The sequence below is a fragment of the Sus scrofa genome, chromosome 12 (genome assembly GCF_054392235.1).
Source record: "Sus scrofa isolate SSC_HxYL_T2T_F1_AM1 chromosome 12, Sscrofa_HxYL_maternal_Yorkshire_Landrace_v2.0, whole genome shotgun sequence".
Taxonomy (NCBI): Eukaryota; Metazoa; Chordata; class Mammalia; order Artiodactyla; family Suidae; genus Sus; species Sus scrofa.
The window spans coordinates 18,078,130-18,187,399 of record NC_139394.1 but is presented as its reverse complement, the minus strand read 5'-3'; the positions used below and the strand labels follow the sequence as shown (position 1 = coordinate 18,187,399).

Here is a 109,270-nt window from a genome sequence, read left to right as displayed (position 1 = left end):
TTTCTGTTTTCATTTCTTTTTGCCTTTTCTAGAGCCACTCCCGAGGCATATGGAGGTTCCCAGGCTAGGGGTCTAATCAGAGCTGTAGCTGCCGGCCTACGCCAGAGCCACAGCAACGCAGGATCCGAGCTGCATCTGCGACCTACACCACAGCTCACGGCAACGCCAGATCCTTAACCCACTGAGCAAGGCCAGGGATAGAACCTGCAACCTCATGGTTCCTAGTCGGATTCATTAACCACTGAGCCACGATGGGAACTCCCTCCATTGGCCTCTTCAGAAAAAGTGTCCTTCATATTTCTGAGAAGGTTGAGGTTCCAGTGTAAGCAGATAGGGTAGGAGGTCCGGGGAAGAAAGAACCTGATACAGGTTTTTGACATAAGAGAAGCCATTTTAGGCCTAAGCCATTTTAGGATCTAAGCCTGGCCACAATGCTTACCCTTAAGCCGGTCTCAGTAATTAATGACCTTAAGGGAATGAAGGAATGCAGGAACAGAGGAAAAGCAGTCAAGAAACAACAGTTCAGCCATAAAACCAAGTCCTAGTTCCTTCTCAAGGGATACGCATAACAATCTGATAAATATCTTTGAGTTGTACTGCAAGAAAGAAGACTCCCACGCTGGTGGAGGGTGGTTAACTACATGCTAGGACCCCAGACAGGTGATGTCGACCTTTTCTGACCCTCGTGACTTCAGTCAACTAAAGTTTGAACTCTGTCAACTTTTACCCCAATTCTATGTTGAGTTCTACTCTGCCTAAGCCCCTTTGTGAGTGTGCATATGAGGCAGAATAATAATTCAGGTAGTTAGTGTAGAAATATGGGCTTCAATATATTCCCTGATTAATGTCCATGTTTTAAGATTTGTAAAAAAAAATCTAGGGATTTCCTGTCATGGCTCAGCAATAACAAACCTGACTAGTACCCATGAGGATGCCAGTTCAATCCTTGGCCTTACTGAGTGGATTAAGGATCCAATGTTGCCCTGAGCCATGGTGTAGGTTGCTTACGTGGCTCGGATCCTCTGTTGCTGTGGCTGTGGTGTAGGCTGGCAGCTGCAGCTCTGATTTGACCCCTAGCGTGGGAAACTCCATGTGCCGTGGGTGTGGCCCTAAAAAGCAAAAAATTAAAAAAAAAAAAAAGATTTGTAAAAATAATCTAGACAAATAGCCCTTGCTTGTCGAAAGATCAACTATTGAAAGTACATTTGTTTTACATCAAGGTGGACATTAACCCCTGACCTATATATTTGACTGTTAGCACAAGAATGTAAAGAGTGGCAACTCCTCGTCTAGGGGAAAGAAGAATAAAGTAGCCATAAAACTTATGGGGCATATCCATCTCTAAGATTCCTATTGAATAAGGCCTGATATAGGTGACTGGACAAGGACAACGGGAAAAAGGAATGATGTCTGGCCACCATGAATGATGTCATACCCCAGACCTTAAGAAATGAAAACCTCCACAGGACAATAGAAAGGTGGGACTCGTCCTCCCTGTCCCAGTGTCTGTGTTGGGAGCTACTTGCTTTCCTTTAATAAAGGCTTTTGACTTTTGACTTTTGAGTTCCCACTGTGGCACAGCAGAAACGAACCTGACTAGTAACCTTGAGGTTGAGGGTTTGATCCCTGGCCTCGCTCAGTGGGTTAAGGATCCAGTGTTGCCATGAGCTGTGATGTAGGTCACAGATGTGACTCAGATCCTGCATTGCTATGGCTGTGGTATAGGCTGGCAGCTGTAGCTCTGATTATCTCCCTAGCCTGGGAACTTCCATATGGCACTAGTATGGCCCAAAAAGCAAAAAGGAAAAAAAAGACCTTTTGCTTGCTTGCTGCCTGTGTGTGTTCTTGAAGTTCATTCTTCGGCTCCTTGAAAAAGAACCCAATTCCGGTAACACATCCACCACCCGAGCCCCTTCATGAAATTTTTTTTTCTTTTTTTGGGGGGGGCCGCAACTGCAGCATATGGAAGTTCCCAGGCTAGGAGTTGCAGGTGCCAGCCTCCACCACAGCCACAACAACACCAGATCCAAGCTGCACCGGCAACCTATGCCACAGCTCATGGCAACGCTGGATCTTTAACCCACTAAGTGAGGCCAGGGATTGAACCTGTATCCTCATGGATACAAGTTGCGTTTGTAACCCACTGAGCCACAACAGGAACTCCCAAAGTGCCCCCACTTTTGCTGTTCAGGGAGACACTGCTTTGGGAAAGATCCTCTGTTTTTTTGTTTTGTTTTTTGGCCACACCCACTTCTGCATGCAGAAGTTCCCAAGCCAGGAATTGAACCTGTATCACAGCAGGGACCATAACAGTGATAACACTGGATCCTTAACCAGAGCCACCAGAGAATTTTCCTCTATGTTCTTACTTGCTGCAAGTAATAAACCCTTCCTTCTTCTGATCTTTGGCTTGGCTGTGTAACTGAATTGGTTAACTGGACCCAGGCCAGTGTCCTAGCCCAGATGAGACCCCTTGTCTCCCCCCAAGGAGGTTCCTCTCCACCCCTGTTCAGATTCTCACAGCCAATAACAAAACTGATGCTGAGACTGGAACAGCACAAACTTTATTTAATGGCCAAAGAATGGAAAAATGGGGAAATTAGTTTACAAATCAACTTCGCAACCAATTCAGTTAGACACCAAATATATCAGAGGATTGAGGATTAAGGGGAGTAATTTAGAAAGAAAGGGAGGTATATTCATGACTTATCAGAGAACAAGGGTGTGGTTTGGACCTAGAACTGCTGCAGCACTCCTTTTTACTTGTATGGGCTACTCTAGTTGTTGTCATGGCAATCGTCAACAGTCAAGGTGCTGGTAGGTGTGTCATTTAGTATGCTAATGTATTACAATGAGCCAATGAGTGTATAATGAGGTTCAAGGACTGAAAGTCAAATCTTCCGCTATCTTGGGCTTAGTTGATTCTAACCAGTTCTTGTTTTTTTCTTTGCAGCTTCCTCCTGAAACTTAGATAAGAGTGATTGGTTTCCATTTGAGGGAGGGGTAGGGGTATGATTCTAGGCCAATAGTCTTGGTGACAGTTGTGTCTTTTGGCTTGTTGCTGAAATTTGGCCTCTGTCTGCCCATGCCAAAACTTGGCCTTCATCAAATGGAGACAGAGTTTTGGGTGAAGAAGAAAAAGATAGCATTGTTGCTTGCAGGCAAAGGGGGCCACAGCAGGCTAATGCCTTAAAGACATTCCTTTGGGAAAGATTAGGAGGTGGTTTTATAGTTTGGGAGTGAAAAATAGGGCCATAGACAAGGATCAGGGTAGAGGCCAGCTTGATTGCATTGTTTCACAAAGCTGGTGTTTAGTGGCCCTGGGACTGGTTCTGGTGGTCCCCCTTCTTCCTGAATAAAGAATGCTTCATCAAGGAATTCTTCCATTTGTTGGGGGTTTTAGTTCTGCAGAAAGGCTCAAGGACAGTGTTATGTCTATTCCTTGAGAAGGAACCGGGACCTTGCCCTAGAGGGCACTGTTGTCTCTTGACTGCTCCTCCCTGGTCTCTGCATCCCCTCCCTTCCCTGATTAGCAACTACCCTTTGGAACTCATGGAGGCTGAAGTTATTCCCTAAAACCAAGAAAAGCTTGTGTGCCTAGTAGCCCCACAGGGCCCTAGCTCAGTTATAGACTCAACACTCAAGAGGCAAACCCAGTTTTCTTTTCTTTTTTTTCTCTTTAGGGCTGCACCTGTGGCATATGGAGGTTCCCCGGCTAAGGATCGAATTGGAGCTGCAGCTGCTGGCCTACACCACAGCCACAGCAATGTGGGATCTGAGCTGCATCTGTGACCTACACCACAGCTCATGGCAATGCTGAATCCCTAACCCACTAAACAAGGCCAGAGTTGAACCTGCTTCCTCAAGGATACTGACTGGTCAGATTCGTTTCTGCTGCGCCACAACAGGAACTCCAAACCCAGTTTTCAAGTAACACCAATGACTCTTTCTGAAATAGGAAGAAAGGGGGAGAGCATAACCTTTAAAAGAGTGACATAGCAATTGAGGATACGACAAAAATTGGTTAGAACAAACTAGGTCCAAGATGGGATGATTCTACTTCCAGCAAAACCTGACCTCATTATATGCTCACTGTAATACATTAGCATGAATGAAACACCCATAGGCACCAAGACAATTCCAAGGCCAACCATAAAAGGCTGAAAATTGGGCGGTGGCCCGATTCCTGGAAATCCCCACCCCTTCCCCAAAATTGTTGGAATAATCTTCCTAGTCATGAAATTACTCAGCCAATAAAAATTCACCACCTCATACTTCCAGGCCTCTCACCTTCGGAGATGGCCCATACTTTGTCTATCTCTCTCAAAAAAATCTACTTCTCACTTTGTCTTTCACTGAATTCCTTCGGCACTGAGATATAAAGAACCAGGACTTCAGGAAGTCCTGAGACCAGGTGTGTGATTTAAATTAAACAACAGTGGCTTCACTGTAATTCCCTGGTGGCTTATGGGTTAGGGATCTAGCATTGTCACTGCTGTGGCTCTGGTTATGGCCGTGGCGTGGGTTCGATTCGGGCCCAGGAACTTCTGCATGCCATGGGCTGGGCTAAAACCCTCCCCTGCTCCCCAAAACAAAACAAAAAACCAGTGAGTCCCAATCTGGGTTTCAGTTGAGTCCTAGCACGTGGATTCAAGTCCCAATCTGAGTTGTTTGGTTTCACTTCCACTTATAAAAGCGGGCTGTTGGGGATGTGCCCGCCCCCGCACTGTATGCAGTCTGCCCCTTCCGTAATTCCCAGGAGTGGGAACCGCCCCCTTTTTGATTTTAGGCTAAATGAGTCTGACTGCTGGTTACGTTCACTAGGGTTAGTGGTTGAGCAGGAAGATTAGAAACAAGGACATAGAGGCAAAGTATTCCCTTGGTATTAATTTTATTTTTATTTATTTTTATTTTTTGCTTTTTAGGGCTGCACTTGCAGTATATGGAGGTTCCCAGGCTAGGGGTCAAATTGGAGCTACAGCTGCCAGCCTATACCGCAGCCACAGCAACGCAGGATCCAAACCGAGTCTGTGACCTACACCACAGCTCACGGTCATGCTGGATCCTTAACCCACTGAGTGAGGCTGGGGATTGAACCTTCGACTTTATGGTTACTAGTTGGATTCGTTTCTACTGTGCAACAATGGGAACTCCATAAAGTGATTTCAAACAAGGTGAAAAGTAAAGGATATACTAGGGAAATCTGGTTGCCTTGGCAAAAGCACAGAGTTTCTGGTCATAATTGGCATAGCAAGAGCTTCATTGGCTTACCACAGGCATACCCTCCCTGCAAATGAAGCATGCAATGACCCTCAGCTCTTCCAGTGAAGAAAATTTTTTTTTTGTCTTTTTAGGGCTACACCATCAGAATATGGATGTTCCCAGGCTAAGGGTCAAATCGGAGCTGCAGCTGCCGGCCTACACCACAGCTCCTTAACCCACTGAGCAAGGCCAGGGATCGAACCTGTGTCCTCATGGATGCCAGTTAGATTTGTTTCCATTGAACCACAATGGGAACTTCCCAACAAAAAAAATTTTTTTTTCTTTTTTAGGGCTGCATCCGCAGCATATGAAAGTTCCCAGGCTAGGGGTCCAATTGGAGCCAGCCCCACAGAGTAATCTGTTGCCTGACTTTTCAGGAGCCTTCCATCTCCCAGTCTTCTCTTACTTCCCAGGTTTTTCAGTCTCTGTGCAAAGCCTGAGGGCTTAGCTTCCTTTTTTTTTTTTTTTTTTGTCTTTTTCAGGGCCACATCCGAAGCATATGGAGGTTCCCAGGCTAGGGATCCAATCGTAGCTGTAGCCGCCAGCCTACGCCAGAGCCACAGCAATGAAGGATCCAAGCCACCACTGCAACCTACACCACAGCTCACGGCAACACCGGATCCTTAACCCACTGAGCTAGGCCAGGGTTTGAACCCACAACCTCATGGTTACTAGTCAGATTCGTTAACCACTGAACCACGATGGGAACTCCTTAGCTTCCTCTTTTATCTTGCTCTACACCCCATTTCGAGGCTGAAAAACTCTTGGTTCCTAGAAGGGGCGGTTGGAGAGTGAAGTAGAGTATACATTTCCATGACTTCCAAGATTTCTTTTCTTTCTCTTCCTTCCTTCCTTCCTTCCTTTTTGTGTCTTTTTAGGGCTACACCTGCAGCATCTGGAGGTTCCCAGGCTAGGGGTCCAATTGGAGCTGTTGTTGCCGGCCTACACCACAGTCACAGCAATGGGGGATCTGAGCCAGGTCTGCGATCTACACCACAGCTCATGGCAATGCCTGATCCTTAACCCACTGAGCAAGGCCAGGGATCGAACTTGCATCCTCATGGATGCCAATTAGATTCGTTTCCACTGAGCCATGACGGGAGCTCCTGACTTCCAAGATTTCATACATGGACCATGAGCCCATCAGGTAGACTCCAGCCAGAAAAAGAATCTCACATTACCACATAATTTGAACAATAATAAGAGCCCCCATAAAGATCTGTGGAACCGGACAAGAGAGCTTGAAAGGCATCCTGGAGGAGGTGCCTTTTGATCTGAGCCTTCCCAGGGAGTAGAGGAAAGGGCATCGCAGAGGAAAGGACTGGCAGAGAACTGGCTGGTGGGTAGGCCTGCGGACTGAGCTCAGGGGAGGGTGCACCAAGAAGGGGAAGGGACGCTGGGGAGTAAGAAAGGAAGAGTAAGGGGGAGGAGGGCCAGCAGGAAAGGGGAGAGAAAGCGTGATTAGGTCAGAGGGAAAGGGAGGTACACAGACACAGTGGAAGGGAGGCCAGGAAGGGCTCAAAACCTTTGCAAAGACAGTTCGCCTCCCACTGATCTGAACGCTTAGATCTCAAGCCCTGTCCAGAGTTATTCCAAGTCAGGGAGAAGAACCACAGGCATCCGAATTCCCTGGGGACAGGTCCAATATACAGATTCCTGAACCCCACTCTCACCCTGAAGAGTCACTAGAGGCTGGCATCCAAAAACTTGGGCTCGATCGTCCCTCCCGTCCCCTGCCCTCAGTGCCAATGGATCTGGAGCATAATAAAACGTGAGATTCTCTGTCCCGACCTGGGAGATGAGGGGTAAGGGTTTGACAGTTGTGGAGACAGAAGCTTCTACTGTTTGCCAGGTTGGAATTTTGATCTGCCCTTGCCAAACAACTGGAAGGGTGGGTACCCCTGTTACCCCCATAGTACACATAAGGGAGGTTAAGTGACTTGGGGGCCCGAGACCACACAACTCATAAGGGGTAGAACCTGGGTTCTCACCCGGCTCTTTCTGATTCTAGTTGGAGAGGGAGGTAGTTCAGTGGCAGAGCGAGTGAGCTTTGAATCCAGGCGTGCTTAGCTCTGAATCTCAGCTCTACTCCGTAGTGTTTGCTGGGCTTTCCCTAAAACAGTGCAGGGTCCAGGGCAACACAAGTGGCTAAGACAACTGCTACGGGGTCGTGATTTTTCATAGGCCCCTGGGGATGGCATTGAAGATAGAAACTTGTGAATTGAATTTGATCGATACTCAGAAGAGAGAAGTGAGTCCCAACACCCTCTGGCCCCTTGGCCTCAGGCAGAGGCGGCCAGAGTGTGTGACTTCAGGGAAGTTCCAGAAATTCACCGAACCTCAGTTCCTCATCTGTACACTGGGGAAAACATCAGATGAAATAAGATAATATCATTAGGACAGTTTCTGGTCTGTAGTAAGCTCTGGAAGATGACTAGCTATTATTATTACAGTTCTAGGTAATTCTCATCTTCCCAATCTAATCAGGTCCCTGCTTTCACTGCTCTTCTGAGCACTGCAGGGAGATCTATTCTTGTTTAGACCCCAGGTATAACCTTGCTTGGCATTTGATGACATCTGATGGCATCTGATTGAAATCATCAAACTAGTATTAATGTAATCATTTCTCTCAATACTGGAATAGCTAGTACTCTGGTTCCTTTTTCTTTTTCCTTTTTTTGGCTGCCCCATGGCATATGGAGTTCCCAGGCCAGAGATCAGATCCAAGCCATAGCTGTGATCTCTGCCGCAGATGCAGCAACACCAGACCCTTAACCTACTGTGCTGGGGATCAAACTTGGGTCTCAGTGCTCCAGAGACACCACTGGTCCCGTTGTGCCACAGCAGGAACTCCTCTCCTGGATTCTGTTGTAGGATGCTTGTTCTTCCCACTCTCTTTTTAAAAATGGATTTAGGAGTTCCCACTGTGGTGCAGTGGATTAAGAATCCTATTGCAGCAGCTCAGGTTGCTACAGAGGCACAGGTTCAGCCCCTGGCCTGACACAGTGGGTTACAGGATCCTGTGTTGTCATAGCTGCGGTGTATGTCACAGATGTAGCTTGGATTCAGTCCCTGGCCCAGAAACTTCCATATGTCTTGAGTGCAGCCATTAAAAAAAAAAAAAAAAAAAGGATTTAAAAATTTAAATTATTTGTCAGTTTTACCACTTATTGGGAAGAGAAAAATCACAAAATAATGAACTGGGAAAAAAAACCCCAAAGTTGTTTTACTTGCATGATTGAAATGAAATTATGTGAAATGAGTAGTAAATAGTACTAAGTGAAATGAAATGGTGATAAAACAGGACACACGGCAGCTCCTTGCCCCGACCAGTTCCTTGCTCACTTCCTAAGACAGTAACCAGTGGGCCTGGTTACTTCTAGGGAGCTGGTTTTGGGGGTCCCCCCCCCCGACCCTTTTTGGCTGCACTCTCAGTATGCAGATTTTCCCAGACCAGGGATTGTCTTTCTCATTTTTTTTTTTTTTTTTAAGGGCCACACCCAGGGCACATGGCGGTTCACAGGCTAGGGGTCAAATCAGAGCTGTAGCCAATGGCCTATGGCACAGCCACAGCAACACCAGATCCAAGCCACATCTGCAACCTATGCCCCAGCATCTGGCAACACTGGAACCTTAACACACTGAGCAAGGCCAGGGATCCAACCTATGTCCTCATGCATACTAGTCAGATTTGTTTCCACTGAGCCACTATGGGAACTCCCCTGGGCCAGAGATTGAACCTGCACCACAGCAGTGACCTGAGCTGTGACAATACCAGGTCCGTAACCTGCTGAGCCACAAGGGAACTCCAAGGGAGTGAGTTTTAGCTGTTTTCTGGTGCTTTTCTCCGCATCTCTTCGCACATCCAATTCTCGATTTATCCGTTTAGACCCTGTCTGTTGAATTCCTAGTAACATGGGCGAGGGCTGCTTCTTTTACAGTCTCACCCCCAGTCCATTCTTGAGGTTCAGGATGTCACTATTTCCAGATAAAAATGAATAGTGTTTATGAAATCGTGGCCATGTAGACATTGTTCTCCGTCGAGCTTAATAATTACACTCGCTCCCCGGCCTGAGACTCTGGGTGTTTCCCTTCCCCTCCCCTCTCCCTGCACTATCTGCTGCTGTCACGTCCTCTGCTCTCCTCCAGGGCTCTGGCTTCGCACTTAGCGCGCGTCTCGCTCCGAGCCCGCTCTTCCAGGGTCTGTCCCGCTAGTCACACAGCCGCCATCCTGGAACCTCCCCTTGCTGCCTCCTGGGTTGGGCCTTGTCCTGGCTCCCTGCTCTTCGTGCTCTCCTTACTCTCGCTCTGTCGGAACACATCCCCAGTTAAGAATCCCTAACTCACATCCGAAAACAGAATGGTCTTTGGACCTCCTCCTGATAGTTAGTTCCAACTTGAGTATCCATTAACGGGGCCAAAAATGCGTAAGGATCACAAATTACCGGGAAGGCACTACTGCTTTCAAATGGATTGTGTTTTACTTATCACAATAGCATTGGGGAACATGTGAAAACCTGTTGAGAGTGGAGGCTTGGGAGTTCCTGTTGTGGCTCAGAGGGTTAAGAACTCGACATAGTGTTTGTGAGGATACAAGTTCGATCCCTGGCTTCGCTCAGTGGGTTAAGGATCTGGTGTTGCTGCAAGCTGCTGATGGGTCACAGATGCAGCTTGGATCCAGCGTTGCTGTGGCTGTGGCATAGGCCGGCAGGTGCAGCTTGGATTCAACAGCTAGCCGGGGAGCTTCCATATGCCACAGGTGTGGCACCAAAAAGAAGAGAGTCGAGGCTTGAGAGTTAGTTCAATCTAGCTTCAACCTCCGATCCTCCATTTGCCACCTCATGCCCTTGACTTCTGGTAACAGAGCCTCCCCTGCTCCCTGTGATTAAGTGGGCTCTGAAGTACTGGTTTAAGGCCCCACTGAGCATGGCTGGCCAGTCATGGTCTCCTGCTGGACACATGGTCCAAAGGTGTGGAGTTGGGAGTTCCCGTGTGGCTCGGTGGGTTAAGGATCCGGCACGGTCACTGCTGTGGCACGGGTTGCTGCTGGGATGCGGGTTCTTTCTGGCTCGGGAACTTCCGCATGCCACAGGCGTGGCCCAAAGCAATGAGAAGACCCAGAGAAAAACCAAATAAAAACAAAGGCGTGCGGAGTTCCCACTGTGGGACGGTGGGTTTAGACTGCAACTGCAGCCGCTTGGGTCCCTGCAAAAGTGCGGGTTTGATCCCTGGCCTGGAGCAGTGGGTGAAAGGAGCTGAGACTTGACTCAGTCTCTGGCCTGGGAACCTCCATGTGTCATGAGTGCGGCCATCAAAAAAGAAAAGGGAAGAAAACGGTCCGGCGTTGGAATGACTGACGACCATCTTCGCGGTCATGGGGCACGAGTCCTCTGGAGGCGGAAGCCACGGCAGAGGAGAGCACAGATGGGGAGAGGACGACGTGGTCTGCGCCCTGGAAGCAGCCGGCTCTAAGCCCGCAGGCTTCCTGGGGAGATGAGCTGACAGACTGTATGCCATCTGCGGTTCTCGCATATTTGGTTGGATTTCTTCCACTTGGAACGTAAAGAGTGCTGACTAACAAGTTACCGTTGTGAACCTGGGCAAGGTTTTCACCCCCTCATCTCACCCCCAAGTCTCGGTTTCCTCCTCTGTTGGAGGGGGGAGTAAGATCTACCTCACAGGTAGCCGCAAGATCTCCAGGAGGTGGGAGTTCCCGTTGTGGCACAGTGGTTAACGAATCCGACTAGGAACCATGAGGTTGCGGGTTCAATCCCTGGCCTCGCTCAGCGGGTTAACCGATCCTGCCTTGCCGTGAGCTGTGGTGTAGGTCACAGATGGGGCTCCGATCTGCCTTTGCTGTGGCTCTGGCGGAGGCCGGTGGCTACAGCTCCCATTAGACCCCTAGCCTGGGAACCTCCATATGCCATGGGTGGGGCCCTAGAAAAGGCAAAAAATAAATCAAATAAAAGCATTCTTCGGCTGCATGTTCCCCCGCCCCCATTCCCTCCTTAACTGGCCTGGATACAGGGGAGGAGCAGGATCCTCTTTCCCTATCACCCCGAGTCTCAAACTCGCTCAGGAGGCAGGGCGCTTCTCTCTGTGACGGAACCAGGAATAAACTTATATTAGCCACGGGTCCTAGGACTGCCGCTTATTCATGCTGAATACAATCACAACCATCTGCACACCTTTCTCCTGGAAGAAAAAAAAAAGGGCTGTCGGCAGTGCTTGACAGCTGGTTGTTTTTCCTTGAAAACAACCCCTCGCTACTTACTGCTTCACTTTGCGGTCAGTGAGCTCACAGAGCAGAGAGAGGGTGGCAGGAGCTCAAAGTCTACACTGTGAAAAAAATTAAATGTGAGATCATAACATCCACGTACTTCTTTTGTTTTAGGCTGAATGCAAAGGAAGTCTCCTGGGACTCACTGTCCTAGGACAGTGACCCATATGGGGATTCTTAATTCCCAGGGCCTTTTTGTTTTTATTTAACTTTTTTTAAAACTTTTTTTCTTTTCTTTTTATTGCTACACCTGTGGCATATGGTTATTCCTGGGCTAGGGGTTGAATTGGAGCTGCAGCTGCCGGCCTACGCCACAGCCACGGTAACGGTGGATCCGAGCGAATCTGCGACCTACGCCACAACGTGAGGCAACACCATATCCTTAACCCACTGAGCAAGGCCAGGAATGAACCTGGGTGCTCACGGATACTAGTTGGGTTCTTAACCTACTGAGCCGCCCCAGGAACTCTATCTTCTAATTACTCGATACAAATGCATGGTATAAAATTCAAAAGGTATGGAAAGGAACATGGCACTGCAGCCTCACAGTTCCCTGCCCTGAAACCAACCACCATGACCCATTTCTTATGAGTCCTTCTGGGGGTATTCTGTGCTAGCATCATCTAATAGAGTTATCATGATGAACACAGGCTATCTGCACTGTCCGGTAAGTAGCCATTGGCCACATAAGCCTTTTCACACTTGAAATGTGGCCAGTGTGACTTAGCTGACTTTTAGTAAAGTTTATTTACTTTCCATTTTGTCTTTTTTTTTTTTTTTTTTTTTTTTTATTTTCTAGGGCCACACCTGTGGCGTATGGAGGTTCACAAGCTAGGGGTCCAATTAGAGCTGTAGCTGCCAGCCTACGCCACAGCCACAGCAACGCGGGATCCGAGCCGCGTCTGCGACCTACACCACAGCTCACAGCAACGCCAGATCCTTATTAACCCACTGAGCGAGGCCAGGGATTGAACCCGCATCTTCATGGATACTAGTCGGGTTGGTTAACCGCTGAGCCATGATGGACACTCCAAAATGCACTTTCCATCCACATGCTCCGTGCCTGGAATTCAGTGGTGATGGCGGCATTCTTTAGCGTTAACCAGGACTCCCTTTCCTTCCGTAAAGGGCGAAGTCTGCAGGGCAAGAAACAATCAACACAGAGCATCTGGGGCAAGCTTTGCTTTTGCCCCGTGAGAGGGACGAAGAGATGGTGAGAGGGGTCCACCCCAACAGATTCTAGGCAGATTATAAAAGCCCCCGAAGAAAATGTTAGACTCCTTTTATGACATGAGGAGACAGCGGCCTGGATTCCAAAACCTGCTCCCCAAAAGCCCTGAGGAGAGGACGGGCAGACACGGCGGCAGACTGTCCACACGCCGCCTACTCTTCCCAGCCCTTGCCGCCTTCTCCCCTGCACTCTCGCCTTCCTCTTGACTTATAAAACTCTTCATAGTAAATAAATAGATACGGTCTTTAATTACACATCAGGGTTTCCCATCTTTCCCAGTGCTTCTGTCTCCAAGGAGACAAGACAGAAAAGCAGAGTCGGGTGAGACTGGCTTCTGCTTTTGGTTTGGCCACCGGGGCCCGAAGTTGGTCTCCTTCCTCTATAAAACGGGGTGCGGATCTCACCCGCACAGGGTTGTTGGAATTCAATCAGACACCACATGGAAAACTCTTCACCCTGCGCTTGGCATAAATCAGCGCTAAGTTGGTGCCACAGACACGGTGGTCAAATCTATCAAAGGCTCTGCTTGAGGCATCAGGCTCTGAAGGCGCTTTCCCGCCACAAGACTATAAAAAAAATACTGCCTCCGTTTTTTTTCTGATACTCTTATCCCCCTTTTTTTTTTTTTCACATTTATGGCAATATGTTTACTTAAGGTGAGAAATGGGGACCTGCTATTATTTTCCCCCTCAAGCCGTTAGGTAGCTCTTCTATTACCATGTATTCATTTTCTTCCACGGATCAGAGTATGAAAACACGACACTGCAAAAGTCTTGGAAACACATGGGTCTATGGACAATATCAATAAAAAGGCATACATAAGCTCAACCAAAAATGTGTTCAGACCTAGGCGATGAACACATGAAAACTCTTCTGAAGGACATCGCACGGCCACGCGTACATGGCATCAGATACCACCTGCCTAGAATGCTGTAACGATGTCAGTTTTCCGCAGATCAACCTACAAATTCCATGCAACCCTATTTATATCCAAGACAATTTGCAAACGCCACTTGGCCAGCTGACATTTGGTAGAGAAAATATGCAAGGATAGCATGTCACCTCTGGTCTTCTTACAAACTGAATTTGTCCAACTAGTCTAATGCCTTTTTAATCTCGGGTTCAATTCTAGAGACCTCCTGGGAGTGAAGTTCCTTTAAAAATCCTGGGAATATACGTTTCAGTAAAAGAACCCCACGTATTTCAGTCCTCGTGACTAAAGGGGGGTTCAAGCGGTAGTAAGTGGAAAGGTGGCTGTGCTTTTCAGTTTGCAGGTTCTGAATCTGACGTAACTGTTGTCCTTACCTCGATGAGACAGAAAATTACAATCAAAAGCATCACCACTACAGTCACAGATATCGCCAAGATGAGCTTGTTATTATAGCCATATCCGGGGACTTCTTTGGGGAGCTAAAAAAACAAAGCACAATTTTTTAAAACCAAGGGGATAGAAAGGATAAAAGCTAACTATTTTTAAACCTTCTCTAAATAATAGCTAACTATTCCTTCTTCTTTTTTTTTTTTTTTTTTTTTTCCGCCAGGGAGGCATGCAGAAGTTCTGGGCCCGGGATCAAATCTGTGCCACAGCAGTGACCCAAGCCACAGCAGTGACAGCCCTGGATCCTTAACCTGCTGCACCACAGGGGAACTCCAATAGCTGATTATTCTTACACTGTGCTAAAACCCCATCCTTTCAGGCGAGCAGCTCATAGGTTCTTAAGAGCAGACCAAACCCAAAGTGTTATTGATCTTATGGCCAGCATTTCCTTCTACAACCTAGTTATCTTGTGCGTTTGGCCCTCCTCTCGTCTACCCTAGGAACAGTGCCACATGCCCTCAATGAGCAAAGAGGGAGGGCGCTGGCTTAGCCGGTCTCGTGGCTGAGACAAGAAACAGGCTAGGAGCCCCCGGTCTTCCTGCGTGGGCACTTTACGGGCCTGTCCTAAGCGGACGAAAAGTCCAGCTCCCATGTGTCAGGCATTGTCTTCACCTCACTCGACTCCTTCTGTTCCCCCTGGGCTTCTGTGTTCTCGTTGATGTAGTTCTCGGTTTTCCACTGGTCCGTATCCCATTCTGCCTTGGACACCTTGGCTTCTTGCTGCTCACTGAGAAGCTTCATCAGGAGGCCTGTCCTGGAGATGAGCTTGGCACAGGCCAGCTGCACTTGGGGCTCGGAGCAGTCCATCTTCAACGTCCGGATAACATGAGAAATGAGCCCCCTCACGTCATTGTTGGGGATGAGGGACTGCAGCTGCTGGTTCAGCTGAGCTTCAAACTGAGTCCCCGGGGAGGGAACTCCTGGGGCAATGAAGCTTGTGGGCTTGGAGGCCACGTCAGTGCCCACACCGTGGTACTCCCACTGTATTTTGTGGGTGTGTTGATCAGTGGGCATAACATTGTCTGCAGGAACAGCAGAATATCCTGAAGGAAGAGTGCTCTGGGCGGTGCTTGCAGGGAGAGTGCCCGACAAAGTAGTTGTGCCTGAAGCAGTAGCAAGTTCTTCAAAAACAACCTGTGGAGTATTGTTTTCTGAGATGACGTTTTCTGTAGAAGGCTCTGAAGGAGAAAAGGATTGTGGAGAAGGCTTTTCCTGAGAACTGGGTTCTCCTGAAGGCGACGAAGCCTCCAGTGAAGGGGAATTTATGAGGCTCCTCACTGCAGAGGACGGAGGCCTCAATGCAAACAGCGATCTGTAGCTTGAGCTTTTGCCTGGGAACCCCTGGGCCTTTTTGGGAACGGCCGTTCTGTGAAGCAAAGGAGAGTGAGAGTTGCGGAAGGAGTACATCTTTCTGGGATGTGAGAGTGTTTTAGAAGTCTTTATATTTTTGACTTTTGCATTAGCATCTGCTAAAACCAAAAGAGTGTTCGATAAGTCCTTTGATTTCTTTTTGACCTTTCCTGGGGCTTCTGGATGGATAGAGGCAGCAGGCCTGCCCCTCGAGTACTGTTTCAGGAAAGAAGAGACTTCCGCTTTACGTTCCTTTAGGAGTAAAGCCTCTTTTTCCAAGGAGTTTGCCACTAGCTTCCCAGGCCTCTGCGCCACGTGCAGCTGGGCCAGTTCCCTGGCGGAGGGCCCCCCGAGCTTGCTTCCTCTGGCAGCGTTCTCCACCAGTGGCTGGGCATTCTCTTTGCCCCTGGGGCTCTGCCTTCTCATTTCTCTGAAGTGCCTTTTCTTTATGCCCCTCGGGCCCTCGAGGACCCTGTTCACCTTCGGCGGCCTTTTTTCTGTGCTCTCAACCTCTTCGAGGCTCTTCTCCTGTTGTCGGGCGGTTTCCAATTTCCCTCGAAGGATGTGGCGTCTCAGCTGGGGACTTAACACGTTGGACTGTATAAGCATGGCAGCTTTTTCTTTCCTTAGAACGTCATCAATTTTTTCCTGAATTTCTGCATCTAACAAATTTTCCAGAAAACAGAGTTGCCTCAATTTAGTTTTATAAGTTGAAATACTGGATTCAGGTTTAACAGAGGGGTTCCCGGTGGGGGTCTTCAAATGGCCCGGTGGGATGTCTGCCTCTGCTACATTTGAAAAGAGAAGCTGGATGAATGGCAGCAAGGTGGATTCTGCATCTTCTAGATTTCCCTCGGAGAAATACGGCAGGATGTAGTTGAGTGCACTGATAACATCACTTTCATCACTAAAGTCCGGCTGCTCAGCCATGAAGCTCGACAAGCTGACACGACTTCTGCCTGAGGACGGCCTCTCTGGCTCAATAATCAGCTCGGTGCTGGTGTTCTTCTTCCGGGCTTGTAGCACCTTCATGAACGATCCTTCTGCGTGCCCCAGAGCTGTTTCTTTATCTGTCAAAAAGGAAGAGACTGGTTGTGAACACGGAAGACTGATGGGGCAGCTCTTGTCCCATCAGCCACGTATCCCGGGCAAACACACTAGGCAGCAGCAAACCTCCGAGGGCCACTTAGAGAGGAGACAGAGAGACCCACACTTAGACCTACGACTGGCAACAACAACAGGTGGCAGAAGACAGCTTCCCAAAAAGTGCCTCTTCATTCAGAGAGCTCCATAACGTGAAATACAGCGACTACATTTAGGATTAGTCCACTGGACCCCAGGGGCCAACTGCCCAGGACTCGAGAAAAGCCAGGGCTGGAAGACAAACACTCCCGGACTCCGCTGGGCCCTGCGGATCTACTGTGACTCCTCCCTCAGGCTCACACACCCCATCCTGTCCTGCCTCAGAAGCAGAGGGGCTGGCCCCGTCTCTCCACCTCTTCACTGTGCTTGTGTTCTTGCTGCTATCCCAGGGGACCGCGACAACACCTGCGGCTCACAGGGCCTCACCTGCACTTGTCCTTCTCCATCTACCCACCGAGTCCTTTGCACGGTCCCTGCTTCCATATATCCCAGCCCTCACCACCGAAGGTTCTACACAGAAGAAGACACTATGTCCACCCTGGTTCTTTGCTACAATTTGGGCAGGGATCTGGGGTGCAGGTTGAGAGATTTTTCCAGGCTGTATGCCAACGTGGAATGTTAATACGTGAGGTCCTAAAAGGCAAGAGGGAAAAAGCAACTTCTGCCAGAAGCCTACTTTGCTTTCATTTCATTTCACTTCGCCTATTTCCAGCTCTGCTTGCGGAACCACCAAAGCTGCTCACTACGGGAAGGTGATGTGTACCACTGTGTAGCTGGGCTTCTCCTCCAGAGGGATGAAAAGCGTTTGGGGTGGCGGTGGTGAGGGTCAGGGGAGGAGGGAAGGGTCACGAGGAAGGAGGAGCCCAGACTGGCCGAGAGCCCACAACTGGCGACAGGGGTCTGAGCACTAGGCCACGACACTGAACGCCTCTGATCTTGCTTGCCCTCACCTGTAAAGGCAGACCAAACACCCTTTTCTGCCCACTTCTGGGGGAGAAGGGAGCAATATAATTGGTTAAAAAAACTGAAAACATTGTTTTGAAAAAGAAGCAACATGGTCTTTATCTAAGTAGCAACGTGTCCTTTACAATGTGCTCTAGATCACTGATGGAGACGCGTATTCGAGCCATCTGGGCAGGAAAGCAGGTTTTGAAGTTGTTAAGGTAGTGTCAATAAATCTAATATACAGAAAAATAGTTGAAAGCACCTGAGTGTTTTGTGGGTAGAAAAGCTTGAGATTTAGAGCAAGTTCAGAGCTGGATGGTCTAAGAATAAAATAGCTCTCCTACCCATTCGAAGGGCTAGGTAGCAGCTTCGGGTTGTGGAACCAGAAACTCTCAGGTAAACCATAAACCATAAACCATAAAAGGGCACTGCTTACACTCTATCATACAACTGCAAACAAAACAAACAAACTAATCAGAACTACATTTACGCCTGTTGTAGAAGACAAAGGGTACTTGAGACTTAACGTATCTAAAAGCAGTTTACACACTGTGGTGCACTGTAGGAATAAGTTCTCATTTGCAGGGAGCACCGAATATAGTATGTGGCCATTAAGGTTGACTCCCTTCCCCTCTGCATTCCTTCCTCTTGCTCCTTTATGTGGGTCACTTACATCAGGCAGCTAATGTAACTGAGCTGTTATTAGCTTAATAATGTAACCAAGAATCTGACCTTTAGCAAGGGAGTAGTTCTTAGAAATTTAGGGAGTTGGAGTGCTGAATGAATAAAACCATTGCAATTACACCATTCATTCAACAATCCATCATAACTGATTAAAAATAAACATTAAATAAACATTTAAAAATGTATCACCAGGCAATTCGGACTCACCACAACGCGCGCTGTTTTGCAGGCATCTGTCACAATGCAGCTTGACCGTCTTGCAGACAACTTCAATGCTGTTTTTAAATTGGCAGAGGCAGCAGGCCATATGGCTAGGCAAGATCCTGTAAACGGAAATGCAGAGAATTAAATCTGTGGTAGAGGAGTTAGTTGAGCAGGTAGGAGAGGCAGGCCAGAGCCACCACAGGGCGGGGCCGAAAGGACTTCTTAGGGCAGAAGAACTGGAGCATTGCACAGGGACTAGCTGGTCAAGGGCTGCTCTTGGCTGTTGTAAGTAAATATGCAGGAGGACAGAGGTACCCAACAGAAGGATGACGATGGCAGTAGATATAGTGTGCCTAGACGAAAAAAGTGATACGTGTTAGAATTGGGGGACATTGGCCTGTAGTTTAATTCGGAAGTATCTCCTCCCAACCCAAAAGCTCACTGTGAGTTGACAGTACACAGCAAGAGGGCAGATTTCTAGGAGAAGTCTGAACAAGTCCCCAGCTTCTGGAGTCCCTTTCTCAATTCCTAGTTGTGAGTAGCAAATATATTAGAAGGTACTAAATAAAGAAACACTGTGTGGTTAAACAATAACAGAGACTGTACTGGCCAGATCTGGACAATCTGAACATTCAAAAGAAGAATGCGAGCATGACAATAAGGTATAACAGCATTAAGTTAAAGAAGGGCACACGAGTCCGTAATGATAAGTGAAAAGACAAGAGGGAGAGCTCTTCTTTACACAGTAGTATCAGCTAATAAATGCATAGGGAATGATAGAATTAGGAGCATCATCTTGGGAATTCCCGCTGTGGTGCAGTGGGTTAAGGATCTGGCTTGTCTCTGTGGAGGCGCCGCTTCGATTCCTGGCCGAGAGCAATGGTTAAGGATCTGGCATTGCCACAGCTGGAACACCTCTGGCTCGGATCTGATCCCTGGCCCAGGAGCTTCCATCTGCTGTGCGGGCGGCCAAACAAAAGGGAAAGTGCCATTTTGCAACTACCAATGTAATAACTGATTCAGACAAGGATCACCACTGATGCACAGCTGGGCGAAGAGCTGTTTGACAGTAGGACCCTCACTGATCCCCAAATGTCACCCCACAGATTATTTATGAATTACCAAGGGGGAAAATAACTTTCCAATGGAGCGATATGGAAGACAGCTCCCTAAACAAGTGATCAAATCTTGACCCACTGGGCCACCCAGAGGGAGGAAGTAGGAAGGATACAGTGTCTATGAAGCATTCATCCCCAAAATGTTTACTTGGAATCTCATGAAGAAACAGACAAATCCACACTGTAGGGCAATGCACAAGACAACTGGCTTCGATTCTTCAAAGATGACAATTTCATAAAAGACAGAAAAAAAAAATACCCGAGAAATACTCCAGCTTAAAAGAAACAAAGATATGACATGAGATGCCTAATCTCTGACTGGACTCTGTATCAAGACAAAACAGACTTAAAGAATGGTATTGGTGGAGTGTCCGCTCAGGTGCAGTGGGATTCGGTGGCGTCTTGGGAGCACTGGGACGCAGGTTCGATCCCCAGCCCGGCACAGTGGGTTAAGGAGCCAGCGTTGCCACAGCTGTGGCTTAGGTTGCAACGGCAGCTCGGATCCGATCTGGCCTGGGAACCCCATATGCTGCGAAGGGGCCAAAGACATGAAAAGACAGTTTTCAAGAAACCGCATCTCAGGCAATAAGGTTCAGTGATCCCCAAGAGATGGGAAATAAGGAAGTGATCCCTATGATTGCCCTGCTCACTTCTTTGAGAGAGTTTTCAGGTCATCGGACAGGGAAGAGAAACCCAGTCAGAGACTGATGGACTCCCTGACTCAGGAAATGGAGCTGAGAGTCTGGGAAAACCAAGGTAACAGGGGTTCACAAAGCAGAGTACTAGAGAGAAAAGAAAGGCACAGACAGAGAACTCTGGAGACAGGCAGAGGGATCTCTGGACTATTCAGCAAAGTGTTGGTCAGTGCAGGTGTGTGAGGAATTCCTTGAGGCCAAGAAAAGAACCACATTAAAGGATTAATCAGAATAAATGGGTATCACACAGCATGGGAAATAGTACCTGTTCCTACAAGCCAGACGGGAAAACCTTAGGATACTCAAAGGACTTGTCTCAGCAGTTTCTTTCTTCCTTTCTTTTCTTTTCTTTTTTCTTTCTTTCTTTTCTTTTTTCTTTCTTTCTTTCTTTTTTTTTTTTTGGTCTTTTTGCCTTTTCTAGGGCCGCTCCTGCAGCATATGGAGGTTGCCAGGCTACGGGTCTAATCAGAGCTGTAGCTACCGGCCTACGCCAGAGCCACAGCAACGCGGAATCCAAGCCCCATCTGCGACCTACCCCACAGCTCATGGCAATGCTGAATCTTGACCCACTGAGCAAGGCCAGGGATCGAACCCGCAATCTCATGGTTCCTAGGCGGATTCGTTAACCACTGAGCCACGACAGCAACTCCCCTCAGCAGTTTCAAATGATGAGCTCTAGACTAAAGGCTACGTGTGGTCATACCTAACAAATCTTAAAAACGAGACCTAGGGAGTTCCCATTGTGGTGCAGCGGAAACGAATCTGACTAGGAACCATGACGTTGCGGGTTTGATCCCTGGCCTTGCTCAGTGGGTTAAGGACCTGGCGTCACTGCGACCTGTGGTGTAGGTCGCAGACGCAGTTTGGATCCGGCATTGCTGTGGCTGTGGTGTAGGCCGGCAGCTATAGCTCCGATTCGACCCCTAGCCAGGGAACCTCCACATGCTGGGAGTGCGGCCTAAAAGGAAAAAAAAAAAGCGACAGCAACAACAACAAAAAACTAGACCTAAAAGGACAAACTGTTTTGTTCCACCCAAAACAAAGCTCAAGCATTTTATAAGAATATACAAATATATATAGCACACAATAAACTAAAATTCACAATGTCTGGAATTATGTGAAAAATCACCAAGCATGCAAAGGAGCAGGAAAATATGTCCCATGTGGAGGAGAAAAAGTACTCAATCAAAGCGAACCCATAATCTGTACAGACGTTAGAATCAGCAGAAAAGAACATTGAAAATTTTAATACATAGGGAAAAAAGTTATTAGTACTGTATTGCATGTGTGAAAAAAATCCAGACTGAAAATGTTAAGGAGACGCATAGAAGACGTAAAACACACCCGAACTGAGCTTCTAGAGGTGAAAGCCAATTTCTAAATGAAAAAGATACAGGATGGGCTTAATGGCAGGTTAGACACTGCAGAAGAAAGCATCAGGAAACACTGAGGCAGAGAAACTGTCCAAAATGAAGCACAAAGAGCAGCAAAACAAAACAACACAAGAGACACAAGGGCTGGGAGGGGAGAAATGAAAGTACATTACCTGAAGTTGCCTACGCGAGTCATGACTCTTATTAATGAAAATGACACATGAAAAAATCTGACTGAGGAAAATAACACAACAAACCTAAAAAATTTAAGTGAACATAAATGTAAGAAAAATCAACTTACAGCTTTTCCAATTCAAGGGTCATCATGAGGATACTTTCAACCGTTGTAAGTGACACTTGTGTTGTTCCCAGGTCTCTGAAGGAAAAGCCCAAACATGCATGGTATAAACACAAGGACAAAAATTCTAGACTTAAAAAAGAAAAAAATGCCTAACATGTAATTACTTCAATTCTGGCTTCTTACTTGCCATAGATGATAATTCCAAAGAGCTCTTATTGACGAAAGTTAAATTGACTGGCATCGTCAAATTAATGACCTTGGTGCCGAACACTCCAACCTTTTAAAATTATTATTATTATGGTTTCGTTTTGGTCTTTTTAGGGCCACGGGGGCGGCATATGGAAGTTCCCGGCCTACGCCACAGCCACAGCAACTAGTGATCCAAGTTGTGTCTGCAGCCTACACCACAGCTCATGGCAACGCCCGATCCCCAACCCACTAAGCGAGGCTCGTGGATAATAGTCAGGTTCACTACCACTGAGCCAGGACAGGAACTCACACCACTTAGAATTTAAATTGTCACTGTTTAGGCAAAACACTCAATCTCCCATGAGACGGTTGTGATACTTACAAGTATCTCAGCGCTGGTAATTTATAAAGATACGAATCTTCAACTGTTGTCAAAGGATTATGGCTGAGAACTCTGAAAAAAATGGAATGGAATTAAAATTATCTGCATTTTCAATTACTTTCCTGAAAGTTTATATTCATTTTTTGGGTCTGGAACTTGAAGGAAAAAATCATTTTCTGTCTTTACTTATAAATCACCCTTAGAATCCATAAAACACTCTCTCTTTGGAATCTACCCAAGTATCCAGGAGATAAAGAGAAAGAAATAGAAAAAAAAAAAATAGTGGATAGCAAAGAAAAAACACTCCAAAGAACCTTTCAGGTCAAAGACCCTAGAAGTGATTATCCTGGCAGGAAGTCCTTGCTCTGTAAGAAATGCTATTTTGAGGGTTGTTTTCTTTTTTTTTTCCCTCCCACTTTTCTCGCCATGCGGCACATGGGCTTCTCGGGCCAGGGATCAGATCTGAGCCGCAGTCATGACCTAAGCCACAGCTGCAGGATCCTTAACCCACTGTCAGGTGGGGATCAAACCTGCAACCCAGCGCTCCCGAGATGCCACCAATCCCGTTGTGCCACAGCAGGAACTCCAAGGAATGCTAGTTTTAGAGTCCTCCATAATTCAAGGTGGTTTTCACCTCTAGAATTTTTTTCTTAATTTCATGGTTTAAACTGCACAGTTAAAAACAAAAATAGGACCAAATCCTTGGTTTTGGAGACAAAGAAGAAGAGATAAGTCCAAGAGAAACTGGTAAAAGCCATACTCCCATCACACAGTCCCGTGTGTATCCTTTTTGCTTTGCTTTTCTTTTCCTTTCTTTGTTTTAGAGCTATACCCACGGCATATGGAAGTTCCCAGGCTAGGGGTCGAATCGGAGCTGTAGCTGCCGGCCTACACCACAGCCACGGCAACACCAGATCCAAGCCACGTCTATGACCTACACCACAGCTCATGGCAATGCCAGACCCTCAGCCCACTGAGCAAGGCCAGGGATCGAACCCTCATCCTCATGGATACCAGTCGGATTCTTAACCCACTGAGCCACAACAGGAACTCCTTAGAGATTTGAAACCATGTGGCAGGCAAATCACTGAAAAAGGTGGAGGAGTAACATCTGAAAGTTCATCATCCCTCTACAACAACAACAACAACAACAACAACAACAACAACAAAATTGGCAAAAGGGGTCAGAATCACCTGTTTAGAACTCTGGAAATGTAGCCAACAGGCTTGCAGCAATTTAGTGAAGGAAAACAAATTAACTTCTGTAAGAACAGTGAGATGGGCTGTTTTAACATGTCCTAGACCTCTGCTCTCCAGGCCAGTGGTGGCCTTGAAACAGAGCCCACGTTCCCAGTCCCAGAGGGAGCAGAATGGAGCTTGAGTTCCCTCGAAGACTCATTCCCAAGGCACCGCCATTGTTTTACCTGTCTGGTGGTTCCCTGGAAGACCTCACTTGAAAGGCTCGCCTTTGACCTGACTGACAGCTGCCTGGTGCCAAAAGCCTCTCCTCGGGTGGCATTTTGGAAAATGTTTGCAGGTCAGTGTTGTAACAGGGCAGTTGCATGAAGGCGTAGGTAACCGGTTTGGGGCAAAAACCTGCATCACTAATAACTATGAGCATTAAGAAATGGGGTCAGCAAGGTTGCAGGATGTAAGAGCAATAGGCAAAAATTAGCTGTATCTCTATACACGAGTAATAAGTAAGCCAAATCAAAATGAAGAAAACAACTCCATGTGTAACAGCATCAGAAAGAATAAAATACTTAGGAAAAAACTTTAACCAGCGAAGTGCAAGACCCACGCTGCAAAGTGCAAAACATCGTTGAAAGACGTTGAAGATCGAAATAAACGAAAGACGCCATGGTCACCGATCCGAGGACGGCATTATTAAATTTGTACTACTTCCCAAATTGATCTATGTTTGCAGTGCAATGCCTACCAAAATCCCAGCTGATTTCGTTCCGGAAACTGCCAAGCTCATTCTAAAATCCACATGGCAATTCAAGGGGCCCAGAACGACCAAAGCGATGTGGGTAAAGAGCAAAGTGGGAGGACTCACCCGTCCTGGTTTCCAAACCCAGTTCAAAGCTACTGCAATCACAGGGTGGTACTGGCATGAGAACATACACGGAAATCAACAGAACAGACCTGACAGTGCGGAAATAAATCCTCATATTTATGGTCTATCGACTTCCAACAAGGTGCCGCCGAGCAGAATTCAATGCGGAAAGAAGAGTCCTAAATGGTGCTGGGACGACTGCACACCCACACACAAAATAACAAAGCTGGACTCCTACCTACCTTGCACATCACATATGAAAAGTAACTCAAAGTGGATCAAAGAGCCAAGTGTGACAGCTAACGCCACACAATTCTTACAAGAAAACCCAGGAGTAAATCTTTAGGACCCTGTCCTAGGCAACGGTTTCTTACAAACAAGCAACCAAAGGAAAAACCAGGTAAATTGGACCCTGTAAAAGTTAAAAATGTGTGTGCTTCAAAGAACACTGTCAAGAAAGTGAAGAACAGCACACAGCATGGGGGGAAATATTTGCAAATCATTTATCAGGTAAAGGTCTAGTATCCAGAACATCCAGAATACACAAAGAACTCTTACAGCTCAATAATAAGATAACTAACTTTACTTTTTTGCTGTTCAGGGCCAAACCCATGGCCCATGGACGTTCCCAGGCTAGGGGCCGAACTGGAGCTACACGTGCCAGCCTACGCCACAGCCACGGCAACGCGGGATCCAAGCCATGTCTGCCACCTACACCACAGCTCACGGTGACGCCTGATCCTTCACCCACAGAGCAAGGCCAGGGATCGAACCTAAATCCACATGCATACTAGTCTGATTCGTTTCTGCTGTGCCACAATGGGAACTCCAAAGAGAACTAATTTTAAAATGGGCAAAGCAGAGTTCCCTAGTGCCTCAGCAGCTTAAGGATCCATTGTTGTCACGGCTGTGGCTCCGGTTCAATCCCTGGCCTGGGAACTTCTACACACTGTGGACGTGGGCAAAAAGGAAAAACTACAAAAGCACAATGGGTAGGAGTTCCCATTGTGGCGCAGCAGAAACAAACCAGACTAGTATCCATGAGGACACAGGATCGACCCCTGGCCTTGCCCAGTGGATGCTAGTCACATTCCTTTCCGCTGAGCCACGACAGCAACTCCTCCTTCACTATTTCTCAATAACTCGTCCATGGCCTTGGTCCCATCAGCTCAGTGTTTCTTCGTAACCAGACAGTCCTTCTCTAACTGAGAATATTACCCTTGTGTTTGTCCCTCGTGAAATCAAGACATAGGACCACTCTAAATGATCCTATCTCCTCTTCCCGTCTTTAGTGTAGCCTCTTCTTCACTAAGGCTGTGTCTGGGCAAAAGGGAGAATGAGTGAGAACGGAGTCCACAGCTCAAGCTGGGGGACTCTACAGCAACCGTTTCCCCACAAACCACAGCACAAATGCTTTTACATGCACAGTGGACACGGCACTAGGGATCATTTCCATTTTGGTCTGACTCCCTCATTTTATAGATAGGAGGTATGCTAACTCCTAGGCCATTGCCTCTTTTATGTTCATGAGCTTATCTTCACAGGAGTCACAGTTTAAGACACGTTGTTCTAAGTGATTTCTTCAAATGTATCTTATTTGAGGAAGAAAACTCCAATATTTTGCATAAGCCTTTTGCTGTAGAACAATGGAACAGAATAAAGGCAACTCACAAAATAAGGGCACATTTCTTTCTTTCTTTCTTTTGTCTTTTTAGGGTCCTACCTGCGGCATTTGGACGATCCCAGACTAGGGGTCCAATCGGAGCTACGGCTGCCGGCCCACACCACAGCCACAGCCACAGCCACAGCCACAGCAACGCTGGATCCGAGCCACATCTGCGACCTACACCACAGCTCCTGGCAAAGCCGGATCCTTAACCCATGGAGCGAGGCTAGGGATCCAACCTACAACCTCATGCTTTCCAGTTGGATTTGTTTCCGCTGCGCCACGACGGGAACTCCAAAATAAGGGAACATTTCTTGCCTGTTGCTTTTTTTCTCCAAACTCTTCTCTATAAGTCCAGACAGACGGACTACATTTCCTTTCGGTGAACTGAGGAGACTGAGAAGAACTGAGGGCTGAATCACGTCATCACTGCCCTGAATGTACTGAAATCCTAACAGCTGAAGCTGAAAACCATCCAAAGAAGGCAGTGAACAAAAATTTAAAAGCAGGGCAAACTCCAAAACTATCTGTGCTAGAATCCCAGGGCAGGCAGGGAAAACTGGGTCCTTGGCAGAAGGCAGTCAAAGAAATAAGCAGAGAGATCCTGACCCTGTTCCAACATGTTTGAGGGACTTGGGGACGAAGCACCCCCTTTCCCTAATCCTTCTACACAGCTTCAGCAGCCATGAGAACATGACTCCCCACGGGAGGCTCCTCAATCCGAGACCTCTAACTGCACCACATGAACCCTCTCTCAGGCACAAAGGCTAAAGAATCCGAAATGGTGAACCTGTATCTTCATCAAAGCCCTGAGAATAGCCTTGAGGAAGAGTCCCTGGCAGTCGGGAACAGTGGAAGAAGCAAGGGCCGGGGAATCAGGCAGATCTGGAGTTGAATTCTGGATGTCACCTTCTGGGGAAGTCACTCGAGCAAGAAACATCTCTGAGTCTCAGGACCATTTACCTCATAAGGCAGTTGGAGGATTAAATGAAAGAGCACGTGCAACGCACCTGGCACAGGCTGGGCACAGAGTAGGTGCTCAGCAGTAATGACGTCACAGCTGCACTGGCCAGTGGCCGGTGCAGATGGGGTGCCCAGGGGTGGCACGCCAGGAGTGCCAGAAGCAAGGAACTCTCACAGGGAAAAAGAACTCCCTGCTCTAAAGGTCCTAGTCACGTTAGAAACCAACGTCGGGATACAAGGCACAAAAAGCCACATTGCCACCATTTACCGCCTTTGACAAGGACCTGCGGAGCTGCATAGGAAATCACTGGCAAAGCTCCTAAGCGGTTGTGCCACTTGTTAGTGGTGTGAATCTCGGCAAGTTATCCAACGTCTCCGAGTTGCCATTTCCTCATCCCCACAATGGCGATGATAATATCTGCGTCACGAGAGTTGCTGGGGTGAGAACCCTGAGATATTATGTGAGGTAACACGTGCTCAGCATTGACTATATACCAAGCACTACTGTCTTCCTTGTACAGTAAGGAAAAGTACGGCATGGTGCCTGGGACAGAAGTACTTGTTAGGGGGCAGAGGAAGACTCGCTATGCTTCTGAGGGAAGGAAGATTTCTCGCGATACAGGGGGGAAGACGAGGAGGCAGCTGGGAGGAGAGGAGAGGAGAGTAGGTGCTGGAGTTCCCGTCGCTGCTCAGCCGTTAACGAACCCAACCAGCATCCATGAGGACGCGGGACTGATCCCTGGCCTTGCTCAGTGGGTTAAGATCCGGTGTTGCCGTGAGCTGTGGTGTAAGTCCCAGACATGGTTCGGATCCCGAGTCGATGTGCTTGTGTGGTAGGCCAGTGACTACAGCTCCCATTCAAGCCCTAGCCTCGGAACCTCCACATGCCACAGGTGTGGCCCTGAAACGGGGCGCGGGGGCGGGGGGAGGTGAACACAGAAATTCCAGAGGAACCGGTTGGTGCCCCTTCCTCAGGAATCTTTCCTAATGCACGACCCACTTTCTCCTTCGGCCCCCACCCACACCTGGCCACCCGGCTGCAGGGCTTTCACGTTTCCCCATCCACATCCATCTTTCTCCTTCCAGTGCAAACGTTTCTCAGGGACAAACTCCCTGTCCTAGTCTTCTTCATACCCCAGCACTTACTACAGCGCTGACACTCAGTGGGCATGGCCCTCGGTAAATCACTGGGCATGAATTTGTGAACTTTCATCCACTGTGATTCCACAATGCATTTTCCCGTGTTGCCTACGTTACTCGGATTCTCATAAGGCACTCCCCGTGTTAGAAAATGTTCAGAAAATGTGCTGCGTTTAAGACCCTGTATTGATACTGCTACTACAACCTCCTGCTTTAGGGACCCAATGGGCCTGCTCTCAGATGTGTCAGTTCAAAAACAGAACAAAACGAAACAAAACCAAGCAAAACAAAACGAAACACTGACCCTGGAGCTCCTTCCCCAAGGTCGGCACCAGCAAATTACCGAGGGGATGAGGGAGGCCACCACAGACAGGCATCCGCAGGAACTGATCCTCTAGCTCCAGATCACCCTCGACACCTGCATTAATTAACCTGAAATGAACTATGTGAAACTGGATTTCTGAATGCAGCGAAGGGAGTCTTTTCCAAAGCCAGGTTTAGAAGAAGCTCTTCACCTTAAGTCTAAAATCCCCATTCAGGCCCCTGAACATACCCGCTCTCATTCCCTGGAGTCACAGAGAAATCACAGAATGTCCTGGCTGCACGAGTATAAAACCCACATCTCCTACTGAAGAGCAGTCAGGAAAGAACGTATACAAAATTGTATATCCTTGTATGTATGTATTCTCTTTAAGGTTTCCACACTACAGCTGAACACAAACCACATCTTTTTCCCTATCTTGAAGGTTCCTATCGGCCAAGAGAATTCACGTCCGAGGTATGTACTTTCTGAACAATAATGTTCTGGGAGGTGGGGAGAGAAGGGCCTGCCTGCGGTGGGTGTTCGGGAATTCGTTCTGCTTTGCCACGTCAAAGAAGCTAATGGTTGAGGAAGCAGCCACACCTTTTGCTCCCTGAAGAATTCTGTGCTAAACTCAGTTACTGGCAGCTCTGTGTTGCGTACTCAGTTATAAGCAGCTAGGACTTTGCCCAGGAGCAGGAAGCAAAGTTAAATTCAAAAGGAGAACTTCACGGACCATGCGCACACTGGAGCAGCGGGGTTGGGATTAGCCATGGGATTCCGTGACAATGCTAACCTGGCTGTTTTGCTTGGTGTCTCTGGTTGCCCATGCCCAAGACCAGTACTATGGAAAGGAGAGCATTTCATTGCTGAGTTAGACCCGGCTCTTGGCCTCTTTGTACCTTAGTTTCCTCACTTGGAAAATAAAGGGACCCCTTCTGGAATTCATACTGGACTTAGGCCCAGCTAACCAATAACTGTTGGGTTTTTTGTTTTTTGTTTTTTGTTTTTTTTTTGTCTTTTTGCCACTTCTTGAGCTGCTCCCATGGCATATGGAGGTTCCCAGGCTAGGGGTCCAATTGGAGCTATAGGCACCGACCTACGCCAGAGCCACAGCAACTCGGGATCCGAGCCACGTCTGCAACCTACACCATAGCTCACGGCAACATCGGGTCCTTAACCCCCTGAGCAAGGCCAGGGATCGAACCCGCAACCTCATGGTTCCTAGTCGGATTCATTAACCACTGAGCCACGACGGGAACTCCTGATTTTTTTTTTGTTTTTCTTTCTTTGGCCGCCCCGTGGCATATGGAGTTCCCAGGCGAGGGATCAGATCCGAGCCACAGTTGTGACCTACGCAGCAACTGCAGCCATGAAGGAGCCTTAACCCACCGTGCTGGGCCAGGGCTCGAACCTACATCCCAACGCTCCTGAGATGCTGCTGATCCCATTGCTCCACAGCAGGAACGCCTGTCTTAGGTTTTAATGCATAGGGTTCTTTTTACATGTATTCATCTTCTATTGCACTTACAACTTGTGTAAAAACTGCATTCCGTGCCAGGCTTGAAACGTTCCAAAGCTCACTTCTGTGATTAAATTGCAACCAAGATTTCTACAAAAAAGACACAAGCAAAAGAAGAAAAACATTTATTCTGTCCGAACATTTAACCATTGGCACTAATTCTAATCTATACAGGATGACACATAACCTCAATACTCCCTCCACACATTAAAGAACTCTCACTGCGGAGGACATCTGCTCGGGATTTATACACGTTCATGATTATTTACGTGGTGCATCAGATACAAAAGAGCAAAGGTTCAACAAATATTTGTGCTACGTGATCTTTATTTCCCCAGAGAAGGGCAGCACGCTTGACATTTGGGGCTGGATAGTTCTTTGTTGGGGGCTCTCCTGTACACTGCAGGATGTGTGGCAGCATCTCTGGCCTCTGTCCACTGGATGCCAGCAGTACATCTACCGTTCTGACAGCCAAAAATGTCTCCAGGCATTGCCAAATGTCGCCTGCGTGCAAAATCACCCTGGTTGAGAGCCACTGCTCTATGATTAGTCACTCCGATATGTGCAATAATTCCCAGGCTAATCTTTACTAGAGACAAAAAGAGATTTCCTCCATTGTTGTTGTAGCAATTTTAGTATTCCAAAATGAGTAACAAATTACTTTCATTAAACAAATAGTCTTTATAACAATTCCAACATAATGACGTTTATATTTGCAACTTACACGTATTGCAAAAAAGGTAGCGATTCAAATGTACGTCTTTTTTTTTTTTTTTTTTTGACTTTTGTCTTTTTGTCGTTGTTGCTGTTGTTGTTGTTGCTATTTCTTGGGCCGCTCCCGCGGCATATGGAGGTTCCCAGGCTAGGGGTTGAATCGGAGCTGTAGCCACCGGCCTACACCAGAGCCACAGCAACGCGGGATCCGAGCCGCGTCTGCAACCTACACCACAGCTCACGGCAACGCCGGATCGTCAACCCACTGAGCAAGGGCAGGGACCGAACCCGCAACCTCATGGTTCCTAGTCGGATTCGTTAACCACTGCGCCACGACGGGAACTCCTCCACAAGTAATTTCTTACAGCTAAAAAGAATATTCTTACATTTACACCCCTTCCAGTTTCATCATGTTTTTCTAGGCCAATTCAACACCAGAAGAAATCAAAGATATCCTTCTTGGGAGCTCCCATCGTGGCTCGGCGGAAACAAATCTCACTGGCATCCAGGAGGATGCAGGTTCCATCCCTGGCCTCACTCAGTGGGTTAGGGAATCGTGAGCTGCGGTGTAGGTCACAGACACGGCTGGGATCTGGCCTTGCTGTTGTAGTCCGGAGGCAGCAACTCCAATTCGACCCTTCGAACCCTAGCCTGGGGAACTCCCTATGCTGCAGGTGCGGCCCTCCTAAAATAACATAACATAACATAACATAACATAACATAAAATAAAATGATATCCTTCGATACATCTTGAGAGGAAGGTACTCCTCTCATTAACATGTACCTCCAAACTAACTCAGTACTATACTTTTTTTTTCCATACTGACTTTCACTTGAAAATACTCACTGTTGACCGTAGTAGCTATCTTACGTCCTAACGATTCCAGCTTAGTCTCTCATTTCATCTGGGTGGGTATAACTGTCTTCTGACTGGTGTTTGCATCACTAGTCTCTCCCTTTCTAAGCCATCCTGTACACAATCGCCACATTAACTCTACACAGGTGATTCTCAAATATCAGCATCATTTGGGAACTCACTGAAGATACATTGTACTCAGCGCTACTCTGGACCAATTGAATCGGTAACTGTGGGGATGGAGCTTGCGGGGTTTTTTTCCTTTCCTTTTCGTCTTTCCAGGGCCACACACACGGCATGTGGAGGTTCCCACGGTAGGGGTCCAAGAGCAGGTACGGCTGCCAGCCTACACCACAGCCACAGCAATGCGGGATCCGAGCCTCGACTGTGACCCACACCACAACTCATGGCAAAGCCAGATCCTTAACCCACTGAGCGAGGCCAGGGATCCACCCTGCATCCTCATGGATGCTAGTCGGGTTCGTTAACTGCTGAGCCAGGACAGAAACTCCCTGGAGCTTGTGTTTTAACAAGCCTCCAATGGACTGACTCTGTTGTAGGCTAAAGATTGTTCTAGAGCTCTGCTCTGGTAACGTGACAGGGCGGGTTATCCTTGGCTCAGCCTCCCAAACCCTAGAGGATCTGGCTCTAATCGCCCACTCTCCCACTTGTACTCTACAGGTACTCAAAAGGATTTTTCCCGTGTTTTGCCTTTCTCCCACTTGCCTTTGCAAGCTTAGTCTTCCCACGATGTCTCATGATACCCAAGGGCCTTTCCCGGTCTCATTTAAACAGCACTGTTTTTGTAAACAGTTATCTCCCCGGATGCAATTTTTTGGATCTTTTTTTCCCTCTTCCATGCACCAAAACAACTCATAGCGCTCACCGCCCTGATCCATTTCTTCTTTGGAAGATAGCCTCTTTTGCATCCCAGTTCCTCTGAGCATAAACACCGTGAAAGTTTGGACTAGATCATGCTCGTGTGCATTGTCTTATTTTTCTTTTTTGCTTTTTAGGGCCGAACCCGCAGCATATGAAGGTTCCCAAGCTAAGGGTCTAATCGGAGCTACAGCTGCCAGCCTACGCCACGGCAACTCCAGATCCTAGCCCGGTCTGTGACCTACATCACAACTCACAGCCAAGCAAGATCCTTAACCTGCTGAGCAAGGCCAGGGATCGAACCCGCAACCTCACGGTTCCTAGTCAGATTCTTTTATGTGGCGCCATGACGGGGGAACTCCTCGTCTCTCCTTTTTAAGCCAATGCATGGACATAAAGCAAATGCTAATATTTACAACATAAACATACGTCTGGGGAGTAAATAAGAGAAATAGGGAGGAAATGACTGTTTTAAAAGAAGTGCCGTTTTCTTACTTCATGGCTCCCTCTTCGGGCCTCTACAGCACCCTGTCATCCTTCAGTGCTTCTCTAGTACGGTCTGCACTTACATGTGTATTTTTCCGGTGAGATCGTGAGTGGCTAGAAGGAATCCTGTCTTACCCACCCTTATGTTTATCACACTAGGCACAGGGCCTGACACATTCTCTTTTGGCTTTTTTATAGATTGGTATTTTTTAGATGGCATAATAAATGAGAACACTTCTGCTAACATGAGGGAATCAGCTTATAGACTATTTCATAGCAGAAGTAGTGACGGGCCTGATCCACTGAGCCGTTCTCTTCCTTGTTTTTCTCCAAACCATGTTTGAAAGGCTTGGGGCCCAGATGCCAGAGGCACTCAAGAAGACTCTTACAAAAGCAGTAGCCCCCTAAGGCTTCAATTGAGTTTGGTAATTTAAAAAACTATTTTTAAGGTCATACGAGGCTTTTTATACCCACTTCTCTTAAGCCTTATCTGTTTGCAAGAAGAATCAGAGAGTTGCTAAAGAGCATCATTAATTAGCTGAATAATGATTACTGACATACACAGCTGTGGATGCTGTGGACAAACGACAAACCTCGAGCTTTTACAGCAAAGAACACAGTACCTCTTTACCTCTAAATACACAGAAATATTATGCAAGCATCTTCTCCTTGACAAAGAAGCTAGGGAGGTTTTTATTTGGTACTTAAGTGAAGTTAGGGGCACTTCTGATATGCTTGCTTAGCATAAACACTTCTACATATATCACTTAACCATCACCTGAAACATTTTTAATATTGGTTTAAGAACTCCTGTATTGAAATCCGCAACACCAGTCTGTTCTTTGGTAACTTTATGTGTTCTTGACAATACTATTTACATAATTCATCTGCTTAAATGTCTAAATGTTCACTTAGGTTCAGTTTCCAAAATTATGAGTTAGTGGCATTCGTATTCATCTACGAGCTCTATATTTCCTTGTCCTATAGCTGACACTTTGAGCTTAACTTTAATTCCTCTTGTCTGCCTACACTAACTTTTTCAACCCTTTCTATAAAAGCCAGATATTTAGGATTTGCAGGCCGCATACAGTTTGTTGCATATTTCTCTTTCTTTCTCTCTCCCTTTTTTTCATTCACAGCCCTTTAAAAATCGTCCTCAACTTGTGGACTCTATAAATAAAAGTGGACCAAGGGCCAGATTTGACCCATGGCTCATAATAAACTCAATATAAAGGGATGATAGAGGAACACTTCTAAGGTTCATGTGCGTGTCTATAATGGCTCAGGCCTCATTACCACTCTTCCTCTACAACTAAAGGGTGTTTTTCTATTTATATCTTGTCTCCATAATTTAAAAAACTTAAATGCAGGGGAGATATGTAACTAGAGATGGGCTGGGGCCCTACTCGGACTTACAGAATTGTACAGTTTTCTGGCTGGGAGAAATTGTTGCGATGATCTAACTAGAACCCATTAATTACTTTCTAGATACTCTACTGTATAGCTAAGAACTCACAAGTACATATATGATTAACTAATTAACTTACAAATACCGGAGGGACAGCAAGCCTTCAAAGGAATCCTTATGGAACTCGGTCAAAGCATTATCCCTGAGAACTCTGAAAAATGAAAAGGTTATTTCTGGATCAAAATGCCAAATAACTACAACTATTTACTACATAGGACTGACTCCCAGATGGGGGGAAAACGTGGGTAATGGTGCCACCTAAACACCCTAATTCTTTTCTATTCATTTATTATTATTTTTTCAAAAATGTTAATGGCCACACCCAGGCGAGGGACTGAATCCAGTGGCAGCTGCCACCTACGCCATGGCTGCGCCAAATACTGGATCCTTTAACCCACTGTGCCTGGCCGGGGATCAAACCCTCACCGCCCAGACACCTGAGCCACCGCAGTAGGACTCTTAACCCATGGTGCCACAGCAGGAACGCCCACCCCCATTTTTTTAAATGATTTTTATTTTTTCCATTATAATGGATTTACAGTGGCCTGTCAATTTCTACTCTACAGCAAAGTGAATCTGTCATACACACATGTATTCTTTTTCTCACATTATCCTCCATCATGCTCCCTCACAACCCAATTCTTATTTAACTTAGGGATGGTGATCTCTGCTCTGTCTTAATTTAATTTATTAGTATTATTATTATTTTTAAATTTTGACTGTGCCCACAGCATGTGGAAGTTCTCGGGCCAGGATTCAAACCTGCACCACAGCTGTAATCAGAACCACTGCAGTGATAACGTCAGATCCTTAACTGCTAGGCCACCAGGGAACTCCCTGCTCTGTTTTCATTTTAGCCTTTCTTCTCATGCCCTCCTTTGTGTCCTTCTCTCCCTCCCCTGCTCTCTCTCCCCTCCCCCACTCTCTCTCTCTCTCTCTCTCTCTCTCTCTCACACACACACACACACACACAGGAACCCATCCACTCTTCCCACCAAATCACACAGTTAATGTCTACTCTTTAGATCACAAAGTCTCTGTTAGAGTTCAGCTCTGGTTGGCATCAACCTTGCAGAGCTGGTTGTGCTCCTTGCTGGGGCCTGCCGCCTCCGCCTCCGCCTCCTGGTTCAGCTGGCGGGGGTGTCGGGTGACCCCAAAGGCTGCTCAGGGGCTGAGTGTAGGACTTGGAGTTCTGGGGCGAGTGTGGGATAAGGAAGAGCACCTGCCGGGACCTCTTGCTCCCGAGGCAGAGCTGAGAGTCCTGGGGAAACGTCTCCGCCATGCTGCAGAGCTAGCAGGAGCCTCAAAAAGACAGCAACTTTTGCCTGACCGGCAGGAACTGCAGAACCCAAAGGACTGACAGTGGGAAACCCAGAGGAGATGGGATTAAGATGGCGGAATAGAAGGACTGGAGCTCAACTTCTCTCCTAAAAACAACAAAATTACAACCAAATGCTGAGCAATCTTCAACCAAATGGACTGGAAACATTCCAAAAGATATCCCACTCCAGAAGACAAAGGGGAGGCCACATCAGGAGGTAGGAGGGGCGATTATGCCATAGAAGCAACCCCATACCTCCCGGGTGGAACGCCCCACAGACTGGAAAGGAACTGGTTCACAGAGACTCACCCACACGAGTGAGAGTTCTGAGCCCCACGTCAAGTCCCCATGCCTGGGGATCTGGCATTGGAGAAAGAGCTCCCCAAGCATCTGGCACTGAAGGCCAGTGGGGCTTGTGTGCAAGAGCTCCATGGGCCTGGGGGAAACGGAGACCCCATTCTTAAAAGGCACACACAGACTTTCACGTGCATGGGTCCCAGGGCAAAGCAAAGGCTCCAGAGGCATCTGGGTCAGACCTGACTGCAGGTCTTGGAGGATCTCCTGGAAAAACAGGGCATGAATGTGGCTTGTTGTGGGGGAAGGACATTGGAAGCAAAGCTCTTGGGACTATTCATCAGCGTGTGTTCCTCTGGAGGTGGCCATTTGGGGAAAATCTGGACCCACCCATCAACACTCAGAAGCCCCAGGCCAAACAATCCAGGTGGGATCACAGCCCCCCCACCCCACCCCCAGGCACACAACCGCCTCTAACCTCACCCAGAGACAAAGCCAGAGGGATAGAGATCAGCTCCACCTACCAGTGGGCAGGCACCACTCCCTCCCATCAAGGGAGCCCACAGCAAGCCCCCCGGACCAACTTCAGCCACAAGGGGGGCAGACGCCAGAAGTAAGAGAGGCTACCGCTCTAGCATCTGCAAAAAAGGTCACCACACCAAAAACCTATAAAAAGGAAAAGACAGCCAACTATACTCAGAGAAGGGAGAAAGAAAACCCCCCAGAAGAACAGCCAAGGGATCTGGAGAGTCTCAGCCTCCAGGAAAAAGACTTTAGACTGTTGATGCTGAAGATGATGCAAGACATTGGAAATAAACTGGAGGCAAAGATGGACAATTTACAACAAACACTGAGCAAAGAATTACAAGATGTAAAACTTAAGCAAGAAGAGATGCAAAATACAGTTAACTGAAATAAAAAGTTCACTTAGAAGCAGCCAACAGCAGAATACAGGAGGCAGAAGAATGAATAAGCCAGGTGGAGGACAGACTAGTGGAAATCGCTGATGCAGAACAGAAAAGAGAAAAAAGACGGGAAACAAATGAAGAGAGGCTCAGAGAACTCTGGGACAACGTTAAACGCTGTATCATAGGGGTGCCAGAAGGAAAAGAGAGAGAGAAAGGGACAGAAAGAATATTCAAAGAGATAACAGCCGAAAACTTCCCTAACATGGGAGAGGAACCACTCACTCAAATCCAGGAAGCACCACGAGTACCATATAAAATAAACCCAAGGAGGAACACCCCGAGACACATACTAATCAAACCGACCAAAATTAAAGACAAAGAGAAGATCTTGAAAGCAGCCGGGGAAAAGAAACAAATAACATACAAGGGAACCCCGATAAGGCTATCGGCAGATTTCTCAGCAGAAGCTCTGCAGGCCAGCAGGGAGTGGCATGACATACTTAACGTGATGAAAGGAAAAAACCTCCAGCCGAGATTACTTTACCCAGCCAGGCTCTCATTCAGATTTGAAGGAGGAATCAAAAGCTTCACAGAGAAGCAAAAGCTAAGAGAATTCAGCAACGCTAAACCAGCTTCACGACAAATACTAAAGGAACTTCTCCAGGCAGGAAAGAAAAGGCCACAACCAGAAACAAAAATACCACAAATGGCAAGGCTCACCAGCAAAGGTATAATATACAGTAAAGATACAAAATCGTCCACACACAATTATGCCACCAAAGTCAGAAGAGGAGGGCACAGATGCAGGACACTGGAGATGCCCTCGCAATTAAGAGACCAACAACGTAAAACAATCTCGTGTATGTTTAGACTCTCCTATCAAAACTTCACAGCAGCTGCAAATCAAAAATCTACAACTGATACACAAACAAATAAGAAAAACCAACTCAAATACAACACTAAAGATCATCATCAAACCACAAGAGGGGAGCACAAGAGAAGAAGGGAAGGAAAAAGAGCAGCAAAAACAAATCCAAAGCAATTAATAAAATGGCAATAAGAACACACATACCAATAATTACCTTAAATGTGAATGGACTAAACGCCCCAGCCAAAAGACACAGACTGGCCGAATGGATACAAAAACAAGACCCACATATATGCTGTCTTCAAGAGACCCTCTTCACTTCCAGGCACATATACAAATTCAAAGAGAGAAGATGGATGAAAATATCCCATGCAAGCGGGAGTCAAAAGAAAGCTCCAGTAGCACTACTCATATCGGACAACATAGACCTTAAAATGAAGACTATTTTAAGAGACAAGGAAGGTCACTACCTAATGATCAAAGGATCAACCCAAGAAGAAGATATAACAATTTTAAGGATCTACACACCCGACATAGGATCACCACAATATGTAAGGCAACGGCTAACAACCTTAAAAGGACAAACCGACGATAACACAATCATAGTGGGGGACTTTAACACCCCACTTACAGCAATGGACACATCATCCACACAGGAAAATCAATAAGGAAACACAGGCCCTGAATGAAGCCTTAGACCAGATGGACTTAATAGCTACTTATAGGACATGCCATCCAAAAAGCAACACACTCTTCTCAAGTGCACATGGAACAGTCTCTAAGACTGATCACATCCTGGGCTACAAATCAAGCCTCGGTAACCTTAAGAAAATTGAAATCATATCAAGCATCTTTTCCCACCACAACGCTCTATGACTGGAAATCAGCAAACAGGGGGAAAAAAAAAACCAAACTGCAAAAAACCACAAAGACGTGGAGACTAAACAACACGCTACGAAACAACCAATGGATCCCTGGAGAAATCAAAGAGGAAATTAAAAAATACCTGGAAGCAGAACACACCCTCACACCATGCACAAAAATAAACTCCAAATGGCTGAAAGACTTACATATACGACAGGACACCATCAAACTCCTAGAAGAAAACATAGGCAAAACACTCTCTGACAGCAACATCATGAATATTTTCTCAGGTCAGTCTCCCAAAGCAATAGAAATTAGAGCAAAAATAAACCCATGGGACCTCATCAAACTGAAAAGCTTTTGCACAGCAAAGGAAACCCAAAAGAAAACAGAAAGACAACTTACAGAATGGGAGAAAACAGTTTCAAATGATGCAACTGACAAGGGCTTAATCGCTAGAATATATAAACAACTTATACAACCCAACAGCAAAAAAACCAATCCATCAATGGAAAAATGGGCAAAAGACCTGAATAGACATTTCTCCAAAGAAGATATACAGATGGCCAACAAACACATGAAAAAATGCTCAACATCGCTGATTATAAGAGAAATGCAAATCAAAACTACCATGAGATATCACCTCACACCAGTCAGTATGGCCATCATTAATAAATCCACAAATAACAAGTGCTGGAGGGGCTGTGGAGAAAAGGGAACCCTCCTGCACTGCTGGTGGGAATGTCAACTGGTACAGGCACTATGGAGAACTGTTTGGAGATACCTTAGAAATCTGTACATAGAACTTCCATATGACCCCGCAATCCCACTCTTGGGCATCTATCCGGACAAAACTCTACTTAAAAGAGACACGTGCACCTGCATGTTCATTGCAGCACTATTCACAATAGCCAGGACATGGAAACAACCCAAATGTCCATCGACAGATGATTGGATTCGGAAGATGGGGTATATATACACAATGGAATACTACTCAGCCATAAAAAAGGATGACATCATGCCATTTGCAGCAACGTGGATGGAACTAGAGAATCTCATCCTGAGTGAAATAAGCCAGAAAGACAAAGACAAATACCATATGATATCACTTATAACTGGAATCTAATATCCAGCACAAGTGAACATCTCCTCAGAAAAGAAAATCATGGACTTGGAGAAGAGACTTGCAGCTGCCTGATGGGAGGGGGAGGGAGTGGGAGGGATCGGGAGCTTGGGCTTATCAGACACAACTTAGAATAGATTTACAAGGAGATCCTGTGGAATAGCATTGAGAACTATGTCTAGATACTCATGTTGCAACAGAAGAAAGGGTGGGGGAAAAACTGTAATTGTAATGTATACATGTAAGGATAACCTGACCCCCTTGCTGTACAGTGGGAAAATAAAAAAAATTATAAAAAAAAAAAATACCCGGAAGCAAATGACAACAAAGATGCAACACTCCAAAACCTATGGGATGCAGCAAAAGCAGTTCTAAGGAAAGTTTATAGCCATACAAGCCTACCTCAGGAAACAAGAAAAAGCAAATAAACAAGCTAACTTTACATCTAAAGCAGCTCGAGAGAGAAGAACAGACAAGACCTAAAGTCAGCAGAAGCAAAGAAATCATAAAGATCGAGCAGAAATCAATGAAAGGGAAACAAAGAAAACCACAGAAAAGATCAATGCAACGAAAAGCTGGTTCTTTGACAAGATCAACAAAGCTGACAAACCCTTAGCCAGACTCATCAAGAAAAAAAGAGAGAGGACGCCGCAAAGCAGTAAAATTAGAAATGAAAAAGGAGAAGTAACAACGCACATCACAGAAACACAAAGGATCAGAAGAGACTGCTACATGCAACCATACGCCGATAAAACGGAAAACCTAGAAGAAATGGACGCATTCTTAGAAAAGGACAATCTTCCAAGACTAAACCAAGATGAAATAGAAAAGATGAACGGCCCCATCACAAGTCCTGAAATGGAAACTGTGATTAAAACACTTCCAACAAACAAAAGTCCAGGACCAGGCGGCTTCACAGGCAAATTCCACCAAACACTCTTAGCGAAGAGCTAACACCTATTCTTCTGAAACTATTCCAAAAGATCGTAGAGGAAGGGACACTCCCAAACTCATTCCATGAGGCCACCATCAACCTGCTACCAAAACCAGACAAAGGTACCACACAAAAAACTACAGGCAAAAATCCGCAACAACATGCCAGCAAACCGCATCCAACAATACATTCAAAAGGATTGTACATCATGACCAAGTGGGATTTATCCCAGGGATGCAAGGGTTCTTCACTATCCACAAATCCATCAGTGTGATACACCGCATTAACAAACTGAAGAAGAAAAACCATATGATCCTCTCATTAGACGCAGAAAAACCCTTGACAAAACACAACCCCCATTTCTGATTAAAAAACCCTTCAGAAAGTGGGCATAGAGGGAACCTACCTCAACATAATATGACAAACCCACAGCTAACATTACTCTCAGTGGTGAAAAGCTGAAAGAATTCCCACTGAGATCAGGAACAAGACAAGGATGTCTGCTCTCGCCACCCACTAGCATTCAACATCGTCTTGGATGTCCTAGCCACAGCAATCACAGAAGTAAAAGAGATAAAAGCAATCCAAGCTGGAAAGGAAGACGTAAAACTACCACTATCTGCAGATGACATGATACTATACCTAGAGAATGCTAAAGACTCTACCAGAAAGCTGTTAGAGCTCATCAATGAATTTGGCAAAGTCACAGATACAAAATTACCACACAGAGCTGCCCTCTCTTCTCTTTTCCCAAACGTTATTGGGAAGCCCCATACAGAACTACAGGAGGGTTAGGGCTGCACACGACGCCCTTTGACTTTTTTCCCACATTAAATTTTTTGAAAAAACTAAAATGTGGCGGTTCCCATCATGTCTCAGCAGTTAGCAAACCCGACTAGCATCCATGACCACGCAGGTTCGATCCCTGGCCTTGCTCAGTGGATCAAGGATCTGGCACTGTCGTGAGCTGTGGTGTATGTCGCAGATGCGGCTCGGACCCTGCGTTGCTGTGGCTGTGGTGTAGGCCGGCGGCAACGGCTCCGATTAGACCCCTAGCCTGGGAACCTCCATGTGCCACAGGTGCGGCCCTCAAAAGACAAAACGAACAAACAAACAAAAACGAAAATGTGCCCCAAATATACGTAACTGTTCAGTTTAATAATTACAAAACAAATCCCCTCGTGTAACACCATTCCCGTCAAGAAAGAAGACCACCAGCATCCCTTTGTTTTTCCATATATTTTAACTTTTTACACCCTTGAAATTCTACACTTATGTATAAAATCTCAATCTTTTGAGACAAGAATCCCTTGAGAATGTCATAAGCGCAATGGTCCTTTTCCCTAGGAAACTGAACTTTCTTGAATACATGCAAAGGTATGCAAGCAATTTCCATTTGTGGGCGATCCTTCTATGGCAGAGGTCTGTGAATAGAGTAGACTGAATTCAGAGGGCCGCACTTGGATGGGAAATCAAATTACATCCCAATTTTCACAAATCTCTAGCGAAAATGAGCATTGCCTTCCACTGTGAATGTAGGCAACAAACCACAGTGGACAGCAACACGGTGAATCTGGTCCCCAGGAGAAATCACAGATCATTTCATATCACACATTTGTTGCAGATCTTTTTTTTTTTACACACATCCTAATGAACATGGCAGCAGTTGCATGTACCGGTGCAGGTAAGGAACCCAAAACACAGGGGCTATGAAGTAAACGGTGGCTGTAATACAGCCTGGTGGTTCGACACAGGAGCTCAGGGTTCCAAAGGCCTTGGTTCAAATGTTGGCTCCCCCACTTCATGAAGAGAGAGACCTGAGCCAACATGCTTCATTTCGCCAAGACTCAGCTTCTTCATGGGGATAATGATACCTTCCCCCACTGGGCTGTAGTGAGGAGCGCATGAACCACTGGAACCACATAATGGGCTTAGGACCCACCCTGTCCGGCACTGTCCGCAGGCCCATTCATGCAACTCCCACTACTATTGTTACTTCCCAACAATGCAAAGCTCCTCCTAAGTGAGGTCTGATTCCTGATGCTCTGTTCATGCCAGATAAACCAAATCAACCTTAGGAAGCATATTACCTTTAAATCTTGATTGCACACACATGCTCCCTCCTCTCCCGCCCCCGCAAGACTCTCATCCTCTCAATTCCTCTGTTAATACTTCTCTTGCACATTTCTTGAACTATCATTTATTCTCATCGCTGCCTTGCAGTTATAATAGTTATTAGCCCTACCACTATATCTTGGGCTTTGAGTTAAGCGTAGCATATTTATTACTATATCATTAATTTTATCTTTTGCCTGTTTTTTTTTTTTTTTTTTTGTTAGGACTGCACCCATGGCATATGGAGGTTCCCAGGCTAGGGGTCAAATCGGAGCTGTGGCTGCTGGCCTAGGCCACAGTCACAACAACACAGGATCCAAGCAGCATCTGCGACCTACACCACAGCCCACGGCAATGCCAGATCCTTAACCCACTGAGCAAGGACAGGGATCGAACCTGCGTTCTCATGGATGCTAGTCAAATTGGTTTCTACTGAGCTCGCCAGGAACTCCTATATCCCTAATTTAAAAAATACTCTGAAAACCATTTCAATATAATTGGTGTCCTGTGTTTTGCTATATACTTGAACTGATTATACATTTATTGGTTGATTTTCATTTACAGAAATTTATTGCCTCTCACTTCTGTAAGTGAGAAGTCTGAGACCAAGATGTTGGCAGGGCCACGCCCTCTCTGAAGTTCCTAGGGAAGGATCTGTTCCAGGCCCCTCTCCTGATTGCTCATAGTTCTTTGACTTGTGGTAGCATAACTCCAGGGTTCATGTGGGGTTGTTTTGTCATTGTTGCTGTCTTTTTAGGGCCACACCCATGGCACATGTAGTTCCTAAGCTAGGGGTTGAATCAGAGCTGCAGCCGCCAGCCACAGCCACAGCCACAGCCACAGCCACAGCCACACTGCATCTGCGACCTACACCACAGTGCACCGCAACGCCGGATCCTTAACCCACTGAGTAAGGCCAGGGATCAAACCCGCATCCTCATGGATCCTAGGCGGGTTTGTTACTGCTGAGCCACAATGGGAACTCCCTACCTTATTATACAGTTAAAATCATTACCCCAAGGACAGAGCTTCTGTAGATTGCCAGAGAGATATACGTGGGGACTGGGGGTAGGTTAAGAAATCCTGCCCTGGGGAACCAGTGACCCCAAGTTAGGAACCTCTGTTTATAAGATACAAACCTCAAGCTAATTTAGAAATCCTCAAACCTCACTAGATTCATGTTATAGTGTACCGACTCCCAAACACGTGCTTTTTAAATACTGTAAATTTCAATTTAGTTTTTAAGAATGTGTAAACATATCTATATGCTCACCTGGCTCAAAATTCCAAAGGTATGGAGGACACAATCCAAGGTTTTGCTCTGACCCCTGACCCTCAGGCTACCAGCACGCTCCACTCCCCAGAGGAAACTAACGTTATCTATCTCTTGTGCCAAATGACTTTCATTTTTCTTACAAGTTTGAGAAATAAAATCTCCAAGTCAGATACCATCATGGACAATAAAAACTACATATAATGTTTAGGAAACCTGTCAATTAAAAAAAATTAGAGTTCCCATTGTGGCTCAGCAGGTTACGAACCCACCATAGTGTCTGTGAGGATGCGGGTTCAGGCCCTGGCCCTGCTCAGTGGGTTGAGGATCCAGTGTAACTGTGAGGTGCAGTGTAAGTCGCAGGTACAGCTCAGATCTCATGTTGCTGTGGCTGTGGCGTAGGCCTGCGGCTACAGCTCCAATTCAACCCCTAGCCTGGGAACTTCCATAAGCTGTGGGTATGACCCTAAGGAAGAAAGAAAGAAAGAAGGAAGGAGGGAAGGGGGGAAGGAGCGAACGAGGGAGGGAAGAGGGAAGGAGGGAAGGAAGGAAAGAAGGAAGGAGGGAAGGAGGGAAGGAGGGAAGGAGGGAGGAGGGAAGGAAGGAAGGAGGAAGGAAGGAAGGAAGGAAGGAAGAAAGAAAGAAAGAAAGAAAGAACGGAAGAAAAACAGACAGACACACACACACATAGGATTTCAGTCAATAGATTGCTGTGAAATATGGAGAGGGAAATACTTTTCTCACAGCTTCCGACCTCAAAACTCTGGACCAAGAAGGACCTTACAATGGAAGATGTTATATTCATATTTGGAGAGAATATACTCACAGTGTCTCAACCCACTGGAATGCCTTCCATGTATTTCCATCAATGTAAGAAATAGCGTTTCCTTGGAAATCTCTGTGAAGAAACACAGTTCATAACTTTAATAGGCAGCAAAAGAATAAAGAGGATAAGTAAGAGCATCATGGCCACCTTGTGGGGACTATTCAAATGCAGAAAGGACCAGCTTTCTAATTTCCGCAGCTTTGCAGCTTCCAAGTGGGCACCGTTAGTAAAGACGCAATGCGAGGCCACTGGCACCAACAATGAGGCATTACCTCGGAACCTGACTTCCTATCTGTCCGATTCCTTGGATAGATAATGCCAATTACTCTGAATGTAAGTTTCTTCCCCCCAGTCACCTCAAATGACTCCTCCTGGGAGTTCCTGTCATGGCTCAGCAGAAACAAATCCGACTAGTATCCACGAGGATGCAGGTTCGATCCCTGGCCTCGCTCACTCGGTTAAGGATCCGGCGTGCGCCGCGTAGGTCGCAGACACGGACGGCTTGGATCTGGTATTGCTTTGGCAACTGTAGCCCTGATTCGACCTCTAGCCTCGGAACTTCCATGTGCCGCAGGTGTGGCCCTAAGAAGCAAAATAAATAAATAAATAAAAACTGAAATGACTCCTTCTACAAATCAATGAGAACAAAACAGCAAAAATGTATCAGTACCAGCAAAACAAAGAAATCCTAAGTCAGGCAACACCCACGCTTTGGCTCAGTGGCCTCTGAATCTCTCCAGGTAGTAGAAGGGTAAAGGCAGTCAGAAATTAGAGGGACCAGTACGGAAATCTCTCTCAGACATATTGCACAGGAAAAAGCACACTGAACAAGGAGCAAAGTCATGAGCTCACTGGGGAAAAACAAAAAGGAAAGAGACTGGAAGGTAAGACATACATCCAAAGAGTAACGGGAGTTTTCTTATGCATGGGGTGGGATAAGTCCAGACAGATACCTGTAGGCCCATCTGCCTAGGGGACAGTTCCACTCAAACAGAAGCCTCCTGACTGCTTTATGCTCACCAGTACCCGAGGCCCAAAACTCCGCTCGCCTCCCTCCAACGGGTTCTCCTTCCAGACTGCTGTGTTTCCACCGGTTACACCATCCCTCGCATCAACATACGAGATTTTCCCTTTCCTGGACTCCCCGCCCCAGCTCCAGTCAACCGCTAAATCTTGTCAGTTCTTCCTTCGTGGTGCTCTCAGCAGTTCCTTTCTACTCCCATCACACCCACTCCAACTGCTCACTTTACTCCTAGATTTCACTGCAGCATTCACTTTGGTCTCCCTGAATTCACCTTTTCCCCTCTAGATCACTCTGCATATGGAACCGAAAATAATCCCCTTGTTTCCATCATCTGTGCCTCTTGCTTAGAAACTTTCCATGGCACCCGTATCTTAAGGGCGTTAACTTCCAAACCTGCGGGGCCGACAGTCAAGGGTTTTCCATAACCACATCTTTCGCTGTTGCCTGACCCAGTTCTTGGCAGCCAGACGGATCGATGAAATCCTGATCGCCGCGACAGCCACACTGAGGCCTGAACTGTACCCACTACTTTTTCTCTAACAACTCACAGCTAATCTTTAAGTCCCAGCCAAAGTTTCAGCTTATCCATGCAGCTGTCCCTGACCGCCACACCCCAGTGAGGACCGGAGCTGGATGCGTTATGGTACCTTTCTATAGCTCTTCTAACACCTCATTATATATCGCCGCCCTTTTAAAGGCATAGTCCTCTTCTTCCCACACATCATTGTCCTGTTCTGGAGACAACGCCATACTTCCGTGGCTCTCACAGTATTTAGCCCTGATTTGGCACAAAATGGGTACCACATAGAGAAAGCCAGGTGACAAAGAGGCGTTCGAGATATAACAGAGGGACTCAATAATCACAACAATAGCTAACAATTGGGAGTCCCTTTGTGGCTCAGTGGTTAACAAACCCAACCGGTATCCATGAGGATGAGGGTTCAACCCCTGACCCCGCTCAGTGGGTTAAGGATCCGGGGTTGCCGTGAGCTGCACTATACGTCTCAGACATGGCTCACATCCCGCGTCGCTGTGGCTGTGCTGTAGGCTGACAGCTGGAGCTCTGAATCGACCCCTAGCCAGGGGACTTTCACGTGCTGTGGGTGTGGCCACAGGAAAAAAATAACTAACAATCAAATATATGCTAGGCACTGACATGAAAGCTTCACCTGTCTTTACTCATCTAAACTGCCCAACACGTCTGGACTCTGTGAGATGGTGACTATGATAATTCCCATTTTGCAGATGCGGAAAGTAAGTCAAAAAGCTAATAAATGACTGACCTGGGTTCAAACCCACAAAGTCTGGTTCCAGAATCCCCACTCTTAAGCCCTTTGTTGTGTTCTCACCCATGACATGGGGAAAGGGACACGTTACTGTGAAGAGGATGGAGCAAAGGCAGGAGAAGAGGAGATGTTAACGAACTAATGGGGTAAAAAATGGAGAAGGAGAAAGAATAAGGGCAATCATATGGAACAGACTGGAGAAGAGGGAACAACAGTGAAAAGAACGAAGATAGGGAATCGCTGACAAACAAAAAGAGAAAACAGAAAGTCAGTCAACACGGGCTGGGGAGATGAGAAAGACCTGGAAGAGAGGCTGCCATGCCAGGCGGGATGCAGAGAACAAATGAGGAAAGACAATTCTTGGAATCCCGTCGTGGCTCAGAGGAAACGAAGCTGACTAGCATCCATGAGGACGCAGGTTCCGTCCCTGGCCTCGCTCAGTGGGTTAAGGATCAGGTGTCGCCATGAGCTGTGGTGTAGGTCGCAGACGCGGCTCAGATCTGGCGTTGCTGTGGCTGTGGTGTAGGCTGGGAGCTCCAGCTCCGATTCCACCCCTAGCCTGGGAGCCTCCATATGCCACTGGCGGCCCCCCCCCCAAAAGGAAAAAAAACCGTTCTTACAAGATGGTGAAGGTGTGGTTGTGGCTCTTGGGCCCTAGAACAGGCACACTGCGGAGCCTCTGATTTGGGCTGAGTCCAGTGCACGACAGCGTCTCATTTCTGCAGGTACACAGCTCACATATGCTCTGTGATGACATTCTGTTCTGACTGCTCCTTTTCTGGGGGGTATTGGGCGGAGTGCACCACCGAAGACTGCGCGGAAGGAAGGATTGTCTCAGTTGACCCTGGTTGAGAAGTTATGCTAACAGGTGGAGCTGTGACTTGAGTCAGGCCTGGGTAAGGAAGTGTCACCGCAGGGTATTCTGGAGCGGGAGATGTCGTCTCTTGCAGGACTGTAGAAGGTTCAGCCTCTGCAGTAGGGCGTTGAGTGGTGGTAGGCTCCTGACCTTGATCCTCACTTGGAGCTGGAACTGTCACCTCCTGATGCAATGGCTCTGGAGGCTGAGGTGGGGTCTCTTGCTCGGCTGGAGGAGGTTCAGCCTCCACACCGAATCCTGTAGTTTCAGTCAGTTCCACGTCCACAGGTTGAACTGTGACTCGAGTCAGGTCTGCATGTGGACGTGTCGCCTCAGGGTGTTCTATAGGGGGAGCTGTAGCCTGCTGCAGGCCTGTAGAATGTTCAGCCTCCGTGGTGGGTTCTGCAGTTGTGCTAGGCTCCTGGTTCACAGGCTTACTTGTGACACTGGGTGACGCTGGAAGCTCAGCCTGACCCTGATGTGGTGTGAGAACTGTTTGGCTCTGACTTACGGGAGGCTGGGTTAGGGTCTCCTGCGTGGCTGGAGAAGGTTCCTCCTCCTTCGTGGGTTCCGTCGTTATGCTAAGTCCCAGGTCCAGAGGCTGAACCGTGACTTCAGTCAAGGTGGGATGCTGATGCTGAACCTGCTCTGGACGTGGAAGCGTCGCCTCGGTGGGGTTTGGAGGGGGAGTTGTAGGATGTTCAACCTCCGTGGTAGGTTCTGGAGTCACAGTAAGCACCACGTCCAAAGGCTGAACCGGGGGGTTGGGCAATGTTGGATATGGAGCTTGGTCCTGACCTGGAGCTGCATTCGTCGCAGACTGATACAATGGAGGCTGGACCACAACCTCTTTAGGTGGCTCCAGAGTCTGAGCTGGGGTCTCCTGCGTGGCTGCAGAAGGTTCATCCCCCTTAGCGGGTTCTGCACTTATGGTCAGTTCCAGGTCTGAAGGTTGAACTGTGACTTCAGTCAGGTACGGACGCTGAGCCTGAAGCTGCTCTGGATGTGGAAGTGTCGCCTCGAGGTATGCTGGAGGAGCTGTCGTCTGCTGCAGGGCTGTGGGATGGTCAGCCTCCATAGCAGGTTCTGGAGGTTTAACTGCGACACTCGGCGGAGCCTGGTCCTGTCCAAGCGTCGGAACCGTCATCGCAGGATGCACTGGACTTTGTGCCTCCACCTCCTTAGGTGGCTCTGGAGGCTGAGGCGGCGGGGCCCCCTGCTGGGCTGGAGACGGGTCCGTCTCTTTGAGGGGTTCCAAAAGCTCCTGCTGGATCGAGGAAGCCTCTGTATGCCCAGGGGACTGCAGAAGTTCGGGGAGGGGCCCTTGAGAGGCTAAAAATGGCTCCACCTTCTCAGGAGGCTCTGGCGGCTGAGCCTGAAGCTCCTGCTGTGTGGCAGAAGGTTCTCCCTCCTTCGGGGGCTGCGGAGATGCAGCTGGGGCCCCAAGGGGAACGGGAGACTGAGCTGGGGCCTCCTCCTGGACTAAAGAAAGCTCCATTCCCCCAGGGGGATCTAGAGTCTGAGCAGGGCCCTCCTGCTGCACTGGAGAGGTTTCCACCTCCTTAGTGGGCTCTAGAGTTAAGACAAGCGCCAGATCCAAAGGTTTCCCTGTGGCACTAGACAACCCTGGACGTTGCGCTTCACCGGGACCTGGAGGTGAGAATGTCGCCTCTTCATTTACTGAAGGCTGAGCTTCGACCTCTGCAGAGGCCTCTGGAGGCTGAGTTGGGTGCTCCTGATGGCTGGAAGAAGGTTCGGTTTCCTCAGGAACCTCTTCAGGCCGAGCTGGGGCTGAATGCTGACCTGAAAACTCCTGCTGGCCTGACAACAGTTGCGACTGCTCAGGGGACACCGCAGACTGCACCGAGGTTTCTGGTGGCAGTGGAAAAGCTTCAACCTCATTACTGGATGCTGGACTTAAGGTGAGCACAAGATCCACAGGTTTAACAGTGACACTGCTGGGCCGCTGCGGAAGCTGAGCTTGATCCTGACCTAGCGGAGAAACTGCTGTCACGTGATGCTCTGGAGCGATAGCGACATACTCATTAGAGAGCTCTGGATGCTGAGCTGGGGAAGATTCAACCTCACCAGGAGCCTCTGGATGCTGACCCGGGGCCTCCTCATGAACGGCAGCAGCCTCTGGAGATTGATCTGGAGCCTCCTGTTGAACTGGCAAAGGTTCAACTTCCTCAGGTGGCTGTGGAGGCAGCGTGGGGGCCTCATGCTGGGTTGTAGAAAATCCCACACTGGTGTGGGACACCGACGGCTGAGTTGAAGGCTTGTGCGGATTTGGAGACCCAGGTCCCACCTCTGGCCTGGGTTCTGTGCTTATGGTAAGCCCCACATCCACAGGCTTGACAGTGACATTGGCTACGTTTGACTGCTGAGCATGATGGTGACTTGGAGGTGAAACTGTCACTTCATGATGCTCTGGAGGTTGAGCTGGCTGTTCCTGTTGAGCTGGCAAAGGCTCCGCCTCCCCAGAAGGCGGCTCTGGAGGCTGAGCTGGTTGCTCCTGCGGGGTTGCAGAAGGTTCTACCTCTTCTGCAGACAGAGCTGGGGTCCCTTCCTGGGTTGGAGAAGTTTCAGCTTCTTCCAAAGACTCTGAGAGCTGCACTGGGGTCTCCTGCTGGGTTGGAAACGGTTCATCTTCCCCAGGAGGCTCAGAAGGCTCAGCTGGTGGCTCCTGCTCACTCAAAGGCTCAACCTCCCCAGGAGGCTCTGGAGGCTTCTCTGAGATCTCCTGCTGGGTTGAAGAAGATTCTGTCTCCTCAGGGTGCTCAACAGGCTGAGGCAGGGCCTCCTGCTGGGCTGTAGTTGACTCAGCTTCCTTAGTAGGCCCTGGAGTGATGGTAAGTCCCAAATCCAGAGGCTGAGGTGTCGCATTGGGCAAGTGCAAATGAACCGGATGCGGCTGATGATGCAGAGCTTCTAGCTCATTGCTCTCTGGCCTCTGAAGTACATCCTGGGTAGGGAACCCTGGGGCGTGAGCTGGGGACCCTAGCTGGACTGGGGAAGGTTCCACCTCCTCAGGGCGCTCTGGAGGCTGAGCTTGGGTCTCCTGCTGGAGTGAAGAGTCAACCTCTTCGGGGCGCTCTGGAGGCTGAGGTGGGGCCTCCTCCAGGACTGGAGGAGTTTCAGACTCCTCAGGGCTCTCTGGAGCCTGCAATAAGGCATGCTGCTGGACTGGAGAAGGTTCAACCTTTTTAGTGACCTCTGGAGTTACGGTAAGGGCCAGATCCAGAGGTGTCACAGTGACACTGTGCCAGCCTGACTGCTGAGCTTCATTTACCCTATGACGTGCTGATGGCTGCCCTCCAGCCTCCTTAAGTGTCTCCGAAGCTTGAGCTAGGAGGGCCTCCTGAAGGCTTGAAGTTTCCATTTCCTCAGGGGTCTCTGGAGGCTGAAACAGAGCCTCCTGCTCAAGTGGAGGTGATTCTACCTCTTCTGTGGGCTGTGGATGCTGAGCAGGGGCCTCTTCCTGGAGTGAGGATTCCACCTCCTCAGGGGGCTCAGTAGGTGGATCTGGGTCCTCTACAAAATCTGTAGGTAGATTAGGATAAAAGACACTCACACCGGGATCGAAATGATTATCCTGCCACTGTTCCAGCTGCTGAGTTTCTTCAGACTGACCCCTAGTGCCAACACTAAGTTTGGCAAGCTGTCGGTGCTGAAACAGATCTTTCTTCTAGTTTGGGGGTGAAACAACAAATTTGGTTGGTTTTGAACTCTTGCTACCTAGAGGTGGAACAAGTATTGCAAATAATTGGTGATCTTCAGCCTGATCTGGACCTACCCTCTCAACCTTCCTTTGGAGTACAGGCAGAACTAAGCCCTGACTCTGATCCCAACCTAGCACTAGAGGCACCTCTGGGAAATTCTGATGCTGCCTTAGCCTGTCATTCAGATGCTGCTGGTCAACAGAAAAGTGATCTGGCCTTGCAGGCAACTCACCAACTGAATCCAAGTCCGGGTCTGGAACGAAAGGTTCCGTTACCTCCTGACTGGGCGGGGCGAACATCTGGGCTGGAGAGGAGGCCATCGAGTAAGCCAAGCCCCCCGGCTCTGCCGAGGGTGCAAGCACATGGGGCGAGTCCAGTGAGCGTTCAGAGGTCAGCCCTGGGGGGTCGGAGGTCAGGGGGACATGGTCCAGGGCCCAGTCCGACGCCTGAGCTACCTGGACCAGAAGCCACAACGGTGGCCACGAAAGGAGGAGCAGCGGGGACCAAAGGTAAAGGCGCGACATGACGGGACGTTCCCTGAGCGGGAGCTGAACCACTAAGGCAGCGCCCTGTCAGCAACCGTGTGCCCCGTCCTCCGCCTCACCTCACCCGGCTTAGTTGGGCCGTCTCCAGGCAGCCCCCCCTTACTTAAGTTCGCTCTCCTTGGGCCCCTCTAGGCACGCCCCCTTTCATTGCGTTCCCTTTCGTCTCGCCGCCATAGTCTCGCCGCCATAGTTCCGTTCCCTGAGTTCCGCCCCCTCGTTAGGTTTCAGGCCCCCCCCGCCCCCCCCGCCCCGGAGCCAAGCTGCGCCTCCCGCCTCCCTCCCCAGAGAGCCTTTCTCCCAGGGTCCGGAGGACCCTCCCCCTTGCAAAGGCAACAGTTCTCCCCTGCGCAGCCCCCTCCCCAGCCCCTTGCCCTCCCCAGCCCCGCGGTGCCGCCCCTCCCATCCGCCCTGGCCCCCACAACTGGGCAGGATGGGGGCTGCCGCCAAGAGCCGCCCTCGACTCCAGAGGCCTCGGGGTGGCGGGGTGGGAGGTGCAGAGCTTCCCAAGGAAGCCGCAGGGCCTAGCGTTCCAGGAAATTCAAACATGCTAGTCCAGTTCTGGTCGTTTGAATGCCACCTCCTCAAAGGGAGACCTGAGAGACATTCTTCCTCCCCTTGGCCACACTGTTTCCAAGAGAAGTAGCGGACCTGCAAAATGAGCACCAGTCAGGGTGCCAGCAGGGGAACACACCTCACAGGTGGCAGTTATGAAAATGTTGCCATTTCCTCTAAGCTCTCCGTATCCATGTCCCGTTACTAATTCACCACTGTCCTATTAGGGGTTGCCACTGACTCAGTGATGACTCCAACACTTCCGTAGGAGGGGTTTTGGGGGGTGGGGGGGGTGGGCAGTGAATGGCCCTTTACACTATTCGCCTGGGAAAACGTCCCCATCCACTTGCCTCAAGCCAGCCATTAACCTAGAAAAGCATTTCAGTGCCGCTTTTCAGAGGTCTACTGTGGGTGCCCACATGAAGACACTTCAGATGTGAAGTTTGGAAATGCTGTAACCAGCACCCAGTTTACTTCCTTCCTACTCCTTTTAATACTCTATCTAATTTTAGTCCTTTTTAATTGGCTGGCACACCTTCTAACATCCAAACTCCAAGAGAGGAGTTTCATCTTAATCCCAGTGTCTAGCACACAATGGTTTGGTTTGGCTTGGTTTGGCTTGGTTTGGTTTGGTTTGGTTTAAGAGCTGCACCTGAGGCATATGGAAGTTCCCAGATCTAATCAGAGCTGCAGCTGCTGGCCTACACCACAGCCACAGCAACGCAGGATCCGAGCCACGTCTGCGACCTACGCCACAGCTCAGGGCAATGCTGCATCCTTAACCCTGCTGAGCGAGGCCCGGGATGGAACCCACCTCCTCAGCGATGCTCGTCGGGGTCGGGTCTGTTACCGCAGAGCCACAGCAGGAACTCCCCACACATAATGGTTTTTAAATGGAATTGATTCTAAGACTGGCCTCATTTTGGAATGGATCTGTTATTATAATCAGGTTTCACAAATCTTTAGCCTCAGTACTGAATCCTTTCCTCTCCCGTTTTACATTTCTTAAAGCCCAAATTGGGTATCTTCGAAGTTCCTTAACCGATTTGATTTACACGGAATTAAGTATTTTGCACAGGAAAAACTTTCAAAAAATGTTTACATTTGTTCAGAACATAGCCACCTTTTCTTTCTCTGCTTTCTTCCCTTCAGAACAAACTTTGCAACATTGGGGTGAGTTAAATACACAGAAATCTAGTTGCAAATTAAGTTCTCAAGGATGTGAAACACACTTTTTGCTGCTTAAAAGGAAAACAACCCGGGAGTTCCCGTCGTGGCTCAGCAGTAATGAACCCGGCTAGGATCCAAGAGGATGCGGTTTCAGTCCCTGGCCTTGCTCAGTGGGTCAAGGATCCGGCATTGCCATGAGCTGTGGTGTAGGTCGCAGATGGGGCTTGGATCTGATGTTGCTGTGGCTCTGGTGTAAGCCGGAAGCTATAATTCCAATTCGACCCCTAGCCTGGGAACCTCCATATGCCGCGCGTGGGGCGCTTAAAAAAAAAAAAAAAAAAAAAAAAAAAGACAAAAGACATATGAGTTACTAAGATCCAGGTAGTACACCTTATTTGAAAGGCATTAATAGTTTTCCAACACTGGAGCCATAATCACACTGAAAGCCATAGTTCCTTTGTTCCCAAATCCCTGGGATTCTGTCTGGGGGAGTTCCAAAAGCCCTGTGTCTTCTCCTGGGTCCGCAGCTGTAGAAGTACGCTGAAGGCCCTCAGTCCTGCTCTCCAAATTTCAAAGAAGAGGTCAGAGCCCTCGCTAAGCACCTGGAAGGTGGGTACCCCTGTTACCCCCCATAGGGACCTCCCATAAAGGAGGTTAAGTGACTTGGGGGCCCGAGCCCACACAACTCTTTAGGGGTAGAAGCTGGGTTCTCACCCGGCTCTTTCTGATTCTAGTTGGAGAGGGAGGTAGTTCAGTGGCAGAGCGAGTGAGCTCTGGAGCCAGACGTGCTTAGTTCTGAATCTCAGCTCTACTCCACAGTGCAGTGTTTGCTGGGCTTTCCCTAAAACAGTGCAGGGTCCAGGGCAACACAAGTGGCTAAGACAACTGCTACGGGGTCGTGATTTTTCATAGGCCCCTGGGGATGGCATTGAAGATGGAAACTTGTGAATTGAATTTGATCCATCCTCAGAAAAGAGGAGTCACAACGCCCTCTGGCCCCTTGGCCTCAGGCACAGGGGGCCAGAGTGTGTGACTTCAGGGAAGTTCCAGAAATTCACTGAGCCTCGGCTCCTCATCTGCACACTGGGGGAAACATCAGGTGAAATAAGGTAATATCATTAGGACAGTTTCTGGTCTGCTGTAAGCTCTGGAAGTTCCAGCTAATTCTCATCAGTCCCTGCTTTCACTGCTCCTCTGACCACTGGAGTGAGATCTGTTCTTGTCTGGACACAGATGCAGCTTTGCTTGGATCTGACTGAAATCATCAAACCAGTATTAATGCAATCATCTCTCTCAACGCTGGGATAGCTAGTATTCTCCCGGATTCTTTTCCTTTTCTCTTTCTTTCTTTTTGTCTTGGCCTCCCCGTGTGGCATATGGAGTTCCCAGGCCAGGGATCAGATCCAAGCCACAGTTGTGGCCTATGACACAGATGCAGCAACACCAGATCCTTAACCCACTGTGCTGGGGATTGAACCTGGGTCCCAGCGCTCCAGAGATACCACCGATCCTGTTGTGTCACAGCAGGAACTCCTCTCCTGGATTCTGTTGTAGGATGCTGGCTCTTCCCACTCTCTTTTTAAAAATGGATTCAGGGAGTTTCCGTCGTGGCTCAGTGGTTAATGAATCCAACTCGGAACCATGAGGTTGCGGGTGCGATCCCTGGCCTCTCTCAGTGGGCTAAGGATCTGGCGTTGCTGTGAGCTGTGGTGTAGGTGGCAGACGGCTCGGATCCCTCGTTGCTGTGGCTGTGGCACAGGCCCTCGGCTACCGCTCCACCCAGACCCCTGGCCTGGGAACCTCCATATGCTGGGAATGCGGCCCTAGAAAAATACACAAAGACCAAAAAATTTTAAAAAAGGATTTAGGGGAGTTTCCGTCGTGGCACAGCAGAAACGAACCCGACTAGGAACCCTGAGGTTTCAGGTAGGACCCCTGGTCTCATTCAGTGGGTTAAGGATCCAGCATTGCTGTGGGCTGTGCTGTAGGTTGCAGAGGCAGATAGGATCTGGTGTTGCTGTGGCCCTGGCGTAGGCCGGCAGCTATAGCTCCGATTAGAAGGAAAAAAACCACAAAATAATGAACTGGGAAAAAGAAACACCAAAAACCCAAAAGGCGTACTACTTGCATATTTTGGAGTACTAAGTGAAATGAAACGGTGCTAAAACCCAAGGACACACAGCAGTTCCTTGTCCCTGACCAGTTCCTTGCCCATCTCCCTGAGCCAGCTCAGTGGGCCTGGTTACTTCTAGGGAGCTGGTTTTTAGGCGCTCCCCCCCACCCCAGCTTTTTTGTCTGTTTTAGGGCTGAACCCACAGCATATGGAGGTTCCCAGGCTAGGGGTTGAATCCGAGCCTACACCATGTGGGATCCAAGCCGAGTCTGCGACCTACACCACAGCTCACGGCGACACCGGAGCCTTAACCCACTGAGTGAGGCTAGGGATCAAACCTGCATCCTCATGGATACTAGTCAGATTTGTTTCCGCTGAGCCATGACAGGAACTCCTTCCCTCCCCCCTCCCCTTTTTTTGTCTTTTTGCCTTTTGTGGGGCCACTCCTGTGGCATATGGAGGTTCCCAGGCTAGGGGTCCAATCGGAGCTGTAGCCACTGGCCTATGCCAGAGCCAGAGCTATGAGGGATCCCAGCCGTGTCTGCGACCTGTACCACAGCTCACGGCAATGCCAAATCCTTAACCCACTGAGCAAGGCCAGGGATCGAACCCACAACCTCATGGTTCCTAGTCGGATTCATTAACCACTGAGCCACGACGGGAACTCCTCCCCCCTTTTTGGCCACACTCTCAGCACACAGAATTTCCTGGGCCAGGGGTTGAACCCACACCACAGCAGTGACCTGAGCTGTGACAACCCCAGATCCTTATCCTGCTGAGCCACAAGGGAACTCCAAGGGAGTGAGGTCCAGCTGAGTTTTCTGGTGCTTTTCTCCACATCTCTTTGCACATCCAATTCTCGATTTATCCGTTTTAGTCCCTGTCTGTTGAATTCCTAGTAACATGGGCGAGGGCTGCTTCTTTTACAGTCTCACCCCCAGTCCATTCTTGAGGTTCAGGATGTCACTATTTCCAGATAAAAATGGATAGTGTTTATGAAATCGTGGCCATGTAGACACTGTTTTCCGTCGAGCTTAATAATTACACTCGCTCCCCGTCCTGAGACTCTGGGTGTTTCCCTTCCCCTCCCCTCTCCCTGCACTATCTGCTGCTGTCACGTCCTCTGCTCTCCTCCAGGGCTCTGGCTTCGCACTTAAGCGCGCGTCTCGCTCCGAGCCCGCTCTTCCAGGGTCTGTCCCGCTAGTCACACAGCCGCCAGCCTGGACCCTCCCCTCGCTGCCTCCTGGGTTGGGCCTTGTCCTGGCTCCCTGCTCTTCGTGCTCTCCTTACTCTCGCTCTGTCGGAACACATCCCCAGTTAAGAATCCCTAACTCACATCCGAAAACAGAATGGTCTTTGGACCTCCTCCGATAGTTCCAACTTGAGTATCGATTAACGGGGCCAAAAATGCATAAGGACCACAAATTACCGGGAAGGCACTACTGCTTTCAAATGGATTGTGTTTTACTTAGCACAATGGCATCTCAGAACATGTGAAAACCTGTTGAGAGTGGAGGCTTGGGAGTTCCTGTTGTGGCTCAGGGGTTAAGAACTCAACATAGGACTTCCCTCGTGGCTCAGTGGGTTAAGGACCCAATGTTGTTACTGCTGGGGCAGAAGTTCAACCCCTTGCCCAGGAATTTCCACATGCCACAGCTGCAGAAAGAAAGAAAGAAAGAAGGAAAGAAAGAAAGAAGGAAGGAAGGAAGGAAGGAAGGAAAGAAAGAAAGGAAGACAGAAAGAAGGAAAGAAAAAGAACAGAGGGAGGGAGGGGAGGGAAGGAAAAGACCACAACATAGGATCCCTGGCCTCACTCAGTGGGTTAAGGATCCGGTGTTGCTGCAAGCTGATGGGTCACAGATGCAGCTCGGATCCAGCATTGCTGTGGCTGTGGCATAGGCCGGCAGGTGCAGCTTGGATTCAACAGCTAGCCGGGGAGCTTCCATATGCCACAGGTGTGGCACCAAAAAGAAGAAAAGAGTCGAGGCTTGAGAGTTAGTTCAATCTAGCTTCAACCTCCGATCCTCCATTTGCCACCTCATGCCCTTGACTTCTGGTAACAGAGCCTCCCCTGCTCCCTGTGATTAAGTGGGCTCTGAAGTACTGGTTTAAGGCCCCACTGAGCATGGCTGGCCAGTCATGGTCTCCTGCTGGACACATGGTCCAAAGGTGTGGAGTTGGGAGTTCCCGTGTGGCTCGGTGGGTTAAGGATCCGGCACGGTCACTGCTGTGGCACGGGTTGCTGCTGGGATGCGGGTTCTTTCTGGCTCGGGAACTTCCGCATGCCACAGGCGTGGCCCAAAGCAATGAGAAGACCCAGAGAAAAACCAAATAAAAACAAAGGCGTGCGGAGTTCCCACTGTGGGACGGTGGGTTTAGACTGCAACTGCAGCCGCTTGGGTCCCTGCAAAAGTGCGGGTTTGATCCCTGGCCTGGAGCAGTGGGTGAAAGGAGCTGAGACTTGACTCAGTCTCTGGCCTGGGAACCTCCATGTGTCATGAGTGCGGCCATCAAAAAAGAAAAGGGAAGAAAACGGTCCGGCGTTGGAATGACTGACGACCATCTTCGCGGTCATGGGGCACGAGTCCTCTGGAGGCGGAAGCCACGGCAGAGGAGAGCACAGATGGGGAGAGGACGACGTGGTCTGCGCCCTGGAAGCAGCCGGCTCTAAGCCCGCAGGCTTCCTGGGGAGATGAGCTGACAGACTGTATGCCATCTGCGGTTCTCGCATATTTGGTTGGATTTCTTCCACTTGGAACGTAAAGAGTGCTGACTAACAAGTTACCGTTGTGAACCTGGGCAAGGTTTTCACCCCCTCATCTCACCCCCAAGTCTCGGTTTCCTCCTCTGTTGGAGGGGGGAGTAAGATCTACCTCACAGGTAGCCGCAAGATCTCCAGGAGGTGGGAGTTCCCGTTGTGGCACAGTGGTTAACGAATCCGACTAGGAACCATGAGGTTGCGGGTTCAATCCCTGGCCTCGCTCAGCGGGTTAACCGATCCTGCCTTGCCGTGAGCTGTGGTGTAGGTCACAGATGGGGCTCCGATCTGCCTTTGCTGTGGCTCTGGCGGAGGCCGGTGGCTACAGCTCCCATTAGACCCCTAGCCTGGGAACCTCCATATGCCATGGGTGGGGCCCTAGAAAAGGCAAAAAATAAATCAAATAAAAGCATTCTTCGGCTGCATGTTCCCCCGCCCCCATTCCCTCCTTAACTGGCCTGGATACAGGGGAGGAGCAGGATCCTCTTTCCCTATCACCCCGAGTCTCAAACTCGCTCAGGAGGCAGGGCGCTTCTCTCTGTGACGGAACCAGGAATAAACTTATATTAGCCACGGGTCCTAGGACTGCCGCTTATTCATGCTGAATACAATCACAACCATCTGCACACCTTTCTCCCGGAAGAAAAAAAAAAAGGGCTGTCGGCAGTGCTTGACAGCTGGTTGTTTTTCCTTGAAAACAACCCCTTGCTACTTACTGCTTCACTTTGCGGTCAGTGAGCTCACAGAGCAGAGAGAGGGTGGCAGGAGCTCAAAGTCTACACTGTGAAAAAAATTAAATGTGAGATCATAACATCCACGTACTTCTTTTGTTTTAGGCTGAATGCAAAGGAAGTCTCCTGGGACTCACTGTCCTAGGACAGTGACCCATATGGGGATTCGTAATTCCCAGGGCCTTTTTGTTTTTATTTAACTTTTTTAAAAACTTTTTTTCTTTTCTTTTTATGGCTACACCCGTGGCGTATGGTTATTCCTGGGCTAGGAGTCGAATTGGAGCTGTAGCTGCCAGCCTACGCCACAGCCACAGCAACGCGGGATCCGAGCCGCGTCTGCCACCTACACCACAGCTCACAGCAACGCCAGATCCTTATTAACCCACTGAGCGAGGCCAGGGATTGAACCCGCATCTTCATGGATACTAGTCGGGTTGGTTAACCGCTGAGCCATGATGGACACTCCAAAATGCACTTTCCATCCACATGCTCCGTGCCTGGAATTCAGTGGTGATGGCGGCATTCTTTAGCGTTAACCAGGACTCCCTTTCCTTCCGTAAAGGGCGAAGTCTGCAGGGCAAGAAACAATCAACACAGAGCATCTGGGGCAAGCTTTGCTTTTGCCCCGTGAGAGGGACGAAGAGATGGTGAGAGGGGTCCACCCCAACAGATTCTAGGCAGATTATAAAAGCCCCCGAAGAAAATGTTAGACTCCTTTTATGACATGAGGAGACAGCGGCCTGGCTACCAAAACCTGCTCCCCAAAAGCCCTGAGGAGAGGACGGGCAGACACGGCGGCAGACTGTCCACACGCCGCCTACTCTTCCCAGCCCTTGCCGCCTTCTCCCCTGCACTCTCGCCTTCCTCTTGACTTATAAAACTCTTCATAGTAAATAAATAGATACGGTCTTTAATTACACATCAGGGTTTCCCGTCTTTCCCAGTGCTTCTGTCTCCAAGGAGACAAGACAGAAAAGCAGAGTCGGGTGAGACTGGCTTCTGCTTTTGGTTTGGCCACCGGGGCCCGAAGTTGGTCTCCTTCCTCTATAAAACGGGGTGCGGATCTCACCCGCACAGGGTTGTTGGAATTCAATCAGACACCACATGGAAAACTCTTCACCCTGCGCTTGGCATAAATCAGCGCTAAGTTGGTGCCACAGACACGGTGGTCAAATCTATCAAAGGCTCTGCTTGAGGCATCAGTCTCTGAAGGCGCTTTCCCGCCACAAGACTATAAAAAAAATACTGCCTCCATTTTTTTTCTGATACTCTTATACCCTTTTTTTTTTTTTTCACATTTATGGCAATATGTTTACTTAAGGTGAGAAATGGGGACCTGCTATTATTTTCCCCCCCAAGCCGTTAGGTAGCTCTTCTATTACCATGTATTCATTTTCTTCCACGGATCAGAGTATGAAAACACGACACTGCAAAAGTCTTGGAAACACATGCGTCTATGGACAATATCAATAAAAAGGCATACATAAGCTCAACCAAAAATGTGTTCAGACCTAGGCGATGAACACATGAAAACTCTTCTGAAGGACATCGCACGGCCACGCGTACATGGCATCAGATACCACCTGCCTAGAATGCTGTAACGATGTCAGTTTTCCGCAGATCAACCTACAAATTCCATGCAACCCTATTTATATCCAAGACAATTTGCAAACGCCACTTGGCCAGCTGACATTTGGTAGAGAAAATATGCAAGGATAGCATGTCACCTCTGGTCTTCTTACAAACTGAATTTGTCCAACTAGTCTAATGCCTTTTTAATCTCGGGTTCAATTCTAGAGACCTCCTGGGAGTGAAGTTCCTTTAAAAATCCTGGGAATATACGTTTCAGTAAAAGAACCCCACGTATTTCAGTCCTCGTGACTAAAGGGGGGTTCAAGCGGTAGTAAGTGGAAAGGTGGCTGTGCTTTTCAGTTTGCAGGTTCTGAATCTGACGTAACTGTTGTCCTTACCTCGATGAGACAGAAAATTACAATCAAAAGCATCACCACTACAGTCACAGATATCGCCAAGATGAGCTTGTTATTATAGCCATATCCGGGGACTTCTTTGGGGAGCTAAAAAAACAAAGCACAATTTTTTAAAACCAAGGGGATAGAAAGGATAAAAGCTAACTATTTTTAAACCTTCTCTAAATAATAGCTAACTATTCCTTCTTCTTTTTTTTTTTTTTTTTTTTTTTTTTTTTTTTTTTTTTTTCCGCCAGGGAGGCATGCAGAAGTTCTGGGCCCGGGATCAAATCTGTGCCACAGCAGTGACCCAAGCCACAGCAGTGACAGCCCTGGATCCTTAACCTGCTGCACCACAGGGGAACTCCAATAGCTGATTATTCTTACACTGTGCTAAAACCCCATCCTTTCAGGCGAGCAGCTCATAGGTTCTTAAGAGCAGACCAAACCCAAAGTGTTATTGATCTTATGGCCAGCATTTCCTTCTACAACCTAGTTATCTTGTGCGTTTGGCCCTCCTCTCGTCTACCCTAGGAACAGTGCCACATGCCCTCAATGAGCAAAGAGGGAGGGCGCTGGCTTAGCCGGTCTCGTGGCTGAGACAAGAAACAGGCTAGGAGCCCCCGGTCTTCCTGCGTGGGCACTTTACGGGCCTGTCCTAAGCGGACGAAAAGTCCAGCTCCCATGTGTCAGGCATTGTCTTCACCTCACTCGACTCCTTCTGTTCCCCCTGGGCTTCTGTGTTCTCGTTGATGTAGTTCTCGGTTTTCCACTGGTCCGTATCCCATTCTGCCTTGGACACCTTGGCTTCTTGCTGCTCACTGAGAAGCTTCATCAGGAGGCCTGTCCTGGAGATGAGCTTGGCACAGGCCAGCTGCACTTGGGGCTCGGAGCAGTCCATCTTCAACGTCCGGATAACATGAGAAATGAGCCCCCTCACGTCATTGTTGGGGATGAGGGACTGCAGCTGCTGGTTCAGCTGAGCTTCAAACTGAGTCCCCGGGGAGGGAACTCCTGGGGCAATGAAGCTTGTGGGCTTGGAGGCCACGTCAGTGCCCACACCGTGGTACTCCCACTGTATTTTGTGGGTGTGTTGATCAGTAGGCATAACGTTGTCTGCAGGAACAGCAGAATATCCTGAAGGAAGAGTGCTCTGGGCGGTGCTTGCAGGGAGAGTGCCCGACAAAGTAGTTGTGCCTGAAGCAGTAGCAAGTTCTTCAAAAACAACCTGTGGAGTATTGTTTTCTGAGATGACGTTTTCTGTAGAAGGCTCTGAAGGAGAAAAGGATTGTGGAGAAGGCTTTTCCTGAGAACTGGGTTCTCCTGAAGGCGATGAAGCCTCCAGTGAAGGGGAATTTATGAGGCTCCTCACTGCAGAGGACGGAGGCCTCAATGCAAACAGCGATCGATAGCTTGAGCTTTTGCCTGGGAACCCCTGGGCCTTTTTGGGAACGGCCGTTCTGTGAAGCAAAGGAGAGTGAGAGTTGCGGAAGGAGTACATCTTTCTGGGATGTGAGAGTGTTTTAGAAGTCTTTATATTTTTGACTTTTGCATTAGCATCTGCTAAAACCCAAAGAGTGTTCGATAAGTCCTTTGATTTCTTTTTGACCTTTCCTGGGGCTTCTGGATGGATAGAGGCAGCAGGCCTGCCCCTCGAGTACTGTTTCAGGAAAGAAGAGACTTCCGCTTTACGTTCCTTTAGGAGTAAAGCCTCTTTTTCCAAGGAGTTTGCCACTAGCTTCCTGGGCCTCTGCGCCACGTGCAGCTGGGCCAGTTCCCTGGCGGAGGGCCCCCCGAGCTTGCTTCCTCTGGCAGCGTTCTCCACCAGTGGCTGGGCATTCTCTTTGCCCCTGGGGCTCTGCCTTCTCATTTCTCTGAAGTGCCTTTTCTTTATGCCCCTCGGGCCCTCGAGGACCCTGTTCACCTTCGGCGGCCTTTTTTCTGTGCTCTCAACCTCTTCGAGGCTCTTCTCCTGTTGTCGGGCGGTTTCCAATTTCCCTCGAAGGATGTGGCGTCTCAGCTGGGGACTTAACACGTTGGACTGTATAAGCATGGCAGCTTTTTCTTTCCTTAGAACGTCATCAATTTTTTCCTGAATTTCTGCATCTAACAAATTTTCCAGAAAACAGAGTTGCCTCAATTTAGTTTTATAAGTTGAAATACTGGATTCAGGTTTAACAGAGGGGTTCCCGGTGGGGGTCTTCAAATGGCCCGGTGGGATGTCTGCCTCTGCTACATTTGAAAAGAGAAGCTGGATGAATGGCAGCAAGGTGGATTCTGCATCTTCTAGATTTCCCTCGGAGAAATACGGCAGGATGTAGTTGAGTGCACTGATAACATCACTTTCATCACTAAAGTCCGGCTGCTCATCCATGAAGCTCGACAAGCTGACACGACTTCTGCCTGAGGACGGCCTCTCTGGCTCAATAATCAGCTCGGTGCTGGTGTTCTTCTTCCGGGCTTGTAGCACCTTCATGAACGATCCTTCTGCGTGCCCTAGAGATGTTTCTTTATCTGTCAAAAAGGAAGAGACTGGTTCTGAACACGGAAGACTGATGGGGCAGCTCTTGTCCCATCAGCCACGTATCCCGGGCAAACACACTAGGCAGCAGCAAACCTCCGAGGGCCACTTAGAGAGGAGACAGAGAGACCCACACTTAGACCTACGACTGGCAACAACAACAGGTGGCAGAAGACAGCTTCCCAAAAAGTGCCTCTTCATTCAGAGAGCTCCATAACGTGAAATACAGCGACTACATTTAGGATTAGTCCACTGGACCCCAGGGGCCAACTGCCCAGGACTCGAGAAAAGCCAGGGCTGGAAGACAAACACTCCCGGACTCCGCTGGGCCCTGCGGATCTACTGTGACTCCTCCCTCAGGCTCACACACCCCATCCTGTCCTGCCTCAGAAGCAGAGGGGCTGGCCCCGTCTCTCCACCTCTTCACTGTGCTTGTGTTCTTGCTGCTATCCCAGGGGACCGGGACAACACCTGCGGCTCACAGGGCCTCACCTGCACTTGTCCTTCTCCATCTACCCACCGAGTCCTTTGCCCAGTCCCTGCTTATATATATCCCAGCCCTCACAACCGAAGGTTCTACACCCTGGTTCTTTGCTACAATTTGGGCAGGGATCTGGGGTGCAGGTTGAGAGATTTTTCCAGGCTGTATGCCAACGTGGAATGTTAATACGTGAGGTCCTAAAAGGCAAGAGGGAAAAAGCAACTTCTGCCAGAAGCCTACTTTGCTTTCATTTCATTTCACTTCGCCTATTTCCAGCTCTGCTTGCGGAACCACCAAAGCTGCTCACTACGGCAAGGTGATGTGTACCACTGTGTAGCTGGGCTTCTCCTCCAGAGGGATGAAAAGCGTTTGGGGTGGCGGTGGTGAGGGTCAGGGGAGGAGGGAAGGGTCACGAGGAAGGAGGAGCCCAGACTGGCCGAGAGCCCACAACTGGCGACAGGGGTCTGAGCACTAGGCCACGACACTGAACGCCTCTGATCTTGCTTGCCCTCACCTGTAAAGGCAGACCAAACACCCTTTTCTGCCCACTTCTGGGGGAGAAGGGAGCAATATAATTGGTTAAAAAAACTGAAAACATTGTTTTGAAAAAGAAGCAACATGGTCTTTATCTAAGTAGCAACGTGTCCTTTACAATGTGCTCTAGATCACTGATGGAGACGCGTATTCGAGCCATCTGGGCAGGAAAGCAGGTTTTGAAGTTGTTAAGGTAGTGTCAATAAATCTGATATACAGAAAATAGTTGGAAGCACCTGAGTGTTTTGTGGGTAGAAAAGCTTGAGATTTAGAGCAAGTTCAGAGCTGGATGGTCTAAGAATAAAATAGCTCTCCTACCCATTCGAAGGGCTAGGTAGCAGCTTCGGGTTGTGGAACCAGAAACTCTCAGGTAAACCATAAACCATAAACCATAAAAGGGCACTGCTTACACTCTATCATACAACTGCAAACAAAACAAACAAACTAATCAGAACTACATTTACGCCTGTTGTAGAAGACAAAGGGTACTTGAGACTTAACGTATCTAAACGCAGTTTACACACTGTGGTGCACTGTAGGAATAAGTTCTCATTTGCAGGGAGCACCGAATATAGTATGTGGCCATTAAGGTTGACTCCCTTCCCCTCTGCATTCCTTCCTCTTGCTCCTTTATGTGGGTCACTTACATCAGGCAGCTAATGTAACTGAGCTGTTATTAGCTTAATAATGTAACCAAGAATCTGACCTTTAGCAAGGGAGTAGTTCTTAGAAATTTAGGGAGTTGGAGTGCTGAATGAATAAAACCATTGCAATTACACCATTCATTCAACAATCCATCATAACTGATTAAAAATAAACATTAAATAAACATTTAAAAATGTATCACCAGGCAATTCGGACTCACCACAACGCGCGCTGTTTTGCAGGCATCTGTCACAATGCAGCTTGACCGTCTTGCAGACAACTTCAATGCTGTTTTTAAATTGGCAGAGGCAGCAGGCCATATGGCTAGGCAAGATCCTGTAAACGGAAATGCAGAGAATTAAATCTGTGGTAGAGGAGTTAGTTGAGCAGGTAGGAGAGGCAGGCCAGAGCCACCACAGGGCGGGGCCGAAAGGACTTCTTAGGGCAGAAGAACTGGAGCATTGCACAGGGACTAGCTGGTCAAGGGCTGCTCTTGGCTGTTGTAAGTAAATATGCAGGAGGACAGAGGTACCCAACAGAAGGATGACGATGGCAGTAGATATAGTGTGCCTAGACGAAAAAAGTGATACGTGTTAGAATTGGGGGACATTGGCCTGTAGTTTAATTCGGAAGTATCTCCTCCCAACCCAAAAGCTCACTGTGAGTTGACAGTACACAGCAAGAGGGCAGATTTCTAGGAGAAGTCTGAACAAGTCCCCAGCTTCTGGAGTCCCTTTCTCAATTCCTAGTTGTGAGTAGCAAATATATTAGAAGGTACTAAATAAAGAAACACTGTGTGGTTAAACAATAACAGAGACTGTACTGGCCAGATCTGGACAATCTGAACATTCAAAAGAAGAATGCGAGCATGACAATAAGGTATAACAGCATTAAGTTAAAGAAGGGCACACGAGTCCGTAATGATAAGTGAAAAGACAAGAGGGAGAGCTCTTCTTTACACAGTAGTATCAGCTAATAAATGCATAGGGAATGATAGAATTAGGAGCATCATCTTGGGAATTCCCGCTGTGGTGCAGTGGGTTAAGGATCTGGCTTGTCTCTGTGGAGGCGCCGCTTCGATTCCTGGCCGAGAGCAATGGTTAAGGATCTGGCATTGCCACAGCTGGAACACCTCTGGCTCGGATCTGATCCCTGGCCCAGGAGCTTCCATCTGCTGTGCGGGCGGCCAAACAAAAGGGAAAGTGCCATTTTGCAACTACCAATGTAATAACTGATTCAGACAAGGATCACCACTGATGCACAGCTGGGCGAAGAGCTGTTTGACAGTAGGACCCTCACTGATCCCCAAATGTCACCCCACAGATTATTTATGAATTACCAAGGGGGAAAATAACTTTCCAATGGAGCGATATGGAAGACAGCTCCCTAAACAAGTGATCAAATCTTGACCCACTGGGCCACCCAGAGGGAGGAAGTAGGAAGGATACAGTGTCTATGAAGCATTCATCCCCAAAATGTTTACTTTGAATCTCATGAAGAAACAGACAAATCCACACTGTAGGGCAATGCACAAGACAACTGGCTTCGATTCTTCAAAGACGACAATTTCATAAAAGACAGAAAAAAAAAAATACCCGAGAAATACTCCAGCTTAAAAGAAACAAAGATATGACATGAGATGCCTAATCTCTGACTGGACTCTGTATCAAGACAAAACAGACTTAAAGAATGGTATTGGTGGAGTGTCCGCTCAGGTGCAGTGGGATTCGGTGGCGTCTTGGGAGCACTGGGACGCAGGTTCGATCCCCAGCCCGGCACAGTGGGTTAAGGAGCCAGTGTTGCCACAGCTGTGGCTTAGGTTGCAACGGCAGCTCGGATCCGATCTGGCCTGGGAACCCCATATGCTGCGAAGGGGCCAAAGATATGAAAAGACAGTTTTCAAGAAACCGCATCTCAGGCAATAAGGTTCAGTGATCCCCAAGAGATGGGAAATAAGGAAGTGATCCCTATGATTGCCCTGCTCACTTCTTTGAGAGAGTTTTCAGGTCATCGGACAGGGAAGAGAAACCCAGTCAGAGACTGATGGACTCCCTGACTCAGGAAATGGAGCTGAGAGTCTGGGAAAACCAAGGTAACAGGGGTTCACAAAGCAGAGTACTAGAGAGAAAAGAAAGGCACAGACAGAGAACTCTGGAGACAGGCAGAGGGATCTCTGGACTATTCAGCAAAGTGTTGGTCAGTGCAGGTGTGTGAGGAATTCCTTGAGGCCAAGAAAAGATGGGTTAATCAGAATAAATGGGTATCACACAGCATGGGAAATAGTACCTGTTCCTACAAGCCAGACGGGAAAACCTTACACTACTCAGAAAGGGCTTGTCTCAGCAGTTTCTTTTTTCCTTTCTTTTCTTTTCTTTTTTCTTCTTTCTTTTTTTTTTTTTTTTTTTTTTTTGATCTTTTTGCCTTTTCTAGGGCCGCTCCTGCAGCATATGGAGGTTCCCAGGCTATAGATCTAATTGGAGCTGTAGCCACTGGCCTACGCCAGAGCCACAGCAACGCGGGATCCACGCCGCATCTGCAACCTACACCACAGCTCACGGCAATGCCGGACCCTTGACCCACTGAGCAAGGCCAGGGATCCAACCCGCAATCTCATGGTTCCTAGTTGAATTCATTAACCACTGAGTCATGATGGCAACTCCCCTCAGTAGGTTCAAATGATGAGCTCTAGACTAAAGGCTACTTGTGGTCATACCTAACAAATCTTAAAAACGAGACCTAGGGAGTTCCCGTTGTGGTGCAGCAAAAACAAATCTGACGAGGAACCATGAGGTTGCAGGTCTGATCCCTGGCCTTGCTCAGTGGGTTAAGGATCTGGTGTCGCTGTGAGCTGTGGTGTAGGTGGCAGACACGGCTTGGATCTGGCATTGCTGTGGCGGTGGTGTAGGCTCGCAGCTGTAGCTCCGATCCCATCCCTAGCCTGGGAACCTCCATGTGCTGTAAGTGCGGCCTTGAAGAAAAAAAAAAGTGACAACAACAACAACAACAAAAAACTAGACCTAAAAAGATAAACTGTTTTGTTCCACCCAAAACAAAGCTCAAGCATTTTATAAGAATATACAAATATATATAGCACACAATAAACTAAAACTCACAATGTCTGGAATTATGTGAAAAATCACCAAGCATGCAAAGGAGCAGGAAAATATGTCCCATGTGGAGGAGGAAAAGTACTCAATCAAAGCGAACCCATAATCTGCACAGATGCTAGAATCAGCAGAAAAGAACATTGAAAATTTTAATACATAGGAAAAAAGTTATTAGTACTGTATTGCATGTGTGAAAAAAATCCAGACTGAAAATGTTAAGGAGACGCATAGAAGACGTAAAACACACCCGAACTGAGCTTCTAGAGGTGAAAGCCAATTTCTAAATGAAAAAGATACAGGATGGGCTTAATGGCAGGTTAGACACTGCAGAAGAAAGCATCAGGAAACACTGAGGCAGAGAAACTGTCCAAAATGAAGCACAAAGAGCAGCAAAACAAAACAACACAAAAGACACAAGGGCTGGGAGGGGAGAAATGAAAGTACATTACCTGAAGTTGCCTACGCGAGTCATGACTCTTATTAATGAAAATGACACATGAAAAAATCTGACTGAGGAAAATAACACAACAAACCTAAAAAATTTAAGTGAACATAAATGTAAGAAAAATCAACTTACAGCTTTTCCAATTCAAGGGTCATCATGAGGATACTTTCAACCGTTGTAAGTGACACTTGTGTTGTTCCCAGGTCTCTGAAGGAAAAGCCCAAACATGCATGGTATAAACACAAGGACAAAAATTCTAGACTTAAAAAAGAAAAAAATGCCTAACATGTAATTACTTCAATTCTGGCTTCTTACTTGCCATAGATGATAATTCCAAAGAGCTCTTATTGACGGAAGTTAAATTGACTGGCATCGTCAAATTAATGACCTTGGTGTCGAACACTCCAACCTTTTAAAATTATTATTATTATGGTTTCGTTTTGGTCTTTTTAGGGCCACGGGGGCAGCATATGGAAGTTCCCGGCCTACGCCACAGCCACAGCAACTAGTGATCCAAGTTGTGTCTGCAGCCTACACCACAGCTCATGGCAACGCCCGATCCCCAACCCACTAAGCGAGGCTCGTGGATAATAGTCAGGTTCACTACCACTGAGCCAGGACAGGAACTCACACCACTTAGAATTTAAATTGTCACTGTTTAGGCAAAACACTCAATCTCCCATGAGACGGTTGTGATACTTACAAGCATCTCAGCGCTGGTAATTTATAAAGATACGAATCTTCAACTGTTGTCAAAGGATTATGGCTGAGAACTCTGAAAAAAATGGAATGGAATTAAAATTATCTGCATTTTCAATTACTTTCCCGAAAGTTTATATTCATTTTTTGGGTCTGGAACTTGAAGGAAAAAATCATTTTCTGTCTTTACTTATAAATCACCCTTAGAATCCATAAAACACTCTCTCTTTGGAATCTACCCAAGTATCCAGGAGATAAAGAGAAAGAAATAGAAAAAAAAAATAGTGGATAGCAAAGAAAAAACACTCCAAAGAACTTTTCAGGTCAAAGACCCTAGAAGTGATTATCTTGGCAGGAAGTCCTTGCTCTGTAAGAAATGCTATTTTGAGGGTTGTTTTCTTTTTTTTTTCCCCCCCACTTTTCTTGCCATGCGGCACATAGGCTTCTCGGGCCAGGGATCAGATCTGAGCCGCAGTCATGACCTAAGCCACAGCTGCAGGATCCTTAACCCACTGTCAGGTGGGGATCAAACCTGCAACCCGGCGCTCCCGAGATGCCACCAATCCCATTGTGCCACAGCAAGAACTCCAAGGAATGCTAGTTTTAGTGTCCTCCATAATTCAAGGTGGTTTTCACCTCTAGAATTTTTTTCTTAATTTCATGGTTTAAACTGCACAGTTAAAAACAAAAATAGGACCAAATCCTTGGTTTTGGAGACAAAGAAGAAGAGATAAGTCCAAGAGAAACTGGTAAAAGCCATACTCCCATCACACAGTCCCGTGTGTATCCTTTTTGCTTTGCTTTTCTTTTCCTTTCTTTGTTTTGGAGCTATACCCACGGCATATGGAAGTTCCCAGGCTAGGGGTCGAATCGGAGCTGTAGCTGCCGGCCTACACCACAGCCACGGCAACACCAGATCCAAGCCACGTCTATGACCTACACCACAGCTCATGGCAATGCCAGACCCTCAGCCCACTGAGCAAGGCCAGGGATCGAACCCTCATCCTCATGGATACCAGTCGGATTCTTAACCCACTGAGCCACAACAGGAACTCCTTAGAGATTTGAAACCATGTGGCAGGCAAATCACTGAAAAAGGTGGAGGAGTAACATCTGAAAGTTCATCATCCCTCTACAACAACAACAACAACAACAACAACAACAACAACAAAATTGGCAAAAGGGGTCAGAATCACCTGTTTAGAACTCTGGAAATGTAGCCAACAGGCTTGCAGCAATTTAGTTTAAGGAAAACAAATTAACTTCTGTAAGAACAGTGAGATGGGTTGTTTTAACATGTCCTAGACCTCTGCTCTCCAGGCCAGTGGTGGCCTTGAAACAGAGCCCACGTTCCCAGTCCCAGAGGGAGCAGAATGGAGCTTGAGTTCCCTCGAAGACTCATTCCCAAGGCACCACCATTGTTTTATCTGTCTGGTGGTTCCCTGGAAGACCTCACTTGAAAGGCTCGCCTTTGACCTGACTGACAGCTGCCTGGTGCCAAAAGCCTCTCCTCGGGTGGCATTTTGGAAAATGTTTGCAGGTCAGTGTTGTAACAGGGCAGTTGCATGAAGGCGTAGGTAACCGGTTTGGGGCAAAAACCTGCATCACTAATAACTATGAGCATTAAGAAATGGGGTCAGCAAGGTTGCAGGATGTAAGAGCAATAGGCAAAAATTAGCTGTATCTCTATACACGAGTAATAAGTAAGCCAAATCAAAATGAAGAAAACAACTCCATGTGTAACAGCATCAGAAAGAATAAAATACTTAGGAAAAAACTTTAACCAGCGAAGTGCAAGACCCACGCTGCAAAGTGCAAAACATCGTTGAAAGACGTTGAAGATCGAAATAAACGAAAGACGCCATGGTCACCGATCCGAGGACAGCATTATTAAATTTGTACTACTTCCCAAATTGATCTATGTTTGCAGTGCAATGCCTACCAAAATCCCAGCTGATTTCGTTCCGGAAACTGCCAAGCTCATTCTAAAATCCACATGGCAATTCAAGGGGCCCAGAATGACCAAAGCGATGTGGGTAAAGAGCAAAGTGGGAGGACTCACCCGTCCTGGTTTCCAAACCCAGTTCAAAGCTACTGCAATCACAGGGTGGTACTGGCATGAGAACATACACGGAAATCAACAGAACAGACCTGACAGTGCGGAAATAAATCCTCATATTTATGGTCTATCGACTTCCAACAAGGTGCCGCCGAGCAGAATTCAATGCGGAAAGAAGAGTCCTAAATGGTGCTGGGACGACTGCACACCCACACACAAAATAACAAAGCTGGACTCCTACCTACCTTGCACATCACATATGAAAAGTAACTCAAAGTGGATCAAAGAGCCAAGTGTGAGAGCAAACGCTACACAATTCTTAGAAGAAAACCCAGGAGTAAATCTTTAGGACCCTGTCCTAGGCAACGGTTTCTTACAAACAAGCAACCAAAGGAAAAACCAGGTAAATTGGACCCTGTAAAATTTTAAAAATGTGTGTGCTTCAAAGAACACTATCAAGAAAGTGAAGAACAGCACACAGCATGGGGGAAAATATTTGCAAATCATTTATCTGGTAAAGGTCTAGTATCCAGAACATCCAGAATACACAAAGAACTCTTACAGCTCAATAATAAGATAACTAACTTTACTGTTTTGCTGTTCAGGGCCAAACCCATGGCCCATGGACGTTCCCAGGCTAGGGGCCGAACTGGAGCTACACGTGCCGGCCTGTGCCACAGCCACGGCAACGCTGGATCCGAGCCACATCTGCAACCTACACCACAGCTCCTGGCAAAGCCGGATCCTTAACCCATGGAGCGAGGCCAGGGATCCAACCCGCAACCTCATGGTTTCCAGTTGGATTTGTTTCCGCTGCGCCACAACGGGAACTCCAAAATAAGGGAACATTTCTTGCCTGTTGCTTTTTTTCTCCAAACTCTTCTCTATAAGTCCAGACAGACGGACTACATTTCCTTTCGGTGAACTGAGGAGACTGAGAAGAACTGAGGGCTGAATCACGTCATCACTGCCCTGAATGTACTGAAATCCTAACAGCTGAAGCTGAAAACCATCCAAAGAAGGCAGTGAACAAAAATTTAAAAACAGGGCAAACTCCAAAACTATCTGTGCTAGAATCCCAGGGCAGGCAGGGAAAACTGGGTCCTTGGCAGAAGGCAGTCAAAGAAATAAGCAGAGAGATCCTGACCCTGTTCCAACATGTTTGAGGGACTTGGGGACGAAGCACCCCCTTTCCCTAATCCTTCTACACAGCTTCAGCAGCCATGAGAACATGACTCCCCACGGGAGGCTCCTCAATCCGAGACCTCTAACTGCACCACATGAACCCTCTCTCAGGCACAAAGGCTAAAGAATCCGAAATGGTGAACCTGTATCTTCATCAAAGCCCTGAGAATAGCCTTGAGGAAGAGTCCCTGGCAGTCGGGAACAGTGGAAGAAGCAAGGGCCGGGGAATCAGGCAGATCTGGAGTTGAATTCTGGATGTCACCTGCTGGGGAAGTCACTCGAGCAAGAAACATCTCTGAGTCTCAGGACCATTTACCTCATAAGGCAGTTGGAGGATTAAATGAAAGAGCACGTGCAACGCACCTGGCACAGGCTGGGCACAGAGTAGGTGCTCAGCAGTAATGACGTCACAGCTGCACTGGCCAGTGGCCGGTGCAGATGGGGTGCCCAGGGGTGGCACGCCAGGAGTGCCAGAAGTAAGGAACTCTCACAGGGAAAAAGAACTCCCTGCTCTAAAGGTCCTAGTCACGTTAGAAACCAACGTCGGGATACAAGGCACAAAAAGCCACATTGCCACCATTTACCGCCTTTGACAAGGACCTGCGGAGCTGCATAGGAAATCACTGGCAAAGCTCCTAAGCGGTTGTGCCACTTGTTAGTGGTGTGAATCTCGGCAAGTTATCCAACGTCTCCGAGTTGCCATTTCCTCATCCCCACAATGGGGATGATAATATCTGCGTCACGAGAGCTGCTGGGATGAGAACCCTGAGATATTATGTGAGGTAACACGTGCTCAGCATTGACTATATACCAAGCACTACTGTCCTCCTTGTACAGTAAGGAAAAGTACGGCATGGTGCCTGGGACAGAAGTACTTGTTAGGGGGCAGAGGAAGACTCGCTATGCTTCTGAGGGAAGGAAGATTTCTCGCGATACAGGGGGGAAGACGAGGAGGCAGCTGGGAGGAGAGGAGAGGAGAGTAGGTGCTGGAGTTCCCGTCGCTGCTCAGCCGTTAACGAACCCAACCAGCATCCATGAGGACGCGGGACTGATCCCTGGCCTTGCTCAGTGGGTTAAGAGCCGGCGTTGCCGTGAGCTGTGGTGTAAGTCCCAGACATGGTTCGGATCAGGAGTGGATGTGCTTGTGGGGTAGGCCAGTGACTACAGCTCCCATTCAAGCCCTAGCCTCGGAACCTCCACATGCCACAGGTGTGGCCCTGAAACGGGGCGCGGGGGCGGGGGGGAGGTGAACACAGAAATTTCAGAGGAACCAGTTGGTGCCCCTTCCTCAGGAATCTTTCCTAATGCACGACCCACTTTCTCCTTCGGCCCCCACCCACACCTGGCCACCCGGCTGCAGGGCTTTCACGTTTCCCCATCCACATCCATCTTTCTCCTTCCAGTGCAAACGTTTCTCAGGGACAAACTCCCTGTCCTAGTCTTCTTCACACCCCAGCACTTACTACCGTGCTGACACTCAGTGGGCATGGCCCTCGGTAAATCACTGGGCATGAATTTGTGAACTTTCATCCACTGTGATTCCACAATGCATTTTCCTGCGTTGCCTACGTTACTCGGATTCTCATAAGGCACTCCCCGTGTTAGAAAATGTTCAGAAAATGTGCTGCGTTTAAGACCCTGTATTGATACTGCTACTACAACCTCCTGCTTTAGGGACCCAATGGGCCTGCTCTCAGATGTGTCAGTTCAAAAACAGAACAAAACGAAACAAAACCAAGCAAAACAAAACGAAACACTGACCCTGGAGCTCCTTCCCCAAGGTCGGCACCAGCAAATTACCGAGGGGATGAGGGAGGCCACCACAGACAGGCATCCGCAGGAACTGATCCTCTAGCTCCAGATCACCCTAGACACCTGCATTAATTAACCTGAAATGAACTATGTGAAACTGGATTTCTGAATGCAGCGAAGGGAGTCTTTTCCAAAGCCAGGTTTAGAAGAAGCTCTTCACCTTAAGTCTAAAATCCCCATTCAGGCCCCTGAACATACCCACTCTCATTCCCTGGAGTCACAGAGAAATCACAGAATGTCCTGGCTGCACGAGTATAAAACCCACATCTCCTACTGAAGAGCAGTCAGGAAAGAAAGTATATAGAATTGTATATCCTTGTATGTAATGTATTGTCTTCATGTCTTCCACACTACAGCTGAACACAAACCACATCTTTTTCCCTATCTTGAAGGTTCCTATCGGCCAAGAGAATTCACGTCCGAGGTATGTACTTTCTGAACAATAATGTTCTGGGAGGTGGGGAGAGAAGGGCCTGCCTGCGGTGGGTGTTCGGGAATTCGTTCTGCTTTGCCACGTCAAAGAAGCTAATGGTTGAGGAAGCAGCCACACCTTTTGCTCCCTGAAGAATTCTGTGCTAAACTCAGTTACTGGCAGCTCTGTGTTGCGTACTCAGTTATAAGCAGCTAGGACTTTGCCCAGGAGCAGGAAGCAAAGTTAAATTCAAAAGGAGAACTTCACGGACCATGCGCACACTGGAGCAGCGGGGTTGGGATTAGCCATGGGATTCCGTGACAATGCTAACCTGGCTGTTTTGCTTGGTGTCTCTGGTTGCCCATGCCCAAGACCAGTACTATGGAAAGGAGAGCATTTCATTGCTGAGTTAGACCCGGCTCTTGGCCTCTTTGTACCTTAGTTTCCTCACTTGGAAAATAAAGGGACCCCTTCTGGAATTCATACTGGACTTAGGCCCAGCTAACCAATAACTGTTGGTTTTTTTTGTTTTTTTTGTTTTTTTTTTTGTCTTTTTGCCACTTCTTGAGCTGCTCCCATGGCATATGGAGGTTCCCAGGCTAGGGGTCCAATTGGAGCTATAGGCACCGACCTACGCCAGAGCCACAGCAACTCGGGATCCGAGCCACGTCTGCAATCTACACCATAGCTCACGGCAACATCGGGTCCTTAACCCCCTGAGCAAGGCCAGGGATCGAACCCGCAACCTCATGGTTCCTAGTGGGATTCTTTAACCACTGAGCCACGACGGGAACTCCTGATTTTTTTTTTGTTTTTCTTTCTTTGGCCGCCCCGTGGCATATGGAGTTCCCAGGCGAGGGATCAGATCCGAGCCACAGTTGTGACCTACGCAGCAACTGCAGCCATGAAGGATCCTTAACCCACCGTGCTGGGCCAGGGCTCGAACCTACATCCCAACGCTCCTGAGATGCTGCTGATCCCATTGCTCCACAGCAGGAACGCCTGTCTTAGGTTTTAATGCATAGGGTTCTTTTTACATGTATTCATCTTCTATTGCACTTACAACTTGTGTAAAAACTGCATTCCGTGCCAGGCTTGAAATGTTCCAAAGCTCACTTCTGTGATTAAATTGCAACCAAGATTTCTACAAAAAAGACACAAGCAAAAGAGGAAAAAACATTTATTCTGTCCGAACATTTAACCATTGGCAGTAATCCTAATCTATACAGGATGACACATAACCTCAATACTCCCTCCACACATTAAAGAACTCTCACTGCAGAGGACATCTGCTCGGGATTTATACACGTTCATGATTATTTACGTGGTGCATCAGATACAAAAGAGCAAAGGTGCAATTAATATTTGTGCTACGTGATCTTTATTTCCCCAGAGAAGGGCAGCACGCTTGACATTTGGGGCTGGATAGTTCTTTGTTGGGGGCTCTCCTGTACACTGCAGGATGTGTGGCAGCATCTCTGGCCTCTGTCCACTGGATGCCAGCAGTACATCTACCGTTCTGACAGCCAAAAATGTCTCCAGGCATTGCCAAATGTCGCCTGCGTGCAAAATCACCCTGGTTGAGAGCCACTGCTCTATGATTAGTCACTCCGATATGTGCAATAATTCCCAGGCTAATCTTTACTAGAGACAAAAAGAGATTTCCTCCATCGTTGTTGTAGCAATTTTAGTATTCCAAAATGAGTAACAAATTACTTTCATTAAACAAATAGTCTTTATAACAATTCCAACATAATGACGTTTATATTTGCAACTTACACGTATTGCAAAAAAGGTAGCGTTTCAAATGTACGTCTTTCAATAGATTGTATTTTGTTGCAGGATAAGTCCCTAGGAAAAGGAAAAGGAAAATAGCGCCTCAATTAGCTAGTACATTTCCAATTAGTAGGAATAACCAGTAGAGCTTAGAATGATACCAATGAATAAGCAGCTTTTGTCTCAACGCTAAACCTTAGGAAATGTGACTTGAGCCTTCCAGAGCCCCTAACCCTCTCTTCACCTCTCTTAAGTGTCACACCTTCACGAGCTTCATAAGCAAAATATACAACTATGGACCTTGATAGATCTTGGAGGTAAGCTTTCCCGAGAGCAGAAGACTTGATTAGATGACCTTTCATGGTCTCGTCAAAGTCTAGATGATGAGCTCAAAGTTTTAATCTCCACAAGTAATTTCTTACATCTAAAAAGAATATTCTTACATTTACACCCCTTCCAGTTTCATCATGTTTTTCTAGGCCAATTCAACACCAGAAGAAATCAAAGATATCCTTCTTGGGAGCTCCCATCGTGGCTCGGCGGAAACAAATCTCACTGGCATCCAGGAGGATGCAGGTTCCATCCCTGGCCTCACTCAGTGGGTTAGGGAATCGTGAGCTGCGGTGTAGGTCACAGACGCGGCTGGGATCTGGCCTTGCTGTTGTAGTCCGGAGGCAGCAACTCCAATTCGACCCTTCGAACCCTAGCCTGGGGAACTCCCTATGCTGCAGGTGCGGCCCTTTAAAATAAAATAAAATAAAATAAAATAAAATAAAATAAAATGATATCCTTCGATACATCTTGAGAGGAAGGTACTCCTCTCGTTAACATGTACCTCCAAACTAACTCAGTACTATACTTTTTTTTCCATACTGACTTTCACTTGAAAATACTCACTGTTGACCGTAGTAGCTATCTTACGTCCTAACGATTCCAGCTTAGTCTCTCATTTCATCTGGGTGGGTATAACTGTCTTCTGACTGGTGTTTGCATCACTAGTCTCTCCCTTTCTAAGCCATCCTGTACACAATCGCCACATTAACTCTACACAGGTGATTCTCAAATATCAGCATCATTTGGGAACTCACTGAAGATACATTGTACTCAGCGCTACTCTGGACCAATTGAATCGGTAACTGTGGGGATGGAGCTTGCGGGGTTTTTTTCCTTTCCTTTTCGTCTTTCCAGGGCCACACACACGGCATGTGGAGGTTCCCACGGTAGGGGTCCAAGAGCAGGTACGGCTGCCAGCCTACACCACAGCCACAGCAATGCGGGATCCGAGCCTCGACTGTGACCCACACCACAACTCAGGGCAAAGCCAGATCCTTAACCCACTGAGCGAGGCCAGGGATCCACCCTGCATCCTCATGGATGCTAGTCGGGTTCGTTAACTGCTGAGCCAGGACAGAAACTCCCTGGAGCTTGTGTTTTAACAAGCCTCCAATGGACTGACTCTGTTGTAGGCTAAAGATTGTTCTAGAGCTCTGCTCTGGTAACGTGACAGGGCGGGTTATCCTTGGCTCAGCCTCCCAAACCCTAGAGGATCAGGCTCTAATCGCCTACTCTCCCTACTTGTACTCTACAGGTACTCAACAGTATTTTTCCCGTGTTTTGCCTTTCTCCCACTTGCCTTTGCAAGCTTACTCTTCCCACGATGTCTCATGATACCCAAGGGCCTTTCCCGGTCTCATTTAAACAGCACTGTTTTTGTAAACAGTTATCTCCCCTGATGCAATTTTTTGGATCTTTTTTTCCCTCTTCCATGCACCAAAACAACTCATAGCGCTCACCGCCCTGATCCATTTCTTCTTTGGAAGATAGCCTCTTTTGCATCCCAGTTCCTCTGAGCATAAACACCTAAAAGTATGGACTAGATCGTGCTCATGTGCATTGTCTTATTTTTCTTTTTCTTTTTTTTTTGCTCTTTAGGGCCGAACCCGCAGCATACGAAGGTTCCCAGGCTGAGGGTCTAATCGGAGCTACAGCTGCCAGCCTACGCCACGGCAACTCCAGATCCTAGCCCGGTCTGTGACCTACATCACAGCTCACAGCCAAGCAAGATCCTTAACCTGCTGAGCAAGGCCAGGGATTGAACCCGCAACTTCACTGGTTCCTAGTCAGATTCTTTTATGTGGCACCATGACGGGAACTCCTCGTCTCTCCTTTTTAAGCCAACGCATGGACATAAAGCAAACGCTAATATTTACAAAATAAACATACGTCTGGGGAGTAAATAAGAGAAATAGGGAGGAAATGACTGTTTTAAAAGAAGTGCCGTTTTCTTACTTCATGGCTCCCTCTTCGGGCCTCTACAGCACCCTGTCATCCTTCAGTGCTTCTCTACATGTGTATTTCTCTTCTCTTCAGTGCACTTACATGTGTATTTTTCCGGTGAGATCGTGAGTGGCTAGAAGGAATCCTGTCTTACCCACCCTTATGTTTATCACACTAGGCACAGGGCCTGACACATTCTCTTTTGGCTTTTTTATAGATTGGTATTTTTTAGATGGCATAATAAATGAGAACACTTCTGCTAACATGAGAGAATCAGCTTATAGACTATTTCATAGCAGAAGTAGTGACGGGCCTGATCCACTGAGCCGTTCTCTTCCTTGTTTTTCTCCAAACCATGTTTGAAAGGCTTGGGGGCCCAGATGCCAGAGGCACTCAAGAAGACTCCTACAAAAGCAGTAGCCCCCTAAGGCTTCAAAGGTTTGGTAATTTAAAAAACTATTTTTAAGGGGAGTTCCCGTCGTGGCGCAGTGGTTAACGAATCCGACTAGGAACCATGAGGTTGCGGGTTCCATCCCTGCCCTTGCTCAGTGGGTTAACGATCCGGCGTTGCCGTGAGCTGTGGTGTAGGTTGCAGACGTGGCTTGGATCCTGCGTTGCTCTGGCTCTGGCGTAGGCCAGTAGCTACAGCTCCGATTAGACCCCTAGCCTGGGAACCTCCATATGCCGCGGGAGCGGCCCAAAAAAATAGCAAAAAAAAAAGACAAAAAAAACCAAACAAACTATTTTTAAGGTCATACGAGGCTTTTTATACCCACTTCTCTTAAGCCTTATCTGTTTGTAAGAAGAATCAGAGAGTTGCTAAAGAGCATCATTAATTAGCTGAATAATGATTACTGACATACACAGCTGTGGATGCTGTGGACAAACGACAAACCTCGAGCTTTTACAGCAAAGAACACAGTACCTCTTTACCTCTAAATACACAGAAATATTATGCAAGCATCTTCTCCTTGACAAAGAAGCTAGGGAGGTTTTTATTTGGTACTTAAGTGAAGTTAGGGGCACTTCTGATATGCTTGCTTAGCATAAACACTTCTACATATATCACTTAACCATCACCTGAAACATTTTTAATATTGGTTTAAGAACTCCTGTATTGAAATCCGCAACACCAGTCTGTTCTTTGGTAACTTTATGTGTTCTTGACAATACTATTTACATAATTCATCTGCTTAAATGTCTAAATGTTCACTTAGGTTCAGTTTCCAAAATTATGAGTTAGTGGCATTCGTATTCATCTACGAGCTCTATATTTCCTTGTCCTATAGCTGACACTTTGAGGTTAACTTTAATTCCTCTTGTCTGCCTACACTAACTTTTTCAACCCTTTCTATAAAAGCCATATATTTAGGATTTGCAGGCCACACACAGTTTGTTGCAAATTTCTCTTTCTTTCTCTCTCGCTTTTTTTCATTCACAGCCCTTTAAAAATCATCCTCAACTTGTGGACTCTATAAATAAAAGTGGACCGGGGAGAGGACAAGATGGCGGAGGAGCAGGGGGACATGCTCGCCCTCTCCCACAAACACAACAAAAAAAGCACATCTATAGAAGAAATGAGTCGCAACCAATCGCTGGCAGAGGAACCTAAACTCCAATAATGGCAAGAAGTTCGTGACATTGGGCAGAACGGGAGAAAAGAGGAGAGTGAGAGAAGGTGAATCCCAGCGGGACGGGCGCTCCCGAAAGGGAACTGCGGAGGAGAAAGGGATCCCGCACCCTGGAAAGTCACCTACCGGGCGAAAGATCAAATGAACCGGAGGAATCCCCAGATGCAGAGAAGAGTGTAGCAGTAAGTCGGAGTACGGAAAAACCGATCAAGAACCCAACGGACCATCTGAACTACGGGCACAGTCACCAAAAATTGAGACGCCTGGGTGGGGGCTGGGCACCGAATCCTCGGCTCCAGAGGTTAGTCCCCGGGAAAGGGTCGGGGGACGCCTGGGTGGGGGCTGGGCACCGAGACCTCGGCTCCAGAGATTAGTCCCCGGGCTAGGGGGGCGGGGAAGAGCGGAAACTGCTTGGGAGGTCTCTAAACCATTTGACGGGGCAGAGACTGCCTGGGAGACTAGAAAACAAGCTGTCGCAGAGGAAGGGAGCAATAGTCTAGGGGCGGGGAAGTGGAAAGCCGCCTCAGAGGGAACCTGGGAGAAGAGCCTGGTCTGCGCCCGTGCTGGGGAGGGGAGAGAAGAAGGGGTGGGTCCCCATAGAATACCCCCCACGCCACAGCAAGCTTACAGGCCCGCTAGCTAGCAGAAAGCTGTGCTTCCCAGTGCATTCCCTCCCCCCACCCCCACCACCCCCTACGCTCTCGTTGAACCTGGGGCTGCCTGCCATCCAGGAGGGCTGGCCTCAACAATTGCCTGAAGCCTACCACCGCAGGGGCTCTCCCTGCACAGGCCTGCTTGCCCTTTGGAGGGGCTACACTTCCACAGAGCAGCACCAAACACCACCAGCCCCCTAGAAAAGGCCTGCAGCCCAGAAAAGCTAGAACAAGCCTAGCCAGGCCGTGAATAGATCGGCCTAATTCTCCGACGGTTTTTCTGAGACGGGCTGCCCCGGGGAGGAGCCTCTTGGGTCTCCAAGGGCCTTGCTACCCGCCCAAGACCCCAGGGGGTGCTAAGACCTAGTGGACCAGCTGCATAGGACTGCCAGCTCCAGGCAGGACCCCCTGCAGCCCAGAAAAGCTGCAACAAGCCTGGCCGAGTTGGGAAAAGATCTCAGACGGTCTTTCTGAGTCGGGCTGCCCTGGGGAGGAGCCTCTTGGGTCTCCAAGGGCCCTGCTACCCGCCCAAGCCCCCAGGGGGTGCCTGAGACCTAGTGGACCAGCTGCATAGGACTGCCAGCTCCAGGCAGGACCCCCTGCAGCCCAGAAAAGCTGCAACAAGCCTGGCCGAATCGGGAAAAGATCTCAGACGGTCTTTCTGAGTCGGGCTGCCCTGGGGAGGAGCCTCTTGAGTCTCCAAGGGCCCTGCTACCCGCCCAAGACCCCAGGGGGTGCTGAGAACCAAGTGAAATCTGCTACCATCGTGGGGTGGACCTCCCAGTCCTGTCTGCCCTCAGGAAGTCCTCCTTTGCTTCAAAGAAACACTGTTAGCCCCATCAACACTCCAGAAAAGCCACACTGCCTCAAAAAAGATTGACCAACAACGCCAGCCCTCAGGAAATATTCCACGGCAGTGACAAGGCAAACACTACCCGATAACGGAGAGTACAACTCCCTCAGGAGAAAGAAGACAACAAGCAAGATGAAGAAGCTGAGAAACCACCCCCAGTCAAACCAACAGGAGAACTCACCTAAAACAGTCAACAATGAAACAGATCTCTGCAGTCAGACAGACCTGGAATTCAAAAGAGAAATACTGAAAATACTGAAGGAATTAAGAGAAGATATGAACAGTAATGCAGATACCCTCAGAAAGGAGCTAGAAAATATAAGGAGGAGCCAAGAAAAACTAGAACATTCATTTGCAGAGATGCAAACTGAACTAGGGGCAGTAAAAACCAGAATGAATAATGCAGAAGAACGAATCAGTGATATGGAAGATAGAATAATGGAAATCACTCAATCTGGTCAACAGACAGAAAACCGAATCAAAAAATTGGAAAGCAATATAAGAGACCTATGGGATAATATAAAACGGGCCAATCTACGCATAATAGGAATTCCAGAAGGAGTAGAAAAAGATAAGGGAATGGAAAATATATTTGAAGAAATTATCGCTGGAAACTTCCCAAATCTAAAGGATACTGGATTCAAGATACAAGAAGCACAGAGGGCCCCAAACAAACTGAACCCAAACAGACCCACACCAAGACACATCATAATAAAAATGGCAAAAGTTAGTGATAAAGAGAGGATCCTAAAGGCAGCAAGAGAAAAACAGAATGTTACCTACAAGGGAACCCCCATAAGAATATCAGCTGATTTCTCTACAGAAACACTACAGGCCAGGAGGGAATGGCAAGAGATATTTAAAGTGCTCAAAGGAAAAAATATGCAACCTAGAATACTCTATCCAGCAAGAATATCATTTAAAATAGAAGGGGAAATAAAAATTTTTCCCAACAAACAAAAACTTAAAGAATACAGCAACACAAAACCCAGGTTAAAGGAAATATTGAAAGGGCTTCTCTAAACCAAAAAGAAAGGAAGAAAAAAAAAAAAAAGAAGAAGAAGAGGAAGAACTAGGACTGAGGAAACCGCAATCAGAGAGCAGTCACTCAAATAAGCCAGCATACAGATTTAATCATGAACATGCTTCAAACAAAATAAAATTAAAAAGGAAAAAAATAAAAGAGTCATCAAAACCATAAAATGTGGGCAAGGGATGTTAGGAGGTAAATAACCCTTTTTGTTTGTATGTATGTCTCTCTTCTTAATTTTAATATAATAATGAAGTGTTTGAACTTACAGGACCATCAGGCTAAAACACACAATTATGGGAAGGGGTTAGCATACTTAAAAAACAGGGCAACCACAAGCCAAAACCAAATATTGCATTTGCAAAAAAATGAAAAAAAAATACACTCAAGCAGATAATAACAGGAGACCATCCAACCAAAAAAAAAAAAAAAAAAAAAAAAAGAAAGGAAGAATGGAGAACCATAGAATCAACTGGAACACGAGGATCAAATGGCAATAAATAATCATCTATCAATTATCACCTTAAATGTCAATGGACTGAATGCCCCAATCAAAAGACACAGAATGGCTGAGTGGATAAAAAGGCAAAAACCTTCAATATGCTGCCTACAAGAAACTCACCTTAGGACAAAAGATACATATAGATTGAAAGTGAAAGGGTGGGGAAAAGTATTTCATGCCAATAGACATGACAGAAAAGCAGGAGTTGCAACGCTCATATCAGACAAAATAGACTTTAAAACAAAAGACATAAAGAAAGACAAAGAAGGACACTATTTAATGATTAAGGGATCCATCCAAGGAGAGGATGTTACTATCATCAACATATATGCCCCAAATATAGGAGCACCCAGATACATACAACAAATATTAACAGACATAAAGGGAGATATTGATGAGAATACAATCATAGTAGGAGACCTAAATACCCCCCTCACATCAATGGACAGATCCTCTAGACAGAAAACCAATAAAGCAACAGAGATCCTAAAGGAAACAATAGAAAAGTTAGACTTAATTGATATCTTCAGGACACTACATCCAAAAAAATCAGAATACACATTCTTCTCAAATGCTCATGGAACATTCTCAAGAATCGACCACATATTGGGACATAAAGCGAATCTCAATAAATTTAGGAGCATAGAAATTATCTCAAGTATCTTCTCTGACCACAATGCCATGAAATTAGAAATCAACCACGGGAAAAGCAAAGAGAAAAAACCTACTCCATGGAGACTAAACAACATGCTACTAAAAAACCAATGGGTCAATGAGGAAATCAAGAAGGAAATTAAAAACTACCTTGAAACAAATGATAATGAAGACACAACCTCTCAAAATCTATGGGATGCTGCGAAAGCAGTGCTCAGAGGGAAATTTATAGCAATCCAGGCCTTTCTCAAAAAAGAAGAAAGATCCCAAATTGACAACTTAACCCTCCACCTAAATGAATTAGAAAAAGAAGAACAAAAAAGTCCTAAAGTCAGCAGAAGGAAGGAAATTATAAAGATCAAAGAAGAAATCAATAAAATAGAGACTCAAAAAACAATAGAGAAAATTAATAAAACCAAGAGCTGGTTCTTTGAAAAGGTGAACAAAATTGATAAACCCCTGGCCAGACTCACTAAAAAGAGGAGAGAAAGAACCCAAATCAACAAAATTATAAATGAAAAAGGAGAAATCACAACGGATACAGCAGAAATACAAAAAACCATAAGAGAATACTATGAACAACTATATGGCAACAAGTTTGACAATCTGGAAGAAATAGACAATTTTCTAGAATCTTACAGCCTACCAAAACTGAATCAAGCAGAAACAGACCAACTGAACAGACCGATCACTAGAAATGAAATTGAAGAGGTCATAAAATCACTCCCTACAAATAAAAGCCCAGGACCAGATGGCTTCACAGGTGAATTTTATCAAACATATAAAGAGGAATTGGTACCCATCCTCCTTAAACTCTTTCAAAAGGTTGAAGAAGAAGGAATACTCCCAAAGACATTCTATGATGCCACCATCACCCTCATTCCAAAACCAGGCAGAGATACCACCAAAAAAGAAAACTATCACCCAATATCATTGATGAATATAGATGCAAAAAATCTCAACAAAATCTTAGCCAACCGAATCCAACAACATATCAAAAAAATTATACACCATGACCAGGTTGGGTTCATCCCAGGTTCACAAGGATGGTTCAACATACGCAAATCAATCAGCATCATACACCACATTAACAAAAAAAAAGTCAAAAATCATATGATCATCTCAATAGACGCAGAAAAAGCATTTGACAAAGTTCAACATCCATTCATGATCAAGACCCTCGCCAAAGTGGGTACAGAGGGAACATTCCTGAATATAATCAAAGCCATTTATGAGAAACCCACAGCAAATATAATCCTCAATGGGGAAAAACTGAAAGCCTTCTCACTCAAATCTGGAACAAGACAGGGATGCCCACTCTCACCACTGCTCTTCAACATCGTTTTGGAAGTCTTAGCCACAGCAATTAGACAAACAAAAGAAATCAAAGGCATCCATATAGGAAGAGAAGAGATCAAACTGTCACTGTATGCAGATGACATGATTCTATACCTAGAAAACCCTAAGGACTCAACCCCAAAACTCCTTGAACTGATTAATCAATTCAGCAAAGTGGCAGGATATAAGATTAACATTCAGAAGTCAGTTGCATTTCTGTATACCAGCAATGAAACATTAGAAAAGGAATACAAAAATACGATACCTTTTAAAATTGTACCTCACAAAATCAAATACCTCGGAATACGCCTGACCAAAGAGGTAAAGGACCTATATGCCGAGAACTATAAAACGTTAATCAAAGAAATCAAAGAAGATGTAAAGAAATGGAAAGATATTCCATGTTCCTGGATTGGAAAAATCAATATTGTGAAAATGGCCATCCTACCCAAAGCAATCTACAGATTCAATGCAATCCCTATCAAATTACCCATGACATTTTTCACAGAACTAGAACAAACAATCCAAACATTTATATGGAACCACAAAAGACCCAGAATCGCCAAAGCAATCCTGAGACACAAAAACCAAGCAGGAGGCATAACTCTCCCAGACTTCAAGAAATACTACAAAGCCACAGTCATCAAAACAGTGTGGTACTGGTATCAAAACAGACAGACAGACCAATGGAACAGAATAGAGAATCCGGAAATAAACCCGGACACCTATGGTCAATTAATCTTTGACAAGGGAGGCAAGAACATAAAATGGGAAAAGGAAAGTCTATTCAGCAAGCATTGCTGGGAAACCTAGACAGCTGCATGCAAAGCAATGAAACTACAACACACCCTCATACCATGCACAAAAATAAACTCCAAATGGCTGAAAGACTTACATATACGACAGGACACCATCAAACTCCTAGAAGAAAACATAGGCAAAACACTCTCTGACAGCAACATCATGAATATTTTCTCAGGTCAGTCTCCCAAAGCAATAGAAATTAGAGCAAAAATAAACCCATGGGACCTCATCAAACTGAAAAGCTTTTGCACAGCAAAGGAAACCCAAAAGAAAACAGAAAGACAACTTACAGAATGGGAGAAAACAGTTTCAAATGATGCAACTGACAAGGGCTTAATCTCTAGAATATATAAACAACTTACACAACTCAACAGCAAAAAAACCAAAAACCCAATGGAAAAATGGGCAAAAGACCTGAATAGACATTTCTCCAAAGAAGATACACAGATGGCCAGCAAACACATGAAAAAATGCTCAACATCGCTGATTATAAGAGAAATGCAAATCAAAACTACCATGAGATACCACCTCACACCAGTCAGTATGGCCATCATTAATAAATCCACAAATAACAAGTGCTGGAGGGGCTGTGGAGAAAAGGGAACCCTCCTGCACTGCTGGTGGGAATGTCAACTGGTACAGCCACTATGGAGAACAGTTTGGAGATACCTTAGAAATCTATACATAGAACTTCCATATGACCCCGCAATCCCACTCTTGGGCATCTATCCGGACAAAGCTTTACTTAAAAGAGACACGTGCACCTGCATGTTCATTGCAGCACTATTCACAATAGCCAGGACATGGAAACAACCCAAATGTCCATCAACAGATGATTGGATTCGGAAGATGGGGTATATATACACAATGGAATACTACTCAGCCATAAAAAAGGATGACATCATGCCATTTGCAGCAACATGGATGGAACTAGAGAATCTCATCCTGAGTGAAATGAGCCAGAAAGACAAAGACAAATACCATATGATATCACTTATAACTGGAATCTAATATCCAGCACAAATGAACATCTCCTCAGAAGAGAAAATCATGGACTTGGAGAAGAGACTTGTGGTTGCCTGATGGGAGGGGGAGGGAGTGGGAGGGATCAGGAGCTTGGGCTTATCAGACACAACCTAGAATAGATTTACAAGGAGATCCCGCTGAATAGCATTGAGAACTATGTCTAGATACTCATGTTGCAACAGAAGAAAGGGTGGGGGAAAAACTGTAACTGCAATGTATACATGTAAGGATAACCTGACCCCCTTGCTGTACAGTGGGAAAATAAAATTAAAAAAAAAAAAAAGTGGACCAAGGGCCAGATTTGACCCATGGCTCATAATAAACAAACTCAATATAAAGGGATGATAGAGGAACACTTCTAAGGTTCATGTGCGTGTCTATAATGGCTCAGGCCTCATTACCACTCTTCCTCTACAACTAAAGGGTGTTTTTCTATTTATATCTTGTCTCCATAATTTAAAAAACTTAAATGCAGGGGAGATATGTAACTAGAGATGGGCTGGGGCCCTACTCGGACTTACAGAATTGTACAGTTTTCTGGCTGGGAGAAATTGTTGCGATGATCTAACTAGAACCCATTAATTACTTTATAGATACTCTACTGTATAGCTAAGAACTCACAAGTACATATGATTAACTAATTAACTTACAAATACCGGAGGGACAGCAAGCCTTCAAAGGAATCCTTATGGAACTCGGTCAAAGCATTATCCCTGAGAACTCTGAAAAATGAAAAGGTTATTTCTGGATCAAAATGCCAAATAACTACAACTATTTACTACATAGGACTGACTCCCAGATGGGGGGAAAACGTGGGTAATGGTGCCACCTAAACACCCTAATTCTTTTCTATTCATTTATTATTATTTTTTCAAAAATGTTAATGGCCACACCCAGGCGAGGGACTGAATCCGAGTGGCAGCTGCCACCTACGCCATGGCTGCGCCAAATACTGGATCCTTTAACCCACTGTGCCTGGCCGGGGATCAAACCCTCACCGCCCAGACACCTGAGCCACCGCAGTAGGACTCTTAACCCATGGTGCCACAGCAGGAACGCCCACCCCCATTTTTTTTAATGATTTTTATTTTTTCCATTATAATGGATATACAGTGGCCTGTCAATTTCTACTCTACAGCAAAGTGAATCTGTCATACACACATGTATTCTTTTTCTCACATTATCCTCCATCATGCTCCCTCACAACCCAATTCTTATTTAACTTAGGGATGGTGATCTCTGCTCTGTCTTAATTTAATTTATTAGTATTATTATTATTTTTAAATTTTGACTGTGCCCACAGCATGTGGAAGTTCTCGGGCCAGGATTCAAACCTGCACCACAGCTGTAATCAGAACCACTGCAGTGATAACGTCAGATCCTTACCTGCTAGGCCACCAGGGAACTCCCTGCTCTGTTTTCATTTTAGCCTTTCTTCTCATGCCCTCCTTTGTGTCCTTCTCTCCCTCCCCTGCTCTCTCTCCCCTCCCCCACTCTCTCTCTCTCTCTCTCTCTCTCTCTCTCTCACACACACACACACACACACAGGAACCCATCCACTCTTCCCACCAAATCACATAGTTAATGTCTACTCTTTAGATCACGAAGTCTCTGTTACAACTCAGCGCTGGTTGGCATCAACCTTGCAGAGCTGGTTGTGCTCCTTGCTGGGGCCTGCTGCCTCTGCCTCCTGGTTCAGCTGGTGGGGGCATCAGGGGACCCCGAAGGCTGCTGAGGGGCTGAGTGTAGGCCTTGGAGTTCTGGGGCGAGTGTGGGATAAGGAAGAGCACCTGCCGGGACCCCTTGCTCCTGAGGCAGAGCTGAGAGTCCTGGGGAAACATCTCTGCCATGCTGCGGAGCTAGCAGGAGCCTCAAAAAGACAGCAACTTTTGCCTGACCGGCAGGAACTGCAGAACCCAAAGGACTGACAGTGGGAAACCCAGAGGAGACGGGATTAAGATGGCGGAATAGAAGGACTGGAGCTCAACTTCTCTCCTAAAAACAACAAAATTACAACCAAATGCTGAGCAATCTTCAACCAAATGGACTGGAAACGTTCCAAAAGATATCCCACTCCAGAAGACAAAGGGGAGGCCACATCAGGAGGTAGGAGGGGCGATTATGCCATAGAAGCAACCCTATACCTCCCGGGTGGGACGCCCCACAGACTGGAAAGGAACTGGTTCACAGAGACTCACCCACACGAGTGAGAGTTCTGAGCCCCACGTCAAGTCCCCATGCCTGGGGATCTGGCATTGGAGAAAGAGCTCCCCAAGCATCTGGCACTGAAGGCCAGTGGGGCTTGTGTGCAAGAGCTCCACGGGCCTGGGGGAAACGGAGACCCCATTCTTAAAAGGCACACACAGACTTTCACGTGCATGGGTCCCAGGGCAAAGCAAAGGCTCCAGAGGCATCTGGGTCAGACCTGACTGCAGGTCTTGGAGGATCTCCTGGAAAAACAGGGCATGAATGTGGCTTGTTGTGGGGGAAGGACATTGGAAGCAAAGCTCTTGGGACTATTCATCAGCGTGTGTTCCTCTGGAGGTGGCCATTTGGGGAAAATCTGGACCCACCCATCAACACTCAGAAGCCCCAGGCCAAACAATCCAGGTGGGATCACAGCCCCCCCACCCCACCCCCAGGCACACAACCGCCTCTAACCTCACCCAGAGACAAAGCCAGAGGGATAGAGATCAGCTCCACCTGCCAGTGGGCAGGCACCACTCCCTCCCATCAAGGGAGCCCACAGCAAGCCCCCCGGACCAACTTCAGCCACAAGGGGGGCAGACGCCAGAAGTAAGAGAGGCTACCGCTCTAGCATCTGCAAAAAAGGTCACCACACCAAAAACCTATAAAAAGGAAAAGACAGCCAACTATACTCAGAGAAGGGAGAAAGAAAACCCCCCAGAAGAACAGCCAAGGGATCTGGAGAGTCTCAGCCTCCAGGAAAAAGACTTTAGACTGTTGATGCTGAAGATGATGCAAGACATTGGAAATAAACTGGAGGCAAAGATGGACAATTTACAACAAACACTGAGCAAAGAATTACAAGATGTAAAACTTAAGCAAGAAGAGATGCAAAATACAGTTAACTGAAATAAAAAGTTCACTTAGAAGCAGCCAACAGCAGAATACAGGAGGCAGAAGAATGAATAAGCCAGGTGGAGGACAGACTAGTGGAAATCACTGATGCAGAACAGAAAAGAGAAAAAGGACGGGAAACAAATGAAGAGAGGCTCAGAGAACTCTGGGACAACGTTAAACGCTGTATCATAGGGGTGCCAGAAGGAAAAGAGAGAGAGAAAGGGACAGAAAGAATATTCAAAGAGATAACAGCCGAAAACTTCCCTAACATGGGAGAGGAACCACTCACTCAAATCCAGGAAGCACCACGAGTACCATATAAAATAAACCCAAGGAGGAACACCCCGAGACACATACTAATCAAACCGACCAAAATTAAAGACAAAGAGAAAAGACTGAAAGCAGCCGGGGAAAAGAAACAAATAACATACAAGGGAACCCCGATAAGGCTATTGGCAGATTTCTCAGCAGAAGCTCTGCAGGCCAGCAGGGAGTGGCATGACATACTTAACGTGATGAAAGGAAAAAACCTCCAGCCGAGATTACTTTACCCAGCCAGGCTCTCATTCAGATTTGAAGGAGAAATCAAAAGCTTCACAGAGAAGCAAAAGCTAAGAGAATTCAGCAACGCTAAACCAGCTTCACGACAAATACTAAAGGAACTTCTCTAGGCAGGAAAGAAAAGGCCACAACCAGAAACAAAAATACCACAAATGGCAAGGCTCACCAGCAAAGGTATAATATACAGTAAAGATACAAAATCGTCCACACACAATTATGCCACCAAAGTCAGAAGAGGAGGGCACAGATGCAGGACACTGGAGATGCCCTCGCAATTAAGAGACCAACAACGTAAAACAATCTCGCGTATGTTTAGACTCTCCTATCAAAACTTCACAGCAGCTGCAAATCAAAAATCTACAACTGATACACAAACAAATAAGAAAAACCAACTCAAATACAACACTAAAGATCGTCATCAAACCACAAGAGGGGAGCACAAGAGAAGAAGAGAAGGAAAAAGAGCAGCAAAAACAAATCCAAAGCAATTAATAAAATGGCAATAAGAACACACATACCAATAATTACCTTAAATGTGAATGGACTAAACGCCCCAGCCAAAAGACACAGACTGGCCGAATGGATACAAAAACAAGACCCACATATATGCTGTCTTCAAGAGACCCTCTTCACTTCCAGGCACATATACAAATTCAAAGAGAGAAGATGGATGAAAATATCCCATGCAAGCGGGAGTCAAAAGAAAGCTCCAGTAGCACTACTCATATCGGACAACATAGACCTTAAAATGAAGACTATTTTAAGAGACAAGGAAGGTCACTACCTAATGATCAAAGGATCAACCCAAGAAGAAGATATAACAATTTTAAGGATCTACACACCCGACATAGGATCACCACAATATGTAAGGCAACGGCTAACAACCTTAAAAGGACAAACCGACGATAACACAATCATAGTGGGGGACTTTAACGCCCCACTTACAGCAATGGACACATCATCCACACAGGAAAATCAATAAGGAAACACAGGCCCTGAATGAAGCCTTAGACCAGATGGACTTAATAGCTACTTATAGGACATGCCATCCAAAAAGCAACACACTCTTCTCAAGTGCACATGGAACAGTCTCTAAGACTGATCACATCCTGGGCTACAAATCAAGCCTCGGTAACCTTAAGAAAATTGAAATCATATCAAGCATCTTTTCCCACCACAACGTTCTATGACTGGAAATCAACAACCAGGGGGAAAAAAAAAAACCAAACTGCAAAAAACCACAAAGACGTGGAGACTAAACAACACGCTACGAAACAACCAATGGATCCCTGGAGAAATCAAAGAGGAAATTTAAAAATACCTGGAAGCAGAACACACCCTCATACCATGCACAAAAATAAACTCCAAATGGCTGAAAGACTTACATATACGACAGGACACCATCAAACTCCTAGAAGAAAACATAGGCAAAACACTCTCTGACAGCAACATCATGAATATTTTCTCAGGTCAGTCTCCCAAAGCAATAGAAATTAGAGCAAAAATAAACCCATGGGACCTCATCAAACTGAAAAGCTTTTGCACAGCAAAGGAAACCCAAAAGAAAACAGAAAGACAACTTACAGAATGGGAGAAAACAGTTTCAAATGATGCAACTGACAAGGGCTTAATCGCTAGAACATATAAACAACTTATACAACCCAACAGCAAAAAAACCAATCCATCAATGGAAAAATGGGCAAAAGACCTGAATAGACATTTCTCCAAAGAAGATATACAGATGGCCAACAAACACATGAAAAAATGCTCAACATCGCTGATTATAAGAGAAATGCAAATCAAAACTACCATGAGATATCACCTCACACCAGTCAGTATGGCCATCATTAATAAATCCACAAATAACAAGTGCTGGAGGGGCTGTGGAGAAAAGGGAACCCTCCTGCACTGCTGGTGGGAATGTCAACTGGTACAGCCACTATGGAGAACAGTTTGGAGATACCTTAGAAATCTATACATAGAACTTCCATATGACCCCGCAATCCCACTCTTGGGCATCTATCCGGACAAAACTCTACTTAAAAGAGACACGTGCACCTGCATGTTCATTGCAGCACTATTCACAATAGCCAGGACATGGAAACAACCCAAATGTCCATCGACAGATGATTGGATTCGGAAGATGGGGTATATATACACAATGGAATACTACTCAGCCATAAAAAAGGATGACATCATGCCATTTGCAGCAACGTGGATGGAACTAGAGAATCTCATCCTGAGTGAAATGAGCCAGAAAGACAAAGACAAATACCATATGATATCACTTATAACTGGAATCTAATATCCAGCACAAGTGAACATCTCCTCAGAAAAGAAAATCATGGACTTGGAGAAGAGACTTGCGGCTGCCTGATGGGAGGGGGAGGGAGTGGGAGGGATCGGGAGCTTGGGCTTATCAGACACAACTTAGAATAGATTTACAAGGAGATCCTGTGGAATAGCATTGAGAACTATGTCTAGATACTCATGTTGCAACAGAAGAAAGGGTGGGGGAAAAACTGTAATTGTAATGTATACATGTAAGGATAACCTGACCCCCTTGCTGTACAGTGGGAAAATAAAAAAAATTATAAAAAAAAAATACCCGGAAGCAAATGACAACAAAGATGCAACACTCCAAAACCTATGGGATGCAGCAAAAGCAGTTCTAAGGAAAGTTTATAGCCATACAAGCCTACCTCAGGAAACAAGAAAAAGCAAATAAACAAGCTAACTTTACATCTAAAGCAGCTCGAGAGAGAAGAACAGACAAGACCTAAAGTCAGCAGAAGCAAAGAAATCATAAAGATCGAGCAGAAATCAATGAAAGGGAAACAAAGAAAACCACAGAAAAGATCAATGCAACGAAAAGCTGGTTCTTTGACAAGATCAACAAAGCTGACAAACCCTTTAGCCAGACTCATCAAGAAAAAAAGAGAGAGGACGCCGCAAAGCAGTAAAATTAGAAATGAAAAAGGAGAAGTAACAACGCACATCACAGAAACACAAAGGATCAGAAGAGACTGCTACATGCAACTATACGCCGATAAAATGGAAAACCTAGAAGAAATGGATGCATTCTTAGAAAAGGACAATCTTCCAAGACTAAACCAAGATGAAATAGAAAAGATGAACGGCCCCATCACAAGTCCTGAAATGGAAACTGTGATTAAAACACTTCCAACAAACAAAAGTCCAGGACCAGGCGGCTTCACAGGCAAATTCCACCAAACACTCTTAGCGAAGAGCTAACACCTATTCTTCTGAAACTATTCCAAAAGATCGTAGAGGAAGGGACACTCCCAAACTCATTCCATGAGGCCACCATCAACCTGCTACCAAAACCAGACAAAGGTACCACACAAAAAACTACAGGCAAAAATCCGCAACAACATGCCAGCAAACCGCATCCAACAGTACATTCAAAAGGATTGTACATCATGACCAAGTGGGATTTATCCCAGGGATGCAAGGGTTCTTCACTATCCACAAATCCATCAGTGTGATACACCGCATTAACAAACTGAAGAAGAAAAACCATATGATCCTCTCATTAGACGCAGAAAAACCCTTGACAAAACACAACCCCCATTTCTGATTAAAAAACCCTTCAGAAAGTGGGCATAGAGGGAACCTACCTCAACATAATATGACAAACCCACAGCTAACATTACTCTCAGTGGTGAAAAGCTGAAAGAATTCCCACTGAGATCAGGAACAAGACAAGGATGTCTGCTCTCGCCACCCACTAGCATTCAACATCGTCTTGGATGTCCTAGCCACAGCAATCACAGAAGTAAAAGAGATAAAAGCAATCCAAGCTGGAAAGGAAGACGTAAAACTACCACTATCTGCAGATGACATGATACTATACCTAGAGAATGCTAAAGACTCTACCAGAAAGCTGTTAGAGCTCATCAATGAATTTGGCAAAGTCACAGATACAAAATTACCACACAGAGCTGCCCTCTCTTCTCTTTTCCCAAACGTTATTGGGAAGCCCCATACAGAACTACAGGAGGGTTAGGGCTGCACACGACGCCCTTTGACTTTTTTCCCACATTAAATTTTTTGAAAAAACTAAAATGTGGCGGTTCCCATCATGTCTCAGCAGTTAGCAAACCCGACTAGCATCCATGACGACGCAGGTTCGATCCCTGGCCTTGCTCAGTGGATCAAGGATCTGGCACTGTCGTGAGCTGTGGTGTATGTCGCAGATGCGGCTCGGACCCTGCGTTGCTGTGGCTGTGGTGTAGGCCGGCGGCAACGGCTCCGATTAGACCCCTAGCCTGGGAACCTCCATGTGCCACAGGTGCGGCCCTCAAAAGACAAAACGAACAAACAAACAAAAACGAAAATGTGCCCCAAATATACGTAACTGTTCAGTTTAATAATTACAAAACAAATCCCCTCGTGTAACACCATTCCCGTCAAGAAAGAAGACCACCAGCATCCCTTTGTTTTTCCATATATTTTAACTTTTTACACCCTTGAAATTCTACACTTATGTATAAAATCTCAATCTTTTGAGACAAGAATCCCTTGAGAATGTCATAAGCGCAATGGTCCTTTTCCCTAGGAAACTGAACTTTCTTGAATACATGCAAAGGTATGCAAGCAATTTCCATTTGTGGGCGATCCTTCTATGGCAGAGGTCTGTGAATAGAGTAGACTGAATTCAGAGGGCCGCACTTGGATGGGAAATCAAATTACATCCCAATTTTCACAAATCTCTAGCGAAAATGAGCATTTCCTTCCACTGTGAATGTAGGCAACAAACCACAGTGGACAGCAACACGGTGAATCTGGTCCCCAGGAGAAATCACAGATCATTTCATATCACACATTTGTTGCAGATCTTTTTTTTTTTACACACATCCTAATGAACATGGCAGCAGTTGCATGTACCGGTGCAGGTAAGGAACCCAAAACACAGGGGCTATGAAGTAAACGGTGGCTGTAATACAGCCTGGTGGTTCGACACAGGAGCTCAGGGTTCCAAAGGCCTTGGTTCAAATGTTGGCTCCCCCACTTCATGAAGAGAGAGACCTGAGCCAACATGCTTCATTTCACCAAGACTCAGCTTCTTCATGGGGATAATGATACCTTCCCCCACTGGGCTGTTGTGAGGAGCGCATGAACCACCGGAACCACATAATGGGCTTAGGACCCACCCTGTCCGGCACTGTCCGCAGGCCCATTCATGCAACTCCCACTACTATTGTTACTTCCCAACAATGCAAAGCTCCTCCTAAGTGAGGTCTGATTCCTGATGCTCTGTTCATGCCAGATAAACCAAATCAACCTTAGGAAGCATATTACCTTTAAATCTTGATTGCACACACATGCTCCCTCCTCTCCTGCCCCCGCAAGACTCTCATCCTCTCAATTCCTCTGTTAATACTTCTCTTGCACATATCTTGAACTATCATTTATTCTCATCGCTGCCTTGCAGTTATAATAGTTATTAGCCCTACCACTATATCTTGGGCTTTGAGTTAAGCGTAGCATATTTATTACTATATCATTAATTTTATCTTTTGCCTGTTTTTTTTTTTTTTTTTTTTTTTGTTAGGACTGCACCCATGGCATATGGAGGTTCCCAGGCTAGGGGTCAAATCGGAGCTGTGGCTGCTGGCCTAGGCCACAGTCACAACAACACAGGATCCAAGCAGCATCTGCGACCTACACCACAGCCCACGGCAATGCCAGATCCTTAACCCACTGAGCAAGGACAGGGATCGAACCTGCGTTCTCATGGATGCTAGTCAAATTGGTTTCTACTGAGCTCGCCAGGAACTCCTATATCCCTAATTTAAAAAATACTCTGAAAACCATTTCAATATAATTGGTGTCCTGTGTTTTGCTATATACTTGAACTGATTATATATTTATTGGTTGATTTTCATTTACAGAAATTTATTGCCTCTCACTTCTGTAAGTGAGAAGTCTGAGACCAAGATGTTGGCAGGGCCACGCCCTCTCTGAAGTTCCTAGGGAAGGATCTGTTCCAGGCCCCTCTCCTGATTGCTCATAGTTCTTTGACTTGTGGTAGCATAACTCCAGGGTTCATGTAGGGTTGTTTTGTCATTGTTGCTGTCTTTTTAGGGCCACACCCATGGCACATGTAGTTCCTAAGCTAGGGGTTGAATCAGAGCTGCAGCCGCCAGCCACAGCCACAGCCACAGCCACAGCCACAGCCACAGCCACAGCCACACTGCATCTGCGACCTACACCACAGTGCACCGCAACGCCGGATCCTTAACCCACTGAGTAAGGCCAGGGATCAAACCCGCATCCTCATGGATCCTAGGCGGGTTTGTTACTGCTGAGCCACAATGGGAACTCCCTACCTTATTATACAGTTAAAATCATTATCCCAAGGACAGAGCTTCTGTAGATTGCCAGAGAGATATACGTGGGGACTGGGGGTAGGTTAAGAAATCCTGCCCTGGGGAACCAGTGACCCCAAGTTAGGAACCTCTGTTTATAAGATACAAACCTCAAGCTAATTTAGAAATCCTCAAACCTCGCTAGATTCATGTTATAGTGTACCGACTCCCAAACACACGCTTTTTAAATACTGTAAATTTCAATTTAGTTTTTAAGAATGTGTAAACATATCTATATGCTCACCTGGCTCAAAATTCCAAAGGTATGGAGGACACAATCCAAGGTTTTGCTCTGACCCCTGACCCTCAGGCTACCAGCACGCTCCACTCCCCAGAGGAAACTAACGTTATCTATCTCTTGTGCCAAATGACTTTCATTTTTCTTACAAGTTTGAGAAATAAAATCTCCAAGTCAGATACCATCATGGACAATAAAAACAACATATAATGTTTAGGAAACCTGTCAATTAAAAAAAATTAGAGTTCCCATTGTGGCTCAGCAGGTTACGAACCCACCATAGTGTCTGTGAGGATGCGGGTTCAGGCCCTGGCCCTGCTCAGTGGGTTGAGGATCCAGTGTAACTGTGAGGTGCAGTGTAAGTCGCAGGTACAGCTCAGATCTCATGTTGCTGTGGCTGTGGCGTAGGCCTGCGGCTACAGCTCCAATTCAACCCCTAGCCTGGGAACTTCCATAAGCTGTGGGTATGACCCTAAGGAAGAAAGAAAGAAAGAAGGAAGGAGGGAAGGAGCGAACGAGGGAGGGAAGAGGGAAGGAGGGAAGGAAAGAAGGAAGGAGGGAAGGAGGGAAGTAGGGAGGAGGGAAGGAAGGAAGGAAGGAAGGAAGGAAGGAAGGAAGGAAGGAAGAAAGAAAGAAAGAAAGAAAGAAAGAAAGAACGGAAGAAAAACAGACAGACACACACACACATAGGATTTCAGTCAATAGATTGCTGTGAAATATGGAGAGGGAAATACTTTTCACACAGCTTCCGACCTCAAAACTCTGGACCAAGAAGGACCTTACAATGGAAGATGTTATATTCATATTTGGAGAGAATATACTCACAGTGTCTCAACCCACTGGAATGCCTTCCATGTATTTCCATCAATGTAAGAAATAGCGTTTCCTTGGAAATCTCTGTGAAGAAACACAGTTCATAACTTTAATAGGCAGCAAAAGAATAAAGAGGATAAGTAAGAGCATCATGGCCACCTTGTGGGGACTATTCAAATGCAGAAAGGACCAGCTTTCTAATTTCCGCAGCTTTGCAGCTTCCAAGTGGGCACCGTTAGTAAAGACGCAATGCGAGGCCACTGGCACCAACAATGAGGCATTACCTCGGAACCTGACTTCCTATCTGTCCGATTCCTTGGATAGATAATGCCAATTACTCTGAATGTAAGTTTCTTCCCCCCAGTCACCTCAAATGACTCCTCCTGGGAGTTCCTGTCATGGCTCAGCAGAAACAAATCCGACTAGTATCCACGAGGATGCAGGTTCGATCCCTGGCCTCGCTCACTCGGTTAAGGATCCGGCGTGCGCCGCGTAGGTCGCAGACACGGACGGCTTGGATCTGGTATTGCTTTGGCAACTGTAGCCCTGATTCGACCTCTAGCCTCGGAACTTCCATGTGCCGCAGGTGTGGCCCTAAGAAGCAAAATAAATAAATAAATAAAAACTGAAATGACTCCTTCTACAAATCAATGAGAACAAAACAGCAAAAATGTATCAGTACCAGCAAAACAAAGAAATCCTAAGTCAGGCAACACCCACGCTTTGGCTCAGTGGCCTCTGAATCTCTCCAGGTAGTAGAAGGGTAAAGGCAGTCAGAAATTAGAGGGACCAGTACGGAAATCTCTCTCAGACATATTGCACAGGAAAAAGCACACTGAACAAGGAGGAAAGTCATGAGCTCACTGGGGAAAAACAAAAAGGAAAGAGACTGGAAGGTAAGACATACATCCAAAGAGTAACGGGAGTTTTCTTATGCATGGGGTGGGATAAGTCCAGACAGATACCTGTAGGCCCATCTGCCTAGGGGACAGTTCCACTCAAACAGAAGCCTCCTGACTGCTTTATGCTCACCAGTACCCGAGGCCCAAAACTCCGCTCGCCTCCCTCCAACGGGTTCTCCTTCCAGACTGCTGTGTTTCCACCGGTTACACCATCCCTCGCATCAACATACGAGATTTTCCCTTTCCTGGACTCCCCGCCCCAGCTCCAGTCAACCGCTAAATCTTGGCAGTTCTTCCTTCGTGGTGCTCTCAGCAGTTCCTTTCTACTCCCATCACACCCACTCCAACTGCTCACTTTACTCCTAGATTTCACTGCAGCATTCACTTTGGTCTCCCTGAATTCACCTTTTCCCCTCTAGATCACTCTGCATATGGAACCGAAAATAATCCCCTTGTTTCCATCATCTGTGCCTCTTGCTTAGAAACTTTCCATGGCACCCGTATCTTAAGGGCGTTAACTTCCAAACCTCCGTGGCCGACAGTCAAGGGTTTTCCATAACCACATCTTTCGCTGTTGCCTGACCCAGTTCTTGGCAGCCAGACGGATCGATGAAATCCTGATCGCCGCGACAGCCACACTGAGGCCTGAACTGTACCCACTACTTTTTCTCTAACAACGCACAGCTAATCTTTAAGTCCCAGCCAAAGTTTCAGCTTATCCATGCAGCTGTCCCTGACCGCCACACCCCAGTGAGGACCGGAGCTGGATGCGTTATGGTACCTTTCTATAGCTCTTCTAACACCTCATTATATATCGCCGCCCTTTTAAAGGCATAGTCCTCTTCTTCCCACACATCATTGTCCTGTTCTGGAGACAACGCCATACTTCCGTGGCTCTCACAGTATTTAGCCCTGATTTGGCACAAAATGGGTACCACATAGAGAAAGCCAGGTGACAAAGAGGCGTTCGAGATATAACAGAGGGACTCAATAATCACAACAATAGCTAACAATTGGGAGTCCCTTTGTGGCTCAGTGGTTAACAAACCCAACCGGTATCCATGAGGATGAGGGTTCAACCCCTGACCCCGCTCAGTGGGTTAAGGATCCGGGGTTGCCGTGAGCTGCACTATACGTCTCAGACATGGCTCACATCCCGCGTCGCTGTGGCTGTGCTGTAGGCTGACAGCTGGAGCTCTGAATCGACCCCTAGCCAGGGGACTTTCACGTGCTGTGGGTGTGGCCACAGGAAAAAAATAACTAACAATCAAATATATGCTAGGCACTGACATGAAAGCTTCACCTGTCTTTACTCATCTAAACTGCCCAACACGTCTGGACTCTGTGAGATGGTGACTATGATAATTCCCATTTTGCAGATGCGGAAAGTAAGTCAAAAAGCTAATAAATGACTGACCTGGGTTCAAACCCACAAAGTCTGGTTCCAGAATCCCCACTCTTAAGCCCTTTGTTGTGTTCTCACCCATGACATGGGGAAAGGGACACGTTACTGTGAAGAGGATGGAGCAAAGGCAGGAGAAGAGGAGATGTTAACGAACTAATGGGGTAAAAAATGGAGAAGGAGAAAGAATAAGGGCAATCATATGGAACAGACTGGAGAAGAGGGAACAACAGTGAAAAGAACGAAGATAGGGAATCGCTGACAAACAAAAAGAGAAAACAGAAAGTCAGTCAACATGGGCTGGGGAGATGAGAAAGACCTGGAAGAGAGGCTGCCATGCCAGGCGGGATGCAGAGAACAAATGAGGAAAGGCAATTCTTGGAATTCCGTCGTGGCTCAGAGGAAACGAAGCTGACTAGCATCCATGAGGACGCAGGTTCCGTCCCTGGCCTCACTCAGTGGGTTAAGGATCCGGTGTCGCCATGAGCTGTGGTGTAGGTCGCAGATGCGGCTCAGATCTGGCGTTGCTGTGGCTGTGGTGTAGGCCGGGAGCTCCAGCTCCGATTCCACCCCTAGCCTGGGAGCCTCCATATGCCACTGGCGCCCCCCCCCCAAAAGGAAAAAAAACCGTTCTTACAAGATGGTGAAGGTGTGGTTGTGGCTCTTGGGCCCTAGAACAGGCACACTGCGGAGCCTCTGATTTGGGCTGAGTCCAGTGCACGACAGCGTCTCATTTCTGCAGGTACACAGCTCACATATGCTCTGTGATGACATTCTGTTCTGACTGCTCCTTTTCTGGGGGGTATTGGGCGGAGTGCACCACCGAAGACTGCGCGGAAGGAAGGATTGTCTCAGTTGACCCTGGTTGAGAAGTTATGCTAACAGGTGGAGCTGTGACTTGAGTCAGGCCTGGGTAAGGAAGTGTCACCGCAGGGTATTCTGGAGCGGGAGATGTCGTCTCTTGCAGGACTGTAGAAGGTTCAGCCTCTGCAGTAGGGCGTTGAGTGGTGGTAGGCTCCTGACCTTGATCCTCACTTGGAGCTGGAACTGTCACCTCCTGATGCAATGGCTCTGGAGGCTGAGGTGGGGCCTCCTCCAGGACTGGAGGAGTTTCAGACTCCTCAGGGCTCTCTGGGGCCTGCAATAAGGCATGCTGCTGGACTGGAGAAGGTTCAACCTTTTTAGTGACCTCTGGAGTTACGGTAAGGGCCAGATCCAGAGGTGTCACAGTGACACTGTGCCAGCCTGACTGCTGAGCTTCATTTACCCTATGACGTGCTGATGGCTGCCCTCCAGCCTCCTTAAGTGTCTCCGAAGCTTGAGCTAGGAGGGCCTCCTGAAGGCTTGAAGTTTCCATTTCCTCAGGGGTCTCTGGAGGCTGAAACAGAGCCTCCTGCTCAAGTGGAGGTGATTCTACCTCTTCTGTGGGCTGTGGATGCTGAGCAGGGGCCTCTTCCTGGAGTGAGGATTCCACCTCCTCAGGGGGCTCAGTAGGTGGATCTGGGTCCTCTACAAAATCTGTAGGTAGATTAGGATAAAAGACACTCACACCGGGATCGAAATGATTATCCTGCCACTGTTCCAGCTGCTGAGTTTCTTCAGACTGACCCCTAGTGCCAACACTAAGTTTGGCAAGCTGTCGGTGCTGAAACAGATCTTTCTTCTAGTTTGGGGGTGAAACAACAAATTTGCTTGGTTTTGAACTCTTGCTACCTAGAGGTGGAACAAGTATTGCAAATAATTGGTGATCTTCAGCCTGATCTGGACCTACCCTCTCAACCTTCCTTTGGAGTACAGGCAGAACTAAGCCCTGACTCTGATCCCAACCTAGCACTAGAGGCACCTCTGGGAAATTCTGATGCTGCCTTAGCCTGTCATTCAGATGCTGCTGGTCAACAGAAAAGTGATCTGGCCTTGCAGGCAACTCACCAACTGAATCCAAGTCCGGGTCTGGAACGAAAGTCTCCGTTACCTCCTGACTGGGCGGGGCGAACATCTGGGCTGGAGAGGAGGCCGTCGAGTAAGCCAAGCCCCCCGGCTCTGCCGAGGGTGCAAGCACATGGGGCGAGTCCAGTGAGCGTTCAGAGGTCAGCCCTGGGGGGTCGGAGGTCAGGGGGACATGGTCCAGGGCCCAGTCCGACGCCTGAGCTACCTGGACCAGAAGCCACAACGGTGGCCACGAAAGGAGGAGCAGCGGGGACCAAAGGTAAAGGCGCGACATGACGGGACGTTCCCTGAGCGGGAGCTGAACCACTAAGGCAGCGCCCTGTCAGCAACCGTGTGCCCCGTCCTCCGCCTCACCTCACCCGGCTTAGTTGGGCCGTCTCCAGGCAGCCCCCCCTTACTTAAGTTCGCTCTCCTTGGGCCCCTCTAGGCACGCCCCCTTTCATTGCGTTCCCTTTCGTCTCGCCGCCATAGTCTCGCCGCCATAGTTCCGTTCCCTGAGTTCCGCCCCCTCGTTAGGTTTCAGGCCCCCCCCCCCCGGCCCCGGAGCCAAGCTGCGCCTCCCGCCTCCCTCCCCAGAGAGCCTTTCTCCCAGGGTCCGGAGGACCCTCCCCCTTGCAAAGGCAACAGTTCTCCCCTGCGCAGCCCCCTCCCCAGCCCCTTGCCCTCCCCAGCCCCGCGGTGCCGCCCCTCCCATCCGCCCTGGCCCCCACAACTGGGCAGGATGGGGGCTGCCGCCAAGAGCCGCCCTCGACTCCAGAGGCCTCGGGGTGGCGGGGTGGGAGGTGCAGAGCTTCCCAAGGAAGCCGCAGGGCCTAGCGTTCCAGGAAATTCAAACATGCTAGTCCAGTTCTGGTCGTTTGAATGCCACCTCCTCAAAGGGAGACCTGAGAGACATTCTTCCTCCCCTTGGCCACACTGTTTCCAAGAGAAGTAGCGGACCTGCAAAATGAGCACCAGTCAGGGTGCCAGCAGGGGAACACACCTCACAGGTGGCAGTTATGAAAATGTTGCCATTTCCTCTAAGCTCTCCGTATCCATGTCCCGTTACTAATTCACCACTGTCCTATTAGGGGTTACCACTGACTCAGTGATGACTCCAACACTTCCGTAGGAGGGGTTTTGGGGGGTGGGGGGGGGTGGGCAGTGAATGGCCCTTTACACTATTCGCCTGGGAAAACGTCCCCATCCACTTGCCTCAAGCCAGCCATTAACCTAGAAAAGCATTTCAGTGCCGCTTTTCAGAGGTCTACTGTGGGTGCCCACATGAAGACACTTCAGATGTGAAGTTTGGAAATGCTGTAACCAGCACCCAGTTTACTTCCTTCCTACTCCTTTTAATACTCTATCTAATTTTAGTCCTTTTTAATTGGCTGGCACACCTTCTAACATCCAAACTCCAAGAGAGGAGTTTCATCTTAATCCCAGTGTCTAGCACACAATGGTTTGGTTTGGCTTGGTTTGGCTTGGTTTGGTTTGGTTTGGTTTAAGAGCTGCACCTGAGGCATATGGAAGTTCCCAGATCTAATCAGAGCTGCAGCTGCTGGCCTACACCACAGCCACAGCAACGCAGGATCCGAGCCACGTCTGCGACCTACGCCACAGCTCAGGGCAATGCTGCATCCTTAACCCTGCTGAGCGAGGCCCGGGATGGAACCCACCTCCTCAGCGATGCTCGTCGGGGTCGGGTCTGTTACCGCAGAGCCACAGCAGGAACTCCCCACACATAATGGTTTTTAAATGGAATTGATTCTAAGACTGGCCTCATTTAGGAATGGATCTGTTATTATAATCAGGTTTCACAAATCTTTAGCCTCAGTACTGAATCCTTTCCTCTCCCGTTTTACATTTCTTAAAGCCCAAATTGGGTATCTTCGAAGTTCCTTAACCGATTTGATTTACACGGAATTAAGTATTTTGCACAGGAAAAACTTTCAAAAAATGTTTACATTTGTTCAGAACATAGCCACCTTTTCTTTCTCTGCTTTCTTCCCTTCAGAACAAACTTTGCAACATTGGGGTGAGTTAAATACACAGAAATCTAGTTGCAAATTAAGTTCTCAGGGATGTGAAACACACTTTTTGCTCCTTAAAAGGAAAACAACCCAGGAGTTCCCGTCGTGGCTCAGCAGTAATGAACCCGGCTAGGATCCAAGAGGATGCGGTTTCAGTCCCTGGCCTTGCTCAGTGGGTCAAGGATCCGGCATTGCCATGAGCTGTGGTGCAGGTCGCAGATGGGGCTTGGATCTGATGTTGCTGTGGCTCTGGTGTAAGCCGGAAGCTATAATTCCAATTTGACCCCTAGCCTGGGAACCTCCATATGCCGCGCGTGGGGCGCTTAAAAAAAAAAAAAAAAAAGACAAAAGACATATGAGTTACTAAGATCCAGGTAGTACACCTTATTTGAAAGGCATTAATAGTTTTCCAACACTGGAGCCATAATCACACTGAAAGCCATAGTTCCTTTGTTCCCAAATCCCTGGGATTCTGTCTGGGGGAGTTCTAAAAGCCCTGTGTCTTCTCCTGGGTCCGCAGCTGTAGAAGTACACTGAAGGCCCTCAGTCCTGCTCTCCAAATTTCAAAGAAGAGGTCAGAGCCCTCGCTAAGCACCTGGAAGGTGGGTACCCCTGTTACCCCCCATAGGGACCTCCCATAAGGGAGGTTAAGTGACTTGGGGGCCCGAGCCCACACAACTCTTTAGGGGTAGAAGCTGGGTTCTCACCCGGCTCTTTCTGATTCTAGTTGGAGAGGGAGGTAGTTCAGTGGCAGAGCGAGTGAGCTCTGGAGCCAGACGTGCTTAGTTCTGAATCTCAGCTCTACTCCACAGTGCAGTGTTTGCTGGGCTTTCCCTAAAACAGTGCAGGGTCCAGGGCAACACAAGTGGCTAAGACAACTGCTACGGGGTCGTGATTTTTCATAGGCCCCTGGGGATGGCATTGAAGATGGAAACTTGTGAATTGAATTTGATCCATCCTCAGAAAAGAGGAGTCACAACGCCCTCTGGCCCCTTGGCCTCAGGCACAGGGGGCCAGAGTGTGTGACTTCAGGGAAGTTCCAGAAATTCACTGAGCCTCGGCTCCTCATCTGCACACTGGGGGAAACATCAGGTGAAATAAGGTAATATCATTAGGACAGTTTCTGGTCTGCTGTAAGCTCTGGAAGTTCCAGCTAATTCTCATCAGTCCCTGCTTTCACTGCTCCTCTGACCACTGGAGTGAGATCTGTTCTTGTCTGGACACAGATGCAGCTTTGCTTGGATCTGACTGAAATCATCAAACCAGTATTAATGCAATCATCTCTCTCAACGCTGGGATAGCCAGTATTCTCCCGGATTCTTTTCCTTTTCTCTTTCTTTCTTTTTGTCTTGGCCTCCCCGTGTGGCATATGGAGTTCCCAGGCCAGGGATCAGATCCAAGCCACAGTTGTGGCCTATGACACAGATGCAGCAACACCAGATCCTTAACCCACTGTGCTGGGGATTGAACCTGGGTCCCAGCGCTCCAGAGATACCACCGATCCTGTTGTGTCACAGCAGGAACTCCTCTCCTGGATTCTGTTGTAGGATGCTGGCTCTTCCCACTCTCTTTTTAAAAATGGATTCAGGGAGTTTCCGTCGTGGCTCAGTGGTTAATGAATCCAACTCGGAACCATGAGGTTGCGGGTGCGATCCCTGGCCTCTCTCAGTGGGCTAAGGATCTGGCGTTGCTGTGAGCTGTGGTGTAGGTGGCAGACGGCTCGGATCCCTCGTTGCTGTGGCTGTGGCACAGGCCCTCGGCTACCGCTCCACCCAGACCCCTGGCCTGGGAACCTCCATATGCTGGGAATGCGGCCCTAGAAAAATACACAAAGACCAAAAAATTTTAAAAAAGGATTTAGGGGAGTTTCCGTCGTGGCACAGCAGAAACGAACCCGACTAGGAACCCTGAGGTTTCAGGTTGGACCCCTGGTCTCATTCAGTGGGTTAAGGATCCAGCATTGCTGTGGGCTGTGCTGTAGGTTGCAGAGGCAGATAGGATCTGGTGTTGCTGTGGCCCTGGCGTAGGCCGGCAGCTATAGCTCCGATTAGAAGGAAAAAAACCACAAAATAATGAACTGGGAAAAAGAAACACCAAAAACCCAAAAGGCGTACTACTTGCATATTTTGGAGTACTAAGTGAAATGAAACGGTGCTAAAACCCAAGGACACACAGCAGTTCCTTGTCCCTGACCAGTTCCTTGCCCATCTCCCTGAGCCAGCTCAGTGGGCCTGGTTACTTCTAGGGAGCTGGTTTTTAGGCGCTCCCCCCCACCCCAGCTTTTTTGTCTGTTTTAGGGCTGAACCCACAGCATATGGAGGTTCCCAGGCTAGGGGTTGAATCCGAGCCTACACCATGTGGGATCCAAGCCAAGTCTGCGACCTACACCACAGCTCACGGCGACACCGGAGCCTTAACCCACTGAGTGAGGCTAGGGATCAAACCTGCATCCTCATGGATACTAGTCAGATTTGTTTCTGCTGAGCCATGACAGGAACTCCTTCCCTCCCCCCTCCCCTTTTTTTGTCTTTTTGCCTTTTGTGGGGCCACTCCTGTGGCATATGGAGGTTCCCAGGCTAGGGGTCCAATCGGAGCTGTGGCCACTGGCCTATGCCAGAGCCAGAGCTATGAGGGATCCCAGCCGTGTCTGCGACCTGTACCACAGCTCACGGCAATGCCAAATCCTTAACCCACTGAGCAAGGCCAGGGATCGAACCCACAACCTCATGGTTCCTAGTCGGATTCATTAACCACTGAGCCACGACGGGAACTCCTCCCCCCTTTTTGGCCACACTCTCAGCACACAGAATTTCCTGGGCCAGGGGTTGAACCCACACCACAGCAGTGACCTGAGCTGTGACAACACCAGATCCTTATCCTGCTGAGCCACAAGGGAACTCCAAGGGAGTGAGGTCCAGCTGAGTTTTCTGGTGCTTTTCTCCACGTCTCTTTGCACATCCAATTCTCGATTTATCCGTTTTAGTCCCTGTCTGTTGAATTCCTAGTAACATGGGCGAGGGCTGCTTCTTTTACAGTCTCACCCCCAGTCCATTCTTGAGGTTCAGGATGTCACTATTTCCAGATAAAAATGGATAGTGTTTATGAAATCGTGGCCATGTAGACACTGTTCTCCGTCGAGCTTAATAATTACACTCGCTCCCCGGCCTGAGACTCTGGGTGTTTCCCTTCCCCTCCCCTCTCCCTGCACTATCTGCTGCTGTCACGTCCTCTGCTCTCCTCCAGGGCTCTGGCTTCGCACTTAAGCGCGCGTCTCGCTCCGAGCCCGCTCTTCCAGGGTCTGTCCCGCTAGTCACACAGCCGCCAGCCTGGACCCTCCCCTCGCTGCCTCCTGGGTTGGGCCTTGTCCTGGCTCCCTGCTCTTCGTGCTCTCCTTACTCTCGCTCTGTCGGAACACATCCCCAGTTAAGAATCCCTAACTCACATCCGAAAACAGAATGGTCTTTGGACCTCCTCCTGATTGTTCCAACTTGAGTATCGATTAACGGGGCCAAAAATGCATAAGGACCACAAATTACCGGGAAGGCACTACTGCTTTCAAATGGATTGTGTTTTACTTAGCACAATGGCATCTCAGAACATGTGAAAACCTGTTGAGAGTGGAGGCTTGGGAGT

The 109,270-nt window shown here is 47.4% G+C and overlaps 2 protein-coding genes across 3 annotated transcripts; both read right to left on the bottom strand.

Moving 5' to 3' along the window:
- Nucleotides 1-13,544: 13,544 nt before the first annotated feature.
- LOC110259004 (leucine-rich repeat-containing protein 37A3-like) lies at nucleotides 13,545-52,623 on the bottom strand. Of its 2 annotated transcripts, XM_084984201.1 has the most exons (9): nucleotides 52,236-52,623; nucleotides 48,046-51,824; nucleotides 45,116-45,187; nucleotides 34,669-34,740; nucleotides 30,196-30,276; nucleotides 22,536-22,607; nucleotides 21,965-22,039; nucleotides 18,481-18,596; nucleotides 14,677-16,571 (listed from the first exon to the last, which is right to left on the bottom strand). In XM_084984201.1, the coding sequence occupies exons 2-9, from the start codon at nucleotides 48,180-48,182 to the stop codon at nucleotides 14,716-14,718; spliced, it is 2,481 nt and encodes an 826-aa protein (XP_084840327.1). In that variant the 5' UTR covers nucleotides 48,183-51,824; nucleotides 52,236-52,623; the 3' UTR covers nucleotides 14,677-14,715. The 2 variants fall into 2 exon arrangements, with proteins under 2 accessions (XP_084840328.1, XP_084840327.1); XM_084984202.1 differs by lacking the exons at nucleotides 30,196-30,276; nucleotides 34,669-34,740; nucleotides 52,236-52,623 and adding an exon at nucleotides 13,545-14,183 and having other exon boundaries at nucleotides 14,764-16,571; nucleotides 48,046-48,278.
- LOC146398082 (leucine-rich repeat-containing protein 37A3-like) lies at nucleotides 50,938-103,995 on the bottom strand. The gene is made up of 12 exons (XM_084984209.1): nucleotides 103,608-103,995; nucleotides 102,316-103,196; nucleotides 99,387-99,458; nucleotides 88,934-89,005; nucleotides 77,519-77,590; nucleotides 76,803-76,883; nucleotides 70,276-70,347; nucleotides 69,705-69,779; nucleotides 66,241-66,356; nucleotides 62,546-64,353; nucleotides 61,843-61,947; nucleotides 50,938-51,122 (listed from the first exon to the last, which is right to left on the bottom strand). Exons 2-12 carry the CDS (start codon nucleotides 102,450-102,452, stop codon nucleotides 50,976-50,978), a joined length of 2,757 nt encoding a protein of 918 aa, XP_084840335.1. The 5' UTR covers nucleotides 102,453-103,196; nucleotides 103,608-103,995; the 3' UTR covers nucleotides 50,938-50,975.
- Nucleotides 103,996-109,270: the final 5,275 nt, after the last annotated feature.

Coding starts and splice junctions, on each gene's coding strand:
- LOC110259004 (XM_084984201.1), bottom strand. CDS start 48,182: ATGTCATCACAGAGCATATGTGAGCTGTGTACCTGCAGAAATGAGACG. Junction 30,277..34,668: donor TTGCTGTCCCTCCGGTATTT/GTAAGTTAATTA, acceptor TCTTTTTTGTAG/AAATCTTGGTTGCAATTTAA. Junction 22,040..22,535: donor TTACCAGCGCTGAGATACTT/GTAAGTATCACA, acceptor CTTTTCCTTCAG/AGACCTGGGAACAACACAAG.
- LOC146398082 (XM_084984209.1), bottom strand. CDS start 102,452: ATGTCATCACAGAGCATATGTGAGCTGTGTACCTGCAGAAATGAGACG. Junction 69,780..70,275: donor TTACCAGCGCTGAGATGCTT/GTAAGTATCACA, acceptor CTTTTCCTTCAG/AGACCTGGGAACAACACAAG. Junction 66,357..69,704: donor ACCCTTGAATTGGAAAAGCT/GTAAGTTGATTT, acceptor TTCCGTTTACAG/GATCTTGCCTAGCCATATGG.